This window comes from Mobula birostris, chromosome 7 (genome assembly GCF_030028105.1).
Source record: "Mobula birostris isolate sMobBir1 chromosome 7, sMobBir1.hap1, whole genome shotgun sequence".
Lineage (NCBI taxonomy): Eukaryota > Metazoa > Chordata > Chondrichthyes > Myliobatiformes > Myliobatidae > Mobula > Mobula birostris.
Window position 1 is genome coordinate 166,009,691 of NC_092376.1, and position 144,179 is coordinate 166,153,869.

Here is a 144,179-nt window from a genome sequence, read left to right on the forward strand (position 1 = left end):
GTAAATGGGATTAGTGAGAGCAGGCAAAGAGGCCAGCATGGACCTGGTGAGCCAAAGAGCCTGTTTCTGTGCTGTACAAACACATGACACCTTCATCACATGAGTATTTTACAATGTCCTAGAAGGGGATTAGTTGGCCCATCACATCCATGGCAATGGATTCCAACTCTCTTTATTTCTCTGTCCTCCTTCAGATTCTTTTCTCTGACATCTGCTCATCAACTTGTTTTGCTGTTGTTGTTTTCTTGCTTGTGTTCTGTGTTGTTCTGCTGAGCATTGTGGGCATGCTACGCTAGCAGGGGAATGAGTGGCGACATTGTGGGCTGCCCCCTGCGCATCCCTAGATTGTGCTGGTTCTTAATGCAAACAATACAATTTACTGCAATGCACATAAAATCCTGGAGGAGCTCAGCAGGCCAGGCAGCATCAATGGAAAAAAGTAAACAGTCGGCGTTTTGGGCCTAGATCCTTCTTCGGGATTGTTCCTTTCCAGTCCTGAAGAAGGGTCTCGGCCCGAAACATCGACAGTTTACTCCTTTTCATAGATGCTGCCTGGCCTGCTGAGTTCCACCAGCACTTTGTGAGTGTTGCTTTGGATTTCAGCATCTGCATATTTTCTGGTATTTGTGAACACGTTTCTCTGTATGCTTTGTTGTGCATGTGATGAGAAAATGAATCTGAATTGCCTTTCCTGCAGCCAATTAGCTTACCAGCATGCCTTTGGAACAAGGGAGGAAATTGAATTACCCTGGGTGTCAAGAGGATCACCCATATGGCTATGGAGAGAATGGATAAACCTCACACATACAGTACAACAGCAAAGTTGAGGGTTAAATGTAGATCTCTGGACCTCCAACTACAGTGCCACAGTGCTGAACTTCAAATTAATCTGCACTAATCCGCTATGGCTCAACAGACATACTTCATTGATCTAAAATTCTTTTGGCATTTATTCATCCCTTACATTTGAGGTATGTTTGACATTTGGCTTTGTAAACGTTATAGTTTTACAAGTCGGCAGAACACCCAGAACTGAAGCTTGTACAACCTTACTAGTCCCAACAGGCACTGCTTCTTCTGGTGATGATCTGCACTTCAATCTCATATTTTTTTTACAAAGCCATCCATTGTGCTATTAATTTTCTAAGATTTAAAGGTCTTGAAAAGTACCTTATAAAGAAACTGATAAGGATTTTGACTCAAAAACAGTAACTGATTCTTTGCCTGACCCATTGATTTCCTCCAGCTGCTTTTGTTTGGCTCTGAATTCCAGCATCTACCGTCTCATGTGTCTTCTCATAAAGAACCTCCCCGAAGTCTTCTAAAAATAAAAATGTACTCCACAGCTATTAAGTTGGTGCTCCATATCTACCAAATTAGAGGACTTCAAAGGTCAAAATAAATTTATTATTAATGTGTGTTTGTGTCACTGTATACTACCCTGAGATTCATTTTCTTGCAAGCACTCAGAGCAGGACAAAGAAATATAATAAAATCAATGAAAAACAACACACAAAGAAAGACTGACAAACGGCCAATCTGTAAAAGTACAGGAGAAGTACTCAGCGAGAGCAGGAGTGCAAGCATTACAGGACAAGTGTAAGAGATACAGGACCTTGGGTCTCACACCACCAGGTTCAGGAATAGTTTTTACTCTACAACCATTGGCTCCTGAACCAGTATGGATAACTCCATTCAACTCAACACTGAACTGATTCCACAACTTACAGACTCACTGTCAAGGAATATATAACTCATGTCCTCCGTATTATTTAATTTTTATTTGCACAATTTCTCTTCTTTTGCACATTGGTTGTTTCCAGTCTTTGTTACTGTGTTGCCCTTAAGGCATTTATTTGACTTTGTTGGGTCTACGTTTTAAATTATTTGTTTGTAACTATTTTCCAGTTAAAGTTAAAGGTTGGTAATTATGTTACAGTCTAACAAAGGTAAATACATTGTCTATGGTATATCACGGCATGCGATGACGTCACCTCCAGCGTCGCCGCGTCTTGTGTGTAACTCCGGTTCGGGAAGGTGTGAAGGTGGGTGCCATGCGTGCAGCATGATCGTGAAGAGCTCCACAAAGAAACATTATAGAAGCAATGCCGTAAGTTCATAAGAATGTATTTGAAGTAAAAATATTAATGCGGTTTCTGTTAAGGAAGCGATGGTTGGGGCGGCGCGCGTGCCAGCTTTTCAATTTCAAACACGGGGTGGGCTCGAGCCCGATGGCGGTTTGACGCGACCCCCTCGCCCGCTACTCGGGGTGGCAGGAGACTCTTGCTAAAGGAAGAGAGCACGCCTGGTCTCCAGAATGAAAAAGACCCTGTATATGTTTGTATTCTTTTATCAATCGTTTTCACCATACGATGTTAATGTGGAAGAGTGAACAGTAAATGGTTAACCTTACTACGACTCTGTCTTCATTGGCGCCGGTTTAACTTGGTGTTTAGTCAGAGTTTCAACACACTGCACGAGAACACTACAGTTATCTATGGTTTTTCATTAATTCTATTGTATTCCTTTATTCTCCTGTAAAAGCCTACAAGAAAATGAGTCACAAGATAGAATATGGCACTTTAATAATAAAGTTGCTTTGACTTTGAGGTACTGCTGAGTACTATTTGATATGAGACAAACGATCCAGGAATTTCTCATTTAATGCTTAACTGGGTTGAAATGTTGCATTTAACGCTTAGTACCTATAAAGCCACTGTCATTGGTTAAAGGAAGGACAAATAAACAGTATTTCCATTTACGATGCATGACTTGAAATTACTCAGCAGTGCTTTGTCTTGTGCTGAAACAGCATTGCAGATCTCCTTAATACCGATTTAAAACAAATGAAATTTTATCACACTCTACATGATCTTCAAAGAAATTCTCCTGACTCCCTTGTGCATTGTAGTATTTTGGAAGCAGCTAGCATTACTAAAAAGGTTTAAGTTCAATTTTTTTTTGTAAATTCTGGCACTTAACAATAACAGCTGAGAAGCTGTGGGCCAATTTGTAAAGGTATTCACACACAGCATACTTTTTAGGAATTGGTTTATTATGGTCATATGTACCAAGCTACAGTGTATATACCAAGCTGGTATTGCATACTGTTTATACAAGTTATTGAGGTAGTACAAGGTAAAACAATAATGAATGTAGAATGAAATGCGACATCTACAGAAAATATGCAGTGCAAAGTAGTCAATTAGGTGCAAAAGCATAACAAGGTAGATTATGAGGTCAAGAGTCTGTTTTATGCACAAAGGTGTGGTCAGGGGTCCTTTTCAATGAATACATGAATATGTCTGCACCAGCGAACCAGAGAGTAGAGAGCATGCTTTCTGGTTTATTAACAGTCTGGTGGGCACCTTCATCTATTGGAGTGACATCCTGTGTATCATCATACTGCTGATGATACTGGTAAGAGGTTACCACAACAGACTTCATTAGGAGCAACATTCACAAAACTGCTGTTGAGTTTCACAAAGAACTTTGAAATCTCAAATCGATTGTGATCCTATATATCTTAAGACTAGCAGCTCTTTCCTTACACAAAACTCAATCCTCTTTACACATAAATACAAACACACATGCACACACAAGAACACACATAGAATATACTTCATTCCCCTATCTTCTCTATATCCCTTCCTCTTTGTGCTCTCTCTCCCCTCTCTCTCTCCCCCTCTCTCCAGCTCTCCACGTGTATCAATTCAAGTGCTTCTTAAATGAATCAGAACTTGAATCACGTTTATTATTGTGAAATTTGTTAACTATGCAGCAGCAGTACGGTGCGATACATGAAAATATAGAAAGCAAAAAAAGTAAATCAATTACAGTACGTATATATATATATATATATGTATAGTAAATAGATTTAAAATAGTGCAAAAATAAAAGTAGTTTTTTTTAAAAAGTGAGGTAGTGATCATGGGTTCAATGTTTATTTTGGAATCATGTGCAGAGGGAAAGAAGCTGTTCCCTCATGGAGAGTGTGCCTTCAAGCTTCTGTACCTCCTTCCGAACGGTAAAAATGAGAAGATGACATGCCCTGGGTGATGGAGGTCCTTAATAATGGGCGTCTCCTTTCTGAGGTGCCGCTCCTTGCTGGTTTTTTGGGATACTACGGAGGCTAGTACCCAAGATGGAGCTGATTAATTTTACAGATTTCTGTAGCTTCTTTTAGTCCTGTGCAGTAGCCCCCCACCCCACCACCCATACCAGACAGTGATGTAACTTGTCAGAATGCCCTCCACAGTACATCTGTAGAAGTTTTCAAGTGTTTTAGGTGACAAACCAAATCTCTTCAAACTCCCAATGAAATATAGCCACTGTCTTGCCGCCTTTATAGCTGCATTGAAATGTTGGGATCAGGTCAGATCTTCAGAGGTCTTGACACCCAAGAACTTGAAACTGCTCACTCTCTCCACTCCTGATTACTCTATGAGGATTGGTCTGTGTTCCCCCATCTTACCCTTCCTGAAGTCCACAATCAGCTCTTTCGTCTTACTGACATTGAATGCAAGGTTGTTGCAACACCGCTCCATTAGTTAGTATATCTCACTCCTGTATGCCCTCTCATCTCCGTCTGCGTTTCTACCAACAATGGTTATACCATCAGCAAATTTATAGATGGTATTTGAGCTACACCTAGCCACACAGTCATGGGTATAGAGGGAGTAGAGCAGTGGGCTATATGATACTATATGATCCTATGCTATATACTAAATGATTCTATATTGAACCTGCCTCTACCATTTCTTGTGGCAGCTCATTCCATACTCACCACTCTCCGTCTGGAAAATTTGCCCCTGAGGTCCCTTTTTTATCTTACCCCTCTCACCCCAAATCTATGTCCTTTAGTTCGGGACTCCATACCTTGAGGAAAAGACTGTTAACGTCCACCTTATCTAAGCCTCTCAAAATTTTAAACCTTTCTATAAGATCGCTCCTCATTCCCTCCTACGTTCCAAGGAATAAAGACCTGGTATCGCGATGTGCACTAGCAATGTCAGAACCCAAGTGTGGAGGAAATTCCGACTCCGAGGTAGATTCAGTGCCTAGAGTTTATTCGTAACAATTCTAACAAAGCACCTGTGGCTTGGCCGAGTGACACCACAAGACATAACATTTTCAAAACTAGGACCCCACAATTAGAGCTAATCAAGCATCTGCTTCAACAATATGAATAACACGGAATCCCTGAGCCTATCAAAATAAACTTAACAAGTTTAGACAGAAAGCACCAGGAGACTTCATTACAAGTCGCTCGAGGAAAACATGAGGAAATCTATATGATTAACAACTATCATTAAACAACAGTTATCCAATTCGGGTGCTCTAAACCCCTCAGAGCTCAATGCTCTGCAGCTCTGAAGAGTTCATTTTCCCTGGCCAATCTCTGTCTATAACACAGGTCCTCCAGTCTTGGTAAATTCTTTGTGAAATCTTTTCTGCTGAAGGAAATAGTTTTTTTTGCTGAAGGAGAAATCTTCACGGGTAACGCAGTAGCACAAGGTTTAGTGTGATATTATTACAGTGCCAGCTGTAAGATTAGGGTTTGATTCCTGCTGCTGTCTGTAAGGAGTTTGTATGTTCTCCAGTAAATGCATGGGATTTCTCCGATCGTTCTGATTTTCTCACATTCCAAGGACGAATGTGTTAGAGTTATTCAGTTGTGGGCATATTATGTTGGTACCAGAAGTGTAGAAACACCTGCGGGTTGCATAACACAATCTTCCTGGTTTGATTTAGCACAAATGCTGCATTTCACTGTCTATTGTGATGTACGTTGGCATGTGGCCAAGTGGTTAAGGCGTTCGTCTAGTGATCGGAAGGTCACTAGTTCGAGCCTGGGCTGAGGCAGCGTGTTGTGTCCTTGAGCAAGGCACTTAACCACACATTGCTCTGCGACGACACCGATGCCAAGCTGTATGGGTACTAATGCCCTTCCCTTGGACAACATTGGTGGTGTGGAGAGGGGAGACTTGCAGCATGGGTAACTGCCGGTTTTTCGTACAACCTTGCCCAGGCCTGCGCCCTGGAAACCTTCCAAGGCGCAAATCCATGGTCTCAGGAGACTAACGGATGCCTATACGTGATGTAAGTGTGACAAATAAAGCTAATATTTATCTTTGAGTAGAGACATGACACTGACATAGATAAACAATTGTAGGACATTTGGTTCTTCAAGTTTGCTCAGAATCAGGATTATTATCACAGACATTAGAATATACACTCAGTGGCCACTTTATTAGGTACACCCATACACCTTCTCATTAATGCAAATACCTAATCAGGCAATGTGATCGTATTGGGTTTATTGACCGCAAAGTTCTAAACTCAAATGAAGATCTTAAGCCCTATTGCATATAAATAGCCATGAGCACTCTCACTAAAGGGAGAATATACTGCATCTACCCAATCTTCAAAGACTAGTTTACTTCCCTGTTTTTTTCTCTGCAATGAGTTTAGCTGCCAATACCCACTAATCGAGAGGATTGGAGGATAGACAATGTTATTCCGCTGTTTAAGAAAGGATCTAAACTTAAAGCAGGAAATTATAGGCTGGTGAGATTGACATCAGTTGTGGGAAAGTTATTTGAAGGCACTTGAAGGGACCAGATATATAAGTAATTGGATAGACATGGACTGATTAAGGACAGGCAGCATAGCTTTGTGCATGGTAGATCATGTCAAACCTATCTTGTAGAGCTTTTCGAGTAAGTGAAACACACCAGTTGTTGATATGCTGAACGATATTATCTACCTGTTCCGCAAGTTTCCTTGAACTAGGTAATTTAAGAGTCAACCTGTCAGTTTGAAACAATGCAGATTACACAACCCCTTGTCTTATACTACACCTTGAGCAGTAATAAAGCAAATGCAGTGACTAGCATTTGCTTTTTCACAGAGCATCTGCAAAAAGCAGAGCTTGTTTGCAGAGCTGTTCCATAGAAAGTGATTTTGTTAACTTCAAACTGATTACTGCTTTCTAACATTTTACGGACTGAAGGCTGACTTCCTTTTATGAGGATGAATGGGTTTAAACTAATTTGGCAGGGGGGTGGGACTTGGAATGATAATGCTGAAGATGAGGTGGTTGGTCTACAAATTGCAACAGGAGATAAAAGGGTGGTGTTACGACAATTATGGGTGCAGGTAGATTGGGAAAATCAGGTTGGTGCTGGATTCCAGGAGGGAGAATTTCTAGATTGTGGAGGCATTAGTAATAGACTTACAAGAATTACTACATTTTGGAATGCTTCCAGAAGACTGGAAAATTGCAAATGTCACTCAACTCTTCAAGAAGAGAGGGAAGCAGAAGAAAGGAAATTAAAGGCCAGTTAGTCTGACCTCAGTGGTTGAGAAGATGTTGGAGTTGATTATCAAGGGTGAGGTCTCTGGGTACTTGGAAGTACAGGATAAAATAGGCCGTAGTCAGCATAGTTTCCTCAAGGGAAAATCTTGCCTGACAAATCAGTTGAAATTCTTTGAAGAAATAACAAGCAGGATAGTCAAAGGTGAATCGGTTGATGTTGTGCATTTGGATTTTCAGAAGGCCTTTGACAAGATGCCACACATGAGGCTGCTTAATAAGCTACTAGCCCATCATATTACAGGAAAGATTCTAGCATGGATAAAGCAGTGGCTGATTGGCAGGAAACAAAGAGTTGGAATAAAGGGAGTCTTTTCTGGTTGGCTGCCGGAGACCAGTGGTGTTTCACAAGGGTCTGTGTTGGGACCAATACATTTTACATTATACATTAATGATTTGGATGATGGAATTGACAGCTTTGTTGCAAATTCTGCAGATGATAGAAATATACGTGGAGGAGCAGGCAGTTTTAAGATAGTAGAGAGGCTACAGAAAGACAATTTAGGTGAATGGGCAAAGAGTGACAGATGGAATTCAGTATTGGGAAGTGTTTGGTCATGCACTTTGCTAGAATGGAGCAAAGGGACTTGGGAGAGCTTGTGCAGGATTCTCTAAAGGTTAATTTGCAGGTTGAGTCTGTGGTGAGGAAGCAAATGCAATGTTAGCATTGATTTCAAGAGGGCTAGAATAAAAAAGTTAAGAATGTAATGTTGAGACTTTATGAAGCACTGGTGAGGCTTCACTTGGAGTTTTGTGAGCTGTTTTGGGCCCCTTATCTTAGAAAAGATGTGCTGAAACTGGATTTGCTTCAAAGGAGGTTCATGAAAATTATTCCAGGTTTGAATGGCTTGTCATATGAAGAGTGTTTGATGTCTCTGAGCCCGTATTTGCTGGCATTCAGAAAAATGAGGAGTGACCTCATTGAAACCTATTGAATGGTGAAAGGTCTTAATGGAGAGGATGTTTCCTATGGTGGAAGGGTCCAAGACTAGATGACACAGACTCAGAATAAAGGGGCCTCCTTTTAGAATGGAGATGAGGAGGAATTTTGCTTAGCCAGAGAGTGGTGAGTCCATGGAATTTGTTGCAACAGGCAGCTGTGGAGGCTGTCTGTATGTATATTTAAGGTAGAGGTTGATAGATCCTTGATTGGTCAGGGCATGAATGGACATGGGGCTGAGAGGAAAACTAGATCATTCATGATGAAACGGTGGAGCAGGCTCAATTGGCCAGATTGCAAAATTCTTCTCCTATATCTTATGGTCTTATGACCATAAGCTAAACAAAACAATATATAGTTGCAAGTTTGCTTACAGTTTTTAAAAATCTTACAAATGGCTGCTGCTGTGTGTTTACAAAACAAACTTAGCAAACAATGAGACGTCCTGTCCCAGTACAGTGAAAATGCATCACACACTTCTCTTGCTAAGCAATGATTTTTAACCCAACTTTGTCTTTCCGATATCAGCTTTGAGATCAAGACTTCTGCGAAGACTTCTCTTAGGAACATACTGACACTCCTCCATCAGTTCCAGTAGGTTACCATATGGGAAAAGTCTCTCTTCACTCTGATGCTCAAAGCACTCATTGACTACTTCCCAATATTGGATTTTCTGTGTGATTTTCTGTTTAGTGTATTCACTTCCTCAATCTTAGCTGCACACATTGCCCAAATCTCAAAGAAATGTCACCATTATAATTTTGCATAATCACACACTAACTCATCAATGTTCATATTATAAGTCCATGTTAGTCCATTTTTAAGATCTTCTTTCCCATAAACAGCTTTGTCATTTCCTTCATGCAAGTTCAGATCACTGTCTTTGTCACCATTAGGTCATCAGGTCAGCTGGAATTATCTTTTACTAAGCTGAAGATAGTTCATCTCTTTCACATGTTTCACATTGCTTTTGAGGTAGTGTATGACTTCTTTTGCCTAAGTATTAATAATCTTACATTTTAGTTAAAAATTTACGTCCATTAGTTACATGATTTCACAATATAATAAGACATAGTTCTGCTGTTGAGAATTCTGTCTATACTTTTAATTCTAATCTCCCAGAAAAAAATGTTAGAACATAAATAAAAGTTGTTGGTGAATGCAGCCGGCCAGGCAGCATCTCTAGGAAGAGGTACAGTCGACGTTTTGGGCTGAGGCCCTTCGTCAGGAAATCGTGAGCCAAGGTACCGGTGACCCCTGTTTCCATCCAGGGGGTCAGTGTGGACATGGTGGAGGATTACAAATACCTGGGGATACAAATTGACAATAAACTGGACTGGTCAAAGAACACTGAGGCTGTCTACAAGAAGGGTCAGAGCCGTTTCTATTTCCTGAGGAGACTAAGGTCCTTTAACATCTGTTCTACGAGTCTGTGGTGGCCAGTGCGATCATGTTTGCTGTTGTGTGCTGGGGCAGCAGGCTGAGGGTAGCAGACACCAACAGAATCAACAAACTCATTCGTAAGGCCAGTGATGTTGTGGGGATGGAACTGGACTCTCTGACGGTGGTGTCTGAAAAGAGGATGCTGTCTAAGTTGCATGCCATCTTGGTCAATGTCTCCCATCCACTACATAATGTACTGGGTGGGCACAGGAGTACATTCAGCCAGAGTCTCATTCCACCGAGATGCAGCACAGAGCGTCATAGGAAGTCATTCCTGCCTGTGGCCATCAAACTTGTACAACTCCTCCCTTGGAGGGTCAGACACCCTGAGCCAATAGGCTGGTCCTGGACTTATTTCATAATTTACTGGCATAATTTACATATTACTATTTAACTATTTATGGTTCTATTACTATTTATTATTTGTGGTGCAACTGTAATTAAAACCAATTTCCCCCGGGATCAATAAAGTATGACTATGACTATGTACCTCTTCCTAGAAATGCTGCCTGGCCTGCTGCGTTCACCAGCAACTTTTAAGTGTGTTGCTTGAAATTGCAGCATCTGCAGATTTCCTTGTGTTTGTGTCAGAACATAAAGATTGGTTATATCCCTCCCATGGGAGTAAATACCCATTGGTATGCTGTAACTTAACATCTTGATACCAACCAAACTATCTGCATAATTCTTTTCCCATTTTTGCGTCTCTGGACTCTAGGTACAATTGTTCAGATCTTCCTGTTTACCTTGCTGAGGATTGAGCCTGACTGAGAAACATTGAGATTTTTCCCCAAATTTAGTGTTTTCCCAGAAAACTTCAACCAAGCAAGGCTACTCAATCTGTTCTGGTAAACCATGGGATTTTATCAACCAAATATGCAAATAGTTTTAGTAACATTAAATATAAAATAAATTGCAATATTCATAAGTTTAGTAGTCCTACACAATGCATTGTAGGAGTACCATATACTCATTACCTACTTATACTCAAATAGTAAGTAAAACACATTCAGGTAGCTCTACCTTGTAACAAAATAATGCTTTGTAGACCTCAGAAGCTACATCACCATTTCCAAAGAAATGACAACAGATTAGGTAAAACAAAGGTTATCAGGACTGCTCATCTTTCTCTTTCTGGTAAATCTTATACCACTGTATAACATAATACACAAGATATAGTAAGAGAAATAGTTTGAAATGTCTAAGGTGTAAACTATGACAAAATAATACAATCATTAACAATGAATAATAATTACGAAGTACATTTCCGGTCAAGATGATGCCTGCGTCCAATGCTCCCTCAGTTGAAATCTTCCAGGTAGCTCACGAAAACATGTCTTTTATTCTTGTTATTCATCTTAAATGTATTTCTGGATCTGTTAGAGCCTGTGATTTACAGTCTGGAGATTGTTTGAGTTATCCGGTGCTTTGCTGTCTTCAAGAAAGATTTCGGGAAGCAAGTGTGTACTTGGACAGCCTCGAGGCTAAGAAACAGCGAGACGGGGCACAAGCCGACATTCGATTCCATTTCATCGATTAAAGCATCCATTAATTGCCAATTAAAGCATCAAGGATGATTGAGACATTGAGGAGAACGTGGAAGGCAAACAAGTGTTCAGCGCTGACTGCTTTCCTTTTGATCACTGCAGAGGAGTCTATGAGCAGCCTATCGCTGTGCGGCTCATTACGGCAGACAGGTAGGCATTTTCACTCGTGTGGTGTTTCTCTCTTCATTGATGAAGGAAGACATTACCGTGGTTCTGTTTTATGGATTGGACTATTGTGTTTATGGATTGTGGATTTTCTCAGATCATTGATTTTTTTTATTTGTGTTTTTTGCCCATTTCTTTCCATTTTGTTGTGCGAGGGGAGGGGGCTTTGGGGGGTTGATGATCGGGATGCTGTTCTTTTTTTTGTGTAGGGCTGGGTGGGTTTGATGTTCTCTCTTAACGACTTTCATGTTCTTTCCTTGTTTTGTGGCTGTCTGGAGAAGATAAACCTCAGAGTTGTATGGATGCATACTTTGATTTTAAATAAACCTTTGAACATTATATTAAATCTTAAGAACCATATATAACAAGTTATCCATGTTGAAAAGTAAATATATGTAACATCCAAATAGGTTAGTAATAAATAATATTTGTTGACTCATCTTTCCATGGGACTGTGTTATTAGACAAATTATTCATGACAGGCACATTCCAATCCCCCTGAAGTTGAGGTGAGAAACAAGCATATGTTGGGGAACAGGACTAGGAAAAGGAGAGGAACAAGGGCAAGACCATACCCTTCACTCTTCCAGAGTTAAGGATGAACCAGAGGAATGGATAAAGATGCAAGTACAAGGTAATGCATAGCAAAGCAGTTACAGTATATGAGAGATAGCCCATGGTAATCCAGGTCAGGTATGGGAGTGAATGAATCTTAAGTGTGGAGCCATTATACAAAAAGCAGCAGGCCAGGCAGCATCTCTAGGAAGAGGTACAGTCGACGTTTCAGGCTGAGACCCTTCATCAGGACTAACTGAAGAAAGAGCTAGTAAGAGATTTAAAAGTTGGAGGGGGAGGGGAGATCCAAAATGATAGGAGAAGACAGGAGGAGGAGGGATGGAGTCAAGAGCTGGACAGGTGATTGGCAAAAGGGGTATGAGAGGATCATGGGACAGGAGGCCCAGGGAGAAGGAAAAGGGTGGGGGGAACCCAGAGGATGGGCAAGGGGTATAGTCAGAGGGACAGAGGGAGAAAAAAGGAGAGTGAGAGAAAGAATGTGTGTATATAAATAAGAGATGGGGTACGAGGGGGAGGTGGGGCATTAGCGGAAGTTAGAGAAGTCAATGTTCATGCCATCAGGTTGGAGGCTACCCAGACGGAATATAAGGTGTTGTTCCTCCAACCTGAGTGTGGCTTCATCTTTACAGTAGAGGAGGCTGTGGATAGACATATCAGAATGGGAATGGGATGTGGAATTAAAATGTGTGGCCACTGTGAGCACAATTTCAACGTTTAAGAGAAGTTTGGGTAGGTACGTGGATGGTAGGGGTATAGAGGTCAACATGCAGGTTGATGGGCGTAGGCAGTTTAAATAGTTCAGACCACAAAAAGGAGAAAATCTGCAGATTCTGGAAACCCAAGCAACACGCACAAAAAGCTGGAGGAACTCAGCAGGCCAGACAGCATCCATGCAAAATAGTACAGTCGAGGTTTTGGGCCGAGACCCTTCAGCCCGCTGAGTTCCTGCAGCGTTTTGTGTTTGTTGCTCAGATAGTTCAGCATGGACTAGGTGGTAAGAACGGCCTGTTTCTGTGCAGTACTGTTCTATGACTCTATGACTGTATGTACTATATCTATGCTCATTTCATCTGCAATGCGGTCAGAGTGAATGCTTAAGCGGACAGGAGCAATCACTTTGCCAGAGGCAATATTTAAAGGTTCCAGTGAATCAGTTCACATATAGCCAAGAGGTATGGGCCATTTAGTGATACTTAAATTAAAATTATCATTGCTCGCTGATCATCTACTATTCTCTGTGTCATTAACCTTTAGGGGTGCCCGACTCAGATGAGACGACTTCTGTAGCAAATGCAAATTTGTCTGTGATAAAGCAAATGGTGAGTAAAGCAGAAATGAACGATATTATTAGAACTACAAATATTAAAATAAAATGCAGCAAAAGCAACATTTCTTCCTGGAGTTTGAGTCTGTTTTACTCAGAAAACGTCAACACATTCTGGATAGATTATCCCTGGGCAAAGCATCTATGAAGTCATCCTCAAGTGAACAGGAATTTTTTTGTTGCTTTCAGATCTCAATGTGTGTTTTATCTTTTCAATACATCTCACCCCCTTTCCCATCAGGGTGTAAGGATTCTGAGGTGGACCCATGTACTGGTCTAATATAAAGTTCTACTCATTTGGGTGGAATAAATCCTGTTGGGAATAGGTTTGTTAATATCCATGGAGCTGTTTGACTTATAGTCTTGCTTCCCCTCCTGGTCTGAATTACCACAATCGTATTATTGATAACCTGGGTAATGAGATAAGGAGGTTTCCATCTGGGATGGAAACTAGGGCTGGAATTATTTTTAAGCAATTTCTTTTCTTGGACCCAGTCCCATTTTTGTGGTCTCTAAACTGTCTTGTCAGTTTCATTTGCTTTCTCTTGAATTCCCATAAATTCTCTCAATTCCTTGGTTGTTATATTGGCTGTAGGTGATGGTTGGCCTGAGTTAGCGATCAGAGATGTATTTAGGTGGACAGTGTACATTAAGAAATAAGGCGCAACATTCTTGTACACTCCTATTTTCACAATTGGCATTTTGTATATGGGCAGTTGCACTTTCGGGACAAGTATAGCCTACTTTGCCTCTAGAGTCGAGCAGTTTTGCTAGGCTTCCTTAATCTCTTGAGTCCTTTGCTCCACCATTCCACTTGATTGCAGCTGGAATAGAGTGTTAAGCTCCACTTTTATGCCTGTTTGCTCACATATGGCTTGAAAGCCTTTACCCATGAAGAAAGACTCTCAGTTGGCATGTATGCAGGTGGGGGTTTGCGCAAGCATAATGGAATATGGTTTTGGAGTGCTGTGATGGTTGCGGTCTCACCACAAGAAGTAGTGGAGACTAACATCATTTATCCCACACAAAGATCAATTATCACAAGAATATACTTGTTAGGTCTCTGATAAGGTGGGTTGCCTTGGGAACCCAGAAATAGGCATATATAATCAACTTCTACACGGCCATTGGTTTTGTTTGTCTTTCTAGGCGTTGGTCTTATGACTACTCCTTTATTATAGACCAGGTGATCTTTGCAATTTACAAAGAATTGCTCACAATTTCTCAACGTATAAGGCCACCAACACAACATGGCCAATTTTGCTTGAGTGGCTTGCTGCCATCACGATTGTGTCCGAATCCTTGGTGGCCTTCTCGAATCAGTGCTTCCTGCTTGTGAGCAGGGTGCATTTGTTTCTTAACGTTTTTAGCACAGCATACTCAAACCTTCCTTCACCATCGGCTTCATACCTGAACTGTGTCAGAAATCATTTGGAATTGGGTTCTGTAGTATTTAGGAGAATTCTTAAAAACATCGTCCTGGTTATCTTTTATTTGTTACTTAGTTATTATAAAAATCCTGGCTTCCCATACTGTAGTAAGGTCTATTGCGACAACTTGGTTTTACTTGTTTATTGGCTAGTTTATTACCACAGCTATGTAAGAGGCCTGCCGTATGTTCTGGAATGTGTGACACATGTACTAATAGTGGAATCAATAATAATTCATAAATATTCTTCCACATAGACAAATATGGATGTAGTTTACCTCTGTGGGTTCTCCACCTGGTAGGTGACCAGCTGGGAAGATCTCTTTCAATCGCATACCTTACATAGTTAGACTCCATATATATCAAGACCGGTTCTCTTGGATTTATTTGTTTTAGACATAATTTTAGGGCTTTATCCTCTGCAAATTGAGGTGTATGATTCCCCAATGAATAGGCTTGCAACAACATGTGGTTGAAGTTCAGTTTCTGATAAAAATTTTCCTTTTATAATCAAGGGCAGGGACTATATTTGAGGGATCTATCTTTCTGCACTTTCATGACTGATCCATCACAGTACTATATTTGAGCATAATGCTCTAAAGGATGTCATGCTATATAAGGTCATAGAGAAGATGGTTCTGCACCTTGCATGACAGGTAAGAATTGTACATCGTAGCTATCAGGAACATACTCCTACTCTGAGGTGTCATCTTGTAAAAATATTTCGCATATCAAGTTGTGGTAGCTCTCTGTTTATTTGTGGGTAATTTGCTATCATTTTTCAAAGCTGCAAACTCTGTTTTGTATAGGACATAGAAAATCTACAGCACATTACAGGCCCTTCCGACCATGTAACCTACTCTTGAAGCTGCCTAGAATTTCCCTACCGCATAGCCCTCTATTTTTCTGAGCTCCGTGTACCTATCTAAGAGTCTCTTAAAAGACCCTATTGTACCTGTCTCTACCACCTTCGCCAGCGGTGCATTCCAAGCATCCACCACCGTCTGTGTGAAAAACTTACCTCTGACATCCCCCTTGTACCTACATCCAAGCACCTTAAAACTATGCCCCCTTACGTTAGCCATTTCAGGCCAGGGAAAAAGCCTCTGGCTAACCACATTACCAATGCCTCTCATCATCTTATACATTTCTATCAGGTCACCTCTCATCTTCCGTCACTTGAAGGAGAAAAGGCCAAGTTCACTCAGCCTATTCTCATAAGGCAAGCTCTCCAATCCAGGCAATAATAGGTTTGTCCCCTTACCGTGGACTGACTGCAATAAGCGTATAGAATACCATAGTAAGACGTTGTTCCAAGGCAGTAAATTTCTAGGCATAGTGTATGGGGGCTTGTGTTTCTTCTCTATCATTAGAGCAGATAGTTACCGCAATTTTTGAAGAAATACAAATTTGCAGCGCAAGAGATTTTGTCCAGAGACCTATTGCTTGCTAAACTGCATTAATCAATTTCTCAAATGACTCAGAATCTTCTGAAGTGAAAACAAAAGGCTTTTCATGTGTCTGGTTTACATCTGTCATATAATGGCTTTAACAATTGAGCATTGTCAGGTATGAAAGCGCTAGTATAATTCAGTCTAGGGCTGATTGTAAGGCTTTTATGGCCTTCGTATGTTGTACTCAAGTGACTTTTTTGTTTAAATTCAGGGCTTAAACCACATCCCTGTTAGTTCATTGTCATAGCCAGGAAATTTACTTTTCTATGACAGAGCTGAGTTTTTTTAAAGTATTAATTATATACCTTCTGTCTGTCATTTTCAACAAGTGGGTGTGACCTGAAGTCATTGGACAGATCTATGCAAGGTTTATACTTTTGCAAGTTAACCTTGCAGCATTTGTTGTAATGTCTGTTGCTGTATTAAAACAGCAAGGTTGAATTTTGCCTGTAAAATAGGTATGCCTGTATCTTCAAAGTGCCGATTACACAACCTCCAACTCCGACTCCAGCCTTGACCTCCAGGTTGGGTCTTCAAGCACTGCATCTGGAACCCTTGTCTCCCCTTCCCCGACCACCACTCTGCAATCCCATCTCTCTCAGGTCCTACCACCAACTCCTGGGCCCTCGGAGACTCCATCTTCCTCTCACTCCACCATCCCTGAACACTCCAAACCTCCGTTTTCCTCAGACACTATTAACCACTTCCCCCCTCTGATCACAGCTCTCACCCATGTTGGGTCTTCACTATTCCCTCTGGCCTTCCTCTCTCTGAGGCAGAACATTCTGTTCTCAGTAAGGGCCTCACCTTTGCCCCCTTGCACCCACACCTCAGTGAGTTTCGCACCCACCATGACTCTGATCTTTTCTTCTGCTGCATTCATCTCCGAGCCTACTTCATTGCAAGGACTCTCCGCCCTGCGCTGATGGCCTGTTCTCCCATCTTCAACTCTCCTCCTCTTCCTGGCCACCCCACCCTGGCCTTCTGCCTGCTCTGGACCTTTTCATTGCCAACTGCTGACAGGGTATCAACCATCTCAACTTCAACACTCTTCTCTCCAATTCCAACATCATTCGTTCTGAACACTCTGCTTTTCACTCTCTCTGCACTAATCCTAACCTCACCATCAAACCCACAAATAAGGGGGGTTGCTGTATTAATCTCGCATACTGACCTCTACCTTGCTGAGGCCCAGCAACAACTCTCAGACACTTTCTCTTACCTACCCCTTGAGTAGGACTCCACTAAGGAGAACCAGGCCGTTGTCTCCCACACCATTACTGATCTTATTGGCTCTGGGGATCTCCCATCAACTGCCACCAACCTCATAGTTCCTGCACCCCGCACCTCCCGTTTCTACCTCCTACCCAAGATCCATAAACCTGCTTGTCCAGGTAGACCCATTGTTTCAGCTTGTTCCTGCCCCACTGAATTCATATCTGCATACCTCAACTCTGTTTTATCCCCCCTATTTCAGTCCTTTCCTACCCACATCCGTGACACTTCACATGCTCTGGGTCTTTTCAATGATTTCAAGTTCCCTATCCCTCATCATCTTGTTTTTACTATGAATGTCCAGTCCCTATACACCTCCATCCTCCACCAGGAAGGCCTCAAAGCTCTCCGTTTCTTTCTGGACACCAGACCTAACCAGTTCCCCTCCACCACCACTCTCCTCCGTCTAGCAGATCTTGGCTCACTCTTAATAATTTCTCCTTTGCCTCTTCCCCCTTCCTTCAAACATAAGGTGCAGCCATGGGCACCCGCATGTGTCCCAGCTATGCCTGCTTTTTTGTCAGCTACGTGAAACAGTCTATGTGCCAAACCCACATTGGTGGTCATCCCCCACTTTTCCTACACTACATTGATAACTGCATTGGTGCTGCTTCCTGCACCAATGCAGAACTCATCTACTTCATCCACTTTGCCTCCAACTTTCACCCTGCCCTCAAATTTACCTGGTCCAGTTCCAACACCTCTCTCCCCTTGCTTGATCTCTCTGTCTATCTCTGGAGAAAGCTTATCTACTGATGTCTATTATAAACCCAAGGACTTTCATAGCCATCTCAAATACACCTCTTCCCACCCTGTAGCTTGTAAAAAATGCCATCCCCTTCTCTCAATTCCTCCATCTAATCCGCCCTCAGGATGAGGCTTTTCATTCCAGAATGAAGGCGATGTCTTCCTTCTTCAAAGAAAGGGACTTCTCTTCCTTCACCACCAATGCTACCCTCAACCGCATCTCTTCCATTTCGCATACATCTGCTCTCATGCCATCCTCCCACCACCCTACGAGAGATAGGGTTCCTCTTGTTCTCACCTACTACCCCACCAGCCTCCGCCTCCATCACATAATTCTCTGTAACTTCTGCCATCCTCAACGGGATACCACTGCCAAGCACATCTTTCCCTCCCCCCACTTTCTGCTTTCCGCAGGGATCGCTCCCTACGCGACTCTCTTGTCCATTCATCGCTCCCCACTGATCTCCCTCTTGGGACTTACCCTTGCAAGCGGAACAAGTGCTACAGCTGCCCCTACACCTCCTCCCTCACCACCATCCAGGGCCCCAAACAGTCCTTCCGTGTGAGGTGACACTTCACGTGTGAGTCTGTTATGGTCATATACTGTGTTTGGTGCTCCTGATGTAGCCGCCTGTATATCGGTGAGACCCTACGTAGATCGGGACACAGCTTCTCCGAGCATCCACGCTCCGTCCGCTAGAAAAAGCAGGATCTCCCAGTGGCCACTCATTTTAATTCCATTACCATTCCAATATGTCTAACCATGGCCTCCTCTACTATCGCGATGAGGCCATACTCAGGTTGGAGGAACAACAGCTTATATTCCGTCTGGGCAGCCTCCAATCTGATGACATGAACATCGAGTTCTCAAACTTCCAGTAATGGCCCCCCCACTTCACCATTCCCCATCCCCTTTTCCCTCTCTTACCTTCTCTCCTTGCCTGCCCAGCACCTACCACCCCCTTTTCTTTCTTCCCTGGACTTCTGTCCTCTCCTATCAGATTCTTCCTTCTCTAGCCTTGTAGCTCTTTCACCAATCAACTTCCCAGCTCTTTACTTCCCTTCCCCCTCCTGGTTTCACCTGTTGTCCTGTGTTTCTCCCTCCCCTCCCCCACCTTTTAACTCTACTCCTCATCTTTTTTTCTCCAGTCTTGCTGAAAGGTCTCGGCCCGAAACATCAATTATACTCTTTTCCATAGATGTTGCCTGGCCTGTTGAGTTCCTCCAGCATTTTGTGTTCGTTGCCTGGATATCCAGCATCTGCAGATTTTCTCTTGTTAATGCCTGTATCCTATTCAGCAGATGGAGCATTTTTTTTGGAGCTGTTGCTGAATATTCTCCTGAACAATTTTTATTACATTAGTGATGGCCTTCCCCCCTCTTAACATTTTGTTTTCTCTGAATTGAAGGGGAGGGAGTAGATATTTGGGGTGGACCCTATCCCTTTAAGTATTTAGAGGGTGAAGGATGTAGTGGGCCTCATGGCGTGTGCTTAGCTTCATACTCTTCTCCATAATATCGATGGAGCCTCTGAATGTTTGCTCTGTCCTGGAAGGAGTATCTTGGTCTAGGAAGAGATATTCACCCACAGCCTAAATGGCTAGACACTTGGTATAGCCTATGACCTTTAGCTGCACTTGCTTTCTTTCTGCAAATGGAGCTCAAGGTCATGGTCTATACCAAGTGTCTAGCTGTTCAGGTTGTGGGTGAGTGTCTCTTCCTAAGGCAGGTGTTCACCAGGGAACTTGTTTAGGTTGGTTTGATGACTTTGTTACTGATCCTACATGGTTCTTAGATCGAAAAGGGGAGGCTCCTGTGCTGTCACCTCATTGCCCTTGTGTGGGAGTGAACGGTAATCCAGCTACCACAATGTGGGTGTGTAGAGGCTCTTCACAACGTGAAATAGTTCATGTATCGGGGGTTTGTTAAGAGCTATTCCACACAGGTTTTCACTCGGATAAAGGGGTAACAGTATAGAATAAACAAGGTCTCAGTCTGCCTTTACCATTTCTTCCCTAATGTTACTGTATAAGCTGTTATTAAGCCCTGGCTTTTAACGATTTTACTTAATACAGTACTGAGTCCTCCATGTACATCTCCACCATTTATTGGTTTATAAATCCACACATATATCTGATATGGAATTCCACACTGGTGGAAAACGCAATAATAAGAATTGCTGAATATGCTGGAGAGTTTGACCAGCCCAGAAGGCCTGTAACCTTCCAGCATTTTAAAGTAGCTGTCTCAGAATTAATTCAACATCAGCTGGAGGCATGGCAAATACTCCCTGCAAACTCTGACTCATCAAAGGTCTAAAAACATTTTGGGAAGTTTGTACTGGGCAAGCTGCAGTGGCTCCCTGTACAGGAACCTGTCCCTGTATTCTTCTATTGGCTATAGTCAATCTTTTTAGTAAATCTAGTGCATGTTCCAAGCAACACACATCGAAGTTGCTGGTGAATGCAGCAGGCATTCCAGCATCTGCAGAATTCCTTGTGTTTGCATTTTTTTCAGCATCTGCAGAGCACCAGCAACTTTGATGTGTGTTGCTTGAATTTCCAGCATCTGCAGAATTTCTCGTGTTTGCATGTTCCAAGCATTTGTTCTCCAGGCTTCATTAGTATCTCTAGGTTTTACTGCTGTGGGTGTTACCTCATAGGAGCCTGAAAGGAACACATGATATCTTCATGCATTGAGATTAAGATATGGGTCACCGGGTTCTATTACATAAGCATGTAATCCCCACCCGGGTGCTTGGTTTCTATCTAAAAAAGGCCAATTTGTTTGCTTCCAGGCACGAATTATTGCTACATTGTTGGGATCTCTTACAAATTGTGATGGTCTGAGTCCAACAGGTTGTAGAAAGTGTGGTCTCCTAATCTGCATCCTACTCTATATTCTATCCCTTTATCATTCCAATCTCTAACTCGAAGAATAAAATATTCATCATGTTCCTTTTCAGGAGCCTTCAGGGTTTCATCCCGTATTTCGGCTATATTATTAACATATTCATAGCATTGACCAGCATTTGCCTGCACAGCTGCTGGAAATCAAGATGTCAACTATTTTATTGTACTAGGTGGGGTGCCATCACACTTCTCGAGAGCCCTCTAAGTTGGCTGCTGTTAAATAAAAATTCTTTCTAAAATAAACTTTTTGATATAATGTGACCACGTTGGGTGCCAACTGTGATGACATTGGGTTTGCTGACCATGAAGTTCAAAACTTAATAAACGAAGACCTTAAGCCCCATCAGATATGCAGTAAATAGCCATCAGCACTCTCACTAAAGGGAGATTATACTGTAACTATCCAACAGTGAATTTGGCTTCCAATACCCACTATTCTTGCAGTGGATTCCCTCTCCCCACCAAGGAGAAAATACTTCCAGTTAACAAAGTAGTTTAAAACATAGTACATATATTTTCAATTTTACATGTTTAAATCCAAATAACATTCTTAAAACACACTTAAAACTCACAGAGGGTTTCTATCTTAAACATTTCCAAATTACAAACTATTTCTAAAACACAAAGGATAAAGCACAAAGCACAAAGAATTTCCAAAACACAGGTACAGTTCCTATAAACTAAAAGGACATACCACGATGTAGACGGACAAGCCGTTCATTGCAGGAAACTGAGCTGGAGGAATGGGTCCCCACATTTATGCTGCTTCTCTGCTGCTTGGGTGACTTCACAGGCATATGATACTTTCTCTGATATCCCTTCAACACTAATGGTCTAAAAACATTTTTGGGGGCACAGACCTCAGTTGAAAGTCACAGTATATAAAACCTTCCCAACTATAAACACACCAATTATTGATATGCTAAATGATATTACCCAACTGTCTTGCAAGTTCTCTTGAACCAAGCAGCTGTCCCATGATAGCGAATACCTATTACAGCAATCATATGGCAGCAACTCAATGCATAAAAACATGCAGACATGAAGGAGAAGTTCAATTGCTGTTGAGCCCGTACATCAGAATGGGCAAGAAATCTGATTTAAGACTGTGGAATGATCGCTGGTGTCAGATAGTGCAGTTTGAGATCTTAGAAATTGCTGATCTCCTGGGATTTTCACTCACAGCATTCTCTAGAGTTTACAAAAAATGGTGCAAAAACCAGAGTAAAAAATCCAATGAGTGGCAGTTCTGTGTGGGGAAAGTGCCTTGTTAATGAGTGAGGTCAGAGGATAATGGTCAGATTGGTTCAAACTGACAGGAAGCCAACAGTAACTCGAATAACCATGCATTACAAAGGTGGTGTAGGTGTGCAGGAGGGCATCTCTCAATGCACAATACATTGAATATTAAAGTCGATGGGCTACAGCAGCAGAAGACCATGAACATGCACTTGGTAACCACTTTATTAGGTACAGTAATGGGCCAATAAGAATATAAAAATAGATAACTAGTGCATAAAGAGTGAGGAAGCGTTCTTGGGTTCATGAAACATTCAGAAACCTGATGACGGACTGGAAGAAACTGTTCTTAACATGTTGTGTGTGGGTGTTCGGTCTCCTGCACCTCCTCCTTCATGGTAACAATGAGAAGAGGGCATGTAATGGATGGGGCCTTTAATAATGAATGCCACCTTTTTGATGCATTGCCTTTTGAAGGTGTCCTTGATATTGGGAAGGCTAGTACCCTTGATAAAGCTGACTGAGTTTGCAGCTTTCTGATGCTTTCTCCAATCCTGTGTAATGGCCTCTCCATACCAAATGATGATGCAGACAAATTTCTCCTCTCTGTTTTAAATACCTTGCCTGTAAACTAATATTGCAAACCTCCGGCCAGAAGAAGCATTCACTCTGTATCCGAGATACAAGAGATTCTGCAGATGCTGGAAAGAGACTTGGGAGTTCTCGTGCAGAATTCCCTGAAGGTAAACTTGCAGGTTGGGTCAGTGGTAAGAAAGGCAAGTACAATGTTAGCATTCATTTTGAGGTAACTAGGATATAAAAGCAAGGATGTAATGTTGAGGCTTCATAAAACATTGATCAGACCACACTTGTAGTACTGTGTAGTACTCGCCGTAGCTTAAAATAATTTATAACCTATTGAATACTGAAAGGCCGAGATAGATTTGACACGGAGAGAAAAATGCCTATAGTGATGGAGTGTAGCCTCAGAATAGAAGGATATACCTTTAAAACAAAGATGAAGGGCCAAAAAGCCTGTTTCTGTGCTGTAGTTTCTATGGTTCTATGGTTCTATGAGGAGGAATTTCTTTAGCCAGAGGGTAGTAAACATATGGAATTCATTGCCACAGATGGCTGTAGAGCCAATTCATTGGATATATTTGAAGTGGAAGTTGATAGGTTCTTGATTAATCAGGGTGCCAGAGGTTACAGGGAAAAGGCAGGAGAATGGAGTTGAGAGAGAAAATAAATCAGCCATCATGGAATGGTGGAGAAGACTCAATGGGCCAAATGGCCTAACTTGCTCCTATGTCCTATGATTTTATGGAAATCTTGAGCAACACACACAAAATGTTGGAGGAATTCAGCAGGTCAGACAGCACCTACATAGGGTAATAAACAGTCAAAGCTGGGTCTGGGACTCTTCATCAGGACACTCCAGCGTTCCGCCAGAATTTTGTGTGCATTGCTCTACCCTGTATCAAGTCTGTTAAAGATTTGTAAATCTCATTTAGATTCCCTCTGTCCCATCTAACCTCCAGTGATTACTAACCAATCTCTCCTCAGTCATCAGTTACACCACTCAATCCTGGTAGGACCCTTGTGTACAGTGGTCTGGCTGTGAATTATATTGAATGTGATTGCCTCTCACTATTAGCACAATTAGCATTCCTAAGAGGTAATTGTTCAATGAGGTAACTGTGACTGTCATCTTTCTGAAATCTCTGATGACTGATTTTGGATGTTGTAAGAACTTCACAGCAACAAACAAGTACTGACAAAAACTGGAAGGAGGAAGTGCTAATAAATGGTTGAGAAGTCACCCGCAAACGTTGGAAAAGTTGCTTCATTCCGCGCTGACACAAACTTTGACAATACAATGCCTTTCTTTGAAATCATGTGTGTCCCACTAATTCTCGCCACAAGGGACTTGTGTGGAGTCCTTTTGAAGTCTGCGCTTGGCAATGATATCTGATGTAGTTGAAACTCTGATGGCAGTATTATACTTGGCTTTGAGTTTTTATGGCAGTGAGACTCAGGTCCAACCCCATTCCTAGGGTCCACACACACACACACACACACACACACACACACACACACACACACACACACACACCAATCAACATCTGAGCAAAAGAATGCAAAGAGATCTGAATCATAACACCATACACAACTCAACATCTGAACAAGGGATTGCAAAGAGATCTGCATCACGATAGATACCAATCCATGATGGACTGACTATCATCTAGTCTCGTCTAACCCTTTATTGACATGGACCCAAAACATCAGCATCAGCAAAAGTGTTGTCACAAGAAGATCAATGCTGAAGCCCTCAAGGACCACACAGAATTAGCCCTCCTCCAGTCTGCAGAAGCTATGGAAAATCCACACCTTCAGGTCTGCCCTTGGTTGTCCATAATCAGTACCAGTGAGGAGACACTTGGCTTCACTAAAAAAAGGATCTAGAATTGGTTTGATGAGAGGGACTATAACTCCCAAACATAAGGTACTCCTACTTTGGAAAGACCACCTTTCATTAAGAAAAAGAATTAGCTTTATCCACACCTCAATCCAGAAATACTGCCTGAAAACCATAATGTACTGAGCAGTGAGCTGATGGAGAAAGCAGAGGTGGATAAGCAGTTTATGTATAGCCATAATACATGGGAATTCTTCTATGCTGTGACAGCCATCTGTGACCTAAATCCCCAACACTCCTCCCTACTGAAAGCCAAATCTGGAGGCAAACTTAACAGAGAAGGAGAGGCAACTAATACATGCTGGAGGAACTGCTTCATAGACCTCCTCAACCATGATTCATCCTTAATGTGAGCACCCTCGAGCCAGATGTATCCAGCTTTGCCGCCACTCCTGGCTAGCAAGTTGTAAAGGTCATATCCCTAGTCAAAAATAATAAGGTGTTGGGAGCAGATGGTATTGCTGCTCTAAATGGAGCTCCAGTCACAGTTCTGTCCTGACCTGCAGCGTTGCCTACATGTTTTGATGTTCTCAATGGCTTCATGAGTTTTGCTTGGGTGTCTGATCTCTTCCCAAATCCAAAAGACGTGTGAGTAGGTATGTTAATTTGCCATTGTAAATTTCCCTTAGTCTGCAGATGAGTGGTAGAATCTGAGAGGTATTGATGGAAACGATATTTTAAAAAAATTGTGTGGATATTGAAAATCTAAAATAAAAACGGAAAATGCCAGAAATCATAAACATAAGAGCTGGAAATCTTGAGCAACACACACAAAATGCTGGGGAAACTTAGCAAGTCAGGCAGTGTCTATGGAGGGGAATAAACAAGTTCAAAGTAAAATTTATTACCGGAGCACATACATGTCACCACATACAGCCCTAAGATTCTTTTTCTGTGGACATACTTAGCAGATCTATAGAACAATAACCGCAAACTGTAAACATCGGGAAGTGTTAACTGTAAACAAACTGTGCAAATGCAGATATACAAACTTCATTACCAGAAAAGTTGGGATATTTTCCAAAATGCAATAAAAACAAAAGTCTGTGATATATTAATTCACGTGAACCTTTACTTCACTGACAAAAGTACAAATAAAATATTTTCAATAGTTTTACTGACCAACTTAATTGTATTTTGTAAACATACACAAATTTAGAATTTGATGGCTGCAACACACTCAACAAAAGTTGGGACAGAGGCATGTTTACCATTGTGTTAATCACCTTTCCTTTTAATAACGCTTTTTAATCGTTTTGGAACTGAGGATACTAATTGTAGTAGATTTGCAATTGGAAATTTTGTCCATTCTTGCTTGATATAAGACTTCAGCTGCTCAACAGTCCGTGGTCTCCATTGTCTGATTCTCCTCTTTGTGATGCGCCATACATTTTCAATAGGAGATAGATCTGGACTGGCAGCAGGCCAGTCAAGCACACGCACTCTATGTCTACAAAGCCACGCTGTTGTAGCCCGTGCAGAATGTGGTCTGGCATTGTCCTGCTGAAATAAGCATGGACATCCCGGGAAGAGACGTCACCTTGATGGCAACATATGTCTCTCTAAAATCCTAATAGACGCCTCAGAGTCAATGGTACCTTCACATACATGCAACTCACCCACGCTGTGGGCACTGATGCACCCCCATACCATCACAGATGCTGGCTTTTGCACCTTTCGCTGATAACAATCTGGACGGTCGTTTTCATCTTTGGCACGGAGAACTCGACGCCCGTTTTTTCCGAAAACTAGCTAAAATGTGGACTCATCTGACCATAGCACATGGTTCCACAGTCTTTTGGTCCATCTGAGGTGAGCTCGGGCCCAGAGAACTCGCCGGCGTTTCTGCGTAGAGTTGATGTATGGCTTCCTCCTTGCGTAATACAGTTTCAAGTTGCATTTCTGAATGCAGCGACGGACTGTGTTGAGTGACAATGGTTTTCCGAAGTACTCCCAATCTTGCATTGAGAAATGTTCCTTTTGAACTGACTAACAATTCTCTCACGGATTATGGCACAAAGGGGTGAGCCACAACCCATCCTTGCTTACAAAGACTGAGCCTTTGATGGATGCTACTTTTATACCCAGTCATGATACCTCACCTGCTACCAATTAGCCTGCTTAATGTGGAGTCTTCCAAACCGGTGTTACTTGAATATTCTGTGCACTTTTCAATCTTATTTTAACTCTGTCCCAACTTTTGTTGAGTGTGTTGCAGCCATCAAATTCTAAATTTGTGTATATTTACAAAATACAATTAAGTTGGTCAGTAAAACTATTGAAAATCTTTTCTTTGTACTTTTGTCAGTTAAATAAAGGTTCACGTGAATTAACATATCACAGATTTTTGTTTTTATTGCATTTTGGAAAATATCCCAACTTTTCTGGAAATGGGGTTTGTAAGTAAATAAGAATAAATAACGAGCATGAAATAACATTATAACAGAGTCTTTAAAGAAGTGTAGCTATCCCCTTTTGTTCAAGAGCCTGATGGTTGAGGGGTAGTAACTGTTCTTGAACCTGGTGGTGCGAGTCCTGAGGCACCTGTACTTTCTACCTGATGGCAGCAGTGAGAAAAGAGCATGGCCCAGGTAGTGATGATGGATGTTGCTTTTCTATGGCAACATTTCATTAGAGGTGCTCAATGGTTGGGAGTGTTTTACCCATGATGCATTGGGCCAAATCCACTACCTTTTGCAGGCACTGGTGTTCCCATACTAAGTCATATGCAGCCAGTCAGGACACTTTCCACCATAATTCTATAGAAGGTTTTTGATGACATGCCAAACCTCTGCAGGCTCTTGAGGCACTGTCATGCTTCCTTCTTAATAATATTTATATGATGGGTCCAGGACAGGTCATCTGAGATAGTGACACCCAGGAGTTTAAAGTTACTGACCTCCTCCACCTCTGATCCTCCAATGATTACTGGCTCATGGATCTCTGGCTTCCTTCTCCTGAAGTCTACAATCAGTTCCTTTATCTTATTGACATTGAGCTAAGCTTTCAATCTCCCTCCTGTGTGCTGATTCATCACCACCTTTGATACAGCCCACAACAGTGGTGTCATCAGCTAACTGGTATATGGTGCTGGAGCTGCATTTAACCACACAGTCATGGGTGTAAAGTGATCATGGGGCTAAGTACACATCCCTACGGTGCTCCTGTGCTCATGGAGATCGTGGAGGAGATGTTTTTGCCAATCCAAACTTACAGGGGTCTACAAGTGAAGAAATCCAGGATCCAGTTGCAGAAGAGGGTATTGAGGCCCAGGTCCTGGATTTTACTGATCAGTTTTGAGGGGATGATGGTGTTAAATGCCGAGCTGTAATCGATAAGGAGCATCCTGATGCATACATCTTTGCTGTCCAGACATTCCAAGGTTGTGTGAAGAGCCAACGAGATAGCATCTGCTGTAAACCTGTTCCAAGTTGCCATTCAGACAGAGAGGAGCTGATACGTTTCAACACCAGCCTCTCAAAACATGTCATTATTGCGAATCTAAGTGCCACTGGGCCTTAGTCATTTAGATAGGTTACCACACTCTTCTTGGGCACCAGAATGATTGAAGCCTGCTTGAAGCAGGTGGGTACCAAACACTGCTTAAGCGAGAGGTTGAAGATATCCGTGAATACACCAGCCAGCCGGTCGACACAGGTCTTCAGCATTCAGCCAGGTACTCCATCTGGACCGGCTGCTTTCCTTAGATTCACTCTCTTGAAGGCAGTCTGCACATCGTCTTCAGATACTGAGACCAAAGGATCATCGGGGGGCCATGGGGGTGCACAGTGGTTCGTCAGTCCTGAAGAAGGCTCAAAATGTCAACTGTTTTACTCTTTTCCATAGATGCAGCCTGCTGAATTCCTCCAACAGGTGTGTTGCTATAGAAGTTGAGAGTTTTGTTTTTCATTTCTTTTCCTCTGAATATGCTACACATGATCAGCTTAGAATTCACACCTGCTCCTATTCCTAAGTTAGTACCAAGCCAGGACAGCTCGGTATCTTTGATCTTGGGTAGAGCTCCTCCCAAGATCAAAGATAACAGTTCCCTATACAAGCAAGCCCTACAATTAAATCACAGGTCCTGCGATCCATGCAACAAATTGGGTACTGAAAATCGAAAAACGAAAGCAGTTTTTGGAAAATGAGATAAAATGAAAAATTTCTCTGGAAACTGCAAGTTTGATACAGTACAAAATAATTCCATTTGTTTTATCATTGAACTTTTATGTACATCAATGTCTGCTAGATTTACCACTCACCTGCACACTAAGAGTGATGTGCAGTAGCAACCTCAGTAACACAAAGTAAATAATATGGAAATACAGAGTGGAGTATTTTGGTACCTTTCCACAATATCAGTTGTACCAATAGAAAATTGACTCAGGGTATTTAGCTTTCAGAAGGGTTTTACGGATATTGAGATGCACTGTGGCAACTCTTTCATAAAAAGTATTTTTAAATAAATTAGAGTGAAGCCTACAAGTCTGTTTGTATGATAAAAGTGCAGCAGAAATGAACATTTAAAGTATGTCAGTTGGTAATATTAGTAAGTTGCTTTCCAATAAGATAAAAGAAAATTGCAGATTATATTTCCATTCTAAATTGAAACAAGTGTTAGTTTACAGGCAGTGAAATGTACTTACTGAAACACATCACAACATGAGTTTGTGAACAGTAATTTGCACAAACTTCATTTGAAAGCTACATCTTTTGATAGAGCAGCACCCCCTCAGTGCCGTATCAAATGAAATTTTCTGCTTAGCACTTTGTCTTAACCCATATTCAGTGGCCTATATCTAATAAACTTCTCCGTGGATTGTCACCTTGTCGTGGTGGAGAAGCTTGTGTGGTCCTGTGATTCCGAGAGCAATGTCGTCTGGAGCTATGCTCCTGGTAGGGTCACCCATGGCGGTAAGGTCGAGGGTGAGGTCCCTGACAAAGAACAATCCAACCAAGACTTCAACGATGGAACAGGCGGACGAAGTTACTTCGAACTCAAAGGCTGTGAAGGCGGATGAAGGCTGCAACAAATCCATCAGCTCCAATCATCGTGGTTTCCATGCCATTGGAACCAGTTGGTTGATTTGTGATGTATCCTGTACTTCTTGGAGTGCAACATCAAGTACGCGTTAAACAAATACACGCACACGCGTCTTCGCTCTGTGGGCCACTTCTTCATAATGAAGACCATTATCTTCGACCTTGAGGGATAGCCACGATGATGATCTAATAAAGTGCTGTTGGATTCTGATGCTTTTGTCTAAGGTTCTTTCGAAGGTCAAGAAAGAGGCATAAAACGTTGCTTCATTATCATTTTATTAAGTGCCAATCAAACAACAAGAAATGGAAATGTAAAGTAGCAAAAGTCTGGTAGCTAAGAACAAACAACAGAAAATAGATTAAGAAAAAGATGGCGGGGCAATAGTTTCAGCTCTTTTTATACCATAGATAAGAAACATCCCATTCAAATTTGTAGATAAGAGTTAATCAATCAGATTGCCCCTATTCAATAGAATATGAAGAGAAGCTTCCAGAACCATGCAAAGAACTGTACTCACTAGAGGACAAACTGAACAATGGCATATACATACTGTGACTACCAGCAAACATACTTATCTAATACATGTACAATATATAGGTAGGCATATAAAATACTAGCAGGCATAAATTCATAAACTGAAATCCATCCCACTTCAAGGTTCAATGTGTTGTGCATTCAAGCATGCTCTCTGGACACCACTTTTGTAACACACACCTTCCAGTCAGCTTCAATCAGTCTGGCCACTTTCCTTTGACCTCTCTCATTGACAAGGCATTTTCACCCACGAAAGAGCCTCTCACTGGATATTTTCTTTTTGTTTATCACATCATTCTCTATAAACTCTAGACACTGTTGAGTGTGAAAATCCCTGCAGATTAGCAGTTTCTGAGATATTTAAGTTACCCTGTCTGGCACCAGCAATCATTCCATGGCCAAAGTCACTTAGATCAAGTTTCTTCAAGGTTCTTACGTGTGGTCTGAACAACAACTGAACCTCTTGACCATGACTGCATACTTTTATGCATTGAGTTACTGCCATACAATTGGCTGATTAAATATTTGCATTAATGAGCAGGTGTAAAGGTGTATCTAATAAAGTGGCCACTTAGTGCATAACCATTCTAATTTTAACACACTGTGTGATAAAATAAAAAGCTAATTATACCTGTTGAAAGAAAAATGAAGAGGAAAATGGTGAACAAAATGGATGGAGGGATTCAAATGGACTATCAGTAGACCTCTGCATTATCTTGAAGTCGTAGCTGGAATTTCTTAACCTCCAACTTTATTCCTCTGTGACGTGAATGGTATCACAGAACTATATGATTTGAAAGAGGTAGGCAGAAAAGACTTGGAGCTTTCATAAAGACAAGTTTTGTTATATTCAATTAAACCATCGAGTTTCCTTGTTGGGGACCTTCAGGTTCCTCGTTTAGGATCACATTCAGAAAATATTGCAGCTGACAGCAATCATTGCTATAGTCGGCTCAGCTGAAACCTGCAAAAGCTACCTCCCCCGCTTCCAGGCACTTGAAGCCATGCCAGAGGCAGGTCTGTACAAGGCGGGAATGTCTAACCTATTTAAGCAAGCTGAACCAAAATGTTCTGCTGGTTTCAGGCAGCGACTGGGTAGAGCTCAACTTGGTTAATGAGATATCCTGTTAAGGCTTAGGTGAGGAAAGCTACATCTTATCAACCAAAGGTCTGTGGACTACTGGTAGGGGTATAAAACAATTTGTAAATCATAATTAAATATGGCTGTGCCTTGCACTTTCATCACATCACAATATCCTTAATATTTCTGGATGATGGAAGAAGCCATTTATCATGTCTGTGCCACCTCAGAGCAATCCCAGCAATCCCATTTCCTCATTTACTTCCTTTGTAACCTACATTCTTCCATAGGCCCACTCACATTGAACCCATGAACACTACCTCACTTTAGTTTTTTGCACTAATTATTTAATTTAACTTTTATATATATCTATTTCTTACTGTAATTTAACAGTTTTTTTAATATGTATAGCAATATACTGCTGCCTCATAACAACAAATTTCACAACATATGCCGGAGATATTAAACCTGTTTCTGATTCTGAGCACCCCAGGGTCTCCTCCTAACTGCCTACACTGAGGATAACTAACTAATCTACCAATCAGCACAACTGTGGAATATGGGAGGAAACCAGAGCAAATCAGGAGAGAGTGATGTGATCAGTGAGAGAACGTCCACACAGAAGCCAAAGTCAGGATAGAACCTGGATCACTGACACAGCACTGTAATCTCATCTGCATTGCTTTGACTGAAAACTGTGGAGCTGCATTTTCTCAGTTTGTAAAGTCCTTAATCTGGTAATGAATATGAGCTCTGTCATACGACCCCTGCTATCTTGAAATGAGGCAGAAAGGGAATGAGATTCCCACTGTCCGTTATAGGCAATTAATTTCTAAGCCCTTTCAGGGAGGTTGAATAGTCCAGGTTCATTTTCCAGGCACCTAAAGTGCACAGGCAGTATATGTATGTGCATTACAGTACTGGAAGAGTGGTATCTGACTTAGTAAAAGATCTTTCGGATTCCCTGGAGCACAGATTGGATTATTTGCACAGACAAATAGGATGGTCACACACTTAGGAATCTCAAAATCCTGAGTGCCCGTGGGCAGCGAGTAAGGAGCAGGTGAACCAGAATCAGGCTTGTTATCACCGTCCTGATGAAGGGTCTCGGTCCGAAACATCAGCTGTTTATTGCTTGCCATAGGTGCTGCCTAACCTGCTGAGTTCCTCCAGCATTTTGCATGTAATTCTCTGGATTTCCAGCATCTGCAGAATCCCTTGTGTTTAGTATCACTGACCTATGACATTTAATTTGTTGTTCGTGACATATTGAATGGAGCAACATCCAGTCATTCATTCATTCATCTATTATCTATTTATTTATTTGCTTGCTTGTTTATTTATTTATTTATTTGCCTATTTATCTATTTGGGAGATGAGGCATTGTACAGGCATGTGTCAAATAAATCTGCTTCCTTAATGCATTATCCTCAAACAGAAAACAACCTAATTTTTGACGCTGCAGGCAGGAGGTACAGTAAAATAAAAAGTCATTTATGCCCATTGAATTAAAAGATATATGAAGAAGATAGTGAACAAAATGGATAGAAATATTCAGACAATCAGCCAGCCTTTGTGCTGTCTTGAGGTTGTAGTTGGGAGAGTTGTAATGAAGACCAGGAACTGACAATGTTTTAATATGACTCAACTGTCCTATGTTTCCTTTACAAAACTGAACTGAGCGCAGCTAGGCCCTTGTTAAATACAGAGTTTGCTTGAGGTCAACATCTAACATGGCACTGTATGTAGAACTCCTCTTGTGCTAACTTCAAAGCTGTAAATCCCTTTTATTTTACAACTCCTCATTCCCTTCATAATGGTTTTGCTCATGGCTCATGTTCCCTTCCTTTCCCCATCACTTCTCAGTCCCAAAATTAAAATCATTGACAAAGTAATTTACTCCTTTTCTCACCTTCTCTCTCCAGATTGTTTCCCTCCTCTCCCACGCAGGATCTATACAAGGCTACCTTTTTTTTTGCTGGATCATCCGAAAAGTATAACCTTCTTCAATGGTGAGTTGCCTGAGGCGGTTCAGCTGTTGCCTAGATGGAAATGGATCCATCATTGGCCTAAATATGTCAATCTCTACACTCCGATGCTTTGGCCAAGGCTGAGGTCAATATGTTTCCAAAATCGCTGCAGTTGAGCTCTCCTCTAGGCAGTTACAGTCTTAGATGTGGCTGATACTTAACCCTTCTGGAGTTATTTGTGTCAAAAATCAGCCATGGTAGTATAGCGGTTGGAGCAACACTGTTTAGTTTGGGACGTTGGAATTTGGAGTTCAGTTCCGGCATCATCTGTAGGGATCTGTACGCCTTCCCCGTGGAATATGTGGGCTTTCCCCGGGTGCTTCGATTTCCTCCACAATCCAAAGACGTAATGGTAAGGTGGTCATTATAAATTATCCCGCGATTAGGTTAGGGTTCAATCGGGGTTGCTGGGGCATCATGGCTTGAGGGGTGCAGGGGCCTACTCCGCACTGTATCACTAAATAAATATGTAAAATTTGACAAAGGAAGTTGCTGTCACCCAGGCATCAATATCTGGGTACCTTCTGTTGAGAATTTATAGAGAGAAGTCCTGTTTATGAATCACAATTAACCACATAATTTGGGTCAGTCTTAATTTTACCACTTATGTCACATAGTCAGAAGATTGTTAATTATGGCCAAAGCATTTATATCATATAATGGACACAAGAAATTCTACAGATGCTGGAAACCCAAAGCAATGCACTCAAAATGCTGGAGGAACTCAGCAGGTTAGGCAGCATCTGTGGAAATGAATAAACAGTTGAAGTTTTAGGCTGAGACCCCTCTTCAGACTGGAAAGGAAAGGAGAAGATTCCAGAATAAAAAGGTAGGGGGAGTGGAAGGACGATAACTAGAAGGTGATAGGCGAAGCCAGGTGGGTAGGAAAAGTAAAGGGCTGGGGAGGAAGGACTCTGATAGGAGAGAAGAATGGATGGTAGGAGAAATGGAAGGAAGAGGGGGCCCAGGAAGAGGTGATAGGCAGGTTAATGGAGACGAGAGTCCAGAGTGGGGAATAGAAGAAGAGGGATGGGGGGGGGGGCAGGAATTTTTTTTTACTGGAAGGTGAAACTGATATTCATGCCATCAGGTTGGAGGCTACCCAGATGGAATATAAGATGTTGCTCCTCCATCCTGATGGTGGCCTCATTATGGCACAAGATGAGACCATAGGCCGACATATCGGAACAGGTATGGGAATCAGAACTATAACACTTGGCACCTAAAGTTCTACTTTTGGCGGATGGAGCAGAGGTGCTCAACAAAGTGGTCCCCCAAGTTAAATGGGTCTCATCAATGTACAGCAGGCATCCCTAGGAACATCGGACACAGTAGACAACCTCAGCAGATTCACAGGTGAAATCGTGCCTCACCTGGAAGGACTGCTTGGGACCCTGAATGGAGGTGAGGGAGGAGGTGAACGGGCAGGTGTAGCAATTTGGCTGCAGGGATAAGTGCCTTCATCTATATCTATTAATACATATCAACAATTTTCTCAAAAATCTTGAAAAGTGCCCGAATGTTTGACAGAACATGCCTCTTACTTAAAAGAAAAATTGCAAATAACCCATCAAAATATCATTCTATTACTTGTTTACAAACTATGTATTAAATAGTAACATCATGCATCTCAAAGCTAATCACCACTTACTTAGATAGCCACAATATTCTTACAGACGAGCAGAAACAAAACCATAAGGGAATGCACCCTAAGGTTCTGGAAGAGGAAGTGGTAGAGATTGTGGAGGCATTAGTAATGATCTTTCAGAAATCATTGACTTCATGCATGGTGTCAGAGGATTTGAAAATTGCAAATGTCATTCTTCCACTCTTTAAAAAAGGAGGAAGGCAGCAGGAAGGAGATTATAGATGAGTTATCCTGATCTCGGTGGTTGGGAAGATGTTGGTGTCAATTGTTAAGGATGAAGTTACGGAGTATTTGGTGACACAGGACAAGATCAGACAAAGACAGCATGGTTTCCTTGAGGGAAAAACTTGCCTGATGAATCTGTTGGAATTCTTTGAAGAGATTTCAAGTAGGATAAATAAAGGGGATGAGGGGATGTAGTGGATGTTGTATATTTGGACTTTCAGAAGGCTTTTGACAAGGTGCCACACATGAGGTTGCTTATCAAGTTAAGAGCATATGGTATTACAGGAAAGTTACTGGCATGGTTAGAGCATTGGCTGGTTGGAAGAAGGCAGCAAGTGGGAATAAAAGGATCCTTTTCTGGTTGGCTGCCAATAACGGAAGGTGTTCCGCAGGGGTCGGTATTGGGACCGCTTCTTTTTATGCTGTATATCAATGATTTAGATGATGGAATAGATGGCTTTGTTGCCAAGTTTACAGATGATATGAAGGTTGTTGGAGGGGCAGGTAGTGTTTAGGAAACAGGTAAGCTGCAGAAGTACTTAGACATATTAAGAGAATGGACAAGAAAGTGGCAAATGAAATACAATGTTGGAAAATGCATTACCATGAACTTTAGTAGTAGAAATAAATGTGCAGACTATTTTCTAAATGGGGATAAAATCCAAAAATCTAAGATGCAAAGGGACTTGGGAGTCCTTGTGCAGAATAGCCTAAAGGTTAACTTGCAGGTAAAGTTGGTGGTGAGGAAGGCAAATGCAATGTTAGCATTCATTTTAAGAGGCCTACGATACAAGAGAAAGGCTGTGATGCTGATACTTTATAAGACATTGGTGAGGCCTCACATTGAGTATGCTAAACAGTTTTGGGCTTCTTATCGAAGAAGAGATGTGCTGGCATTGGAGAGGGTTCAGAGGAGGTTGACATGGGTGATTCCTGGAATGAACGGGTTATCATATGAGGAACGTTTGATGGCTCTGGATCTGTACTCACTGGAATTTAGAAGCATGGGGGGAATCCCATTGAAACCTTTCAAATGTTGAAAGGCCTAGACAGAGTAGGTATGGAAAGGGTGTTCCCCATAGAGGGGGAGTCTAGTACAAGAGGGCACAGCCTCCAGATAGAGGGGTCTCCATTTAAAATAGAGATGTAGAGAAATTTCTTTAGCCAGTGGATGGTGAATTTTTAGAATTTGTTACCACAGGTCATTGGGTGTATTTAAGGCAGAGCTTGATAGGTTCTTGATTGGACACAGCACTAAAGATTACGAGGAGAAGGCCAAGGAGTGGGGCTGAGGTGGGGAGGAAAGGATCAGCTGTGATTGAATGGTGAAGCAGACTTAATAGGCCAAATGGCCTAATCCTGCTCCTGTGTCTTACGATCTTATGGTCTTATGATATAAAGAACAACTGATAATAGATTCTGTAATTCTAAATCAAGCCCGGCAGAAAATCAGAAATCTTTCATGACTATCAAAAAGCATTTGATTCTGTTCCACACTCATGGTTATTAGAAACTCTTAATATATATGTAAGCTACGCTCAACACCTGTGAAATTCCTACAACATCTGATGAAGCATTGGTGAATTATAATCACCCTATCTATTAACAACCAAAAAAGAACAAACACCGTTATCACCATAAACTGAGGTATTTTCCAGGATGACTCTCGAAGCCCACTATGGTTTTATCTAATTTTAAACCCGTTCTCTAATTTACTGAATTTTACAAAAATAGGGTATCGAATCGGAAGCAACCAGATGAATTATACCTTGACACACTTTCTATAATGGACAATTTGAAATTATACACTCCTTCATCAGTAAAGCTAAAGCAATTAATTCAAATGGTAGAAATTTTTTCTTAGGATATAAACATGAACTTTGAACTTTGAACTTTACAGAACATTAAGCATGGAGAAAGGTACAGTAGAGCTAGTAGTATATAAAACAGAGCAGCTGGGACCCATACAACCAATGGGCAAATATGAAACATACAATTGTTTGGGATATCAACAAAGAAAGAAACTAGATCATAGTGTGATAAAAGAAAAACATTCAACAGAATTAGCTTCAAGGTTTAAGAAATTTAGCCAAACAGAGCTCAATAGTAAAAATGTAACAAAGGCAATAAACACTTTAACTACCCATACTGATGCATCCCTGTGGCAAAATATCTTGGTCCAAAACTGAACTGCAAAATTTACAAGGGAAAATAAGAACTGAAATGACAAATTTTAGAAAACACAATGTACACTCAAATGTGCTTAGATTAACACTACCTAGGACAGAAGGAGGACGAGGAATAACAGACAGAAAAAATTACACATTGTCAGATAAAACTTCTCAGGATATCTTGTCATCCACAAGAACAAAATTCTGCCCTTCCTGTGATCATATGCAATTCCGATAAGAAGTACACACCACCAAACTTAAATGAAAGTACAACCCAGAAAAATGAAAAAAAATATTTCTACAGAAGAAAAGGTTAACCAATGGAGGAGCAGGACTCTCCATGGAAGACACCTCCATGATCCGAGCAGACTAGGTGTCGACAAGGAAGCATGGAACACCTGGCTCAGATTTGGAGACCGCTTCCCAGAAACAGCGGGGTTCCTTGCGACAATACAGGGTCAGGTGGTTAACACAAAGTATTCTCAAAAATATATAATAAAATACCAACAAATTCAAGACGATAAATGCAGAAAATGCCAGAAGAAACTAGAGATAATCCAAACATTACATGACTCTGTAGTAGTTTAACTTAATCTGATTACTTACACAGGCAAATATCATTCATCAAAACCTCGCTTTAAAATACAAACTCATCAAATACATCGTATCTTACTATAATTACAAGCCTGATCCAGCTTTAGCTTTGGAATCCTACAAATTATATCATGACAGGTCCATAATTACAGATAAGGCAATCCGTAGATGATCATCTGTATATAATATTACAGTATAAACAAGCAAGAACAACTTACTTAATAGATGTAGCCATTCCAAACACACGTAACATACAGAAATCAATAAGTGAAAAACACCAGAGATATGCTGAACTAAAAGCAGAAATAGAAAGAGGATAATGAAAAAAAAAATTAACACCATCATTCCCACAGTCCTGATTGATAAGCTACAGAGCCTGGCCCTCTGTACATCTTCTTCAAATGGATGAGAACGTAAGAAACAGGAGCAGGAGTCAGCCATCTGGCCCATTAAGCCTGCTCCACAATTCAATAAGATCATGGGTGATCTGGCCATGGACTCCTCTCCACCTACCTGCCTTTTCCCCATAACCTTTAATTCCCCTACTATGCAAAAATCTATCCAAACTTGTCTTAAATATATTTACTCAGGTAGCCTCCACTGCTTCATTAGGCAGATAATTCCACAGATTCACCACTATCTGGGAAAAGCAGTTCCTCCTCATCTCCATCCTAAATGTACTCCCCTGAATCTTGAGGCTATGATTCTTGCTTCCTAACCGGTAGACCACAATTGGTGCGGATTGGTATTAATATCTCCTCCTCGCTGACGATCAACACTGGCGCACCTCGGTGTGTCCTTAGCACACTACTCAGCTCCCTCTATACCCAAGACTGTGTGACTAAGTATAGCTCAAATTCTATCTATAAATTTGCTGATGATACAATCATTGTTGGTAGAATCTCAGATAGAGAGAAGAGGGTGTACAGGAATGAGATATACCAGCTAGCTGAGTTGTGTCACAGCAACAACCTTGCACTCAGTGTCAATCAGACAAAAGAGCTGATTGTTGACCACAGGAAGGGTAAGATGAGGGAACACGAATCAATCCTCATAAAGGGATCAGAAGCGGAGAGAGTGAACAATTTCAAGTTCCTGGGTGTCAAGGGTCTAACCTGGTTCCAACATATCGATGCAACTATAAAGAAGGTAAGACAACGGCTATATTTCATTAGGATTTGGAAGAGATTTGCTTTGTCACCTAAAGCACTCAAAAACTTCTATAGCTGTACCATGGAGAATATTCTGAGAGGCTGCATCACTCTCTGGTATTGGGGGTTGGGGGAAGGAACTACTGCACAGGACTAAAAGAAGCTACAGACAATTGTAAAGTTAGTCAGCTCCATCTAGGCTACCAGCTACAGTAGTATCAAAGATATCTTCAAGGCGTGGTGCCTCACAAAGGTGGTAGCAATTATTAAGGACCCAAATCACCCAAGGCATGCCCTCTTCTCATCGTTACCATCAGGAAGGAGAACAGAAGCCTGATTCTGATTCTGTATACATTGTCCCAATAGTAATATCTACAACTGGCATCTTCCCAAAGTATTCTCATGATTAGTTGTCCCCTCAAATTCAGTCTTGTAATTGTGTCCTCCGAGAAACAGAGTCCACCTCTGCATCCGTGTTGTTGCTGTTACTGGAACACCCTTCTGTGGATTGAAAATGAACACCAGTGGTTGATCAGTAATGAGGGTAAGCTCTCTCCCTTACAAGTACTTGTTGAAATATTTGACATTCCTAACCAGACTCAATCAAGCCTCTCTATCAATCTGTACTTAATTTCTCTCCACAGTGGTAACTGAACATGATGCAAAGGCAACAGGGCGTTCACTTCCCTCAGTCATAACAAGCGACATGAATGCATCGATATCATAAGGTGAGGCATCACAGACAAGCTTCATTGAACGATGTGGATCATAATGTGCGAGCACAGTGATGTCACTGTTTCCTTTGCCTTTTGGAAAGTCACCTCACACTGCTTTGTCCATTGCCAATTCTTTCTGATCTGTAGTAATGAGTTCAAGGGGTGGAGCACAACAGGTTTGGCAGTGACTATGACAAGTCCTTTGGCCTTTGGGCATCCACCTTGTCAAGATTCAAGTTTGCTTATCACATGTACATCAAAACATACAGTGAAGTGTGTTGTTTGTATTAACAATTAACTCACCTGAAGATGTACTGGGGGCGGCCTGCAAGTGTTGCCACACATTCTGGTGCCAACACGGCAGGGCCCACGATGCTCAGCAGAGCAAAACAGAACACAGCAAGCAACAAAACAACAGCGAAGCAAGCCCCGTTCCTTCCTCTCACCCACACACATATATAGTCCTCTAACCCAAACAGTCTGCCTTTCTCCGCCTCTGGCCTGTAGCGGACTCGTATTCAGACTCGGACTTGCAGACATCAGTAGACCTTGGGTTGAGAGGGTAAACAGTTTTAAGTTCCTCAGCATCCACACCACCAAGGACCTCACGTAGTTTGTACACACCAGCTGTGTGGTGAAAAAGGCACAGATGGTTGAGGAAGTTTGGGATGGGCCCCAAATCCTAAGAACTTTCTGCAGGGGCACAATTGAGAGCATCCTGACTGGCTGCATCACTGCCTGGTATGGGAACTGTACCTCCCTTAATCGCAGGTCTCTGCAGAGAGTGGTGCAGACAGCCCAGCGCATCTGCAGTTGTGAACTTTCCATGATTCAGGACATTTACAAGAACAGGTGTGTAAAAAGGGCCCGTAGGATCATTGGGGACCCAAGTCATCCCAACCACAATCTATTCTAGCTGCTACCATCCAGGAAACTGTATCGCAGCATAAAAGCCAGGACCAACAGTCTCCGGGACAGCTTCTTCCAGCAGGCCATCAGATGATTAACTCACGCTGATTTGCGTGTATTTCTATGTTATATTGACTGTTCTATTTATTATAAATTACTATGATTGCACATTGCACATTTAGACGGAAACATAACGTAAAGATTTTTAATCCTCATGAATGTGAAGGGTGTAAGAAATAAAGTCAATTCAATTTACCTTATTGCCTGCCTGCACTGCACTTTCTCTGCAGCTGCGACACTTTATTCTGCATTCGGTTATTGTTTTATCTCGTTCTGCCTCAGTGCACTGTGTTATGAATTAACCTGCATAACAGTATGCAAGGCAAGCTTTTCACTCAATCTCACTTCATCAGAATCAGAATCAGATTTAATATCACTGACATGTTGTGAAATTTGTTGTTTTGCGGTAGCAGTGCAGTACAACACACAAAAAACTATGAATTACAATAAGAAATAAGTGTGTATGTGTGTGTGTGTGTGTGTGTGTATGTTTTTAATTAAATACCCGATCAAAACTTTTCCATGGATGGCTTCCAGACCATTTGGGCTGACCGGAAGTGCACTGAAATTGGTAAGTGTAAAGGAGTTAGGGGCTTGCTGTTCTGGTTAACAACGGATGGTGCAATCCTGGTCATATTACGATCGAGGAACGTGTTTGTAGACCGGATATTGAACTTTTTGCTGTTGGACACCGGCCATATTCCACCGAGATTCAACACTGGGCGTCACGGGAGGTTGTTCCTGCCTGTGGCCATCGAACTTTGCAGTTCCTCTCGTGGAGGGTCAGGCACCCTGAGCCAATAGGCTGGTCCTGGATTTATTTCCATCTGGCATAGTTTGCATATTGTTGTTTGATTGTTTGTGGTTTTTGTATTTCTATATTTATGCTCTATTCTTGGTTGGTGCGGCTGTAACAAAACCCAATTTCTCTTGGGATCAATAAAGTATATCTATCTGTCTATCTATCTATCTATCTACCTAACTAAGTGATACAAAAAGTGAGCAAAATATAGTGAGGTAATGTTCGTGGGTTGGTTCATTGTCCGTTCAGAAATTCAATGGCATGTGACAATAATAGATCAATTCCAATTTCAGTTCCATTCAATTCCAAAATAATTAATTCTATAGCAATATATTTACAGTTTAATATCTTTAAGCAGCAACAATATGTGTGAAGGAGGTGTTCAAATATAAAGAAGATGCCTGTGGCTATGTGGCAAATTTCATTTTAAGATTAATCTGAAACTGATACTAACATTATGAAGAAAAATTAATTCAGTTTTGGGTTTTGCAGGTGAAAAAATAGTAAAAGATTTCAGTAGGACAGTCTTGTCTTGAAATTACTTGTTGGAAATTTACTGTGAATGTGTGAGGTCTTAGGCAATCAACAGAAATAGGTGAGTGTACTTTTACACTCGACTTGCATGTAGGATTAAAATTCCCTGATTTTCCGGCTGACATTTGCCAAGATTCAGTTCTCTGCAGTTTTTATCAGGTAGCAAACTAGGCACCTGCCCCACATGAATGGGGACCAACCTTGAAATCTGATGGGACTTGTTGGCATGATTGGGGGTTACTGATAACTTTGACCCAGGCTTCATTATGACCAAGCTAATCTGGGACCATAAAACCATAAGACATAGAAACAGAATTAGGCTATTTGGCCCATCGAGACTGCTCTGCTATTCCATCATATCTGATTTATTATCCCTCTCAACCCCATTCTCCTGCCTTCTCCCTGTGACCCTTGATGCCCTTACTAATCAAGAACCTACCAACCTCTGCTTTACATATACCCAATGACTTGGCCTCTATAGATGTCTGTGGCAATGAATTCCAGATTCACTACTCTCTGGCAAAAAAAAATTCTTCCTCATCTCCATTCTACAGGGATGTTCTTGTATTTTGAATCTGTGTCCTCTTGTCCTAGACACCCCACTACGGGAAGCATCCTCTCCACATCCACTCTTTCTAGGGAAATGTCTTCTCCACATCCACTGTATCTAGGGAAACATCCTCTTCACATTCACTCTATCTAGGGAAACATCCTCTTCCTATCCACTCTATGTAGGAAAACATCCTCTCCACATCCATTCTTTCTAGGAAAACATCCTCGCCACGTCCACTCTATCTAGGGAAACGTCCTCGCCACGTCCACTCTATCTAGGGAAACGTCCTCTCCATGTCCATTCTATCTCGAGTCAGCAGATTAAGAGTGTGGGGGAAGTAGAAACAAAATCACTTCTAATCCACGCAACACACACAAAATGCTGGATGAAGTCAGCAGCCCAGGCAGCGTCTATGGGAAAGAGTAAAGAGTCAACGTTTCAGGCTGAGACACATCATTAGGATCCTGTCTGGCCTGCTGAGGCTTCTCTAGCATTTTGCATGTGCTTCTTCGATTTCCAGAATCTGCAGTTTTTCTTTCATTTTTAATCCATTCTGTGAGGCCAGAAGGAGCCCCAAACGGGAAACCTGGGTTTATTGGTGGAGGCAAAATAAAATAATATTTATTGTCATCACTGCACTGGTAAATGAGGTGGAGGCTGGGCAGGATGCATGGCCTGCCGTGTCTATTGTAAGATAAACATAGACTATTTGTCATAAAATCTTGGTTATTCACCACTTTTCAAGCTAGCAAGATCCAGTTATAGGTAGTTCAGAAACTACAATCAGGTTAACAGAGGAATCGTGTCACAGCAGTAATTAGACTGACTGCTGGACTGCACTGATTGAACATCTGGACAATTAGAAGGGCTGTGCATAGGGAACAGTTGGGCCTACAGAGGGACAGCACAGATGAAGCTGCCAGGCCAACACTGGGGCAGCACTGATGCAGAAGTATGGAAGCGAGGCAGTACTTGGACTGATGTTTGCACAGCATTGGAAGTGCACCTGGGGGCAGTGCTGAAGGAGCAGCTAGATCGACAATGTGACAGCTCCAAGGCAGCACAGAGCCTTGCTCTTTAACTGCTGCCTGTCAGGCTCCATGGCAACGCTTTTATGGTGCTCGCACCCAAGATCTCTCTGTAACTTTCTGGTGAACGTTATATTTTACATTCTTGTATATTTGACCCGTATGGGTGTTGTCAAGCTTCTCTGTGTGTTACATACTGAATGTAAAGTGAGGGGGCATTCTGGGGGGAATAAACAGCTGCATGCTTGTTCCTCACTTCTCTGTCTCTTGTGTGTTATTCACGGCCACCCGGCTTCCCATACCACAACTGGAAACGAGGTGACAAGCCCTCATGCGATGTTTATTGTTTTGTTTTCTTCAGCAAGAACAGCCCATGTGCAACGCTGATGGTGCACCGCTGTATATTGTGGGCGAGCGAAAAGAAAATGGCCGCAGGAAGTGTGGTGAGTGAAGAATCCGAGGGGAGAAAATGAGCACAGGACAGTTAAATAAGACAAATGAGAGAAGGGGAGAGATAGCGAGAGAGAGAAACAGACAGACAGACAGACAGATAAGATGAGTTAACTTTTCTAGAATGTGATTGTGTTTGAAATAGCGGCAATGATCGAAAGTTGGAAATCTGGGGCCATATGATGAAACTACAGAGCAATGGAATGCACGTACGGAAGTGTTTGAATATTTTGCACTGGCAAATCAAATTTCAGATGATATTCGTATTCCAACCTTTCTGACTGTGATGGTGCATGAACGTTTGATTTATTACTCAGGCAGTACAATTCACTAAGACTGATGATAAGCCTTATGAGGACATAGTTAAAAAGTCTTAAAGGACCATTATTCACCTAAACCTTATTATTGCTGAGAGGTTTAGATTTCCTAAAAGTGATCAAGAGCAGGGGGAGTCTATTTCACAGTCTGTGGTGGTGCTGAAGCAATTGTCTGAACACTGTGATCTCGGGCAGCTGCTGAATGACAGTATGTGATAGACTCGTATGTGGTCTACGTAGTGAGGCAATTGAGAAAATTTTGCTTACGGAAGACAAACTAACATTACAGAAGGCAAATGAGATGGTAGCAAAAGAAGCACAGCTATTAAATGCATCTTCCCAAGTTCAAAAAGTACCGACTGACTTTTTGATACTTGATTGCTGGGAGCACTGGTCTACAAGAGGTATTGCAGAAATATGCTGAAGTATTCAATAGAGAACTGGCTGTTAAACCCAACACAACACCCAGTTGCCTGAAGGCAATACCTGTTCTATATGCCCTCAAACCAAAGGTAGAGGCTGAACTGGAAAGACTGTCCCAGAGTAAATAATTAGAACCAGTGTTTGTAAGTAAATGGGCACCCCGAATGGCTTTTCCATTCTAAAATGGAATGGTTTTTAAGGTTTTGTAGAGGAAGGAAGGAAGGAATGTCGACTCAGACCATCAGAGGCCCGCGTCGGGCATTTTCATGCCTTACAAGGCACAGATTGGAAGTCTGTGTGGGGCGCCACTCCTCGCACAGAGTAGAGCAATGTGTGATTAAGTGCCTTGCTCAAGGGCACAAACACGTTGCCACAGCTGAGGCTCAAACTAGCGACCTTAAGATAACTAGACGAACGCCTTAACCACTTGGCCACGTGCCCAACACCAAATTTTGTGGAGACTTCAAGGTAACTGGTTGTTACAGCTGAACAATACCTTCTTTTCCTCATCGATGATCTTTTTGCAGGATTGGCCGGAGGACGGACATTTAGCAAGATTGACTTGTGTCAAGCGTATTTGCAGATGCATGTTAAGTCAGAGTCACAGGAACTGTTGACCATAGTACCTCACAAAGGACTGTTCAGGTACCAAAGCCTTCCACTTGGCACCATCTCAGCTCCCACACTTTCTCAGCAAGCAATGAACCAGACCCCGAGCTGGTTGACAGGGCTGCAATGCTGTTTAGATGACTCACTGGGGAAAATGAGCATAAGCACCTACAAACCTGGGTGTCACACGACAAAGACTTAAGGTAAATTGGTTAAGGGTCCGGAAAGACATATATGAGTTCTTTTGATCTTCAGTTGGATATTTAGGCCATGCGATTGACAACTCAGGGCTTCGCAAGGCACCATCAAAGGTAAAGGCAATCATGGAGAATTTATCACAACAGAATGTAAGTTATTTAAGACCTTTACTAACATACTATGCAAAAAGGATCTTACTACCTTGCTAAGCATCTAATGACCAAGCTGTCTCCCTTTGTTGGGGGCTATCAGCATCATATCATGAATTCGACCAATTTCATTTAAATGACAACCAACAACCACCTGAACCCAGAGGGCATAATGGTCAGTTTTGATGTGGTGTCCCTGTTCAAGAGAGTTCGCATTGAGGACAGCTTGGTCCTCCTGTGCTCCAGGTTTGATAAGGGTACCATTGACCTTTTTGAGCACACCCTTCTATTGAAGTACTTCCTGTATAAGGGGAAGTACTTCCTCTATGAACAAATGGACAGAGTGGCCGTGGGATCGTCCTTGTCACCAGCTGTTGCTAATTTCTACATGGAGGACCTTGAAGAGAGGTCTCTGAGTTCATCGACAATACGTCCCAAATGCTTCTTCAGATATGTCAATGACACCTTCGTAATGTGGCCTCATTGACTCCAGGCTCTCCAACAGTTCCACGACCATCTGAATAGTATACATCCAAACATTCAATTTACAATGGAGTAGGAGAAAAATGGTTGCCTCCCATTCCTGGACGTTCTAATACGACGGAGACCGGAGAGTAGCTTGGGACATCAGAAGCCCACTCACACAGACTTATAGCTCAACAATAACAGACACCATCATGCCTCCCAATGTAGACCAATTCTTTCTACTTTAATTATGCAAAAATTATTTCGGACTTGGAGAGTTTCTCTGAGGAATTAAGACGATTTACATATGACGTTCCTACAGAATGGCTACAAGATGAAGGAAATCAATCGGGCCCTTAAAAAGGTTGATGGAAAAACCAGTTGAAGAAACCTAACAATGAAGAGGAATCCATCATTACCACCTGTCTTCCCTATATTTCCACGGTCCCTGGAAGGATCGTCAGGATCCTGAAGATTTATTGGATTAATGCCTTATACAAATCCATAAGGAAACTCAAATCACAGCTTATACGGGTCAAAGATGATCTGGGGCTCAAGTCGGCTGGTATTTACAGGACCCCCTGTAAATGGAATGCAGAGCAGCGTATATCAGCCAGACGGGACACACAGTCGAAACCTGCATCAAGGAACACAGGATGTGTATCTGTTTGGGTTACCCAGAGAAATCGGCAGTAGCAGAACGTTGCATTCACAATGGTCATAGGACTGATTTCGATATCACAAACTACTGTGCTGTGCCAATGGCTTTTGGGACAGCCTGGTAAAGGAAGCCATTGAAATAAAACTGGAGGAAAAGAACTTTAACAAAGACAAAGGTCTCATTCTAAGTAAGCACTGGAATTTGATTGTAAACAAGGTGGGAGAGTGGAAATCTGATTGGATGAGGACTAACCAATCAGGAGGGATGGACTATGGGAGTATAAATACCACCAGACTAGACATACCCAGACATCATCCCTGATGAAGGTAGGAGAGTTTGTCATCCAAACCTTGAGAGCTGAGGGGGAAGGGGGAAACTAGAGTGTGGTCACAAAATGAAAAAAGACCCAGAAGGCACCGCCAAAAAGACAAAGAGCAGAGCAATTGGAGAGCTCTAAAAAAAGAGCGGTAGAGTTTCACACATCCTCTGGGCACCTAACTTCCTCGGAGGAGGAGGGCGCTGGGGGTGGCCAGAAACCCCGACAGAGGAAGAGGCAGGTTAATCGGGCAGAGGAGAGTCACGGGAAGAGTGAAGGTCTGCTAGCCACCCCCCAGTCGCAGGAGGTGGAGATCAGCAGAGCCCCTCAGCTCCGGGAATCGGGGAGCAGTAATACTTGTGGTGGCCTGCAGCCAGCTGGAGAGGCAGCCCCGGAGGTTCCTTTTGGTGCCAAACCGGTAACGCCCCTCCCTGGCGAGGACTACCAGCAGTACCTGAGCCATCAGCAGGTGGAAGACTTCACCAGGACTGTGGGCTCCAGACGGTGAAGGAGAAGACGAGGATTTATAAAGGGTGATGGACCTTAAACTAGCGTCCTTAAATGTTCGCAGTGTGAAGAGTACTGGGCGTTGCGTCAGCGCGCTCCAGTATTGAACGTTGTGAATGCCGACGTGACCTTCCTCCAGGAGTGCGGTCAGCCGCACCTCAGGAGCTATCGAAGGTGGTCACGGTGGTGGTCCCAGGGTTTGTCTGTGTGGTCGGGGGGCAACGATGGTCGCGCTTCCGGCCTGGGGATTCTGCTGCGGGGAGGCAACTTCTCAATCACCCAAGTTAAAGAGGTGGTTGCGGGGCGCCTCCTGGTAGCAGATGTCAAATACCGGGGCACTCCGCTCCGGCTGATCAATGTGTACGCCTCCCCCGTGCGGAGCGAGCGGCTGGCCGTCTTCGAGCAGCTCCCACAGCTGCTGGTGACGTCTCAGCCGGTCGTTCTGGCCGGAGACTTCAACTGCACCAGTGATGCGGCTGGAAGATCCGGCAGTGCCAACGGCCGGCTGGACGATCCCTCCAGACTCCTGATGGAAACGGTGAAGACAGCCAAGCTGCGCGACGCCTTTGGCACCCCCACAGGTGGAGCACAGCAACAAGCCACCTGGATACGATCGGACGGCTCAGTCAGATCCACCGCGTCACGCCGGTGTTCTTCTCTGACCACCGCCTTCTGAGAGCCACTTGTCATTTACGGGTGGACCGGAAGGCAGGCAGGGGGATGTGGAAGCTGAACATAAAGCTGCTGACCACAGAGAATATTAAGGAACTGGAGAAGGAGTGCACAGGTTGGAGAATATTGGAAGCCTTCTTTGATTCCCCGGTTCACTGGTGGGAAGCCACCAAGGAGAACATCAAGAGAACATCAAGAGGTTCTTCATCCACAAGGGTATCCAGAAAGCAAGGCAGGAGCGGAGGGAACTGCATAAACTCCAGACAGAGTTGCAGCAACTCCTCCTTCTGCAGTCGAAGGGGATGGATGTCAGGGAGGAATTGCGAGAGGCAGGCCCAGCACCTCACCACCGAATCCTCCAAGATCATCTTCCGATCAAGGGTCCAAACCGTGGAGCAGGACGAGACGTGCTCACGCTTCTTCTTCCAAAAGGTGCACAGTGGGAGCTCTGTGATCCACAACCTTAAGGAAGAGGATGGCTCAGTCGCGTCCTCGCAGACTGACATACTAAGGATCTGCAAGTCCTTCTATGCCGGTCTGTACGACGAAAAGGCCACAGACTCCACAACCTCCCGCAACTTCCTGTCGTCTATCACGCAGGTCTTAGACGACGGCAAGCGGGAGAGTCTGCATTAGCCACTGACCCTGGATGAGCTGACAGGCTCCATCTGTTCCTTTGGGTTGAATAGTACTCCTGGAGGCGACAGCCTACTGGCTGAGTCGTACTCGGCTCTGTGGAACTGGATGGGTCCTGACCTGCTGGAAGTGTACAACGTTATGCTTCTGGCCGGCAGCATGTCAGAGTCAATGAGGAAGGGCATCATCATCCTCATCTACAAGCGGAAGGGGGAAAGGAAGGACATTAAGAATTGGAGATCCATCTCTCTCCTGAATGTGGATTACAAGATCCTGTCCAAGGTTATCGCCAACAGGGTCAAGTCTGCTCTGGGACAGGTGATCCACTCGGACCAAACCTGTGCTGTACCGGGCAAGATGATCTCAGACAGCCTGGCGCTACTGAGGAACACCATCGCCTACGTGCAGGACAGCGGGGTGAACACCTGCCTGGTCAGCTTGGACCAGGAGAAAGCCTTCGACAGGATATCGCACACGTACATGGCGGACGTGCTCTCCAAAATGGGATTTGGGGAAGGAATCCGGAATTGGATCAGACTGCTCTACACAGACATCCATAGTGCAGTCCGGGTCAACGGGTGGGAAACAGACAGCTTCCCCATCAGGTCTGGAGTCAGGCAGGGCTGCCCCCTCTCCCCTGTCTTTTTTAAGTGATGCATTGAACCCCTTGCTGAAGCCATCAGGAGGGATGAGGGCATAAGAGGGGTGATGCTGCCAGGCAGTGGAGGGACCCAAGTGAAAACCTCCCTGTACATGGACGACATCACCGTCATCTGCGAACAGTTTGAGCTACCGTCGGGGGCCAGGGTCAACCACACGAAGAGCGAAGCTATGCTCTTCGGCAACTGGCCCAACCGATCCAGCGTCCCCTTCACCGTCAGGTCTGACCACATGAAGGTGTTGGGGATCTGGTTCTGAGCGACCGAGGCGTGCAACAAGAACTGGCAGGAGCGGACTGCTAAGGTGAAACAGAAACTGGGACTGTGGGGAGGGCGCTCCCTATCCATAACGGGCAAGAACCTGGTCATCAAGTGTGAGGTGCTCTCAGGGCTGCTGTACTTGGCGCAGGTGTGGCCCGTACCCCACTCCTACAGCTCGGAAATCACCTGAGCTGTCTTCAGATTCGTCTGGGGATCCAAGATGGAGCGGGTCAGATGAACCATCATGCACAAGTCCCTGGATAATGGGGGCAAGAACGTCCCCAGTGTTGCCCTCACTCTGATGGCCAGCTTCGTGTGTGGCTGCACCAGGCTGTGCGTGGATCCCAGGTATGTGGGAACAAAGTACCACTATGTGATAGGGTTCTACCTGTTGCCCTGGCTACGAAGGATGGGTCTGGCCTCTTTCCCATGCAACACCCCTGTCAGCTGGTCATTGCCTTTATACCTGTCCTTTGTAGAAAAGTTCTTCCAGGCCAATGCCTTTGACCGCAGGGCCATCAGGAAGTGGTCGACACGGAATATCCTGCAGGCACTGCAGGAGAAGGATGAAATGGACTCAGTGAGCTGGTTCCCTGAGCAGACTGTCCAGTATATCTGGCAAATTGCCTCATCGCCAGATCTCGCCAACAGGCACAAAGACCTTGCCTGGCTGGTGGTGAGAGGAGTCCTCCCAGTCAGATCCCTTCTGTACGCCCGGAACGGCGCCTCCACACCCCGTTGCCCACGGGAGGACTGTAATGGGGTAGAGCTGGTGACTCACCTCTTTGCACACTGTGGGTTCACGAAGAAGATGTGGAGGAGGATGGAAGGGACTGTGTTAAGATTCATACCCAGCAGCTGTGTTACCGAGGACTCCGTGATCTACGGGCTGTTCCTGGGGACAAACACGGAGACAAGCATCCGGTGTTGCTGGCAGATCATCAATTTGGTGAAGGACGCGCTTTGGTCTGCCCGAAACTTGGTGGTCTACCAGCTCATGGAGATGTCCGTGACTAAATGCTGCTGACTGGCTCATTCTCACCTGCAGGAGTACGTGTTGAGGGATGCACTCAAGCTTGGTGCAGCCACCGCGAAGGCCCAGTGGGGAATGACCACAGTTTAAGGTTCTTCACCCGTGGGAGTGGGAGGGGTCGGGTGGGGAGGAGAATACCCTCATCAGCGGTGTGGATAGATGAATCAACATGGTGCCCCAGGAGTGGCTGGAACCGTAACTTTGGAAAAGGAATTAGAGCCAACGCCGGTTTTTTAGTGTTAGTAATTTTATTGTAAATAAGTCTTAATTCTTGACTAAAGTTTGAGGCTCAACAAACGATTTATTGTAAACATCTTTCATTTGAATATGGACTGACAGTCAACGCATAATTTTATTGTAAATAACTTTATTTATTGAATAAGGACTGGGAGTCAACAAATGTTTTTTTTGTTATGTAAATAACTTTATTTTGTAATATTTCTGAATAAAGTGTTTTTGGAAAAGAAACGTTGATTATAATCAATACCTGTACCCGGCTGGAAGCCCAACTATAGTTTATTTGCACTATGTAAAGTTTATTCCTAATCAAGCTGGCATGCTGAAACCACTTCATGAGACTTTAAATACAGTAAATCAAGACACTGGCAGTAGATAGATCACTGGGAAGAGGCTTTTAAGAAAGGCCAAACCAGCTTTGTCACAAGCTGAAGCACTAACACACTTTAACCCATCATTGCCCATACAGTTAGCCTGTGACTCATCACTCTGTGGTCTGGGAGCAGTTATCTCACACATCATGCCGTCAGGTGAAGAGCATCCAATCACTTTCGCATCAAGAACATTAAGCAAGGCAGAAAGTCATTATCCTCAGATTGAGTGGGTAGCACTCAGTTGTTTTTGAAATTAAGAAATTCCACCAGTTCCTCTTTGGTCTGAGATTTACACTACTGAGAGATCATCGCTCCTTGACGTCACTTTTTGTTCCACATGCAATGTTGGGCTCTGTTGCTATCTGTACATCAGTACGATATAAAGTACAGGAAGGCTGAGCACTATTTGAATGCTAATAAACTATCCAGACTTCCCTTACTTGTTACAGTTCCAGAGCCATCTCTAAAAGAGATCTTTTATTTCAACGAAGTACATCCAGCTCTGATAACTGAGGCACATCAGGAAACATACTGACCCTGTTCTATCTACAGTAGTGGACATGGTGACTCATGAATGAAAAGGAGAGTCAACCTTGGAATTGAAAAATTTACCAGGCTTGACAAAAGGAGCTCACAGTCCAAACAGAATGTTTACTATGGGGCTATCGTGGTGTCGTCCTTCCACCATTAAGGAAGCAAGTGTTCGATAAGCTACATACAGGACACTGATGTAGTGTGCATGAAAGAAATCACATGCAACTACTTCTGGTGAAGAGAAGGCCAAAGCATGCCCACATTGTCAGCAAGTAAGAAACGTTCCTCAACTTGCTCCTTAACATTCATGGGAATAGCTTGAAGAACCATGGCAGAGATTTTGCAGGCCTACAAAAGGCCATATGTTCTTGGTCACGGTGGATACACACAGCAAATGGCCCAAGGTTGTCATCATGAAGAGCACTACATCTGAAAAATGCATTGAGAGGCTACATTTTGTTTTTAGCCATTTTGGGCTTAACAGCTTGTAAGTGACAATGGCCCACAATTCCTGTATAAAGAGTTCAAGACTCTTAGGGAAGCAAATGGTATTCATCACATCAAGTTAGCACCATATCAGCCTGTCACTAATAGCCTTGCTGAATGATTCGTACAAACAATGAATCAAGCCCTCAAGACTTCAGTGGGAAGTTGGTCCATCAACCAGCATCTCAGCACTTCCTTGTTGACAATTTCTTGCTCAGCACTTTCATGCAGTACCCAAGCCAGGATCTGTACATACACCACCAAGAGAAAAAATGATCTTGGTGTCATCTCGAGGTCATCGGCATCTCAGACTGGCTGGCTGTAGTTATGAGCCAAATTTCAGGGAACTAGCAGAAAGTATTCAGCCCCAGTCATCACACTGAATGCAACAGTCAATTTTTATTCATTTATTTTTCGTGTTGAAATAAAATTAAATAATGAAACTTAGAATTAAAGGTGTGAAGTATTGTAATATTCTTAAAGAAAGACAGCTATGACCTGTTTGATATGCTAGTTACAGTGTTTTCTTATTTGAATTAATTTGAAAGTTTGACAAAAGTATTTTGTGTAATTCAAATACAATTTGCCCAAATAAAAGGCCTCAAAATGGAAGTACAGTCTGAACTGTTTTTCTCTAAACGATTTAGTAGGTAGATCTTGCCTTTCACTGAGGTCGAGGTAGGGGATCTTGGGCTTAAAAACAGTCTCTGCGGTAATGACCATGCTCTGATTCGCAACTGGTCGGGATGAACCATGACAAGGACCCTTGCATCTTTCTCCATACCCTCTTTGTGAACCCACAGCCAGCGAAGAGGTGAGTGACCATCCTGTCCCCATGCAGTCATCCCTGGGTCAGAGCACATTGGGAATGACAAGGAAACACCCCACACTATCCATCGAGTTCATATCCCGCAGTATTGGCAGGACTTTCCATACTGACCATTGCTTGATGGACCTGTGGCTAAAGATGTTGGTTGAACTTTTTAGTGAAGGACAGATAGTGTGGAAGCAGATGACGAGTAAATTGGTTATTTACTTTCCCCCAGGCCACAGAATGAGACGTTCCTATGCTTTTAAAATCTACAGGTCAAATGGCCTGAACCTGCTCCTTTATCCTATGATTTTATTCCAGGTGAGGTTCACAAGAACTGGCATGATGTCTTCCTCTTTCAAGCATGAAACTGTAGCTTGGAAACCTCCTAAAGAGTGACCTTTTATGATTAAGTAGAGAAGAAAAGCTCAGAAAATTGATTGATAATTGCAGCATCAGGGTGAAACTCAAGGGAGTTTAAGCAACTAACAATTAATGTGCTAACGATGCTGTGGTAAACCATATTTATATGTTGTAACTGGGTTACCTGTCTGGACACGCCCCTCTGCTGACTGCCCCTGTGGCTCCTCCCACAGACCCCTGAATAAAGGCGACTAGGCCTTGGCTCCTCCCCTCAGTCCAGGGGCAGACTCTCAGCATGCTGGAGGTCACATTTTACTGCTAATAAAAGTCTTTCAGTATTTACTCTACTTCCAGTCTTTTGGAGTTATTGATGGTGCGTCAATTTTATTAGCAGTAATTTTAAAGCATGGAACACGTCCTGAGACCCGACAAGTTAGATCCCGACCCGCAAACACCTGAAGCTGGAAATGCTTTCGAACTCTGGCTGGCCTGCTTCGAATCATACCTGGAGGAGATTGAAGTGACCGAGTCTGCCGCGAAGCGCAGAGTTCTCCTCTCCAGGGTCAGTCCATGGGTCTACTCGATGATCAGAGACTAGCCGAGCTATGACGGCATGATGTGCGCCCTCAAAGGACAATACCTGTGGCCGGTAAACACTGTCTACGTGCAGCATCACTTCGCTACACAGCAACAGCGGCCTGGGGAATCGAGTGCTGAGTTTGTCTGGGTACTACAGACGCTCGTGCGGACCTGCAGCTGCCAAGAACTGACGGCAGAACAACATGCGGAGCTCTTAGTAAGAGACGCCTTCATCACGGGGACCAGGTCAGTGTATGTGCACCAGCGGCTGCTGGAAAAAGCTGATCTTACCTTACATTCGGCAATTGAGCTGGCTGACATGCTGGAGGCCGCTCTGCACAACTCTAAGGCTCTTCAGGCACGCGATACCCCCGATGGCCTCGTGGGTGCCGCAGACCCTGCAACCCGCCGGCCTATCGACCTCGGCTGCTGCCAGTCGCGAGTCTGCAAAGTGCTACTTCTGCGGACTCGAGAAGCACCCCCAGAAACACTGCTCGCCCGGAGAAGCTACCTGCTCCAGCCACGGAAAGAAGAGCCACTTCAGCAAGGTCTGTAAGTCCAAACCGCGAGCGGGATTGAGCAGCGCCACGTGCGACACATGGGGGTCGCCATCTTGCCTGCCGCCATCTTCCCTGCACGCTGCCACCACGTGCGAGACATGGGGCGGCCATCTTGGTCAGCACCACCTCCCACCGCCTACGACCAACAGGTGCTCACGGGGCACCCCACCGCGCCAGACCAAGACAGCGACTCAACCCGGGCCTCTGTGACCCTCGACCAAAGCGCTCCCCAACAGCTTGCAAGGTCAATGATGGACATCCTGGTGGAGGGGCACAGGACAAGCTGCCTGTTTGACACAGGCAGCCTGGAGAATTTTATCCACCCGGACACGGTGCAGCATTGCGGACTTGCGATACGGCCAGTAAGTCAGAGGGTCACCATGGCTTCCGGGTCGCATACAACAGACATCCGGGTGGGTTGTGTAGCGATGCTAGTGGTACAGGGCACAGAATATCGAGACTTTACATTTCTGGTCATGCCTCAACTGTGTGCCCCTGTGCTGTTGGGGTTGGACTTCCAGAGCCACCTGAAAAGCGTGACAATGAAGTATGATGGGCCCCTCCCGTCAATCACTGTTTGAAATCCTCAGTTTTGTAGGAATACTTCACGTACTCAGCTACTGACCACACACACACACACCGACTCGCACATCCCACCCAACACCATGTCAACAGCCACACTACTGACACCACTAGCAGCCTCTCCACCCTCAAAATCCCTCCCCCACCGCTGATTGCCAACCTGACCGCCGACTGTAAACCTGTGGCAACTAAAAGCAGGAGGTACAGCGCGGGGGACAGAGCTTTCATTAAGTCGGAGGTGCAGCGGCTGCTCAGGGAGGGGGTCATTGAGGCAAGCACAAGTCCTTGGAGGGCGCAGGTGGTCGTTCTTCAGAACGGGGAGAAAAATAGGATGGTCGTAGACTATAGCCAGACCATCAATAGGTTCACGCAGCTCGACGCGTACCCTCTTCCCCGCATCGCAGATATAGTCAATCAGATAGCACAGTACAAGGTGTACTCGACCATAGACCTAAAATCCGCTTAGCGTCAGCTCCCCATCTGCTGGGAGGACTGCCCTTACACTGCCTTCGAGGCAGACGGCAGGCTTTATCAATTCCTGCTCGTCCCCTCTGGTGTCACGAATGGTGTATCTGTCTTCCAGAGGGCAATGGACCGGGTGGTGGGCCAGTGCCAACTGAAGGCCACGTTCCCATATCTGGATAACATCACCATCTGCGGTCACGACTGGCAGGATCACGACAACAACCTCCAAAAATTTCTCCAAGCAGCCAAAGCTTTCAATCTCACCTATAACAAGGACAAGTGTGTGTTCGGAACCACCCAACTTGCTATCCTTGGGTGTGTCGTGGAGAATGGAGTCATTGGCCCTGACCCCGACCGTATGCGCTCCCTGTTGGAACTCCCTCTTCCCAACACCCTCAGAGCCCTCAGAAGGTGCCTGGGCTTCTTTTCATATTACGCCCAGTGGGTCTCTAACTATACAGACAAGGCCCACCCCCTGGTCAAGTCCACCACATTCCCCCTCTCAGCAGAGGTCCGCGTAGCCTTCAGCCGCATAAAAGGGGACATTGCCAAATCAGCAATGCATGCGGTGGATGAGTCCATCCCCTTCCAAGTGGAGAGGGACGCCTCTGACTTTGCGCTGGCTGCTACCCTCAACCAGGCAGGAAGAGCGGTGACGTTCTTCTCCCGTACCCTTCAAGACCCTGAAATTTGGCATTCTGCGGTGGAGAAAGAGGCCCAGGCCATAGTGGAAGCTGTTAGGCACTGGAGGCACTATCTCGCCAGCAAAAAGTTCACCCTGCTGACTGACCAGCGCTCAGTTGCATTCATGTTTAGTAACCAACAGCGGGGCAAAATCAAAAATGATAAAATTCTGAGCTGGAGAATCGAACTCTCCACCTTCAACTATGACATCATGTACAGGCCTGGGAAGCTCAACGAGCCCTCCGATGCCCTATCCCGGGGAACATACGCCAGCGTGCAGATCGATCAGCTATACGCCCTACATGTAGATCTTTGCCACCCAGGGGTCACCCGGCTTTTCCACTTGGTGAAAGCCGGGAACCTGCTTTACTCCCTTGAGGATATCAGGACGATGACCAGGGACTGCCAAGTCTGCGCAGAGTGCAAACCGCACTTCTACCAACCCGAAAAGGCACCACTTATCAAGGCCACCCGCCCCTTTGAGCGACTGAGTGTTGACTTTAAGGGCCCCCTTCCCTCCACTGACTGCAATGTGTGCTTTCTTAACGTTATCAATGAGTACTCGCGGTTCCCCCTCGCCATCCCCTGCCCCGACACCACTACCACGTCAGTTATAAAAGCCCTGCGCAAGCTCTTCACTCTGTTCGAAAACCCATGCTATATCCACAGTGACAGAGGGTCCTCATTTATGAGTGACGAGCTGCGCCAATACCTGCTGGCTAGGGGAATTGCAACTAGTAGGACCACGAGCTATAATCCCCGGGGGAATGGACGGGTGGAGAAGGAGAATGCCATGGTGTGGAAGGCCACACTCTTAGCCCTCAGGTCAAAGGGACTGCCGGTCTCCCGCTGGCAGGAGGTCCTTCCCGAGGCACTCCACTCCATCCGCTCCCTGTTATGCACGTCCACCAATGCCACCCCTCATGAGGGACTCTTTTCTTTTCCCAGAAAGTCGACCACTAGGACCACCCTACCAACTTGGCTGACATCCCCAGAGCCAGTGCTGCTCTGGAAACAAGCGAGGAGCAATAAATACTCCCCAATGGTCGAGAGGGTTCACTTACTTCATGCGAATCCTCAGTATGCCTATGTGGTTTGACCTGATGGGTGGGAAGACACGGTCTCCATCCGCGACCTGGCACCCGCAGGATCTCCGGGCCCCTACCCTGATCACTCCATGGTGACTGTTAGCCCCGTGTCCACCGATATATATACCCACGAGACACCATGCACTCCAAGCCCTACACAGACACCACACAGCACTCCCATACTGGGCGCGACGTACACGCACGAGGGATTACCGATGGCTAATGTGCTGACACCTCAAGTCAGGCCGGAGCCAGCACAACCACCTTCGCCAGTGCAATTACCACCGGTACTACGTAGATCACAGCAATGGACTTGACCGCCTGAAAGACTTGACCTGTAAGTATACTTGATTTAAATATTGTCAGTCACTTCACCCCATGGGACTCCTTTTAAAAAAAGGAGGGCTGAATGTGGCAAACCATACTTATATGCTGTAACTGGGTTAATTGTCTGGACACGCCCCTCTGCTGACTGCTTCTGTGGTTCCTCCCACAGACCCCTGAATAAAGGTGACTGGGCCATGGCTCCTCCTCTCAGTCCAGGGGCAGACTCTCAGCATGCCGGAGATCACATTTTCCTGCTAATAAAAGCCCTTCAGTATTTACTCTACTTCCAGTCTTTTGGAGTTATTGATGGTGCATCAGATGCAAAAGACTTCAGACTTAACTTGGCCAGAGCAAAGGTGGGAGTGACTATGTGGTGTTTGAAATCTAATAGTGCTTTGTAAGCAAAGTGAATGTCGGGTTTTCACACCACTTTCATTCATGCAGTAAACCAACACTAAAATGCTTTTAATACAGTTTAGTCATTTCCGTTTCTTAAAAAAAGTATCCACGCCTCTTTTCTATTTTTTTGGATGAGAGATTCAGTAAGAAGTCCCATGGTACTTTTTCAATGAAGACGAGTTTAAAAACACAGAACGCAGAATACTGCAGTCCAGTGTAGGCCCTTCAGCCCACGATGTTGTGCTGACATTTTAACCTGCTCTAAAATCAACCTAATCCTTCCCTCCTATATAACCCTCTATTTTTCTATCATCCATGTACCTAACTCAGAGTTTCTTAAATGTCCCTTGCATACCTGCCTCTAGCACCACCCCTGGCAAGGCGTTCCATGGACTCACCAGTCTACACCCCTCATATTACCCTGGGGAAATAATCTCTGGCTACCTACTCGGTCTATGCCTCTTATCATCTTGTACAGCTCCATCAGGTCACTTTTCATCCTCTTTCACTCCAAAGGAAAAAACCCCAAGCTTGCTCATGCTAGCTTAATCATAAACCTAGTTTCATTGTACTCAAGACAATCTCTGACTAGATTCGCATGCCGTCAAACTGCTTAATTCATACTGACGCAACTGTATTTCTATGTTATATTGACTGTCCTGTTGTACATACTATTTATTATAAATTACTATAACTTGCATATTGAACATTTAGACAGAGATGTAACGTAAAGATTTTTATTCCTCATGTATATGAAGGATGTAAGTCATAAAGTCAATTCAATTCACTTCAATTCAATGCCTTGCTGGAATGTTAAAATTTCTCTTTCTTCTGTATCTCTTATTTGAGAAAAAAAAGAATCCTCTCTTGGTCACTCTTGCTCTCCTAACACCTATGTATGGATCAGTGTTACGTAACCGGCAACAATGAATATTAATTGGGACAGGTTATATAAAAACAACCAAACATTTATTAAACACGTATAAACGATAAGGAAAAAAACAACAAAGGAAAACTTTAACCAGAGGTTAACAGCTGTGCAGCCGTTCACCAACTCCACTCGGCTCTGGTTCTTAAAGCGTTAAATGTGAAAACAGTTCTTAAAGCGATAACTTCGGAAGTCCAACAATTTTACACATTCAATTGGGAGAGACTTCTCTGGAGAAAGATTTCTTCACAGACACACCTTTACTGCTGGTTCTGTCCACAGGATTCACGATGCCGAAAATAAACAGTTTAAATCGATTGACCTCAAGTTCTTTTTAGAGAGAGAGCACCTTTTTGCATGAACTCATTGCTCTTTCTGGCAACAGTTATCTCGATGCAGGTAGTTACTCCTCCAACGGAGACTTAATAAGGTCGATTCTTTATTAAACTGCCAAACGATGCTGACTCCTCTCGATCCTGTAACTTCGATGAATTCTTCACTCCCCCTTCAACTGTTGGAATTGAGTAAATTGGCACATCCAGCCACAAATTTCCAGTCGAATAATATACTGTATTTTATAAGAGAACACACCCTCCATTTTAAAAATGAAACTGCGTCACAAAAACAAACACGCAACAGAAACGGAGGCACAACACGTTCTACCTGGAAATCTACAAACTCAAAAACCAACTGCGTCACCTGTGTCGACCCTTATATAGTCATGGGACACGTGTCATCACGTGACCTCACATCGGCGGGAAAATCACATCAGGTGACCGCCAAAAGACCATTACATCATTCTCACAAAAAAAACAGATCTCCTTGAGCCTGTAACATCATGCTCTACATCTACCTGAGGACTCACCATTAGACAACCCCGTAGAACATTTTACTTGACTACTACTACTATTTGTGAGTTCCAATGTCCACAAATCAATACTCATTTTCTCAAATACTTATTCATTCTTTATCTGTGAACCCTACCCACTATTGATATCTCTCTCCTTAAAAACTGCTACCATGTCCCAGTTACACTGTTCTGTTCAAAACCTTTTGTTGTGTTCCCAACTCTAACTGACAATAACAGCTAGACTTCTATGGCTGCTACTGTAATGGAGATTTCCCCTAACAATGCTCACAATTTCAGTCTTCTATAATCAAAAAAACAATTCTGATTGAAGTTAGAGATGGATTCAATGCATGTCAGCTTTGGCGTGATTTGCATGCCATTACTTCCTACATTGCAAAACCTAACATTGTGAGTGCTCTGATACTTCACTCCCAGACGAAATCAAAGCTCTTTATGTACGCTTTGGGAGAGAGAATAAAACCACACTTGCGTGAATCTCTGCAGCATCTGGTGACCCTGTGAACTGTTTTGAAGAACATCTTTCACAAGAGTGAATCATCGCAAGACATTTGCTTTGGGAGGACACAGAAAACACAGAGGACACAGGACGATGCTGAGGATGTTCTACGAGCCTGTGGTGGCCAGTGCGATCATGTTTGCTGTTGTGTGCTGGGGCAGCAGGCTGAGGGTTGCAGACACCAACAGAATCAACAAATTCATTTGTAAGGCCAGTGATGTTGTGGGGATGGAACTAGACTCTCTCACCGTGGTGTCTGAAAAGAGGATGCTGTCCAAGTTGCATGCCATCTTGGACAATGTCTCCCATCCACTACATAATGGACTGGTTGGGACAGGAGTACATTCAGCCAGAGACTCATTCCACCCAGATGCAACACTGAGCGTCACAGGAAGTCATTCCTGCCTGTGGCCATCAAACTTTACAACGCCTCCCTTGGAGGGTCAGACACCCTGAGCCAATAGGCTGGTCCTGGACTTATTTCCTGGCATAATTTACATATTACTATCTAATTATTTATTGTTTTATTACTATTTAATTATTTATGGTGCAACTGTAACGAAAACCAATTTCCTTCGGGATCAATAAAGTATGACTGTGACTATGACTATGACTAAAACCTATGCCAACCAACTGGTGGGAGTGTTTAAGGACATTCACAGCTGCAGTCAGAGGTTCCTATCTGCTTCAAAAAAGCAGCAATTGTGCAAGTGCCCATGAAGAGTTGGGTGAGCCGCCTCAGTGACTATTGTACAGTTGCACCCAAATCTACTGTGATGAAATGCTTGAGAGGTTAGTCATAGCCAGACTTAACTCCAGCCTAAGCAAGGACCTGGACCCACTGCAGTTTGCCTATTGCCACAATAGGTCTACAGCAGATGCAATCTCACTGGCTCTCCACTCGGCCTTGGATCTCCTGGAGATGTTAGGTTGCTGTTTATTGACTACAGCTCAGTGTTCAACACAATCATACCATCAGTTCTAATCAACAAGCTCTAAAAACTGGGCCTTCCTCTGCAACTGGATCCTTGACCTTTTCATCAAGAGACCACTGTGAGAGCAGATTGGAAATAATATCTCCTCCTCACTTACAATCAGCTCTAATGTACCTTAGGGATGTGTGCTAACCCCACTGTTCTACTCTTCCTACACCCATGACCGTGAAGCAAGGCACAGGTCAAACGCCATCTATAAATTTGCCAATAACACAACTACAGTGATGCTAGAAAGTTTGTGAACCCTGCAGAATTTTCTCTATTTCTGCACAATTATGTACTAAAATGTAATCAGATCTTCTTATGTCATAAATCTAGATAGAGAACCCAATTAAACAAATAACACAGAAATATTATACTTGTTCATTTATTTATTGAGAAAAATTAATCATTACTATAATTATTTATTGAAATAAGTATGTGAACCTTTGCTTTCAGTAAACAGTGTGACCCCCCCCCCCACTTGTACAGCAATAAATTCAACCAAACATTTCCAGTATCTATTGATCAATCCCGCACATCGGCTTGGAGGGATTTCAGGTCATTCCTCCTTACAAATCTGCTTCAACTCTGGGATGTTGCTGGGATTCTTTGTATGAACTGCTTGCTTCAGGTCCTTCCACAACATTTCTATAGGATTAAGGTCAGGACTTTGACTCAGCCATTCTAAAACATAAATTTTCTTCTTTTTAAACCATTCTGTTTTTGATTTGTTCTTGTCTTGTTGCATTATCCAACTCCTATTAAACTCCAGGTGATGGACTGTTACCCTGACATTCTCCTGTAAAATGTCTTGATACAATTTTGAATTCACTGTTGCCTCAACGATCGCAAGCTGTCCAGGCCCTAAGGCAGCAAAGCGGCCCCAAACCATGACCCTCCTTCCACCATGATTCACAGTTGGGATGAAGTTTGGTGTTGGTGTGCAGAATCCTCTTCCTCCAAACATAGTGATGTGCATTTCTGGCTAAAAGTTCAACTTCTGTCTCATCTGTCCACAGAACATTGTCCCAGAAGTGTTGTAGAACAGCCAGGTGGTCTTTAACAAACTTGAGATGTCCAGCAATGTATTTTTCTTGGAGAGCAGTGGTTTCCTCCGTGGTGTCCTTCCATGAACACCATTCTTGTTCTAGAGATTTTTGCAGATCTTTTGTTGTTACCCTTGGGTTCCTTTTTCACCCCCTTCAGCACTGCACACCGTGCTCTTGGTGTGATCTTTGCAGGATGCCCACTCCTAGGGACAGTAGCAACAGCATTGAATTTCCTCTATTTGTAGACAATTTATCTTACTGTGGACAGATGAACACTTAGGCTTTAGAAATGCTTTTGTAGCCTTTTCCAGCTTCATGCATCTCTACAATTCTTCTTCTAAAGGTAATCTGAAAGTTGTTTTAATCGAGGCATAATGCACATAAACAGATCTTTCTTGAGAAGGCCAGGCTCTGTCAGTAATTTGTCTTTGTGTGCCTTTTTTTATAGGACACTGCACCGCTTCAACCCATGCCTCCAATCTCATCTCATTGATTGTCTCCAAATAGCTTTTTTAGAAGGCGTTACCCCAGAGGTTCACATACTTTTTTCCAACAAATACATGTAATATTGGATCATTTTTCTCAATAAATAAATGAACAAGCATAATGTTTTTTGTGCTATTTATTTGGTTGGGTTCTCTTAATCTAGTTTTAGGACCTACAGGAAGATCTGACCACATTTTATGTCATATTTATGCAGAAATAGAGAAAATTCTACAGGGTTCACAAATTTTCTCACACCACTGTGTTGTTGGTAGAATATCAAATGGTGAAGAGGAAGCGTACAGAGTGAGTTAGATCAGCTGGTTGAATGGCAGACATCCCACCTCTCCTGGAAGTTCCGGGAGTCTCCCGCAAAGTGATGGTGCTACCTCCCTGAAATGAGTTTTTGCAGGGTGGGATGCCTGGAATGGTGTTGCAACCTTGAAGGTTGTTGTAACTGAGAAGAGGAGGGTTGAAAGGTACAAAAGGATGTAAATCTAAGAAAAAGAATTTTAAATTTTGACTTTGGGTGACTGGGACCCATTACAAACCAGCGATCAATGACTAATAGATTCAGTGCAGAGAAAGTTAGGAAGGGAAACACTAGAATAGCCACATCTGAGATGGAAATGATGTGGATTAAGACTATTAGGAACTATTAAATATCAAATGAAAACTGGGTGAGGCTTTAAGTAGCAGTGATCCCCATGTGATCATGTTTGATATTTTACAAGGTTAGTAACTGTTTTAAAAGCCCAAATAAAACTGTCAAATTTGTTGAGGATTTTTGTGGATTGAGCAGGTTTGAAAGTTGCTCAAGAAGTGAAGAATCTATGACGTTCACTCAAGGAGATGATTCAGCATATAAATAGCACAATACTTCCCACACAAAGCAAGAGTACCAGAACTACTAGCTGAAACAACTCATAAAAATGGAAGAGATGCATTTACAGCTCAAGAGGAAATAGTGCATAATTATAATTGGTTCACAGCCAAATAACCCATTAGGGCAATAGCAAAAGATTCATTCCTATTTCACAGTTTTTTTTTTGTCCAGAACTCATTTCCTTTCTACATTGTTAAATTGAACGTGAATGACAGTTATGTGTTGCTATCAAATTTTAAGTACCATTTGCACATGTGGGCAAGGTAAATCTGAACAGGTCTAAACGATTTTCCAGTATATCTCCTCCTCCTCCACACACACAAACCTTGTTCAAAAGTGCATAGAGCATCTTTGTAAATACACATCGATGCAGCTGCAAAGAAGACATGTTTCATTAGAAATTTGTGTAGATTTGGTATGTCACCAAAAACACTCAAAAATTTCTACAGATGTGACTGCGGAGAGTATTCTAACTGGCTGCATTACCGCCTGGTATGGGGGTGGAAGGGGGTTACTGCACAAGTTGCAGAGAGTTGTAAACTTAAGGCTGATTTATACTTGTGCATACGGGCTACGCTGTAGGCCTGATTTATACTTTTGCGTAGCCCTGCACTGTAGCGAGCATGCGTAGTTGTGTCTGCATCACTCTGCAATTCATTGCCAAGACACTAGCTGGCGGTGGGGTTTCTATGCCACTGTGCTGGCTTTCTTCGTGAGAGACATGGACGAGGAAATACATTTCAAATACTTTCGGATGTTGGCAGGTAGATTTGACGATTTGGTTCACCGTCTCCAACCATTTATTTCGCATCAGTGTACAGACATAGCGGAGAAAAGCAACCGGAAATGCATATGAGGAAATGCAATGCTACTAAGAGGACCAATCACAGTTGTTGCGGTCTGCGTGGCCGCGACACGTAAGTTACATTTTTGAGGAGGTGCACGTCACCCTATGGTGTAGGGTACAGCATAGGGTATGCGGTACCTACAGCGTATATTTGACGCACAAGTATAAATCAGCCTTTAGTCAGCTCCATCATGGGCACTAACCTCCCAAGCTTCCAGGACATCTTCAACAGCAATGCCTCAGAAAGGCAGCATCCGTCATTAAGGACCTCTATCATCCAGGTGTTATGGTCCGGTCCGTAAAGTCTGCATTCCGGTTCATGGTCTGGTCCGTGGACTCAGGACTCCGGGTCTTCCAGCTGTCCCTTGTTTGGTTGAGTTAATCATAGGCGCCTGATTCCCATCTTGGGGCTTGGAATGTAAGTGGCCTTGGGGTCGAGTGTGGGCGGCTGGTTTGTCTTGTCAAGATCCACTGGGAGCAATCTGCTGGTGGAAGGCTAGAGCGGCCACTTGCCATCTTTAGGCCGCGTTGGGAAACCATCCCCTCATGGAGCCTTGCTGTCAGTAGTCAGAGCTGTCTTTGCAGTATGGTTTCGGCCGTTTCCTGGGCCAACTGAGTGGCCGACAGCCACTCTGAGCTAGGTAGGGATCCGGCTGTTTCCATAGCCAGCCACGGTTGCTGGCCGTAACTGCAACTTGGAGCAACTCCAATGCAGAGATGGAACTGTCTGTCGTTCTTTGGTGTTTGTCTCTTCTTGTCTTTACCTCTGATGGATAAGTCCAGCCATTCTGCCTTTACCTGATGGATGGTACTGTCCCATCTTGGTGTGGAGAGGTTGAGTCCTGGCTTGTCTAAGTATAACTCCTGGCTTTATGTTTATGTACTGTCCTGTCTCATGTTGGTGTCGATGTTAAAGATGAGTCCAGGCTTTTCGAAGGATAAGTCCCGGCTCTATGTTGATGTACAGTTCCCAGTCTGTCTCTGAGCTCCAGCCTCCGAGTTATCAGCTTCCACATTCCAAGACCCCAAGACCCCAGCCTGTGGCCTCAAGAGCCAAGAACCCAGCCTGTGGCCTCGAGAGCCAAGACCCCAGTCTGCCTCCAAGTTCAAGAGCCAAGATCCCAGCATCAAGGCTCAAGCCTCAAGAGCCAAGATCGCAGCCATTTCCTGTCTGGTAGTCATGTCATGTCCTTGCCTGGTTCTGGGGCTTGAGCCTGAGGCAAGACCCACGTTCTGGGTCCTTGTCCAGTCTCTGGCTCTGAGCCCAAGCCCAGGCTCCTAGTTCATAGTTCCTTGTCTGGATTCACTGTTTCTTCTCCATGTCCTAGCCCAAGTCTGCTTTTTTGTCCTTGCTCCTTGTCGGTATCCTGTCACGTCCCTACTCTAGTCAAGTCCTGTTCCTTGTACTTCGGTGTCTGTGTCTTGCATTTGGGTCCGACATCAGCGCCCCCACTGTGACACCGGGTTTTCATTGCTACCATCAGGATGTAGGTACAGGAGCCTGAAAGCACATACTCAATGATTCAGGAATAGCTTCTTCCCCTCTGCCATCCCATATCATGAACAATACCTCGCTACCTTTTTATTTCTATTTTTGCACAACTTATTTAATTTAACTATTTAATATATATACTTACTGTAATTCACAGTTTTTTTCTCTTATGATGCATTGCATTGTACTGCTGCCATGAAGTCAACTAATTTCACGATATATGCCTATGATATTAAACCTAATTCTGATTCTGATTTGTGGGCAAATGGCAGCGCACACCCAATTATAACTTCAAACTTCAATGAGATTTCCTCTAGTCATGCATGACATGGGTTCACTGGAAAGAAGTAGGAGATACCAATATTTCTGTGTTCACTTTGATAAACCAGACAAGAGGACCATTACCTCAAAAATGGTTATCTCATGACCCAACCAGAAACCCTGGCTGAAAGCTGAGGTGTGCTCCCTACTAAATCCTGGTATGTTGCCTTCGAGTCTGGTGAAGGAACCAGAGCAGCCAGGGGAATTTTCGTCTTAGGCATCAAGAAAGCAATGACCACCTACACTCAAAAAATTCAGGAACATCTGACCAATAATAATCCCCAGCATATGTGACTGGACACCAAGGGCATTACTGACTACTCAAGGAAAAACAGCGACAATTATCCCTGTGACGTCTTCCTTCTTGACATTTTAACAACATTCATGCATGCTTTGAGGCATGCAACACAACGTCGGCCATGAAAGCCACCCCTGTCCCAGGGGAGCAGCTACTGTCTGTTACAGCAGCATAGGTGAGAAGGACTTTGCAGAGTCAACCCCCGTAAGGTGGCCAGGCCAGACAACATCCCAGGCCGAGTATTCAGGAAGCATGCACACCAGCTAACTAATGTCTTTGCATGCTGCAAAGTTGTCATGCATCTGTCCCTGACACCTGGTAAACTGTCAGAAAGCAGTTTCTGGTTTTCAGTCCGGCATTCAACATTATTGTCCCATAGACCTTGGTGAACAACTACTACTCCATAGTCTAAATACACCATCTGGGCGTTGGTCTTCCTAACCAACAGACCCCAAATAGACAGGATGCATAACTGCTCCTCTGTCCCATTATCCTCAACACGGGTGTCCCTCAGGGCTGTATGCTGACCCCACTGCTGTGCACTCAGATCACACATGACTGAATAGCCAAACACTCAAGTAATGACATTATCAAGTTCGCCGATGACATAGCGGCAGGGATTGAGCTCATCACCAACAACGAAGAGGCAGCATACAGAGAGGAGGTGGAAGAGCACAAGGCCTGGTGCTGGACAAATAACCTCTTCCTTAATGCCGGCAAGACAAAGGAGATGGTTATCGGCTTCAGGAGAACTCACACCCCCTTTACATTGGCAGCACAGCAGCAGAAACAGCGAGCAGTTGCAAACGCCTGGGAGTGCAGATCTTGCACAACCTTTCATGGTCCCGGAACACATTGTGCACAAACGAGGAAGTTCACCAGTGCTTCTGCTTTCTGAGGAGACAGAGGAGAGCTGGACTATGCATGTCTGTGCTCATGTCATTCTACAAATGTGCAGTGGAGGGGATTCTAATAAACTACCTTACTGCACGGCACGGAAACTGCACTGCAGTGGACAGGAAGGATCCACAATGGCTAGTCAAACCTGCCCAATGCATCACCTGCACCAGCTTACCCGCCATCAAGGACATACATACAGAAGGGTGCCAGTAACATCATGAAGGATCACACCCACCCTGTTTATAGGCTGTCCCACTCCCATCAGGGAGGCGGCTACGTAGCATTCATGCTAGGACCACCAGGCTCAAGCAGTAAGGCTGATCAACACTTCCACCTGTTAACCATCTCTCCATATCCCCCACCACCACGACTTCAACAATTCCTGTCAGAGTAACCTTATGAACAGACACTCCAATGCCTCACATCACGTTATGAACATACAATCAATCTGTGTACCTATATGTTATATTTTTGTATTTATTGTGTTTTTATTATTATTGTTTCTTTATATTATCGTCTTTTTTATGCTGCACTGGATCCAGAGTAACAATTAGATTGTTCTTTACGCTTGTGTACTGGAAATGGCAATAAACAATCTTGAGCAATATTGAACAATGTAACAAGTTGGAAGAAAATGCAGGCAAATTTAGGCAAATCAATTTTTTTTGAGTGTCTGAGAATTGATAATGTTTTAAATTATGATTATGACAGCTTGCAGTTTCTATATGTGTTTCCCTTATTGAGGGTTCGAAGTAGCTGCACCTTTTCATTGAGACAGCTGTCGGGAAGCTTGGACTCGTTAAGTCATAGAGACATGGTTACAGGTTCTTCAACCAAATGAGCCCAAGCTGATCATGTTCTGTTCACCCAGCTGGTCCCAGTTTCCTGCGATTTGTGAATATCCCTGCAGGACACTCCCCTCCATGAAGATGTCCAAATACCTGTTAAATGTTGCAACATGACCTGTCTCAACCACTTCCTCCGGCACCTGATTTCATACACTCGCCACACTTTGCAGAGCAGAAGTTACCCCTCAGTCCCCTTTTAAATCTTTCCTCTCTTTATAGCTCCAGTGATGATCAGATCAGGGTTCAATTCCTGCGGCTGTCTGTAAGGAGTTTGTACATTTTCCTCACAACTGCGTGGGTTTCCCCTGTGATCTCCGGATTCCCCCAGCATTCCAAAGGAGTACTGCTGAGGGTTAGTAAATTGTGGAAATGCGATGCTGGTGCTGGAAGCATGGCAACAATTATGGGCTGCCCCCAGCACATCCTAGGACTGTGTTGGTCATTGACATAGAAGATGCATTTCACAGTATGTTTCAACGTTGTGATGTACAGGTGACAAATAAAGCTAATCTTTCAGTCTAAATCTATGCCCCCTAGTTTTAGATGCTCTTATCCTGGGGAAAAGTTTGTTATATTCATAGGAACATAGAAACATAGAAAACCTACAGCACAATACAGGCCCTTCAGCCCACAAAGTTGTGCCAGACATGTCCCTACCTTAGAACTTAGTAGGCTTACCTGTAGCCCTCTATTTCTTTAAGCTCCATGTACCTATCCAAAAGTCTCTTAAAAGACCCTCTTGTATCCACCTCCACCTCCGTTGCCGGCAGCCCATTCCACACTCTCACCACTCTGCATAAAAATCTTACCCCTGACAGCTCCTCTGTACCTACTCCCCAGCACTTTAAACTTGCATCCTCTTGTGGCAACCATTTCAGCCCTGGGAAAATGTCTCTGACTGTCCACATGATCAATGCCTCTCATCATCTTATACACCTCTGTCAGGTCACCTCTCACCTTCCGTCGCTCCAAGGAGAAAAGGTTGAGTTCACTCAACCTGTTTTCATAAGGCATGCTCCCCAAACCAGGCAACATCCTTGTAAATCTCCTCTGCACCCTTTCTATGGTTTCCACATCCTTCCACTTGTGAGGCGACCAGAACTGAGCACTGTACTCCAAGTGGGGTCTGACCAGGGTCCTATATAGTTGCAACATTACCTCTCAGCTCTTAAACTCAATCCCATGATTGATGAAGGCCAATACACCTTATGCCTTCTTAACCACAGGGTCAACCTGCGCAGCAGCTTTAAGTGTCCTGTGGATTTGGACCCCAAGATCCCTCTGATTCTCCACACTGCCAAGATTCTTACCATTAATACTATATTCTGCCATCATATTTGACCTACCAAAATGAACAACTTCACACTTATCTGGTTTGAACTCCATCTGCCACTTCTCAGCCCGGTTTTGCATCCTATCAATGTCTCACTGTAACCTCCGACAGCCCTCCACACTATCTACGACACCTCCAACCTATGTGTCATCAGCAAATTTACCAACCCATCCCTCCACTTCCTCATCCAGGTCACTTATAAAAATCACAAAGAGTAAGGGTCCCAGAACAGATCCTTGAGACACTCCACTGGTCACCAGCCTCCATGCAGAATGTGACCCATCTACAACAACCCTTTACCTTCTGTGGGCAAGCCAGTTCTGGATCTACAACGCAATGTCCCCTTGGGTCCCATGACTCCTTACTTTCTCAATAAACCTTGCATGGGGTACCTTATCAAATGCCTTGCTGAAATCCATATGCACTACATCTACTGCTCTTCCTTCATCAATGTGTTTAGTCACATCTTCAAGAAATTCAATCAGGCTCCTAAGGCACGACCTGCCCTTGACAAAGCCATACTGACTATTCCTAATCATATTATACCTCTCCAAATTTTCATAAATCCTGCCTCTCAGGATCTTCTCCATCAACTTACCAACCACTGAGGTAAGACTCACTGGTCTATAATTTCCTGGGCTATCTCTACTCCCTTTCTTGAATAAGGGAACAACATCCGCAACCATCCAATCCTCTGGAACCTCTCCCGTCCCCATTGATGATGCAAAGATCATCGCCAGAGTCTCAGCAATCTCCTCCCTCACCTCCCACAGCAGCCTGGGGTACATCTCATCCGGTCCTGGTGACTTATCTAACTTGATGCTTTCCAAAAGCTCCAGCACATCCTCTTTCTTAATATCTATATGCTCAAGCTTTTCAGTCCGCTGCAAGTCATCACTACAATCACCAAAATCCTTTTCCATAGTGAATACTGAAGTAAAGTATTCATTAAAGCAACACACATCAAAGTTGCTGGTGAACACAGCAGGCCAGGCAGCATCTCTAGGAAAAGGTACAGTCGACGTTTCGGGTCGAGACCCTTCGTCAGGACTAACTGAAAGAAGAGCTAGTAAGAGATTTGAAAGTGGGAGGGGGAGGGCGATTCATTAAGTACCTCTGCTGTTTCCTCCGGTTCCATACACACTTTCCCACTGTCACACTTGATAGGTCCTATTCTTTCACATCTTATCCTCTTGCTCTTCACATCCTTGTAGAATACCTTGGGGTTTTCCTTAATCCTGCCCACCAAGGCCTTCTCATGCCCTTTCTTGCTCTCCTAATTTCCTTCTTAAGCTTCTTCCTGTTAGCCTTATAATCTTCTACATCTCTAACATTACCTAGTTTTCTGAACCTTTTGTAAGCTTTTCTTTTCTTCTTGACTAGATTTACAACAGCCTTTGTACACCACGTTTCCTGTACCCTACCATAACTTCCCTGTCTCATTGGAACGCACCTATGCAGAACTCCACACAAATATCCCCTGAACATTTGCCACATTTCTTCCGTACTCTTCCCTGAGAACATCTGTTCCCAATTTAAGCTTCCAATTTCCTGCCCGATAGCCTCATAATTCCCCTTACACCAATTAAATGCTTTTCTAACTTGTCTGTTCCTATCTCTCTCCAATGCTATTGTATAGGATTACGATCACTATCTCCAAAATGCTCTCCCACTGAGAGGTCTGACACCTGACCAGGTTCACTTCCCAATACCAAATCAAGTACAGTCTCTCCTCTTGTAGGCTTATCTGCATATTGTGTCAGAAACCTTCCTGAGCATATCTAACAAACTCCACCCCATCTAACCTACTTGCTCTAGGGAGATGCTAATCGATATTTGGGAAATTAAAATCTCCCATCAAGACAACTCTGTTATTATTACATCTTTCCAGGATCTGTTTCCCTATCTGCTCCTCGACTATTGGGCGGCCTATAAAAAACACCCAGTAAAGTTATTGACTCCTTCCTGTTCCTAACTTCCACCCACAGAGACTCAGTAGACAATCCCTCCATGATGTCCACCTTTTCTGCAGCCGGGACACTATCTCTGATCAACAGTGCCACTCCTCCACCTCTTTTGCCTCCCTCCCTGTACTTCTGAAACATCTAAAACCTGGCACTTGAAGTAACCATTCCTGTCCTTGAGCCATCCAAGTCTCTGTAATGGCCACAATATCATAGCTCCAAGTACTGATCCATGCTCTAAGCTCATCCGCTTTGTTCACAATACTCCTCATCTATATCTGTCATAATGATAAGCACTCCTGTAAGGTCACTCCTCATTCTCCTATGTCCTAAGGAATAAAATCCAAGCCTGGCCAATGTCTCCCTATATGTTGGAGTACTCTAGACCTGGCAATGTCCTCATACATCTTTTCTTCTCTGCACTCTTTCCAGATTAACCATCAGAATTTGATTTAATATCACTGGAATTTGTTGCGAATTTTGTTGTTCAGTTGTTCATAAACCAGAGAGACCAAAACTAGACACAGTATTCCAAGTGTGGACTCATCTCAAATTCTGTGATTTATATAGGTTGAATGTGCTTCAAGATGGTGCCAAGGAACAATGTGATCTATGATGACATCTTGCAGACACTTCTTCTTTCAAATATGATTCTACTACTAAACTGCGTGGGACTGGAACCTGTGACTTACATTTTGATGGTTTGTTTTTGAGCTGATTGAGCGATCAGGTGCTTTGCTGTCTCTGAGGGAATTTGCTGAGGTTTGGAGCAGAGTGTGTGAGCTGGAGGCCTGGAGCCCTGAAGATCGAGTGCGAGCACGTGATCAATTCCATTGTTTCTCTCCGATTGAGGCATCAAGCAAGGTTGAAGTCAACAAGGACGAGAGCGGCAGACGGGCAAGCGTTCAGCATTGTCTGCCTGCGTTTGACCAGTCTTGCTTTTCCTGTCGCTATCTGCTATCAGAAGAAAGTGCAGGAGTCTAGGGATCCATGTTGCAAAGATTCATCGGAGAGGCTGTGGACTCATTTCAGGGTTCACTCTGCATCTGTTTATGGATTCTCGTTACTCTTTTTTACCGTTACTGAGTGGTTTGATTGATCGAGGCATACTGTAGCGCTTTGGCGAAGAATGGATCTGCGGTCTGCAGTGGGCTAGGATGTGGCACTGAACTGAACTAAACTGAATGCTACTGAACCCTTGTTTTGATGCCTGATATTCTATGCGATGTTCTCTCGCTTTTTGCTGTTTGCGCAATTTGCTCTTTTTTCACGCAATGGGTGTTGGATGTTTTTTGAACAGTTTCCATGGTCTTTCTTCATCTTGTGGCTGTCTGCGGGAGGATGACTCTCAGAGTTTTATTCTGTATACATACTTTGATAATAAATGTACTTTGAATCTTTGCAGACTTCATACTATTTTTTATTTATTCATTTATCAGCATCTATATTGTTGATTTCCTGCTGACTTGCTCACAGGAAGCTGATAGATCTGCCTGGTGTATCTGGGAGGTGCTATCACTTAACTCAGGGGTTTGTAAGTTCAAGACCCCCGCTAAAGACTTGGGCATGATACCTAGGCCAACATTCCATGATAGTGCTATGAGTTTTCCTCTGTCTGCAGCGCAAATTATGCCCAATGTCTCAGACATTTTTTTCACAATGAACTCAATTAAAACAAATAACCATGTCTGGTCATTCTGACATTGCTATGTGCATATTTTATGTCACGTCTCTATAAGGGCAATCACACAGCAAACATACATCATGAGCTCTAAGTACACTAGAACAGGCACTTGTTGTTGGCTGTGTTAAAATGAAAAGTGTTTGTTTTTCCCTTTTTTCACCAATATTTTCTTCATAGGAGGAGGGGCAAGAAGATGGCAGCGCAACGTAGCGCGCGCGGCTGCTCCGAAATGATATCGTATTTAAGAAGTAGGATGCTGTGCACAATCCTGATTTGATGGAGACAGCTGAGAGAAGCACGAAGGAACATTTGGAGAAACTTCTGAAATGCCCGCTTCGCTGCCACTGCTACTGTGCGATTGAGAATCTCCGGAAGGGAAGGCTCCAAATCCTTGGCTTTGCCTATTGCCTGTTGCCGGGGCCAGGATTGAAGCGCTCGGCAGAGGTTGTGCTCGGTGCTCGGTGCTCGGTGTCGGAGGGATGGTCGGAGGCTTGAAGTTTTCGGACGGACTCAAGATTCAGCTGTGGTCGGGTGCTTCCAGGGTGCTGCATCGGCAAGTTTGCGGTGCTGGAAACTCATGGCAAGAAGAGAGTTTCTCTTCCTTCTACCGTCTGCGTGATGTGATGGGACTTTCAAGAGACTTTGAGACTTTTTTTACCGTGCCCATGGTCTGTTCTTTATGAAGTTATGGTATTGCTTTGCACTGTTGTAACTATTTGTTATAATTATGTGGTTTTTGTCAGTTTTTCAGTCTTGGTTTGTCTTGTGTTTCTGTGATATCATTCTGGAGGAACATTATATCATTTCTTAATGCATGCATTACAAAATGACAATAAAAGAGGACTGTGTGTCCTCATAATCTAATCTAATCTAATCTATTATATGTTCAATAGCAATGTTCCTTCTAATTTTAGGTAGTCAGTGTGCGCAAAAATCTTATGTTGTGCAATTTTTTTTCCTGTGACAAAAGTATGTGTGCACTGAATGCACCCATGGCACACAGTTTATGTACTGTAAGTTTACAAAATATCTGACATAAAACTGCACAGAATAACAACAAAATAGCATACATATTTAAGTCACTCAGTTATTTTTTTTCTCTCTCCTCTCTTTGGCATTTACCCAATCTTTGTAAACTCTATCTAGACTAATAGAACTTCCATCCAATTGATAGCTTTTGATTCTCATTAACATATCCAAATAACATTCACCTAAACGGTTTCTCAGCCTGTTTTTGAGTTGATTCATTAGTCTAAAACCTCGCTCACAGTCCGCACTAGACACAAGAAAGGTTCTCCCAATGTCCATCAACTGTGCAAGGTCACAAAACTGTTCATTTTGAAGTACAAATGCCACCATTTGAGCAAAGTTTGAAATCAGTTTGGATTTAATTTTTTCTTGCACGGAAAATTTGAAATCATTAGACTGTCTAACTGTTACAGTATTTTCAGCTAGAACATCATGATATTTTAGACATAAGGCATTAACTTTTTCATCACCAAATGTGAAGTCACAATCTGCAATTGCAGAGAAATCAAAAGCTGACCATTCTTGTACCTCATCTTCAGGAAACCTTTCTTCTAAATGAACACAAAGATTATTTATAAAAGTCAACAGTGAACTTGTATCTACTGTGACGTTTTCTTTACATTGTTGGCTTAGCAAAACTTTACCTTTTCACTCCATGAAACATTGTCTCCTAGATACTGCTTTCTTATTTTGTTAATTTTGCCTCGCGCAAAATGAAGTGAATCAATCGGTGTCAGGCCACTCTTTTGCAGAATCTTGCACAGTGCAGCCAGCTCATCAAGGACATCACTTAAAACCTGTAAAGCTACTTTGTATGTGATGTTTATCAATTTCTTGTGACAGTATTTAGCCACAGGGTCATTTGACTGATCTTTTTCAATAAAAACTTAGTAAGCTATCTACAGGATTTCTTTGTAAACTTTATGATATTATATATTTTTTTATATTCACAGCTCTGTGGCAACAAAAGCTGTGATTAACTTTTCTTTATATCATAATGGTTGGCTTGGAGTGCGTAGTAGGAAGGTGGGGTGGAAACTAACTTTATATGATTTTATTTTGGGTGCTTTTTCTTTACTGTTATCAATTGTATATCAGACACGTTGGTTTTGCACTGTACAAATCTCCTATTTGTTGGTGGGGAATTTTTGTTCCAATGTAGAAATTCATTAAAAAATTAATTTAAAAAAACTTTACGATATGACCACTGTCTGCCAAAGGTGGATGCCGCTGTGATGCAGCTGTACAAACCAGAACAGGAAAGGTGAGGTGATGTAAATTAGTGACGTGCATTGTGGTATTTGAAAAACCGACTAACTAGTTAAAAGAAACATCTGGCTAAAAGATTATTTTCAATAAGTATAATTATTAATTACTGCATTATTTTAGGTAACTAACCTTTTGTGCGCACATTAATTTCCTTTGTGCGCTGGCTGAAAAACGTGTGTGCGCGCGCACATGCACAGCTTAGAAGGAATATAGTTCAATAGCTCTTCGCAAGCCTGATTGCAGCTCCTTAATGAGAAGCATATCGAGGAATCAGAGCATTTTCAGCGTTTTCTCCAGCTCAATGGCATCAAATGAGGAAGGAGACAACTGAAAGAAGATGAAAGGAAAATGTCCCATTATGGTAGTTCAGATGTTTAGTTCTCAGATAATAGGTTCTTTTTGTGTTTCTGATATCTATATGTTTCATTCAATAGTTTCTAAGATTTGCTAGATTGGCATTTCTATGGGGATTGTTACAAAATGCCAATGTGCTCCACAGATAAGGGAATGCTTCTGGTTTATCTAAATAATCTATTTATCAAACACACATACACATGTGCACACGCAGACACACACACATGCATACTCACATGATTTTTCATGAAAAAGCTTGATTAAGCAAAGAACGTAGGCAGTCCTACAGGACCAACATTTTATGCCCATTGCAACACACACAAAATGCTGGAGCAACTCAGCAGGCCTGGCAGTAACTATGGAAAAGAGTAAACAGTCGATGTTTCGGGCCGAAACCTTTCATGAGGACACTTGTGCTTGTGATTTTATGCCCATATGTAGTTGTCCTGGTGAGGTGAACCCTTACCCGCATCCCTTCCATTTCGCACACGTCTGCCCTCATCATGTTATCCCGCCACCCAACCAGAGATAGGAGTTCTCTTGTTCCCACCTACCATCCCACCGGCCTCCACGTCCAGCACATAATTCTCCATAACTTCTTCCATCTCCAACATGAACCCACTATCTTTCTCTCCCCCCCCGCCACATTCTGCTTTCTGCAAGGATTGCTCCCTACGCAACTCCCGTGTCAGTTCGTCGCTCCCCACTGATCTTCTTCCTGATAATTATCCTTGCAAGTGTAACAAGTGCAGCTGCCTCTATACCTTCTCCCTTACTAACATTCAGGGCCCTGAACAGTCCTTCCAGGTAAGGTGACACTTCACCTTTGAGTCTGTGGAGTCCTCTACTGTATCCAGTGCTCCAGGTGTGACCTACTGTATATTGGTCTCCCAATCATATAAATTGGCCCTGCTGAATAGTCATACTAAAGTTCTGCTGAAGGATCTTGGCCAGCAGTTTCAACTCTACTCTCTTCCTTAGATGTTGCTTGGCTTGTTGAGTTCCTCCAGCATTTTGTGTGTGCAGATTGCAAGACTGTTTTGCTGAGCGGCTACGTTCTGTCCGCCAGTAAAAGTGAAATCTCCCAGTGGCCACTCATTTCAATTCCACTTCCCATTCCCATTCCAGCATGTCAGTCCATGGCTTCCTCCACTGTCGTAATGAGGCCACACTCAAGCTGAAAAGAACACCTTATGTTCCATCTGAGTAGCCTTCAATCTGATGGCATGACATCAATTTCTTCTACTTCCTTTAATAATCTCCCCTTCACCATTCCCATTCCCTTTTTCTTCTCTCACCTCATCTCCTTACCTATCCTTCACCTCTCTCTGGTTCTCTTCCTCCTTCCTTTTCTTCCCTGGCTTTCTGCCCTCTCCTATCAAATTCTCCCTTCTCCTGTCCTTATCTCTTTCAGCTGTCATCTTCCCAACTCTTTACTTCACCTCTCCCCCTCTCCCGGTTTCAGCTATCACCTAACACCTTGTACTTTTTCTTCCCTCCCCCCACATTCTTGCTGTAACTTCTCATTGTTTTTTACAGTCCCGATGAAGGGTCTCAGCCCGAAACGTCGACTGTTTACTCTTTTTTCGCAGATGCTGCCTGGCCCGCTGAGTTCCCGCAGCATTTCATGTGCGTTGCTTGGATTTCCACCATCTGCAGATTTTCTTGTCTGTCTGCATGAATATCAACTTCTCCTTCCAGTAAAAAAAGTTATTTCCCTCTCCCTCCCCTCTTCTATTCCACACTCTGGCCTCTTGCATCTCCTCACCTGCCTATCACCACCACTGGGACCTTCCTCCTTCCTTTTCTCCTATGGTCCACTCTTCTCATCAATCAAATTCCTCTCCAGCCTTTTACCTTTTCCGCATACCTATCACATTCTAGCTATCCTCCTTTCCCTCCCCCCCCCCCCACTTTTCTATTCCGATGTCTTCCCCCTGCTTTTCCAGTCCTGAAAAAGGGTCTTGGCCCAAAAGATTGATTGGTTATTCATTTCCATAGATGTTGTGTGACCAGCTCCACCATTTTGTGTGTGTTAGATTATAAGACATAGGGAGCAGAATTAGACCATTTGGCCCATTGTGTCTGCTCTAGCATTTCATCATGGCTGATCCATTTTTCCTCGCAGCCCCAATCTCCTGCCTTCACCCAGTGTACCCTCATGCCCTCACCAGTCAAGAATCTATCAGCCTCTGCCTTAAAGATAAGTAAAGACTTGACCTCCCAGGCTGCCTGTGGTAATGAATTCCACAGATCCACTACTGATTAGCTAAAGAAAGTCCTCCTCATTGCCGTTCTAAAAGGACGCCACTCTATTCTGAGGCTGTGTCCTCTGGTCTTAGACTCCTCCACCACAGAAAACATCCTCTCCACATGCAGTCCTTTCAGTCCTGCTGAATGGTCTCAGCCCAAAACTTCGACTGTTCTCTTTCTCAAAAATGCTGCCTGGTCTGCTGAGTTAGAACATAGAACAGTACAGCACAGTACAGCCCCTTCAGCCCACAATGTTGTGCTGACCCTTAAACCTTGCCTACCATACAACCCCCCCCCGCCTTAAATTCCTTCATATACCTGTCTAGTAGTTTCTTAAATTTCACTAGTGTATCTGCCTCCACCACTGACTCAGGCAGTGCATTCCACGCACCAACCACTCTCTGAGTAAAAAACCTTCCTCTAATATCCCCCTTGAACTTCCCACCCCTTACCTTAAAGCCATGTCCTCTTGTATTGAGCAGTGGTGCCCTGGGGAAGAGGTGCTGGGTATCCACTCTATCTATTCCTCTTAATATCTTGTACACCTCTATCATGTCTCCTCTCATCCTCCTTCTCTCCAGAGAGTAAAGCCCTAGCTCCCTTAATCTCTGATCATAATACATACTTTCTAAACCAGGCAGTATCCTGGTAAATCTCCTCTGTACCCTTTCCAATGCTTCCACATCCTTCCTATAGTGAGGTGACCAAAACTGGACATAGTACTCCAAGTGTGGCCTAATCGGAGTTTTATAGCGCTGCATCATTACCCCACAACTCTTAGACTCTATCCCTCGATTTATGAAAGCTAACACCCCATAAGCTTTCTTAACTACCCTATCTACCTGTGAGGCAACTTTCAGGGATCTGTGGACATGTACCCCCAGATCCCTCTGCTCCTCCACACTACCAAGTATCCTGCCATTTACTTTGTACTCTGCCTTGGAGTTCGTCCAGCATCTTGTATTAAATAACAATGGATTTAATTTGGCTTTTTTGACACTGATCAACAGAAAATGCTCTTTTGTGTCAAAGTGAAAACAAATTTCTACAAATTGGTTTGAGATTATTATAATTATTAAACACAAAATAATTGTTGCCAAATTACTCACCCCCTTCAAGTCAATATTCAGTAGATGCTCCTTTGGTAGCAATTACAGCCTTGAGTCTGTGTGGAGAGGTCTCTATCAACTTTACCCATCTGGACAATACAATTTTCCCCCCTTCTTCAGTACAAAACTGCTCAAGCTCTGTCAGATTGCATGGGGATCATTAGTGAACAGCCCTTTTCAAATCCAGTCACAAATTCTCAATTGGATTGAGGTCTGGACTCTGACTTGGCCACCCCAGGACATTAACTTTGTTGTCTTTAAACATTCCCTGTGTGGCGTTAGCTTTTATGCTTGGGGGTCATTGTCTTGCTGGAAAATAAATCTTCTCCTAAGTTGCAGTTCTCTTGCAGACTGCATTGGGTTTTCCTCCAGAATTTCCTTGTATTTTGCTGCATTCATTTTATCTCTACCTTTACAAGCCTTCCAGGGCCTGCTGCAGTGAAGCATCCTCACAGCATGATGCCAGACACCACCACGCTTCAAGGTAGGAATAGAGTCTTTTTGATGATGGAAACGTAGAAACATAGAAAACCTACAGCACAATACAGGCCCTTCAGTCCACAAAGCTGTGCCAAACATGTCCTTACCTTAGAAATTACTGAGGGTTACCCACAGCCCTCTATTTTTCTAAGCTCCATGTACCTAATCAGGTGACTCTTAAAAGACCCTATTGTATCTGCCTCAATCACGGTCACCGGCATCCCATTCCATGCACTCACCACTCTCTGCGTAAAAAAACTTACCCCTGACATCTCCTCTGTACCTACTTCCAGGCACCTTAAAACTATGCCCTCTTGTGCTAGCCAATTCAGCCCTGGGGAAAAGCATCTGACTACCCACATGATCAATGCCTCTCATTATCTTGTACACCTCTATCAGGTCCCCTCTTATCCGTTGATGCTCCAAGGAGAAAAGGCTGAGTTCACTCAACCTGTTTTCATAATGCCCCCCAATCCAGGCAACATCCTTGTAAATTTCTGCATCCTTTCTATGGTTTCCACAACCTTCCAGTAGTGAGGCAACCAAAACTGAGCACAGTACTGCAAGTGGGGTCTGGTCAGGGTTCTATATAGCTGCAATATTACCTCTCAGCTCTTAATCCGAATCCCACGATTGATGGAAGCCAATGCACCGTATGCCTTCTTATCCACAGAGACAACCAGCGCAGCAGCTTTGAGCGTCCTATGGATTTGGACCCCAAGATCCCTCTGACCCTCCACACTGCCAAGATTCTTACCACTAACGCTATATTCTGCCATCATATTTGACCTACCAAAATGAACCACTTCACACTTATCTGGGTTGAACATCTGCCACTTCTCAGCCCAGTTTTGCATCCTATCAATGTCCCGTTGTAACCTCTGACAGCCCTCCGCACTATCCACAACATCCCCAACCTTTGTGTCATCAGCAAATTTACTAACCCATCCCTCCACTTCCTCATCCAGGTCATTTATGAAAATCACAAAGAGTAGAGGTCCCAGATCAGATCCATGAGGCACACCACTGGTCACCAACCTCCATGCAGAATATGACCTGTCTACAATCACTCTTTCCCTTCTGTGGACAAGCCAGTTCTGGATCCACAAAGCAATGTTCCCTTGGATCCCATGCCTCTTTACTTTCTCAATAAGCCTTGCACGGGGTACTTTATCAAATGCCTTGCTGAAATCCATATACACTACATCTACTGCTCTACCTTCATCAATGTGCTTAGTCACATCTTCAAAAAATTCAATCAGGCTCGTAAGGCACAACATGCCTTTGACAAAGCCATGCTGACTATTCTTAATCATATTATGCCTCTCCAAATGTTCATAAATCCTGCCTCTCAGGATTTTCTCCATCAACTTACCAACCACTGAAGTAAGACTCACTGGTCTACAATTTCCTGGGCTATCTCTACGCACTTTCTTGAATAAAGGAACAACATCCGCAACCCTCCAATCCTCCGGAACCTCTCCCGACCCCATTGATGATGCAAAGATCATCGCCAGAGGCTCAGCAATTTCCTCCCTTAACTCCCACAGTAGCCTGGGGTACATCTCGTCCAGTCCTGGTGACTTATCCAACTTGATACTTTGAAAAGCTCCAGCACATCCTCTTCCTTAATATCTACATGCTCAAGCTTTTCAGTCCACTGTATGTCATCCCTACAATTGCCAAAATCCTTTTCCGTAGTGAATACTGAAGCAAAGTATTCATTAAGTATCTATGCTATCCTTTCTGGTTCCATACATACTTTTCCACTGTCACACTTGATTGGTCCTATTCTCTCATATCTTATCCTCTTGCTCTTCACATACTTGTAGAATGCCTTGGGGTTTTCCTTAATACCGTCCGCCAATGCCTTCTCATGGCTCCTTCTGGCTCTCCTAATTTCATGCTTAAACTCCTTCCTGCCAGCCTTATAATCTTCTAGGTATCTATCATTGCCTAGTTTTTTTAACCTTTTGTAAGCTTTTCTTTTCTCCTTGACTAGACTTACAACAGTGTTTGTACACCACAGTTCCTGTACACTACCATCCTTTCTCTGTCTCATTGGAACATACCTATGCAGAACTCCACGTAAATATCACCTGAACATTTGCCACATTCCTTCTGTACATTTCCCTGAAAACATCTGTTCCCAATTTATGCTTCCAAGTTCCTGTCTGATAGCCTCATATTTCCCCTTACTCCAACTAAATGCTTTCCTTACTTGTCTGTTCCTATCCATCTCCAATGCTATGGTAAAGGAGGTAGAATTATGATCACTATCTCCAAAATGTTCTCCTAACTGAGAGATCTGACACCTAACCAGGTTAATTTCCAAATACCAGATCAAGTACAGTCTCTCCTCTTGTAGGCTTATCTGCATCTTGGATCAAGAAACTTTCCTGAACACACCCAACAAACTCCACCCCATCTAAACCCCTTGCTCTGGGGAGATGCCAATCAATACTTAGGAAATTAAAATCTCCCACCACGACAACCCTCTTATTACTACACCCCTCAAGAATCTGTCTCCCTATCTGCTCTTCAATATCCCTGTTAGTATTGGGCGGTCTATAAAAGACACCCAGTAGAGTTATTGATCCCTTCTTGTTCCAAACTTCCACCCACAAAGACCTCGTCGACAATCCCTCCATGTCTTCCTCCTTTTCTGCAGCCACGACACTATCTCTGATCGGCAGTGCCACATCCCCACCTCTTTTGCCTCCCTCCCTGTCCTTTCTGAAACATCTAAAGTCCGGCACTTGAAGTAGCCATTCCTGCCCCTGAGCCATCCAAGTTCCTGTAATGGCCACAAAATCATAGCTCCAAGTACTGATCCACGCTTTAAGCTCATCTGCTTTGTTCATAATACTTCTTGCATTAAAATAGACACATCTCAAACCGTCCTTCTGAGCGCGTCCCTTCTCTATCACCTGCCTATCCTCCCTCCCGCACTGTCTCCAAGCTTTCTCTATTTGTGAACCAACTGCCTCTTCATCCGTCTCTTCAGTTCAGTTCCCGCCCCCCAGCAATTCTAGTTCAAATTCTCCCCAACAGCCTTAGCAAACATTCCCGCCAGGATATTTGTCCCCCTGGGATTCAAGTGCAACCCGTCCTTTTTGTACAGGGCACACCTCCCCCAAAAGAGGTCCCATTGATCCAGAAATCTGAATCCCTGCCCCCTGCTCCAATCCCTCAGCCACGCATTTATCCTCCACCTCACTCTATTCCTATACTCATTGTCGCGGGGCACAGGCAGTAATCCCGAGATTACTACCCTTGTGGCCCTGCTTCTCAGCTTCCTTCTTAACTCCCTGTAGTCTGCTTTCAGGACCTCCTCCCTTTTCTTACCCATGTCATTGGTACCAATATGTACCATGACCTCTGGCTGATGTGCAGCGTTTGGCTGACGGCAAACATAATGTTTTGTCTGATAGCCAGAAAGCTCAGTCTGGGTTTCGTCAGACCATAGAAGCTTCTTCCAGCTGACTTCAGAGTTTCCCACATGCCATCTCACAAACTCTAGCCAAGATTTCATGTGAATTTTTCTCAACAGTTGCTTTCTCTTTGTCACTTTCCCAAAAAGCTGTGACTGATGAAGCACCCAGGCAACAGTTTGTTGTATGCGCAGTTTCTTCCATCTCAACCACTGAAGCCTTTAACTCTTCCAGAGTTGTCATAGCTCTCTTGGTGGCTTCACTCACTAGTCCCCTTCTTGCACGGTCACTCAGTTTTTGAGGATGGTCTGCTCTCGGCAGATTTACAGCTATGCCATATTCTTTTCATTTCTTGATGATTAACAACTGTACTCCGAGGGATATTCAGTGACTTGGAAATTTTCTTATATCCATCTCCTGACCTGTGCTTTTCAATATTCTTTTTGCGTAATTGCTTGGAGTGTTCTTTGTCTTCATAGTGTAGTTTTTGCCAGGATACTGACTCACCAGCAGATGGACCTTCCAGATACAGGTGTAATTTTACTACAGTCAACTGAAACACCTTGACTGCACACGGTGATCTTCATTTAACTAATTATATGACTTCCTAAACCAATTGGCTGTACCAATTGGATGATTTGGTGTGTCATTTTAAAGGGGGTGAATGCTTATGCTATCAATTATTTTGTGTCTTATATTTGTAACTAATTTAGATCACTTTGTAGAGATCTGTTTTCAATCTGACACAAAAGAGTTTTCCTGTTGATCAGTATCAAAAAAAGTCAAATTAAATCCACTGTGATTCAATGTTGTAAAACAATAAAACATGAAAAATTCCAAGCATGGTGAATACTTTTTACAGGCTCTGTAAATACCAGCATGTATTTATAAGGTAAACAGCTTTATAAAAAGTGGTTTAACGTTGACTGAGGTCATAGATGGAGTGGAGTGGATGGGGTGGGGACTAACTAGTGGCCGATCGGATTAACTGTCTGAGGAAAAAAAACTTGTAAAATGTTGTGAAATTTTTGTTTACTATCCCTCTGATGCATTCCAGAATGGAGGCTTTGGAAAAGAATGATTTTAATGGACAATTTGACAATGAAGATCACATTAAGAGCGTGATAATCTTATTTTTATGTGTTGTAGGTGTTCATTAACTGGCGCTTGTGTTGTGTAGTGTAAATGTTACATGTCATTTATCAGCTTAAATTTAAGCATTACCCGTGCTGTAATCTGAAGAGTTATGAACGGAAATGACCATTGCCTTTAAAAGTTCTGTATGCCTCAGTAACAACATTTGCCTACAAAGCTAGCATAGCACTCATCTTACTTTTGAACTAAAAGAAATACATTGGATAATGTGCTGGTAAGGTATTCAAAGTAATAAATTTAAATGAGGAATATGGAAAAATTAAGGCAAGATCTTTCAAGATTACTTGGCTCTGGCAGAAGTTTTGGGACGGTCCTTTGCCTCAGATGATATTAGAACTGAATGTGCAAGAGCTTATTCTTAGTTGGGCAATAAAGAGCAGGTTACAAAAGCCTGTGCATGGTTTCATTTTTCATGATAAAGATGGATTTGTCTGGCACACAAGACTGGATATTCATGCTAGACTTCTTTAAATCATTAATCTTCCTTTGAGACGGTTACTGTAATGTCAAATTTTGGCTGCACTTTTCTTGGTGTTATGTAATTTGCTCAAAATGTCTGGACAGAAATAATAAGACATGAGTGATCTGTTCCTAATTATCCTCCAGGCTTCTTTCAGCATCCCAGTTTAATCTCAGATAAGGAAATGACAATACGCAGAAAATACTGGACGAACTCAGCAAGTCAGGCAGCATCTATGGAGTGGAGTAAACAGTCGACGTTTCTGCTGAGACCTGTTGCCAGTCCTGCAGCTCTTTGTGAGTCACTAACAAGGGAAAATCAGCAGATGCTGGGAATCCAAAGCAGTGCACACAAAATGCTGGAGCAACTCAGCAGGTCAGGCAGCATCTATGGAAATGAGTCAATAGTCGACATTTCGGGCCGAGACCTTTCGTCAAGACCTGACGAAGGGTCTTGGCCTGAAACATCAACTGGTTACTCTTTTCCATAGATGTTGCCTCATGAGTTGCTCCAGCATTTTGTGTGTGCTGCTCTGTATTTTGTGAATGTTGCTCAAAATATATCATCTGCAGAATCTCTTGTGTTTCAGGTAAGGAACTGATCCCTGGTTTTATCTGTACAATCTATTTGTATGAAGATTCACATGCATGAGCTCACGCACAACTTTACTTTTCAATGTAAGTTTGTCACAAGGCCAAGATTGAATCACAACATCAGCATATCCAGTGCTGGTGGAATGAGGGCTGTCTACCGATACTAGAAGTGTTATTTATTTAATAATACAGTGCAGAGTAGGCCCTTCCTGCTCTTCGAGACACACTATCCCAACAACCCCCGACCAACCCGACTATCCCAAACCATAGTGAGAGGAACAGACAGGAGGTTCTGTCAGCCTGATAGAGATACCCACATGGTGTGTTGCCTCCCAGGTGCCAGGGTACGGGATGTCTCAGTTCGGGTGCAGGGTATTCTGAAGGGAGAGGGTGAACAGCCAGAAGTCTTGGTACACGTTGGTACCAATGACATAGGTAGAAAAATGGAGGAGGTCCTGAAGAGGGAATTCAGGGAGTTGGGTAGGAAGCTGAAAAGCAGGACCTCCAGGGTGGTAATCTCAAGTTTGCTGCCTGTGCCACGTGCTAACGAGCGCAAGAACAGCATGATTAGGCATATTAATGCATGGCTGAGAGACTGGTGTAGAGGACAGGGCTTCGGGTTCCTGGATCATTGGGGCATCTTCTGGGGGAGGTACAACCTGTACAAAAAGGACGGGTTGCACCTGAACCCAAAGGGGTCCAATATTCTAGCAGGCAGGTTTAATAGAGCTGCTCAGGAGAGTTTAAACTAATTTGGCAGGGGGATGGGAACCAGAGTGATAGGGCTGAGGAAGGGGAAAACAGAAATAAATCAAAGATAGCGTGCAACAGAGATGACAGAAAGGACAGGCAGGAGATGAGGCATAATCAAAGCCAGTGGCATGAGTTACAGGGCATTAGAGGCAGGGTGCAGTTAAAACAGAAAGCAGCAAATATTGGACTGAAAGTGTTGTATTTGAATGCACGCAGCATAAAAAATAAAATGGGCAATCTTGAAATCCATCTACAGATTGGCATGTATGACTTTGTGGCCATCTCTGAAACTTGCCTAAAGAATGGCTGCCATTGGGAGTTGAATGTCCAAGGATATATGGTGTATCAGAAAGATAGGTTCACTGGCAGAGGAGGTGGTGTAGCCCTGTGTATAAGGAATAATATTAAATCATTAGAAAGGGATGACATAGGATCGGAAGATGGAGAGTCTCTATAGTTTGAGTTAAGAAATGGCAAGGTTAAACTGACAGTTGTATACAGGCCTCCAAACAGCAGTCAGGATGTGGATTACAAATTACAACAGGAGATAGAAAAGGCTTGTCAGAAGGGCAATGTCATGATAATCGTTGGGGATTTTAACATGAAGCGGATTGGGAAAACTAGGCCAATACTGGACCTCAAGAGAGAGTATTTGTAGAATGTCTAAGGGATGGCTTTTTAGAACAGCTTGTTGTTGACCCCACTAGAGGATTGGCTGTGCTGGATTAGATGTTGTGCAATGATCTGGAGGTGATAAGAGAGTTTAAGGTTAAGACACCCTTAGGGAACAGTAATCACAATATGATCGAGCTCACTTTGAAATTTGAGAAGGAGAAACTAAATTCCAATGTATCAGTATTTCAGTGGAATAAAGGAAATTACAATGGCATGAGAGGGGAATTGGCCAAAGTTGACTGGAAAGGATCACTAGCAGGAAGGACAGCAGAGCAGCAATGGCTGGAGTTTCTGTGAAAAATGAGGGAAGTGCGAGACAGATATATTCCAAATAAGAAGAAATTTTCAAATGGAAGAAGGATACTACCGTGGCTGACAAGTGAAGTCAGAGCCAAAGTGAAAGCAGAAGAGAGGGCATACAAGGAAGCCAAAGTTAGTGGGAAGATAGAGGATTGGGAAGCTTTCAAAAACTTGCAGAAGGAAACTAAGAAGGTCATTAGGAAGGAAAAGATGAATTATAAAAAGAAGCTGGTGATTAATATCAAAGAAGATACTAAAAGCTTTTTTAAGTATATAAAGGGTAAAAGAGAGTTGAGGGCAGATATAGGAACAATAGAAAAATGACACTGGAGATATTGTAGTGAGAGATACAGAGATGGCAGAGGAACTGAAGGTGTATTTTGCATCAGTCTTCACAGTGGAAGACATCTGCAGTAGACTGGACATTCAAGAGTGCCAGGGAAGTGCATTATGTGCAGTGAAAATTACAACTGGGAAGTTGCTCAGGAAGCTTAATGGTCTGAGTGTGGATAAATCTCCTGGACCTGATAGAATGCAATCTCGGGTTCTGAAGGAAGAGGAAGTAGCTGGAGAGACTGTGGAGTCATTAACAATGATCTTTCAAGAGTCCATAGATTCTGGCATTGTACTGGGTGACTGGAAAATTGGATGACTAGAAAAATGCAAATATAACTCCACTATTTAAGAAGTTGGGGAGGCAGCTGAAAGGAAACTATAGATCTGTTAGACTGACATCAGTGTTTGGGAAATTGTTGGAATTGCTTGCTAGAGATGAGATTACAGAATACCTGGAGGCACATGAGAAAATAAGCCAAAGCCAGCATGGTTTCCTGAAAGGAAAATCATGCCTGACTAACCTACTGCAATTTTTTGAGGAAGCAGGGTAGACAAAGGAGATGCAGTAAGTGTGGTGTACTTGGATTTTCAGAAGGCCTTTGACAAGGTGCCACGTGTAAGGCTGCTTAGCAAAATAAGAGCCCATGGAATTACGGGGAAGTTACTAGCATGGGTTGAGCACTGGCTGATCAGCAGGAAACAGAGATTGGGAATAAAGGGATCTTATCCTGGATGGCTGCCGGTTAGCAGTGGAGTTCCACAGGGGTCGGTTTTGGGACCGCTGCTTTTTACAATGTATGTCAATGATTTAGACTATGGGATTAATGGATTTGTGGCTAAATTTGCCAATGATACAAAGATAAGTGGAGGAGCAGGTAGTGTTAAGGAAATGGACAGCCTGCAGAGAGACTTAGATAGATTATGGGAATGGGCAAAGAAGTGGCAAATGATATAGAATGTTGGAAAGTGTATGATCAAGCACTTTGGTGGAAGAAATAAATGGGCAGACTATTATTTAGATGGGGGGAGATTTCAAAATGTGGAGATGCAAAGGGACTTGGGAGACCTTGTGCAGGATACCCTAAAGGTTAACCTCCAGACTGAGTTGGTGGTGAAGAAGGCGAATGCAATGTTGGCATTCATTTCTAGAGGTATAGAATATAAGGGCAGTGATATGATGTTGAGTCTCTATAAGGCACTCGTGAGAGCACAGTTGGAGTATTGTGTGCAGTTTTGGTCTCCTTATTTTAGGAAGGATATACTGATATTCAGAGAGGATTCATGAGAATGATTCCAGGAATGAAAGGGTTACCGTATGAGGGACGTCTGGCAGCTCTTGGGCTGTATTCCCTGGAATTCAGGAGAATGAGGGGGGATCGCATAGAAACATTCCGAATGTTAAAAGGCCTGAACAGATTAGATATGCCAAAGTTATTTCCCATGGCAAGGGGATTGAAGGATGTCCATTTAGAACAGAGATGAGGAGAAATTACTATAGTCAGATGGTGGTAAATCTGTGGAAATTGTTGCCATGAGCAGCTGTGGAGGACAAGTCATTGGGTGTACTTAAGGCAGAGATCGACAGGTTCTTGATTAGCCAGGGCGTCAAAGGGTATGGGGAGAAGGTAGAGGGGGTGGGGATGACTGGAAGAATTGGATCAGACCATGATTGAATGGCGGAGCAGACTTGATGGGCCGAATGGCCTACTTCTGCTCCTATATCTTATGGTCTTATGGTCTTAAACCTAATTGCAGGACAATTTACAATGACCAATTAACTTTCCTGGTACATCTTTGGACCGTGGGAGGAAATCGCAGCACTCGGAGAAGACCCACACATATAGCAGGTAGAACATCGAGAGATTCCTTACAGAACGGTGACAGAATTGACTTCTGAACTCTGGAACACCACAAGCTTACCGCTTCGCTACTGTGCTTCCTATTAGATAGGCCTTGTGCAGAATAACAACTTCTGAGTACTTCTTTTAGGGCCTAAGTTGCCAAAAAGAAACACATAATCTCTTTCAGGATTGATAAAGTGGATCTCAGGACCTCGGGATCTGTTGGCAAGCTGCAGTATGTTGGCACCAGAATATGTGGCAACACTTGCAGACTGCCCTCAGCACATCCTTAGGCTGTGTTGGTTGTTATCACAAACAAAGCATTTTGCTGTATGTTTTGATGTACATGTGATAAATTAATGAATCTGAATCTGGATCAGGTGTGTGTGGTTTCAGGGTACTTCATTACCAATGCCAGGAATGATGCTGATATAGTGAGTTCAACAAAAGGTAAGAATGTGTCAATGATAGTTGGGCTCTGCATAAAACAGACGTGTTATGTCAGAAAGTAGATGTGTCATAAAACAGACGTGTCTGCCACAGTTTTACTCTCTCAACATTAACCATCAGATTGTGGTCTGGAGTCTAATTACTTCAATGGCTTATATGTTGCTGTTGAGGTTAGGCTAGTTTACTCAATATTTATGGGATAGTATGTTTCTGCAATAATTGAATGGTGGTTTTACATTAGGAGATCAAAACTATTACTCTGGAGGATTTACAATGTTTTCAGAAATACCCTCAGTGGCCACTTTACTAGGGTCAATTTATTAGCCCTGCTGAAGAGTCTTAGCCTAAGATGTTGACTGTACTCTTTTCCATAGATGCTGAGCTCCTCCAGCATTTTGTGTTTGTTGCTTGGATTTCCAGCATCTGCAGATTTTCCCTTGTTTGTGATTGGACAACTTTATTCTGTTCAGTACTTCTGCTTGTTAATGCAAATATTTAATCAGCCAATCATGTGACAGCAACTCAATGTCTAAAAGCATGCAGATCTGGTCCAGAGGTTTAGTTGTTGCTCAGACCAAACACCAGAATAGGGAAGGAACTGGCTTTTGACTGTGGAATGAATTTGGTGCCAGACGAAGTGGCTTGAGTATCTCAGAAAATCCCCTAGGATTTTCATGCACAACAATCTCTAGAGTTTATAGAAAATGGTGTGAAAATAAATACTGAGAGAGGTCAGAGGAGAATGGCCAGACAGGTTCAAGCTGACAGGAAGGTGAAAAGAAATCAAGTAACCAAGTGTTACAATAGTGATGTACAGAAGAGCATCTCTGAAATCACAACATGTTGGACCTTGAAGTGGATGGGCTACAACAGCAGAAGAGCATAAACATACACTCAGTGACCATATTATTAGGTCCAGGAGATACCTAATAAGGTGGTGACTGAGTGTAAAGCAAGGTCTGGAGCTTCATGTTTGGTAATGAATGAAATCCTGTTGTCTGTTAAGAGTGAAATATTTCACATTGCATGGATGTTGCTAATGGCTGTTTACTAGTTACTCATCATTATTGCAAGAGTCAAGACTCATCAATCAAAGAATCCACTCAAAATTCAAATGTACAATATTTATGTTTTTACCACGATGAAGCAGACGTAAAAGACACACAATATTTATGAAAATTGAAAGATAGCAGGTGGCTCTCTTGGGTCTAGTTAACAGGATACACACTCAGTGGCAACTTTATTAGGTGCAATAAACCTGTGCACATTGTTCATTAATGCATATACCTAAACAGCCAATCGTGTGGCAGCAACTCATTCCATGTAGAGGTTCAGTTGTTCTTCAGACCAAACGCCAAAATGGGGAAAAAATGTGATCTAAATGACTTTGACTGTGGAATAAGTCTTAAGACTTTTGCACACACTGTACATAGTTAATACTAATATATTGGATTTCCTTAACCAAAAGCAACTAGATGTCTCCCAGTTTTGTAAAAGGGTCTTTTAGCACCGTTGACTGTACTCATATGCATTCATGTATGTCTCAAAAACAATTCACATTGAACTTGAACTATTTCTGTTCCATCATGGTAGGTAAATATCATCAGAAAGATTGAAACCCTTCAAGAAGGCACTTTACCGTCAATTTCTCAAGCAAAGGAAGTGATAGGCAAAAATTTCTGACTTCAGTGCCAGTGACCCCATATACCATAAATGAATACATAATTGAAAAAGAGAGGGTGTGAGAGAGAAAGAGAAAAGAAAGAGGATGAGAAAGATGCAGACAGTACAGAATCAAATCATCTCACAGGCACCTTTACAAAAGGTTGATGTTTAATTCCTTGGGGACTTGAGATGGAATTTAGCATGTCATGAATCATTAAACCATATTCTATCAAAGCTCATGTAGCCAGTGGCAGTCGAATTTTTCATATGATTAACCAACTCATGTAATACCACAGATATAGTTACATTAATTGGGAAGATTATTGAATCGCTTTCAAGGGACCTTTCAGTATCTTCTGGACCGTTTTATTTTCGTAAAGCATGGGATGATAGAAATGTATAGGACCACAATGGTCATTAGTGTCCATCTAGAATAAGACCCACAAAACGCTGGAGAAACTCAGCAGATCAGGCATCAGCTATGGAGAGGAATAAACAGTCGATATTTCAGGCTGAGAGCCAGTTGGTGGCGTAGTGGCATCAGCGCCAGACTTTGGAGCAAAGGCTCCCGAGTTCGAATCCAGCCGGCTCCCTTGCACACTTTCCATCCATGCTGGGTTGAGTGTCCAGCTAGCAACTACGCCTCATAAGAATAAGAAAGCCTGCTAAAAAAAAAAGCCATCACGACAGCATCCCGATGACTCCACTCAGAGTTAAGGGCTTTCTTCTTCTTCTTCATTTCAGGCTGATACCCTTCATTAAAGTACTGGCCTGAAATGTCAGCTGTTTATTTCTCTCCATAGATGCTGCCTGAATTGCTCAGTTCCTCCTGCATTTTGTGTGCATTGCTCTGAATTTCCAGCACCCGCAAAATCTCTTATGTTCAGAATCCATCTAGCTCTTTTAGTTTTTTAGTTAATATGGTGTTAACTATGCTTTATTTTTCTGTTGGAAAATGAGTTTACTGTTAAGAGTATGTAGAGTCATCATTCAGTAAATGGGTGTGCTTGGTTTAGTAGTTGCTATAATCAGAACATTTCAAAGGAGTTGAATTTTAAGAATGGAGTAGAAAGTACAGATGTTAAAAGTCGTGAGTTTAGTGTTTTGTAACCAAGGATATGTTTCTCTTCTTCTTGCATATTTCCTTGGGATGGAGGATGACTTGCTACTAACTCAGCTTTTATGGGTTCCATGTTGACTACTGAGGCCAATGGAAGACTCTAACACAGATAGGGCTGGTAGGTCCAATGAAGCAGACAGTAGCTTGTGAGGTGGTGCATCTTGTTCTACCATTGACACATGAACTTTGTGGACTTGAGATTCTCAATACCATCCCAAATGCTCCTTGTCCACATTGAACAGGCATAGGCCAGAGATTCCCAGAATTAGCGGAGATATTGCATTTTTTCAAGGGGTCTTTGAGGACAGTCTTGAATCTTTTGCTCTGTTATTGTTGTCATCCGGTGCAGATATGGCCCAAATGCAGAGTGAGAGACACTGAAACGGGTCGATATTTCACAGACTTTAATACGAACAGTGTTACAGGGAAAAGAAAACAATAAACACTAGGCTAAACTGGGCTGTTAGCTAAAACCCTCAAATGGTAAATGAAGCATGCACTGCACCTGAAAAGAACAACTAAGAGTAAAAGGAATACGGCTAGTCGTCAGAGTCGGTTGGCTCGACAGTCCATTTTCTCTCAGGCAAGGCGGAATGGAGGCAGCGAAGAGTTACTGTGTCCTGCTCAAGTCTCGACAAAACTATGACGGAATGAATGGAGTTAAATACTATCACAATTAAATAATAATTAGCTGACATGTAAATATTCATGAGCGCAAATATTCATGCCGTATCTACTGCACTGCCAAATCCGTAGTTGTGACAATTGTGATATTTCCAGAACTTAGAACGGATCGTATATTTTGGGAGAAATATTTTTACTCTGCAGTATGAGCTGTGACTCAGCTGGTGGCACTGCACCTGTGAGTGGGAAGGGTGAGGATTCAAGTTACACTTCATATAATTGCAAATAAATATCTATCTGCCTGGGTGCTATACACCCAGTAACGTTTTTCTTTTCAATATAATCACTGCTATCTGGTAGGACCAGGGCAGCTTACCTGCCTAAGCAAATTCCACAAACAGTAATGATATGATATGTAGATCAACTGTTTTAGGAGTGCTGATTGAAGGATAAATATTGACTATTGCACCAGGAATAATGCATTGCATGTGTCTTTCAAAGCATTACTCCAGGATCTGTCATGTCTAACTAAGTTCAAGCTTATTGTCATTCAGCTGAACACATGTATACTATCAAGCAAAGTAACATTACTCTGGACCAAGGTGCACATTTAACTCACACAAAACACGTCAAGTAATATTACAAAAAAAATTTAATAAATAATAAGCTATATTTCCAGAAGATTGACATTTAGCATACGACACAAGTTAAAAAGTAGACAGTATAACTTTACGTACGCTTCATAAGTGACGAGACCTGGGTGGTGGCTGGGAGTTCAGTAGTCTTACAGCCTGGGGGAAGAAGCTGTTTCCCATCCTAGCAGTCCTTGTCCTAATATTATGATACATCTTCCCTGATGGTAGGGGGTCAAAGAGATTGTGGGATGGATGGGTGGGATCCTTGACAATGCTAAGGGCCCTGTGTACACAGTATTCGGACGCGTGGGGGAGAAACCCCAATGATCCTCTCGGCAGTCCTCTCAACCCTTGATAGGGTCTTACAGTCAGATGCCTTGAGATTCCCATACTTAGAAAAGTTACTCAAGCACGGACTGACTGGAGGCTTTCTGTTAAGTTATGACCCAGTTAAAGAGAAAGGCGTTGAGACCTAATAAGGTCAGTTTACCCTCCAGCTTCTGAGGGATGATCATATCAAACTCAGAGCTGAAGTCAATAATAGGCATCCTAGCATATGAGGCACCATTTTACAGTTGGGACAGGATGGAGTGTAGTGAAGAGGCTAAGGTATCATCAGTGGACCAGCTTGAGTGATAATTGAACTGGAAAGGGTCCAATGCAGCAGGAAGATGGGATTTAATACTATCCATAAACAGACGCTCAAAGACGTGACACACTACTGTTGTTGATATGCAGGCTGTACTTGTAGTTGTATGGTCTAAGTGCCCTGCCACATGCACCCCGTGCCTCTGGTGTCACAGAAATGGCTGTAGATTCTTCATGCATAATCCAGTTTTGCCTTCCTGATGGCGCTGGAAAGCACAGCTCTTGCTGACCTCAGGGTCATTTGAAGGCAGCCTCCTGATCTCTCAGCAGTACCTGGACCTCTGCTGTCAACCATGGCTTCTGATTTGCCCTCACAGAGATGTGCTTCATAACAGTAATGCCCTCAATGCCAGTCACAGATCCCGCATACTCATTGATGTTAGTGTGATCACAAGGTCACAAGATCACAAGACAAAGGAGTGGAAGAAGGTCATTCGGCCCATCGAGTCTGCTCCGCAGCTACCCCATGAGCTAAACTATTCACCCATCTAGTTCCAATTTCTGGCTTTTTCCCCATATCCCTCGATACCCTGACTAATTAGATACCTGTCAAACTCCTCCTTAAACACCCTCAATGATCGGGCCTCCACAGCCATATGTGGCAACGAATTCCACAAATCCACGACCCTCTGGCTAAAAAAATTTCTCCTCATCTCTGTTTTAACTGGGTACCCTCTAATTCTAAGACTATGGCCTCTTGTCCTGGACTCACCCACCAAGGGAAACAACCTTTCCACATCTACTCTGTCCAACCCTTTCAACATTCGAAACATTTCTATGAGATCCCCTCTCATTCTTCTATACTCTAATGAATACAATCCAAGAGCCGACAGATGCTCCTCATATGTTAGCCCCTGCATTCCAGGAATCACCCTCGTAAATCTTCTCTGAACTCTCTCCATCATCAATATATCCTTTCTAAGATAGGGGGCCCAAAACTGCACACAGTATTCCAAATGAGGTCTCACTAATGCCCCATAGAGCCTCATCAACACCTCCTTACTCTTATACACTATTCCTCTTGAAATGAATGCCAACATAGCATTCGCTTTCCTGACCGCCGATCCAACTTGGCGGTTAACCTTTAGGGTATCCTGCACGAGGACCCCAAGTCCCTTTGCACTTCCGATTTTTCGGAAAATGGTCGTAGGTAATTGCCTTCCTGAACATGTTCTGGGCTGTCTTTTCAAAACAGTTTTGTAATGCTAAGGTTGTTGCTTCTGACCAAGTCTTTATCTCACTTTGAACTGGTTTAACTCATTTAATCAGTGGTCTGTATGGAGGAATAGCATTATAAATAAGTGGTTAGAGTATCCAAAGTGGGGGCGGAGGGTGGGATTCAGCCTTGGAAGCACAATGGATGTTGGTATAAGCCAGGTCAAATGTGTTCTCACCTCTAGTAGCAAGGTCAACATAGTGATAGAATTTAGGCAGGACTGTTTTTAAGTTAGCATGGCAACAATTAAAAAGCTGTTGGGGTGTTTAGATTGGAGGTCACTGGTAGTGTCAGAAGAGATCATGCATTGCTTTCCCAACGTTGGTACAGTGGGGATCACAATGATAGTGAACTCCCCTGGTAAATAGAAGGGCCTGCACTTCACCATTAAAACTCTACCAAAGGTGAACAGGGAGTCATCACCAGCGAAGCGTTCACACACCAGTTCTTATTAAGAGGCTGGATGGGGCAAAAGTCCTGCTTCTGCTCCTGTGCCTTCTGGTCTTGTGTGGCTTCGGTGTGATTTTCATCTGAAAGACATTGATTCCAAGAGTACAGGGTTCCCTCAGTGTTTCATTGAAGCATCAGCAAAGGATTTGTTCTCAAACCCCTGGAGATACAGTAAACAGAGTTTACAATAGATGCAAAGAATTATGTCTGATTTCCATGCGATAAATGTTAGGTGTTTTAGGAATCCAGTTTATTCAGTAAGTGAAATCAATCCTAAATTTAGAAATTTAGGACATCCTTCACTCTGTGTTTCAATGTACATGTGATAAACAAATGAATAAATAATCTGAATTGGACTCTTGGCAAGGATTCTGAACGTACCATTTAAAATTGACTTACTTTTTATCAAGTGTATTAACATTACAGTCTGCAGCAGATGCTGGAGATTGAATCAAGTCACACAAAACCATCTTGACATATGAATTGATGTCAATTCATTCAAATCACTGCCTAATTAGATGGTCTGCGTTCATTTGTGAAAGAGATTTATTTATAAAACAGCAATTCATTGATTTTAATATTAAACAACTTACATCTAAGAGGTATGGTGCGGGCATATGAAGTGCCTTAACATAAAATGCTAAGACATAAGACATCAATCAGTATTTGTCTGGGTATTCTGACAGCAGTAACAGGGTGTGTGCGTTTACCCTACAGAAATAGAGAACTCTGCTTCTTTTATTTTGATTTATACGCAATGAATAATTTTCAATATTTTTTAATCCATTAAAATATCAGGATATTTTCGAGATGATTCCAGATTGTTTAATGTCATTTGCAGAACACAAGTATGAAGGAGAATTAAGTCATTGTTGCGCTGGATCCAATGCAGCACAAAAAAAAGACATGACTAAAAGAACACAATCAGTAAAAAACACAATAAGTATAAATACATAAGATAGCTTATACACATAGATTGATTGTATGTCCATAAAGTGATGTTATGTACAGGAGTGTCTGTACATAAGGTGACTCAGAGAGGAAATGATAAAGTAGTGGTGGTGTGGGTTGTCATGGGGTTAGTTAGTCTAGTATGGTCCAGGTACAGGTTGATGGAACTAGGCACAATAATAGTTCAGCACAGACTAGATGGGCCAAAGGGCCGGTTTCTGCACTGTAGTGCTTTACAACTCAATGATTCAATGATGTACAATGAGTTTCATCATATTTGTTGTAGGCTGTGAATACAAATTAATGAAATGTGAGAACTAGCTGGTGATACCCTATACCTCCTTGGAGTAGAAAGACTCCAGATTCAAGGCTGTTTAATGTAATTTCCCGTACACAGATGTGAAGGGCAGTGAAATAATTGTTACTCTGGATCCGATGTTGCTTAGCATAAAGCATAATAAGATAAGGGACAAAATAAAAGAAGATCTTGATGTTGTAGTTAGTCCTCAGTGCCAAAGCTTTGGCTGTGGCTGTCATGTGACCAACACCTCCAGTAGTCAATGATCTGGAAGCTCAGTGGAAAATAATGAAAATGGAAATATTTGTGGTTTGGGTTACCAGCTGAGAATTGGAAGTCGGCGCATAATAACATCAAGAACCTTTGATCAGGATGACAGAGACATTGACTTCCATGACAGAAATGCTTGAGAAGGAAGGAATGAGACTACAAGGAAAAGTGCTTTAGGAAAAATTTTGGTGATGACAAATGTGTTTTTGGTGAGCAGAGGCGATGTGATTCTTATACTGAAGAAGAACCAGAATGGTTTTCTGCTGGCCCCTCTACTCAATCAGAAACAATAGAGCTGACAAGCATTGATGATAAAGTGCTACTGGAGGATCCAAGATTGGCAGAAGACTGGAGGCATATGACAAGATAGGCAGAACTCTGCATGGTTTCCTTAAAGGAAAATACTGCCTGACAAACCTATTGCAATTTTTTGAGGAAATTACAAGTAGGCTAGACAAGGGAGATGCAGTGGATGCTGTGTATTTGGATTTTCAGAAGGCCTTTGACAAGGTGCCGCACATGAGGCTGCTAAACAAGATAAGAGCCCATGGAATTACGGGAAAGTTACATACGTGGATAGAGCATTGGCTGATTGGCAGGAAACAGAGAGTGGGAATAAAGGGATCCTATTCTGGTTGGCTGCCGGTTACCAGTGGTGTTCCACAGTGGTCCATATTGGGGCCGCTTTTTTTACATTATACATCAACAATTTGGATTATGAAGTAGATGGCTTTGTGGCTAAGTCTGCTGATGATACAAAGATAGGTGGAGGGGCCGGTAGTGCTGAGGAAACAGAGAGTCTGCAGAGAGACTTGGATAGATTGGAAGAATGGGCAAAGAAGTGGCAAATGAAATACAATGTTGGAAGGTGTATGGTTATGCACTTTGGCAGAAGAAATAAACGGGCAGACTATTATTTAAAGGGGGAAAGGATTCAAAGTTCTGAGATGCAATGGGACTTGGGAGTCCTCGTACAGGATACCCTTAAGGTTAACCTTCAGGTTGAGTCGTTGGTGAAGAAGGCGAATGCAATGTTGGCATTCATTTCTAGAGGAATAGAGTATAGTAGCAGGGATGTGATGTTGAGGCTCTATAAGGCACTGGTGAGACCTCACTTGGAGTACTGTGGGCAGTTTTGGTCTCCTTATTTAAGAAAGGATGTGCTGACGTTGGAGAGGGTACGGAGAAGATTGACTAGAATGATTCCGGGAATGAAAGGGTTAACATATGAGGAACGTTTGTCCGGTCTTGGACTGTATTCCTTGGAGTTTAGAAGAATGAAGGGAGACCTCATAGAAACACTTCGAATGTTGAAAGGCATGGACAGAGTGGATGTGGCAAAGTTGTTTCCCATGATGGGTGAGTCTAGTACGAGAGGGCATGACTTAAGGATTGAAGGGCACCCATTCAGAACAGAGATGTGAAGAAATTTTTTTAGCCAGAGGGTGGTGAATCTGTGGAATTTGTTGCCACGGGTGGCAGTGGAGGCCAAGTCATTCGGTGTATTTAAGGCAGAGATTGATAGGTATCTGAGAAGCCAGGGCATCAAAGGTTATGGTGAGAAGGCGGGGGAGTGGAATTAAATGGGAGAATGGATCAGCTCATGATAAAATGGCGGAGCAGACTCGATGTGTCAAATGGCTAACTTCTGCTCCTTTGTCTTATGGTCTTATGGTCTAAGTGATCAGAAACCCTTAAAGAATGTGTAGAATGCAATGATATTTCCCAACTACTGTTTCTGCATCAGAACTGACCAAAAAGCTCCCCAGGAAGCAGTCCCGTCTGAGCCCTCATTTGGGGACTTTGACTTCAATGAGTTCTTCAACATGGAGAAAAGTATACCTGGACTAGTATCGATGATTGAAGAGATGCTTGTTGAAGGATCAGTGTTATCCAGCCAGGTTCAGTCAATGGTTCTCAAGTAACTTAAGTCGACTAGGTAGTCACTACGGTAGCCAGTGGTCTACCCCACATGAAGAACATGAGTGAGTTGCTGCTCTGGAGCAGGAGATCCCAACTCCTGTCTTACACCTTCGAAACTACTTGGCTCCCATTCCATCACAAGAAGATATTAAGGAGATTAATAAAAGTGTTGATATTTTAGAAATAGTATGAAAAGCAAATGTAGGTGTGAAAGCACTGCTGTCCAGTCTCACTGCCCACAAGGAGAACCTAAAGAAAAGTTCACTGGCCGGAGTGGGTTTGTCTTTGAAGAGGTGGAAGCAGAAATGAAAGGTTTCAAAATGGAACCTGGGAGGAAGCTTGCCCCCATTCCCCCCCATTCACTGTGGAACATTTGGAACAGACTCTAACTGCATCATCTGATCCTAAACAACTACAAAGAAAAGAACACAGATATAACTGCTTTCAATAAGCTAGCTAACAGGATGAAGGCAAGTGGAACTTTGCCTTTTCAATCAAAACCACCTGAAATTCTACCGCCCCCCTGTAATGCTGCCTTCGTCCTTAGAGATTCTAGGTGATCTGCTCGGCAGTCAGAATCATCACATGCTAGTTTTTAATCAGCAAGACCATTTGTCCCCCACCACCTGTGCTTTCTGAGGTGCCCTCTACTGACAATGCAGTACCCAAGCCAAGGTTTATATATATGTACCACCAAGAGATAAAGTGTCTTTGGCATTATTCCCAGGCCACCAGTACCCTCACAGGAACAGGCAGCCTCCAATCAGATTAGATCTCTAGTTTAGTGAATAACCCTCAACACATGAGGCAGAATAATCCCTAGGGCTATGTCTGGGAATAGAGGAAGCCTTTCCTCTTTCCCTGGTTAAGAAAAAAATGTTTGTTGTTGGTTGAATTGATGAATACGCCATTGAATGTTAATAGTTCAGCAGCTGCTCTGGGAAGGGGGAGAAACCTTTGTAATTAGGGGATGAATATGTCATGTATTTATGTATATTTTGACCCTTACAAGTTGCTGTCAGGCTTCCCTGTGTGTTCCGTACTGAACGTCATGGGAAGGGGCATTCTGGGTAAGTGACTTACAAGTAATATAAACAGCAGTGTGTTTGTTCCACACCTCTCTGTCTCTTGTGTGTGTTATTCATGGCCACCCAGCTTCACTGTACCACAACATAACAATTTAGATTTAGTAAAGTAATAAGCAGGTTTCTGAATGCAGTAATCTAGTAGTTCCATCACAACAGTTCAAATTAGTCTTCAAATTAAATAATTTGAAATTTTAATTTGAAGGTTAATTTTAAATGTTGCTATGAAATTACTGAATCACTGCATTCAGAAACCTGCTTATTACTTCTTTCAACAGATGAATCAGTACTTCTTTGATTGAACTTCATTTTGGAAGAACGCTTCAGGGGTAGAAAGGCTGAAGAATGTATTCTGGGGTGAGATTGCAGAGTCCATCAACAGGATTGGCCACATGACACCTACTGCCCTTTCCCTGAAGGTCATTGCTGCCAAAACGGACTGGAAGCAAAGGATGTGATTGCTAACTTGAGGCCTATTTGGACTTCTCACTGATCTAACTGTCACGTATGTATCAGCCTCTATCAGTACAGGAAGTAGTGACCTCACTGAGACAAGATTTCTGCATTCTCTTGTGTGATATTACCACCTCATTAAATGGGTTTGATTCAGAATTGATTAAGCTATTAAAACTGTGCATCAGTGGTGTGTTTTGGGCAATCATCATCAACATCTGGCAGGATCATTTGCGAACAACCACAAGGATTCTGAACCTTGTTCTGCAGTGGAGCATGAACACTGCAGAGTTAGTCTTCCCAGTTGGTTCCATGCCAGCAGTAAACCAGTTAAAGGTAAGGTGCTGAATTACAATAAGAAAGGTTGAGAGAGGTGTTGGGGCAACAACACGGCCAAACTTGGCAACAGCCTGCACTGGGACTGGGACTGCTGTGAACCCATTGGTTAGGGTCATGGCTTGCATGCCATCATGAAGCAAATGTAAGGATGTCTCCCTAGATATATACATGCACCTGAAACTTTTCCACAGTACCGTTGTCCCTTACTCTATCTCTACAATCAAACCACAGGTTTACGAGGAGTATGAAAAAAGATGCCTGAACCACTAACAGGAGAAACTAGGAACGAGGTGTCAGCTGAGTGATAGTGGACAACCAAACAACCAAAAAGAGCATGTCTCCATCCTCAGTGAAAATCCCGGCAGGATTGCAAAAGACAAGACTTCCAGCTGTCAATGGACAGTCACTTTTTACCTCAGAGACCAGCCACTATTGTTGAAGCTGGTTTTCGATCAGTTTGATTCACTGCACATAGAGACGTGTTGCTGAACAAGTTATATCTCTCACCAAATTGTTTCAATAATAACTGTTTATATTTATATATTACATTTAACAAAGAGAAGCATTGAGTGGCACTTCATAGAAACATTAAATAAACTTTGATGCTGATGAAATTGCCATACATCAAAGATTGTTTTATTGAGCATTTTAAATTCAATCACTGAGTAACAATAATGGCATAAGAAGATCTTCAATACTATCAAGGTCATCATGACCTAGATACCCCAGGCCTCCTCCTTCTGAGAGACAAGAATGTAGGTACACTGAAGGAGAGCAAGGCAGTCAGTACCTGCCGAAAGGAAACCTCAAGGACTCCATCTGGTATTCTTACTTTGACGTGAGCATGTTTGATTCCATCTCACAACCACTTATTGGTTCAGCCTTGCCACCACTCCCACCTGACAAGAAATTTAAAGGTTCAAAGTTACATTTGTTATCAAAGTATGCATGCAGTGTACAACCCTGAGGTTCACCTTTCCCACAGACAGCCATGAAACAAAGAAGAACTATGGAACCCGTTCAAAGAAAGACATCAAATCTCCCCTATGAGCGGGAAATAAAAACAAATTGCACAAATGGCAATGAAAAGGAAAATGAGCAAAAAGCACAAAATATAAAATATAAAATCGAAAGACCCCAGGCATACTTCAGTTTGGTTCAGTGTGCAGGCCACCCTTATTCAAAATTGTTCAAAGTAGCAACAAAAAAAGGAGAAAAGGGGGACCAGGGACGAGAAACACATCATAACATGAAATACAGAATCCAATCCACAAACCTTGCTCCGGCACCATCCTCTGTCAGCCTGAAAGAGAGAGAGAGAGGTAATTCAAACTCAAGGCCTTCCCTCGGGAGCAGGGAGTGAGAGGGAGAGAGAGAGACCGTCACATGCAGACGTCTTCCTCTGGCAGCAGTGAGTGAAAGGGTGAAACACTACTAGCCTTCCGCATTCACCTCAAAGATTTCAATCTTTCTCAGTGTTTTCATCGGGGAGATCAGTGAGAAATGGAGTCAATCCCGAGCTCATGCCGCTTCTCTAGGCTTCTCAGTGTCCAGGCTGCACATTTCACTCGCTGCCTCGTGAAACCCTTAGGGAGACAGCAAAGAGCCAGATCACTCAGTGGGCCCAGAAACACACATCAAAATGTAGATCACAGGTTCTGAACAGTAGATCACATTGTCCAATGATGGGAAAACTACATTTGAAAGAAAAATATGTAAAAGAAATGAAAGGAAACGCCTGGAGTATGTCACCCTTGGTAACATTGTTCACTGATGTCATCTTCTTAAAAAGTCATGTTCCGACATAAGTACAGAATGGCATTAAGGAAATCACTGTCACTAAAGAGACAGTGATGAGAAAACTAGAGGACCTGAAGGTAGATAAGTCCCCTGGTCCTGATGGGATGCATCCCAGGGTGCTGAGGGAATTGGTGGAGGTTATAGTAGACGCATTGGTAATCATTTACCAAAACTCTCTAGACTCGTCTTGTTCATGAATCGCAAAAAGTTGGCTTGTGGGTACAACAGGTTATTAAAAAGGGATATAGATAGGTTAAGTGAGTGGGCCAAGATCTGGCAGATGGAATACAACGTTGGTAAATACAAGATCATCCACTCTGGAAGAAATAATAGAAGAGCAGATTATTATTTAAATGGTGAAAGATTGCAGCATGCTGTTGTGCAGAGTGACTTGGGAGTGCTTGTTCATGAATCACAAAAAGTTGGCTTGCAGGTACAACAGGTTATTAAGAAGGCAAACAGAATGTTGGTCTTTATTGCTAGAGGGATTGAATTCAACAGCAGGGAGGTCATGCTGCAACTATACAGGGTACTGGGGCTGCACCTGGAGTGCTGTGTGCAGGTCCCGGCGTATTGGAAGACAGCAAATGTCACGCCACTTTTTTTAAAATGATGTACACAAAAGACGGGCCAGTTAGCTTAACATCTGTAGTCGGGAAGATGCTTAAGGCTGTCATTAAGGAAGAAATAGCGAAACATTTAGAAAGGAGGGGTTCCATTAGACAGATGCAGCATGGATTCAGAAAGAGCAGGTCCTTTTTGACAAACTTAATGGAGTTCTTTGAGGACATAATGGGTGCAGTGGATAGATGGGAACAAGTGGATGTTGTATACGTGAATTTCCAGAAGGCGCTAGATAAGGTGCCGCACAAGAGACTTATAAATAAGATATGGATGCATGGAGTCAGAGGAAGTATATTGGCATGGATAGTGGAATGGTTAACCAATAGAAGGCAGAGAGTTGGTATAAATGGGTGTTTCTCTGGTTGGCAGTCGGTGGTGAGTGGGGTGCCGCAGGGGTCGGTGCTGGGCCCGCAGCTGTTTACCATTTACATTGATGATTTGGAAGAGGGGACTGAGTGTAGCGTAGCAAAATTTGCTGATGACACTAAACTGAGTGGAAAAGCAAATTGTACAGAGGATGTGGAGAGTCTGCAGAGGGATATAGATAGGTTAAGCGAGTGGGCCAAGATCTGGCAGATGGAATACAACGTTGGTAAATATAAGATCATCCACTTTGGAAGGAATAATAAAAGAGCAGACTATTATTTAAATGGTGAAAGATTGCAGCATGCTGTTGTGCAGAGGGACTTGGGAGTGCTTGTTCATGAATCGCAAAAAGTTGGTTTGCAAGTACAACAGGTTATTAAGAAGGCAAACAGAACGTTGGCCTTTATTGCTAGAGGGATTGAATTCAATAACAGGGATGTCATTCTGCAACTATACAGGGTACTGGTGAGGCTGCGCCTGGAGTACTGTGAGCAGTTCTGGTCTCCATACTTGAGGAAGGATATACTGGCTTTGGAGGCAGTGCAGAGGAGGTTCACCAGGTTGATTCCAAAGATGAAGGGCTTAACCTATGAGGAGAGATTGAGTCGCCTGGGACTATATGCTCTGGAGTTCAGAAGAATGAGAGGGGATCTTATAGAAACATACAAAATTTTGAAAGGGATATATAAGAAAGAAGTAGAAAAGTTGTTTCCATTGGTAGGTGAGACTAGAACTAGGGGACATCGCCTCAAGATTCAGGGGAGAAGATTTAGGATGGAGATGAGGAGAAACTGCTTTTTCCCAGAGAGTGGTGAATCTGTGGAATTCTGTGCCCAGGGAAGCAGTTGAGACTTCTTCACTAAGTATATTTAAGATATAGTTAGATAGATTTTTACATAGTAGGGGAATTAAGAGTTATGGGGAGAAGGCAGATAGATGGAGCTGAGTTTACGGACAGATCAGCCATGATCTTATTGAATAGTGGGGCAGGCTCGAAGGGCTGGATGGCCTACTCCTGCTCCTATTTCTTATGTTCTTATAAACACAAGAGATTCTGCAGCTGTTGGAAACCCAGAGCAAAATATACAGTCTCGGCCTGAAGTGTTGACTGCTTACTCCTGTCCATAGATGCTGCCTGACTTGCTAAATTCGAGAATTTTGTGTGCGTAGACTGAAGGAGAGACAGTATTCTTGCAGGAACTAAAACTCAGCAGCTTGGAGCTTCAGTCACAAATCCAGAACCACTTCGTCCTCAGCTGAGTAAAGGAGGATAAGTGAGAGATGAACATTGTAGTGAGGAGATAAGTCTAGGGTAGACCACTCTGCCGTCCTCCTCAGTTGCTTTCTCTTAACGACTGAACAACTCCTGCTGAAGTGAAGAATCATGTCAATCAAAAAGTGCTGTGAGCATGATTTTCACTGCTTGACAACTCCAAGAAAAATGCAGAAAGCAGAACTAATCATTAGACAGAGTCTAGTATGTGTCCTTAATCACTACTCAGGATCTTCTATGACATCAGTCAGAATGAACTGTCAAATTTTTATATGGGCAAAATTCATTACCTCCTTACACTTGCTTCATGATGGCATGCAAGCCATGACCCTAACCAATGGGTCCACAGCAGTCTCAGTCCCAGTGCAGGCTGTTGTCAAATTTAGCTGTGTTGTTGACCCAACACTTCCCTCAATCTTTCTTATTGTAATTCAGCACCTTCCCCTTAACTGGCATACTGCTGGCATGGAACTAATCGGGAAGACTAATTCTAAAGTTTTCATGCTCCGCTGCAGAACCAGGTTCAGAATCCATGTGGCTGTCTGCAAATGATCCTGCCATTTGTGAATTTTTGGAAATCAAGCTCCAAGTCATTGCTGACTCATTCACTGAAGCAAATGCGAAGGTGGTTCCACTACAATATCTTTAAAACAAAATGTTGAAGTTCACTATCACCTTCAGTGCAGCATCACAGCCTTGGCCTAACTGAGGAAAAGGGTGTTTGAAGACAGGGGTCTCAAAACCAGCATAAATTTCATACTGGGCCACTCTGCAGTCTATTTGCTACTGAGATTTGGTGCTTCAAGACACTAGTGAGAGACCAGCCGCTACAAAATCATCCAAATCCATTGGGACAAATGAATCAATGTTAGCCACCTCTCCATTGCTAACATTCTGGACACTAAGGCCCTAGCTGGCTTTATTGGCTGACCAGACTGTTAACATCCTCAACATCAAAATCCTGTATTCCAGTTTCTGACATGGGAAAAGATTAAATGATATTACCAAAACCTTCCTGAGAAAGTGTATCATCCACATTGTCTTGGGGAAATCTCTGGTCTCTGATCACTCAAAGTAGACAAAGAGCAGCTGAAATCCATGCCTTTGATAAGGTGCTGCACATGAAGCTCTTTAACAAGATTAAGAGCCTATGGTGTTACAGGAGAGATATGACCATGGATAGAAGGTTGGCTGACTTGCAGGAGGTAAAGAGTGAGAATAAAGGGGGTCTTTTTTGTTGGCTGCCAGCTTCTCGTGGTATTCTGCAGGGGTCGCTGTTGGGACCACTTATTTTCTAGTTGCATGTCAAAGATTTTGATGATGGAATTGATTGCTTTGCGGCCAAGTTAGCAGATGATACAAAGATAGGTGGAGCAGAAGATAATGTTGAGGAAGCAGGGATTCTGCAGGAGGACTTATACAAAATGGAAGAATGGACAAGGAAGTTGCAGATGGAATATAGTGTAGGAAGGTGCATGGTCATGCACATTGGTAGAAGGAATAAAGATGTGGACTATTTTCTAAAGGGGGAGAAAATTCAAAAATCAAAGGTGCAAAGGGACTTGGGAGTCCTTGTACAGGAATTCCCTAAAGGATAACTTGCAGGTTGAGTTGGTGGTAAGGAAGGAAAATGTAACGTTAACATTCTTTTTTGAGAGTACTATAATGTAAAAGCAAGGATATAATGATGAGGCTTTATAATGTATTGGTCAGACCGTACTTGGAGTATTGTAAGAGAGGTCTGCAGATTAATTTAAATCCTTTCACCAGACTTAGCTCAAAGTGCACTTTTACTCTCAAAATAATATTTCCAGTCATGGGCCATCATTGAACACACAGCACAGGAACAGACAATTCATTCCTCAGTACCTGTGCTGACCACCATGCCTCCATTTCTTAATGGATTCCTTAAAGGAAAATCCTGTCTGACAAACCTATTACAATTTTTTGAGGAAATTACCAGTAGGCTAGACAAGGGAGATGCAGTGGATGTTGTATATTTGGATTTTCAGAAGGCCTTTGACAAGGTGCCACACGAGGCTACTTAACAAGATAAGAGCCCATGGAATTACGGGAAAGTTACATATGTGGATAGGGTGTTGGCTGATTGGCAGGAAACAGAGAGTGGGAATAAAGGGATCCTATTCTGGTTGGCTGCCGGTTACCAGTGGTGTTCCACAGGGGTCTGTGTTGGGGCTGCTTCTTTTTACATTGTACATCAATGATTTGGATTATGGAACAGATGGCTTTGTGGCTACGTTTGCTGACGATACGAAGATAGGTGGAGGGGCCGGTAGTGCTGAGGAAATGGAGAGTCTGCAGAGAGACTTGGATAGATTGGAAGAATGGGCAAAGAAGTGGGAAATGAAATACAATGTTGGAAAGTGTATGATTATGCACTTTGGCAGAAGAAATAAATGGGAAGACTATTATTTAAATGGGGAGAGAATTCAAAGTTCTGAGATGCAACAGGACTTGAGAGTCCTCATACAGCATACCCTTAAGGTTAACCTCCAGGCTAAGTCGGTAGTGAAGAAGGCGAATGCAATGTTGGCATTCATTTCTAGAGGAATAGAGTATAGGAGCAGGGATGTGATGTTCAGCCTCTATAAGGTGCTGGTGAGACCTCACTTGGAGTACTGTGGGCAGTTTTGGTCTCCTTATTTAAGAAAGGATGTGCTGACGTTGGATAGGATACAGAGAAGATTCACTAGAATGATTCCGGGAATGAAAGGGTTAACATATGAGGAACGTTTGTCCGCTCTTGGACTGTATTCCTTGGAGTTTAGAAGAACGAAGGGAGACCTCATAGAAACACTTCGAATGTTGAAAGGCATGGACAGAGTGGATGTGGCAAAGTTGTTTCCCATGATGGGGGTGTCTAGTACGAGAGGGCATGACTTAAGGATTGAAGGGCGCCCTTTCAGAACAGAGATGTGAAGAAATTTTTTTAGTCAGAGGGTGGTGAATCTATGGAATTTGTTGCCACGGGCAGCAGTGGAGGCCAAGTCATTGGGTGTATTTAAGGCAGAGATTGATAGGTATCTGAGTAGCCAGGGCATCAAAGGTTATGGTGAGAAGGCGGGGGAGTGGGACTAAATGGGAGAATGGATCAGCTCATGATAAAATGGCGGAGCAGACTCGATGGGCCGAATGGCTGACTTCTGCTTCTTTGTCTTATGGTCTTATTTCCTGTCTGACTGTACGCCTGTCAAAATGGCTAAATTGTTGTTCATATATCTGCTTCCACCATTTCCCCTGGCACTGTGTTCCAAGCACCACGCTCTATTTCTCTAAAAGAAATTTGCCTTAATGTGGGCAAATGGAACTAGCTTAGACGGGCATCTTGGTCAGTACAGATGAGTTAGGCTGAAAAGATTGTTTCCATGGTGAATGGCTCTGTGACTTTAAAACGAATTTGAGACAAATGCCCTTTAAACTTTCTCCCTCTCACTTTAAAGCAATGCAATCTGACATTTCCAAAATGGAACAAAGAGACTGACCTTATCCATGACTCTGATAATCTTATGCACTTCTATCAGTTTGTCCCTCAGCTTCCAAAACTCCAAAGAAAACAACCCAAGTTTGTCCAACATCTCCTTATGGCTGTTGCCCTTTAATCCAGACAATGTCCTGATGAAAGTCTTCTGCACCCCCTTCAAATCCCCCACAACCATCCTGTAATGCAGAGATCAAAACTATACACTACACTGCAAGAGTAGCCTAAACAAAATTTGATACAACAATAACCTGTCTTTTATGCACAGCACCCTGACCAGTGAAGGGAGGTCTAGCATATGCCTTCAACATCCTTTCTACTTGTATTATCAAGGGTAAAAGAGTAATGATAATCAATATTAACAACACTTATTGACTATCATTACTCAAGAGGATTCAGATTAGGATTTTGTACTAGTAAAGCTTTTAACATTAGCTTAAGGTGTGAATGGGCCCTTTACCCCTTACAGAATTGCATTTCTCGTATCGGATCATAAATATTTTCATATCATTAATGTTACTTTGTTCCATTAATGTTCCACTAATAGATTGTTTAGCCATGGTAATTACTGCCTTACCTAATAATGACAGGTTACCTCTCAGATCAGAGAGCTGGTTTAATAAATTTTATGTAACTCATTTGAAAAGAATTAACTGTTTGGTGTTTGCCTTTTTATTATTTTGCAATGTTGTTATGAATGACAAACCAAAATGCAAGCACTTCATGCCATATGTACTGGCCTGTTCACACCTGCAGTTAGTGTTAAAAGTCTTAGCATCCAATAGGATGATCTTCAGGTGATGGCTAATAGCCCCGGGGACAATTAATCTGCATTTAACACTACCTAATTGTGCTCTCTGCTATGTTTCAAAGGAAACATAATAATTCTGTGGGTGCCTGAACATAATTTCAATGGTCACTTTACTAGATGCAGGAGGTACTAAATAAAATGGCCACTGGTGTATTTTTGTGGTCTTCTGCTGTGGTAGGCCATCCACTTTAAGGTTTGAACAATTGTGCATGCAGAGATGCTCTTCAGCACACCGCTGTTGTAGTACATTGGTAATTGGGTTATTGTCACCTTCCTGACTGGCCATTTTCATTTGACCTCTATCATTAACAAGGTTTTATCACCCACAAAAATACCACTCACTGGATGCTTTTGTTTACCGCACCATTCTCCGTAAACTCCAGAGACTCTTGTGCATGATAATCCCAAAAGATCAGCAGTTTCTGAGATCCACAGACCATTCTGTCTCACACCAACTATCATCCCACAGTCAAAGTCACATAGATCACATTTCTTCCCCATTCTGACGTGTGTCTGAACAACAACTAAATCTCTTAACCATGTTTGCATGCTTTTATGTTTTGAATTGCTGCCACATAATTGGTTGATTGGATATTTGCATTAACAAGCAGGTGTACGGGTGTACCTAATAAAGTGGCCACCGAGTGTGTAACACTCAATCTAAACAGTAGATAGTTGGCAGAAAGTATCCAGAGGTCTAGGAACCATCTGATAAACAAGACAATTGCAGACATGAGGAAGTCCAAAGCAACACACACAGGACAGGCAGCACCTATGGAAATGGATAAACAGTTGACTTTTCTGACCGAAACCTCTCTTCAAGACTGGAAAAGAAGGTGAAAGACAGCACAATAAAATGATGGTAGGGGGTAGGGTGTGGGGGGAGAAGAGCGGTAGCTAGAAGGTGATAGGTGAATCCAGGAGGATAAGGAAGGTAAAGAGATAGAGAGGAAGGAATCTGATAGAGAGGGGAGTGAACCATAGGAGAAAGGGGACGAGAAGGTACCCCGGGGGAGGTGATAGGCAGTTGAGAAGAGGTAAGAGGCCAGAGTGTGGAATAGAAGAAGAGGGGAGGGGAAAAAAGATGATTGCAGTTTCTTCAGCATGTTCAAAGTCATGCTTTTTGAAAGGTGGGGTGTGACTGTCTCAAACCAGGCTGTAGGAACACTGAGACACGCACTGAAGCTCGATGCGGCCATGGCAAGGGCTCGGTGGGGCAGGACCGCTGTATAGGGTTCTTCCGTACCATACACGGAGGAGCTGGGTTGAATGAAGAAGCCCCTCAATTATTGTAGTAGAGTACCACTCCAGGAGGCCACATGAGTGGCAGGAGTCTGACAGTACTCTGGTAATTTGATGTATTGCGCTGCTGCAGAAAAAACATATTTCATGACAAATGCAGGGGTGATGATAAATCTGATTCTCTTATGGTTCTCTATTGCGGACTAAGAGTGGGATGGGGGCAGGGAGAGAGGAATCATTGTTGGGAACAAAGTGCTGATGGAGTGGGAAGCGCCAGAGAGACATTCTGTAATGATCAGTAAAGCAGTTGTTTAAAATCAGATAACCCTGCCTGGTGTCTCAGGGCAGGGTGTGCCTACACCCGTGCCAACCCTGCTACTTGTCCCACACCCCTCCCGCAGTGCTCCACCCTTGCCATTCCCAGCATCCTTCGCCCCTCCGTATTTACAAACTCGCTCTTTGCTCCACGCTGACAAATACAGTACTGTGCAAAAGTCTTAGGCACCCTAGCTACATATATACAGGATTTGCCTGAGACTTTAGCACAGTACTGCATGGTATTAAGAAATGTAACAGAACACTGCTTGAATGCATTGCTTATGAACATAAGAATGAAATGCCATTATATAGTTTATTCTTGTAACTTTTTAATTATGAATAACATTTCTTTTGATATTAAAGAAATATGTTCATCTTCAGGTGGAAGGGGATGTTTGCAAACAAATGACCATAAGTCAAAGGAGCAGAAGTCGGCCATTCGGCCCATCGAGTCTGCTCCGCCATTTTATCATGAGCTGCTCCATTCTCCCATTTAATTCCACTCCCCCGCCTTCTCACCATAACCTTTGATGCCCTGGCTACTCAGATACCTATCAATCTCTGCCTTAAATACACCCAATGACTTGGCCTCCACTGCTGCCCGTGGCAACAAATTCCATAGATTCACCACCCTCTGACTAAAAAAATTTCTTCGCATTTCTGTTCTGAATGGGCGCCCTTCAACCCTTAAGTCATGCCCTCTCGTACTAGACTCCCCCATCCTGGGAAACAACTTTGCCACATCCACTCTGTCCATGCCTTTCAACATTCGAAATGTTTCTATGAGGTCTCCCCTCATTCTTCTAAACTCCAAGGAATACAGTCCAAGAGCGGACAAACGTTCCTCATATGTTAACCCTCTCATTCCCGGAATCATTCTAGTGAATCTTCTCTGTACCCTCTCCAACGTCAGCACATCCTTTCTTAAATAAGGAGAACAAAACTGCCCACAGTACCCTAAGTGAGGTCTCACCAGCACCTTATAGAGCCTCAACATCACATCCCTGCTTCTGTACTCTATTCCTCTAGAAATGAATGCCAACATTGCATTCACCTTCTTCACTACCGACTCAACCTGGAGGTTAACCTTAAGGGCATCCTGTACGAGGACTCCCAAGTCCCGTTGCATCTCAGAACTTTGAATTCTTTCCCCATTTAAATAATAGTCTGCCCATTTATTTCTTCTGCCAAAGTGCATAACCATACACTTTCCAACATTGTACTTCATTTGCCACTTCTTTGCCCATTCTTCCAATCTATCCAAGTCTCTCTGCAGACTCTCCGTTTCCTCAGCACTACCGGCCCCTGCACCTATCTTCATATCGTCAGCAAACTTAGCCACAAAGCCATCTATTCCATAATCCAAATGCTTCCAATTGGCACACTTCAAGAGATAGGAGTAGATCCTAAGAGATCACTGAAACCAAAATGAGGGAAGATCACAATCTAGATACAGAGAAGCTAGGTCCTGCATAATCGGCTCTCAAGCACTCCATTGCTGTACTGTTTAAGGTGGAAACTGTGAGTGACATTCATGCATTTAAAGAATGTTTTGAGTTGTTGGTTAAAATGAATAAAGAGAAAGATGTGTGCCAATTATATTTACTGTAAATATATAAAGAATAAAGTATACATAAAGAATATTTTCGAAATATTAGCTGTCTGTGCACAAACACTTAAGGATCCATTCTGCTAAGAGCTAAGAACAGATCAAGGGCAGAGAGGTGACCGGTGCCTGCAGATAAAGGAACTTTGAAACAACGTCAACTGCAACTCTTCCCATGACACCAGCAGTCTTGTCTCCATTCCGCCACACTCTATCTGGTCTAGCCCTAAGCATGTTGATCAGCCTTTCCAGATCAGCTTGAAGTCATAACACCATTAGTCATCTGAAAAACCAGATAGGCTCAAGCTCAGGTGATATCTGTGCTGAAGTTCTAAAATGTGGTGGATAGAAACTTCAGTCACAAATGGATAATCTCACCTGCTACACCTAGGAAGAGGAGGATATGTTGCATCCCCACTCCATCCAGCTTGCTGCAAGAAGCCAAGTTAAGAGATAAAGAGAGAGATTAGCTTTGTTTGTCACAAGTACAGTATATCCAACCAAGACCTCAACTGTGGAACAGGGGGACAAAGTTACTGCGAACTCAACGGCTGTGAAGGCGGATGAAGGCTGCAAAAAATCCATCAGCTCCAATCGTCGTGGTTTCCACGCCATTGGAATCAGTTAGTTGATTTGTGAAGTATCGTGTGCTTCTTGGAGTGCAACATCAAGTACATGTTAAGCAAATACATGCACAGGTGTCTTTGCTCTGTGGGCCACTTCTTTAGAACGAAGACCATCATCCTCGACCTCGAGGGATAGCCACGACGATGACGACGACAGTATACGAAAACATCAGAACTTACAGTGGAATGGGTCATTTCATGTCAATGATCAGCACAGTCCAACTATGTGCTGGAGACAGCCCTGCAAGTGTTGCCATGCTTCCAGCATGTCCACGACTGACTAACTCTAAGCCGCACATCTTTGGAAAGAAGGAGGAAACCAAGTTCCCATTTTTAAAAAAGAGAAAAAGAATCACTAAAATAAAAACAGGAAGTCCTGAAAGAATTCAGCAAGTAAGGCAGCAGCTGTGGAAAGTGAAACTGTTAAAAATTCAGGTTGACGAACCTTCTGCAGAACAAAGTTAAAGGAAGAAAGTTAGTCTAGGTGTCAGGGAAGATGGGGAAGGCAATGGGTGGAACAAAGGGAATATCTGTAAGAATACATTCAAGGCCAAGTAGACAGATTTTTGGCTTATAAGGTAATTGAGGATTATGGAAACAGGCCAAAACGTTGAACTGGAAACTAAGATCAAATCAGGTACAAGGTTATGGAAAGGCAGATGAGATTCATTGAGCTGCATATTTTATTCCTGCTCCCAGTTTAGTTATTATGTTCATGGTATATTGTTGAGTCATGATCTAAGCCTCAAATGTCTCATGTAAATTGTCAGTTATCTAACTTAAATGAATATAAGTTATGAAATTGGCTGTCTTCTGCACCCATCTCTAAATAAGTGCTCATGATATGTGAAATGCTCTGTGGAAGTGTGCTGTCAATGCATTTCTGCTGAGGATGTGGAATCGATATGGGTAGAGCTGCATAACACTAAGGGGCAGAAAACGCTGGTGGGAGTTGTGTACAGGCCACCTAACAGTAGTAGTGAGGTTGGGGATGGCATTAAACAGGAAATTAGAAATGTGTGCAATAAAGGAACAGCAGTTATAATGGGTGACTTTAAATGGGTGAACCAAATTGGTAAGGGTGCTGAGGAAGAGGATTTCTTGGAATGCATGTGGGATGGCTTTCTGAACCAACATGTCAAGGAACCAACTAGAGAGCAGGCTATTCCAGACTGGGTATTGAGCAATGAGGAAGGGTTAATTGGCAATCTTGTCGTGAGAGGCCCCTTGGGTAAGAGTCACCATAATACAGTGGAATTCTTTATTAAGATGGAGAGTGACATAGTTAATTCAGAAACAAAGGTTCTGAACTTAAAGAAGGGTAACTTTGAAGGTATGAGACGTGAATTAGCTAAGATAGACTGGCAAATGACACTTAAAGGGTTGACGGTGGATATGCAATGGCAAGCATTTAAAGATCGCATGGGTGAACTACAACAATTGCTCATCCCAGTTTGGCAAAAGAATAAATCAAGGAATGTAGTGCACCCGTGGCTGACAAGGAAAATTAGGGATAGTATCAATTCCAAAGAAGAAGCATACAAATTAGCCAGAAAAAGTGGCTCACCTGAGGACTGGGAGAAATTCAAAGTCCAGCAGAGGAGGACAAAGGGCTTAATTAGGAAGGGGAAAAAAGATTATGAGAGAAAACTTGCAGGGAACATAAAAACTGACTGTAAAAGCTTTTACAGATATGTGAAAAGAAAAAGATTGGTTAAGACAAATGTAGGTCCCCTACAGACAGAAACAGATGAATTGATTATGGGGAGCAAGAACATGGCAGACCAATTGAATAACTACTTTGGTTCTGTCTTCACTAAGGAGGACATAAATAATCTTCCGGAAATAGTAGGGGACAGAGGGTCCAGTGAGTTGGAGGAACTGAGCGAAATACATGTTAGTAGGGAAGTGGTGTTAGGTAAAATTGAAGGGATTAAAGGCAGATAAATCCCCAAGGCCAGATGGTCTGCATCCCAGAGTGCTTAAGGAAGTAGCCCAAGAAATAATGGATGCATTAGTGATAATTTTTCAAAACTCATTTAGATTCTGGACTAGTTCCTGAGGATTGGAGGGTGGCTAATGTAACCCCACTTTTTAAAAAAGGAGGGAGAGAGAAACCGGGGAATTATAGACCGGTTAGCCTGACATCGGTGGTGGGGAAAATGCTAGAGTCAGTTATCCAAGATGTGATAACAACACATTTGGAAAGCAGTGAAATCATCGGACAAAATCAGCATGGATTTGTGAAAGGAAAATCATGTCTGACGAATCTCATAGAATTTTTTGAGGATGTAACTAGTAGAGTGGATAGGGGAGAATCAGTGGATGTGGTATATTTGGATTTTCAAAAAGCTTTTGACAAGGTCCCACACAGGAGATTAGTGTGCAAACTTAAAGCGCACGGTATTGGGGGTAAGGTATTGATGTGGATAGAGAATTGGTTGGCAAACAGGAAGCAAAGAGTGGGAATAAACGGGACCTTTTCAGAATGGCAGACAGTGACTAGTTGGGTACCGCAAGGCTCAGTGCTGGGACCCCAGTTGTTTACAATATATGTTAATGACTTAGATGAGGGAATTAAATGCAGCATCTCCAAGTTTGTGGATGACACGAAGCTGGGCGGCAGTGTTAGCTGTGAGGAGGATGCTAAGAGGATGCAGGGTGACTTGGATAGGTTAGGTGAGTCGACAAATTCATGGCAGATGCAATTTAATGTGGATAAATGTGAGGTTATCCACTTTGGTGGCAAAAACAGGAAAACAGATTATTATCTGCTTGGTGGCCGATTAGGAAAAGGGGAGGTGCAACGAGACCTGGGTGTCATTATACACCAGTCATTGAAAGTGGGCATGCAGGTACAGCAGACGGTGAAAAAGGCGAATGGTACGCTGGCATTCATAGCAAGAGGATTCGAGTACAGGAGCAGGGAGGTACTACTGCAGTTGTACAAGGCCTTGGTGAGACCACACCTGGAGTATTGTGTGCAGTTTTGGTTCCCTAATCCGAGGAGAGACATCTTTGCCATAGAGGGCGTACAAAGAAGGTTCACCAGATTGATTCCTGAGATGGCAGGACTTCCATATGATGAAAGACTGGATCGACTAGGCTTATACTCGTTGGAATTTAGAAGATTGAGGGGGGATCTTATTGAAACATATAAAATCCTAAAGGGATTGGACAGGCTAGATGCAGGAAGATTGTTCCCGATGATGGGGAAGTCCAGAACGAGGGGTCACAGTTTGAGGATAATGGGGAAGCCTTTTAGGACCCAGATGAGGAAAAACTTCTTCACACAGAGAGTGGTGAATCTGTGGAATTCTCTGCCACAGGAAACGGTTGAGGCTAGTTCATTGGCTATATTTAAGAGGGAGTTAGATATGGCCCTTGTGGCTAAAGGGATCAGCGGGTATGGGGGGAAGGCTGGTACAGGGTTCTGAGTTGGATGATCAGCCATGATCATACTGAATGGTGGTGCAGGCTCGAAGGGCCAAATGGTCTACCCCTGCACCTATCTTCTATGTTTCTATGAGTATTTTAAATGATCGGTTAAAGCAGCTGTATAATTGATTAACAACTGGGTCAGTCAACGTGCAACAGAAAATTGACTTTAATTGTCATGTGATTAGTCTTTTGAATACAGTGTCTCTTCTGTCTGTCTTGGTTCAGTTATGAAAAAGCAGATAAGTTTAAGGAGAACCCTCCACAATGTGGAAGTAGCTTGTGGTACAGTCACAGGATTGAAAGGATAGAGAAAGGAGAAAAGTACAAATAAAGATGATTTCATCACATCAAAAGTTTAGATTGCTCCTATTTCGTCAAATCCTTGAAAGATACACATTCAGTCAATCCACCCCTAATTTGTGATTATTACTGGGTAATCTATCTGTAATATTCACATATGTGGATCTCAGAAAACATTGGAACATTGGATGGCAATAATCTCAATGGTTTGCTGACAGTTATAATCTAGTCTCATATGTGAAGGAAAGAAGAAAAGATAACTAACATTTACATAACATTTTCAATAGCCTGAGAAGATATGGCACCTCTCAGCTAATAAGGTACTACTGCATTAATGTTTTACCGTCGGGAAGCATGGCAGATAGCTTGAGGACAGCAACTTGGCTGAGGTACAGACTAACTGCCAGGACCCATGCAAATGTAACCCTGGATGTAACTCCAAGAGAGGAATAAAGATTGAGGTACAAGAATCGGATATAGGCGGAAACAACATGGATGACACTACTCTGCGTTACTGAATTAATGTGACAAATTGAAATGTAAGGAGCTGCCTAGCAGTTCCATTAAATGATGAAACCAGCAGGGGTGCACCAGGATCAGTGGCTTGATCTGCAAGTCTTGTGTGGTGACATCATTATCCGCCTAGAAGATGTTCCTGTAAATAACAGTGCCACACTGTGCGCACCTCCTGCTATTTCACAGACATATGGCATGAAAGCAAAGGCCCTGCTAATTTGTTATTTGGAGCAGCAGGTGCTTTGGACCAACAGATGGTATTGAGAATGACTACCCACGAGCACAGAGCATTTCACCTGCAAACAAAGGGAAGCACCTGACTTCTTCAGAATTTAGAACAATTGGCAGGTTAACTTTCTTGAGGCAAAGCCTGAAAAAGCAGGAGCCTTCATTAACTATACTGGGCTTTGTAGTCCAGTGACCAATAAATTAAATAGTTATCCAACAGCATTGAGGAAATCTTCAAAAGGTGATGCCTCAAAAAGGTGGCACCCATTATTACTCCTGGACTCCTGGTACAATGTTTAATATTCTATGTTTTGTTTGCTCACTTTCTGCCGTTTGCACAATTTGTTCCTTTTTCATGTGTTGGTTGTTTGATGTTTTCTTTGAACGGGTGCCACGGTGTTCTTTGTTTCATGGCTGTCTGGGGGAGGCCGAATCTCGGAGTTTTATTCTGTATACATACTTCGATGATGAATGTACTTTGAATCTTAAGTCTTTGAATTAAGGACCCCCATCAGCCTGGACATGCTCTCTTAGAGAGGAGGTACAGGAGCCTGAAGAGCCACACTCAGAAAAGCTTTAGGGACAGCTTCTTCCTTACCACCATCAGATTTCTGAACAAATAATGAACCACACATGAAATCTCCCTTATTATTCTTATCTCTTTTTCCACTGATTTACTTTTATTTTATGTATGTGTGTGTATATATATATATATATATATATGTAAAATGTTTGGCACTGAAGCTGCAAAACAACAAATTTTCACAACATATGCCAGTGATATTAAAGCTAACTTTGATTACCATTCCGCTTCCTTCATTTTAACTTGCTGTTTCCCTAAGCTTATGTATCTACTACACCAGTGGTCTTTTTCAATGCATTGATGCATAAACCTAGCTATTCATCAAAGAGAAAACCACAGTCACAGATCATGCATTCTCCTTGTAATTCAGGCTCATATTTCCTGAAAGTCCTGCTTAACTTTCTCCAGTCTTGCTCCTATCCTCCCACAATAGGGAACCTGCAATGAACAACATTCTATGTGTGTGACTGTTGTGTATAATCTTTACTTGTCTCCTGGTTCTCTACTGTAAATGATTCAATCAATGCCTCCACTTATTTTCCAGCTTAGTTAAATTCCCTTTCACAAAATTCCTGACGAAGGGTCTCGGCCTGAAACGTCGACTGTACCTCTTCCTAGAGATGCTGCCTGGTCTGCTGCATTCACCAGCAACTTTGATGTGTGTTGCTTGAATTTCCAGCATCTGTAGAATTCCTGTTGTTTACTCCATTATTTTTTGCTTGAAGTCAAAGCAACTCCATCTATTCCTTGTAAAGTACAAGGAGCAGATGAAAATATGAAAGGTGAACATAGGGAGAGAATCTAGATGGACCAGTGGGAGTGGAAAAGGAACTCAAGGAAATTAGAAAATTCAATACTCATGCCATTGGGTTGTAGACTACCCAAGTGGAATATGAGTTGCGAATGTTCTACTTTGTGTTTTACTTGTCTCACCCTTCCTCTCACCTCTATATCGAGTATCTTCCTTTGACTCTCTCAATTGTAATTCAACTGAGTCATTATTCAAAATATCGACTGTACCAATGCTCTGAGGTCCTTCAGCTATTTGTTTTTCATTTCAGATGTCAGCAACTACAGCCACTTCTGTACCTACCAATTCCTTCCTTTCTATTTCTTCCCAAATCCTCCAAGATCTATTCTCAGTTTCATTTCCCCCTTAAATATGTTCATTTCCTTTTCAGTACACTCAATTTCAAGTTCCTGGCAACTAGCATTACCAATACATTGAGCTGGGACAAGCATGTTACACCCATCACGAGGAAAGCCCAGCAGAGATTGTTCTTATGCCAGCTTTGGAAACTTAATACCTCAGGGCATATCCTAATGAATTTTTCCTCAGCCATCATTGAGAATGTTGTGACCACCATTTGGTTTCCTGCCACCTCCTCTCTGTACAAATTGCGGCAAGTCGTCCACACAGTGGAAAAGATTATGCCTTATCAGCTAGCAGGTCGGCTGGTGGCGCAGTAAGATCAGCGCTGGGCTCAAGAACGGAGGTTCCCAAGTTCGATCCAGTGACAGACCGCTCCCGAGCGTGCTCTCCGTCTGTGCCGGGTTAATATCGAGCTCACAACTCAACCTCGTAAAAAAAACACTGCCACCTCCAGTTTAAATTCCCACACGGAATATTGTGGAGGATCAAATTCAAATACAAATATCCATACCAACATTAAAATACATGCTCATTGCCAGACACATGGTCATGCCAGAGTGGAAAAAGAGCTGGAATAACTACTCCTCCCACCCTAGCAGTCACCTATTCACTAAATTGCCTTCAGGGAGACGCTACCAGGGTGACACATTATCTCCAAAGCTTCTTTTCTGTAGCTACCCAGCTTTTCAACAAAACTCACTCAGGTTGTAATACCCTAACTGTCCCTGTACAACATCCATTAAACGGACTTTCCTGCTCTCCTTGTTCCGTTAATAATTATTGAGTCTATTCATATGTTCTCATTTATTTGTGCATGTGACCATTCTGCTAACTGTTGGTTGCTCGTGGCTGTTTTCCCTATTGTCTTGTAAATTGTTGGTTGCTTTTGTGTTGTCTGTTGCGGTATTGTCCTGTGTTTTATGCTTGGCACCGAACCACATTTAATTCTGGTATGCTTCTCATACTGGCAATGAAGTGATTCTGATTTTGAACTTAGTCTCAAATTGCTCCAATATCCTTCAGATATATACCATAACTTAGAACCTTCCATAATGGTGCCACTGACTTCAGGTTCTTCTCTGTATCTGCATGATGCTTAATTGCTACAATTGTAACATCTGTATTCTATTTGGACTTTATTTGTTCAGCTGTGTTTCATTCTAACTGCAAAGAGTACTAACTGATAAATTGGATGCCTACGTTGCCATTTCAGTCCATTTGCTGATGCCAATTTCTCACTTCCAAATTCAACAATTTTACCACTTTACTTCAAAGTTCAAAATACATTTATTATCAAAGTACATACAATATCTTGAGATTAATTTTTGGGCAGGCATTTACAGGAAAGAAAGAAATACAATAGAATTTTACAAAGAAAAACCGAACAGAATAAGCACACAGCTCTATGTCCATATTTTACAAATCTCTGTATTTGTTCAGCCTCCATTACTACGGATGCAGACCTACACTGACTCTAAGTTAAGAGACCATATTATATTGGAGCAGAATTAGGCCATTCGGCCCATTGGTTCTGCTGTACTATTAAGCAAGCCTTATAATTATGAGCCATGTCGTACGACATGGGCAATCGTTGTCTTTGACCACTGGCGATTTTTTCTACAGAAGCGGTATGCCTTCTTCTGGGCAGTGTTAATACAAGATGGGTGACCCCAGCCACTATCAATACTCTTCAGAGACTGTCTGCCTGGTTCAGTGATCGCATAACCAGGACTTGTGATATGCACCTGCTGCTCATTTGACCATCCATCACCTGCTCCCATGATTTCACATGAACCTGTTCAGGCACAGTGGGTCTAAGCAGGTGCTACACCTTGCCCAAGGGTGACCTGCAGGCTAGAGGTGGGAAGGAGCATCTTGCACCTCCTTTGGGAGAGACGTATCTCCACCCTGCCACACGATAAGCAAGCCTACACCTTTAAAAATCTCATTTATGTTTTCAAATCCTGAAACTGATCTACCCTCTTCCTACCTTGGAACTCTCTTCTGCCTTGCCAACTTCTAAATTGTTTGAGCTTCTACGTTTTTACTCACCCATGTGTGCCTAATTTTAATGGTTGCAGATTTGCTGATACTGTGTTCTGTTGCAAGGCACTAATCTCCATATGTTCTCTGACTCCATACCTCCCTTTCCTCTCCAATAGTCAAATTTTGTATGAAAGGTCATTTTCCTATCTTAAAAGGACATAGAACATGGGGTAGTGGAGGTATAATTCGTCCATCAGTGCCGATCACCCCATCCTTCACCAAGCTGTTCCACTGTGAGCATGATCTCTTATGAGTCAAAATGATGCTTTCAGATCAGGTCATGCATAGCACATACCTCCGCCGCACTGCTCAGGTGTTTCTGGGGTACAGGGGCTAGCGACCCTTGTGCCTGTTTTTGTGTTCTATCGCTGAGCAGCAGTGAACCATCTGACTGGCCTATCAGAGTTCTCTTTGGGAAATAGTTGACTTGATCAGCATTCTGATCTGGCTATTGTTCACGATTGCACTTAAATAAAAATTTAAAAAAATAATAAAATAACATAGAAATCTACAGCACATTACAGACCCTTCGGCCCACAATGTTGTGCTGACCATGTAACCTACTCTAGAAATTGCCTAGAATTTCCCAACCGCCTAGCCCTCTATTTTTCTAAGCTCCATGTACCCATCTAAGAGGCTCTTAAAAGATCCTATTGTATCCGCTTCCACCACCGCTACTGGCAGTGCATTCCACACACCTACCACTCTCGAAAAACGACATCCCCTCGGTACACATTTCCAAACACCTTAAAACTACGCCTCCTCATGTTAGGCATTTCAGCCCTGGGAAAAAGTCTCTGGCTATCACACGATCAATGCCTCTCATCATATACACCTTTATCAGGTCACCTCCCATCCTCCGTCACTCTAAGCAGAAAAGGCCGAGTTCACTCAACTATTCTCATAAGGTAAGCCCTCCAATCCAAGTAACATCCTTGTAAATCTCCTCTTGTTACTGTTGCTTTTCAAACCATGTCATCAGTCTCCAAGCTGTGCTAAATTAAGCTTGTCCATCACCTTATTTATGAAAACGGCCATTAAACTTTAGCTCCCTTAACTACAAGATTGAAGCCCTTAAACTCAAGTTTAAATACCTTCATGACTATTCTCTATCCATCTTTGACCATACTCTGTTCTTTGAACCTCACCTTCCCTTCCCTCTTCCATTGACGTACTCCACCTGTCTCTTTCTCCCACTTTACAATTTCTTCCTTAGCTCCCAAACCTCATCACCTTTTCTTCTTGCATCCTTAACAGATAAGATTTGCTTTGTTTGTCTCATGCACAACAAAAAGCATATAGAGAAATGTCAATGACTAACAGAGTCTGAGGATTGTGCTGGGAGCAGCTCACAAGTTTTGCCATGCTTTTGGCACCAACACAGCATGCCCAGGACTCTTGAAGCCTGAAGGTACATCTTTTTGGAATGTGAGAGGAAACTAGAGCACTGGAAGAAGCCACACGGTCATGGGCTGGATATACATACTCCTTACCAACAGCGGTGGGAATTGAACCCCCGGCATATAGCTGGCGGTGTAGAACACTGCACTAACTGCTACGTTACTGTGCCTTCCATACCTGGTTGGAGGTACACTTCATTAGGAGTTTGAGGAGATTTGGTAATCAAGGATTACAAGGATGGAAGAAGATGTACAGTAGTGGTAGGAAGATGGTTCTGGAAAATGCCATCTGCCCTATACCCACAGTTGCTGCCTGGTCTGTTGACTATCTCCAACACTGTCAGCTTTTATTTATTTTATCATGCCTTTATAAATAGCTCTAGAATAGTTTTGTGCATTAACAGTGCATGGATGAAGTGTTCAAGCACATCTCCAACCTCTCACTGTTATGGTCTGAAGTTCCCACCTGCTTCAAAAGGACAGCCGTCATTCAAATGCTCAAGAAGAACAAGGTAAGTTGCCTCAATGACCAGTAGGATTCACATTTACTGTCACGGAGATCTTTGAGAGACTGGCGATGGCTAGAGTTAACTCCTGCCTAAGCCAAGACCTCAATGGCTGAAGTTCTTTTACTGTGGAAATCAGGAGAATGGTCAACAATCCTCATTGGGAAGCCAGCAGTGGAAAGGATGACCAACTTCATGTTCATGGGGGCCAACATCTCAGAGTACCTATCTTGGTCCTAACACATTGATGCAATCATGATAAAGGCATGCCAGTGGCTATTCTTCATTAAGAGTTTGTGGAGATTTGGTACGTTACTGAAGATTCTAGTAAATTACTTCTTATGTACCATAAAGAGCATCTTAACTGATTTGTATCACCACTCAGTATGGAATTTCCAATGTGCAGGATCGTAAGAGGCTGCAGAGGGCATAGACTAAGCCAGCTCCATCACAGGCATAAGCGCCCCACCACTGAGGGCATCTTCCAAAGGTAGTAGCTGAAGAAGGCAGCATCCATCATTAAGGATCTTCACCGTCCGGGAGATGCCCTCTTCACATTGCTACCGTCAGGGAGGAGTGACAGGAGCCTAAAGACCTACACTCGGTTCCCTCTGCCATCAGATTTCTAAATATTTCATGAACACAAGAAATACCTCATTATTCCTCTTTTTTGCACTATTTATTTATTTTATAATTTATATTAATTTTATGCCTTGCTGCTGCCACAAAGCAACAAATGTCATATCATGTTAGACAGCCATAATAAATCTGACTGATTCTAATTCTTGTTAATCTTGTAAACTCACCTTTTTCTGTTTGTAAACCCTGGTTCCTCTGATAGCTCTGTTGGACTTGAATGGTTTTAGGCTCAGATAACATTCCAGATATTTTAGTGCAAAAAATCTTAATTTACACTCCAAATCTACACTGCCTTAGTATCAAAATGATAATTGCTCAATATGGTGGTTAATGCTTGCCTTCTTTCCCCTTCTCTAGTAGAGGTATAGAATATAGAACATAGAATAGTACAGCACAGTACAGGTCCTTCGGCCCACAATGTTCTGCCAACCCTCAAACCCTGCCTCCCATATAACCCCCGCCCACCTTAGATTCTTCCATATAACTGTCTAGTAGTCTCTTAAACTTCACTAGTGTATCTGCCTCCACCACTGACTCAGGCAGTGCATTCCACTCACCAACCACTCTCTGAGTAAAAAACCTTCCTCTAATATCCGCTTGAACTTCCCACCCCTTACCTTAAAGCCATGTTCTCTTGTATTGAGCAGTGGTGCTCTGGGGAAGAGGCGCTGGCTATCCACTCTATCTATTCCTCTTAATATCTTGTACACCTCTATCATGTCTCCTCTCATCCTCCTTCCCTCCAAAGAGTAAAGCCCTAGCTCCCTTACTCTCTGATCATAATGCATACTCTCTAAACCAGGCAGAATCCTGGTAGATCTCCTCTGTACCCTTTCCAGTGCTTCCACATCCTTCCTATAGTCAGGCGACCAGAACTGGACACAGTATTCCAAATGTGGCCTAACCAGAGTTTTATAGAGCTGAATCATTACTTCGTGACTCTTAAACTTTATCCCTCGATTTATAAAAGCTAACACCCCATAAGCTTTCTTAACTACCCTATCTATCTGTGAGGCAACTTTCAGGGATTTGTGGACATGTACCCCCAGATCCCTCTGCTCCTCCACACTACCAAGTATCCTGCCATTTACTTTGTACTCTGCCTTGGAGTTTGTCCTTCCAAAGTGTACCATCTCACACTTCTCCGGGTTGAACTCCATCTGCTACTTCTCAGTCCACTTCTGCATCCTATCAATGTCTCTCTGCAATTTTCGACAATCCTCGACACTATCTACAACACCACCAACCTTTGTGTCGTCTGCAAACTTGTCAACCCACCCTTCTACTCCCACGTCCAGGTCGTTAATGAAAATCATGAAAAGTAGAGGTCCCTGAACCGATCCTTGTGGGACACCATTATTCACAACCCTCCAACCAAAATGTACTCCCTCCACCATGACCCTCTGCTTTCTGCAGGCAAGCCAATTCTGAATTCACCTGGTCAAACTTCCCTGGATCCCATGGCTTCTGACTTTCTGAATAAGTCTACCATGTGGAACCTTGTCCAATGCCTTACTAAAATCCATATAGATCACATCCACTGCACTACCCTCAGCTATATGCCTGGTCACCTCTTCAAAGAACTCTATCAGGCTTGTCAGACATGATCTGCCCTTCACAAAGCCATGCTGACTGTCCCTGATCAGACCATGATTCTCTAAATGCCCATAGATCCTATCTCTAAGAATCTTTTCCAACAGCTTTCCCACCGCAGACGTAAGGCTCACTGGTCTATAATTACCCGGACTATCCCTACTACCTTTTTTGAACAAGGAGACAACATTTGCCTCCCTCCAATCCTCTGGTACCATTCCCGTGGACAACAAGGACGTAAAGATCCTAGCCAGAGGCTCAGCAATCTCTTCCCTCGCCTTGTCGAGCAGCCTGGGGAACATTCTGTCAGGCCCCAGGGACTTATTCGTCCTAATATATTTTAACAACTCCAACACCTCCTCTCCCTTAATATCAACATGCTCCAGAACATCAACCTCACTCATATTGTCGTCACCGTCATCAAGTTCCCTCTCATTGGTGAATACCGAAGAGAAGTATTCATTGAGGACCTCGCCCACTTCCACAGCCTCCAGGCACATCTTCCCACCTTTATCTCTAATTGGTCCTACCTTCACTCCTGTCATCCTTTTGTTCTTCACATAATTGAAGAATGCCTTGGGGTTTTCCTTTACCCTACTCACCAAGGCCTTCTCATGCCCCCTTTTCGCTCTCCTCAGCCCCTTCTTAAGATCCTTTCTTGCTTCCCTATATTCCTCAATAGACCCATCTGATCTCTGCTTCCTAAACCTCATGTATGCTGTTTTCTTCCACCTGACTAGATTTTCCACCTCACTTGTCACCTATGGTTCATTCACCATATCATTCCTTATTTTCCTCACCAGGACAAATTTATCCCTAACATCCTGCAAGAGATCCCTAAACATCGACCACTTGTCCATAGTATATTTCCCTGCAAAATTATCATCCCAATTCACACCTGCAAGTTCTAGCCTTGTAGCCTCATAATTTGCCCCTCCCCAATTAAAAATTTTCCTGTCCTCTCTGATTCTATCCTTTTCCACGATAATGGTAAAGGCCAGGGAGCGGTGGTCACTGTCCCCCAGATGCTCACTCACTGACAGATCTGTGACCTGATCCGATTTGTTACCTAGTATTCGTCGTCATGGCTATCCCTCGAGGTTGAGGATGATGGTCTTCATTCTGTTGATCTACTTATGGGCTCTCAAGTGGCTTATGAGTCCAATGTTGGCTTTGAAAGTTCTTCCACATTCAGGACAGGTAGTTCCAGATGGGCAGATTGGGCTTTGGTTGTTGCTGCCTCTCTTTCCATTTTCTTCTCTTTTCTTCTAATTACTAGATCTAGTATGTCATTCCCCCTAGTTGGCCTGTCAACATACTGTGACAGGAATCCGTCCTGGACACACTTAACAAACTCTGCCCCATCTGAACCCTTGGAACTGATCAGGTGTCAATCAATATTAGGGAAGTTAAAGTCACCCATGATAACAACCCTGTTATTTTTGCACCTTTCCAAAATCTGCCTCCCAATCTGCTCCTCCGTATCTCTGCTGCTACCAGGGGACCTATAGAATACTCCCAACAGAGTAACTGCTCCCTTCCTGTTCTTGACTTCCACCCCTACTGACTCAAAAGAGGATCCTGCTACATTACCCTCCCTTTCTGTAGCTGTAATAGTATCCCTGCCTAGTAATGCCACCCCTCCTCTTCTTCCCCCCCTCTCTATCCCTTTTAAAGCACTGAAATACAGGAATATTGAGAATCCATTCCTGCCCTGGTGCCAGCCAAGTCTCTGTAATGGCCACTACATCATAATTCCATGTATGTATCCAAGCTCTCAGTTCATCACCTTTGTTCCTGATGCTTCTTTCATTGAAGTACATGCAACTTAGCCCTTCTACCTTACTACCTTTACACCCTTTATCTGTTTCTTTCCTCAAAGCCTCTCTACATGTTAGATCTGGATTTACTCCATGCACTTCTTTCACTACTCTATCGCTCCGGGTCCCATCCCCCTTGCAAATTAGTTTAAACCCTCCTGAACCATGCTAGCAAACCTGCCTGCAAGGATATTGCTTCCCCTCGAGTCCAGGTGCAACCCATCCAATCTGTATAGGTCCCACCTTCCCCAGAAGCGATCCCAATGATCCAAAAATCTAAAACCCTGCTCCCTGCACCAACTTCTCAGCCACACATTCAACTGCCATCTCCTCCAATTCTTACCATCACTATCACGTAGCACTGGCAGCAATCCTGAGAACGCCACCCTTGAGGTCCTGTTCTTCAGCCATCTGCCTAGTTTCCAAAACTCACACTTCAGGACCTCATCCCTCTTCCTGCCTATGTCATTGGTACCAACATGTATTACGACTTCTGATTCCTTTCCCTCTCGTACCAGGACGTCGTGCACCTGGTCAGAGACATCCTGGACCCTGGCACCCGGGAGGCAACAAACCACGCGGGCGTCCTTCTCACATCCACAAAATCTCCTGTCTGCTCCCCTGGCTATAGAGTCTCCAATGACGACAGCTCTCCTCTTCTCCGTCCCACGCTTCTGCACCACCAGGTCAGACTCAGTGCCAGAGGCCCTGCCACTGTGGCTCACACCTGGTCGGTCATCCCTGCCAACAGTATCCAGGACAGTAAACATTATTCAGGAGAATGGCTACAGGGGTGCTCTGCACTACCTGTCTACTCACCTTTGCTCTCCCCCCTCTGACTGTCACCCAACAAACTGCTTCCGGCAGCCTAGGTGTGACTACTTCCCTGTATTTCTCATCAAATTGCTATATGACACTAATTTGAAGAAGAATATTGTCCTGAGCAATCCTGTTTCTCAGTTCAATATCACTCATGTGCATTTATCTGGTTATTATCACATAATTATGAGTGGGAGGGTAAGGTGTGCAAGTTGGCTCTTGTGTCTCCTATTTTCCACAATGGCAACTTAAAAAAAAAAGTCCTTAAAATCTTGAACTTGTGGAAGATGCCTTTCTTTCAATTGTCTTAATGGTTTAAAGTAGAGCTTCCCAACCTGGGGTCCATGGCATTAAAAAGGTTGTGAACCCCTGGTTGGAAGTAAAATGTTTTTCTGATTCCCAGGCAAGTGAATAGAAACAGTTATAATCAAAGTTAGCTCTGTTGAAGTTATTACATAACCCAGTAAAGCATTAGTAAGAGATGCTGGCATCAGGATCAACGCTATCTAATTTAATGCAGAGTTTTTCTACACTGAATAATTATCACCATTTTGTGGTTTTGGGAGGGTGGTGTCAACAATTGACCTCTGCGCTAAAGGGGGAAAAAATGCTCATTGTTAATTTTACCTCATTGCCATTCAGTGGATTTTAAGGGAGAATGTGTTGGCGATTGATTCATTTTATAGAGAATGGATTCACCAATTCAGGTTGAAGGTCCAAATTTCTGTCAGCATATCAGAATAATCTGAGTTTGTCACATTGCAAATTGCACAATGTGAAGCCATTTCAATAGATATATTTGCATAGCAAAATAGCTGAGCGCTTTTACCAGTTGAACATTTATGTTGTAAAGATGAAGCTTGGACTAAATATGAACTATCCTCTTGATTATATTGTGATAAGTTAAATTAAATTATTCTGAGTTTTGTACCTTCGGGGAACTGCTCGTATCATATAAATAACAGCTCTCACAAGCCTTGCCACCACACTGGGAATCAGCTATGTCAATTAGAAGCTTTTGCGGACACTGTGAGGGGAGATAGCCACATATAGGACATTTCTCCCACTATGCAAGCAAAGAATATTCTTGCTAAGTAACTCAGACAGTTCTTGACATGTAAAAGCAGTAGTTCTTGCTGTGCAAGTGAAATAAATTCTGCTGTGCAAATTAATTTCTTGAAGTTGTTTCGGTTCAAGTTCCATCATGATTAATATTTATCACCTGTGAAACTGTTTAGACTCCATTCAAACATGCATAGAACCTTACAGCACAGTGCAGTCCCTTCAGCCCATGATATTGTGCCAAACTTTTAACCTACTCCTAAATCAATCTTACAATTCGCTCCCAGATAGACATCCATTTCTCTATCATCAATATGCCCAAGGGTCTCTTAAATATCTCGAATGCAGGGGCTCCCAACTGTTTTATGTTAAGGACCAGTGCTATTGAGAAACAGGTCATTGGGATCCCAGACTGGGAACCCTTGTTCTAATGACCATGTCTTGTAGTGCATTCCACACACTCACTGCTTTCTATGTTAAAAATGCTACCCCTGACAACCCCCCTATATTTTCTTGCAATCACCTTAAGATTATGCCTCCTTAATGAATGATATTGACAATAAAATCTGAATCATTCTGGTTAAAAATGTTCTCTTTTTGTCCTTAGTTTCTCTTGGGTTATTTCTTCTTATCTAATAGTGATATTAAATGTTATGTGCACATTCATCGTTGACCCTTGGCAACTTGGCTCAAGGTGGCTGTCCCTGCTGAGCCACCTTGACCAGGAAGACTCCCAACTTAAGTTATGTGGTTATATTCTTAGACCATTTCTTCCCCTTTTAGCTTTCAGAGTTGATAAGTGAAATAAATACAGAAAAGTTTCACTTCCCTACAGAGTCCTTGTATTCTATTTAGGTGTGATCCATTTGAAAATAATTTGAAGCTTATTACTCCATTAGGGAAGGACATGAAGACAGTTTTGTTTGGTTGTAATTACATAGGATATAGGACAGGTAATCAGTGGATGCAAGACATGAGAGTAATTTATTCATGAATCAAGGAAGTTTCAGTCCATGATGTTGAGCCGACCTTTTAACCTACTCAAAGATCAGTCTAAACCATCCTTCCCCATAGTCCTCCATTTTTATTTCATCCATGTGCCTATCTAAGAGTCTTAAATATCCCTAATAATCTACTTCTACCACCACCACTGTAAGGTTGTTCCGCACACCTATCACTCTCCATGCAAAGACCTTACCTCTGATACCCCCTTCGTATCAACCATTTCCACTGGGAAAAAGAGAGTTAATACTTTAGGGATTAATAACAAAATTGTATGTTATTGCATAATTCATCGACATGAAATTCATCACAAACAAGATATGCACTTTCTAACCATATCCACTCAACCTACATTAAATATCGCATGCAATAAATCAATGCCATAATTTGGACACTTTCTAACCAGCTTCACATAATTTATTAATTTTATGTCATTACAGGTATTATCTTAAAGCTGCATTCTCTGGTTACCTACCCAACTCCAGAAAAAGAAGCGCTAATTATTTTTTCAGATCTCGTTGCAATTATGAAATTTTTGATGAAATCTCCCCTTAACCTTCCCTGTTTCAAGAAGATCAAATCCCTTTCTCTACTTCCCCAATAATTGTTGTTTATCATTCCTGTACAGTTCTGGTAAAACTCTTCAGTTACTCCAGTGTCCTTCCTAGAAATTGATGCATTACTCTGCCTGAGCCCTAACAATTGATTTTTAAATATGACACAAAACTTCCTTGGTTCATGAATGGGTCATTATTTTATACAAGTCATGATCTGGATCTCATGACTTGGATAGATTCCAACAATTTCTGTGGGCTAGTATCTCTGCTGGTGTGCCCCAAGAAATTCCGCAGAGGCTGAACATCGATTTCTCCAACTTCTGGTAATTTTTCATTTTCCCTCCTCTTTTTTTCCATTCCTCTTACTGGTTCCCTCTCACCCCTTCTCTTCTTCGCATCTGCCCATCACCTCCCTCTGCTTCCCCTCCTCCCCTTTCTTCCACAGTCTGTCCTCTTCTATTAGATTCCTTCCTCTTCAGCCTTTTATCTCTTCCACCTATCACCTCCTAGCTTCTTAATTCATCCCTTCTCCTCACCCGTCCACGTTCCCCCTCGTGTGGTCTCACCTATCACCTGTCAGCTTGTAGTTGTGTCCCTCTTCCCACCTTATTTGGATTCTGCCCCCTTCATTTCCTGCCCTGATGAACGGTCTCAGCAAGAAACAATGACTGTTCATTCCCCTCCATAGATGCTACCTGACCTGCTGAGTTCCTCCAGCAGTTTGTGTGCTTTCAAACTTCAAAGTTCAAAGTACATTATCGAAGTGTGTACAGTATACATTATACAACCTTGAGATTTGTCTCCTTCAGGTAGCCATGAAACAAAGAAACCCAACAGAACCCATTAAAAACAATAGAAGACCATCATAAACCCAATGCACAGAGAGAAAGTGAAAATAAGAAACCATGCAAAAAATAACAGCAAGCAAACAGCGTTCAGGACTGAAGCTCACAAATCCAGGCAGCACTGCAGCTTATCCAGAAGTCCACTATTTGCTGGCCACAGCCTCAGTCCAGTGCAGGGTTGAGCAAACCCGCAGAGCAGTGAGCCGAAATGGACCGTCCACAGACTTCTTTAGCAGTGTGTGACCAAGGACAACCACATTTTCAAGCCTTCCCATATAATGCATCCCAACTCACTTGTCCAACATTCACCAACCCATCAGCAATAATTTTTTCCTGCCAATGCCACAATGCAGTTAATTGCCACACAATCCTTAAAATGTGTGATTAGATAACAACCAAAATTCAACTTTAAGGTCTCTCAGTTGGAATCTGCCAGGAATACAATTTATATTCTTAAGACAGAACATAGAAAAGTACAGCACAGTACAGGCCTATCAGCCCATGATGTTACACTATCCTTTTAACCTACTCCATGATCAATCTAACCCTTCCCTCATTCTTGAATGAGATTATCACCAGTTCCGGTCTGCCTCATGCCAAGGATCTGAACTCATGACTTCAAAACATTAATCATTAGGTCATTATTTTGCTTGCTCCCTAGAACCTCCATAAAGTTTGCACAAGTTAATTGTCAGAAGTCCAGGGGGAGAAAACAAAATCACAGGGATGTTTAATAATATTTTCATTTTCTTTACACATTTTCATTCATTATAACGTTATTGAACTGGTTGACAAATAGATGAAAATCATCCAATAACAGACAGGGAATAGGATTATGAAGACACACAGTCCTCTTTTATTGTCATTTAGTAATGCATGCATTAAGAAATGATACATTATTTCCTCCGGTGTGATATCACAAAACACAGGACAGACCAAGACTGAAAAAACTGACAAAACCACATAATTATAACATAACCTGATGAAGAAGTCCATGAGCACAGTAAAGTTCAAAGTTTCTGAAATGTCCCACATCTCACGCAGACGGGAGAAGGAAGAAAAACTCTCCCTGCCATGCCGACCACAATCCGACTCTGAGTCATCCGAAAACTTCGAACTCTGATCAGCTCTGACACCGAGTACTGAACGCCATATCTGTCCGAACGATTCGACCTCCTTCTCGGTCGCCAAAAGCAGGCAGGACCGGGGATTTTGAGGCCTACCCTCCGAAAGATTCCCGACCACACAGTAACGACAGCAGCGAACGGGCGTTTCAGAATTTTCTCCAGACGTCCCTTTGTGCTTTCACGTCCATTCTCCATCAAATCAGAATTGTCCACGGCCCCTATTTAACAGATACGGTATCATTTTTCACCGGAGGGCTGCGCACACACAGGCGCGCCGCCATCTTCTCCTCCCGCAGGCAGAATAGGCACATAGATGAAAGAAAAATAGAGGACTATGTGAGAGGGAAGGTTCAGATTGATCTTTGAGTAAGCTAAAAGGGTGGCACAGTATTGTAGGCCAAAAAGCCTGCTGTACTGTACTGTTCTATGTTCAGCTGTTTTAATAAGCTGCAAAGAAACCAGATTGGTAGTTGGTGAAGCTCAAGTGACTTTAGTGGGGATACCCGGTGGATTACAAGTAGGAAGTGCTTGTTAAAAATCAAGAAAGTTACAGATTGCAGGAAACCTGAAGTAAAAGCATAAAATGTGGAAAATAAGGTTCAAAGTTCAAAGTAAAGTTATTATCAAAGTACGTATACATAACCACATACTTCTCTGAGATTCATTTTCTTGAAGGCATTCGCAGTAGAATAAAGCATTACTATAGAATCAATGAGAGCTGCTCACAAAGACAGACTAACAACCAATACGCAAAAGACGAATGATGCAAATACAAAAGAAACCCGATCATAATAATAATAAATAATACTGAGAACATGAGTTGTCCAGTCCTTGAAAGTGAGTCCATAGGTTGTGGAATCAGTTCAGTTTTGAAGTGAGTGGGTATTCTTGCTGGTTCAAGAGCCTGATGGTTGAAGGTCAATAACTGTCCCTGAACCTGATGATGGGGGATCTAAGGCTCCTGTACCTCCTTCCTCCCGGCAGCAGCGAGCAGGGAGCATCGCCTGGATGGTGGGGATCCTTGATGATGGATTCTGCTTTCTTGTAGCAGTGCTGCAAGTAAATGCGCTCGGTGGTAAGAATGCTGGACTGGGCTGTATCCATTACTTTTTATCAGCTTTTCCACTCTTGGGCATCAGTGCTTCCATACCAGACAAAGAAGCAACCAGTAGGATGCTCCCCACTGTGCATTCATATTAATCAACAAATGGGGCAGCATCTGTGGAAAGAGAAGCAGTTAATTGATCAGGTCAAGACTCCTTCATCGCAACTGGGAATGAGAGAAGTAGTGACACTTTGTTCTCTCAGCTTCCTGGTTTTGATGAGGAATCTTTGACCCAAGCTGTTAAACCCATTTCTCCTTCCCCAGCTACTTCCTGACCTGTGGAGTAACATCTGCTTTTTATATTAGTGTGGTGGTGGAAAAGGATTAGCTTCGTTTGTTATGTGTACATCGAAACACCAAAACATGCAGTGAAATGTGACATTTGTGTCAAATCAAATCAGCAAGGATTTTGCTGGGCAGCCTGCAAGTGTTGCCATGCTCACAACACGCTGGAGGAGCTCAGCAGGTCAGGCAGCATCCGTGGAAACGATGAGTTGCCACACTTCTGGTGCCAATATAGCATGCCCACAACTCATCAATCTTAACCCTAACCTGTACATCTTTGGAATCTGCGAGGAAGCTGAAGCACCCGGAGGAAACCATGCAGTCACAGGGAGAATGTTTAAACTCCTTATAGGCAATGGCAGGAATTGGAACCCCGATCGATGTCTGCTGTAAGCAATGTGCTAACACTTCCCTATGCTGCAATTTCTATTAAAAAAATTTTACTCACCTTCATGCACTTAATGAGTCATGAAGTTTCTGATGAAGGGTCTTGGCCAGAAACTTCGACTATTTACTCTTTTCCATAGATGCTGCCTGACCTGCTGAGTTTCTTCAGTATTCGGTGGTGTTGCTGCAGATCCATTTTTATGACTTTACATATCGGGATAGAAACGTGTTGAGAACAACACTTGAGTACAGATTATGCCTCTTCCAACAGGACTGCAAGAAGATACCACCTGAGGCCTGGGCTACTAAAGATTAGGGAAATAATAGAGTGGGCTGAGGTTTTCAAATTTTCCACCTTTCTCCAATCTTCTTACAATGCAGGAAGTTATTATATTGGAACTTCACTTTTTTTTGTAATGTCTCACCAAAGAGGCTGTCATAGAGTCACAAAGCACTACAGCACAGAAACGAGCAATTTGGCCGACCTAGTCCATACCGTAGTGTTATTCTGCCTCGTCCCATCAACCTGCACCTGGTCCATAGTCCTCCATTTCACTCCCATCCATGCACTTATCCAAACTTCTCTTAAATGTTGCAACCAAACCCCTGATCCACCACTTCATCCTGCAGCTTTTTCCACAGTTGCAACAACTTCTGAGTGAAGCTGTTCCCCCTCATGTTCCCCTTAATTATTTCACCTTTCACCCTTAACCCATGAGCTCTAGTTTTAGACTCACCCAACCTCAGCGGATAAAGCCTGCTTGGATTTACCCTATCTATACCCTCATAATTTTGTATACCTCTATCAAATCTCCCCTCAATCCCCTCTGCTCCAGGGAATAAAGTCATGAACTACCCAACATTTCTTCATAACACAGGTCCTCGAGTCCTGGCAACACCCTTGTAGTTTACTCAGTACACTCCCAATCTTCCTGACCAGAACTGTACAGAATTCTCCGAATTTGACCGCACCATCATCTCATACAATTTCAATATAGCATCCCAGCTCATGTACCTAGTATTCTGGTTTATGAAGGCCAATGTCCCTAAAGCTCTCTTTATGAACCTGTCTACACCTTATCCTCGTTATATGCGGGGGATACGTTCCTCGCAGTCTACGCATAACGTGAAATCGCATAATATGAATAATATTTAAGTAGAGAAAATAGGGATGCGTTCCAGAGGGCTTCCTAAATATGTTTTATCTGTAATTTATTCACATTTTCATACAAATATGACACAAAAGCAGTACCACAAGACAAAATTTGTATTATATTTCATCAATTTAAGGTAATATTCAATGTAATAAATCATAGAAAGTTAACATCCGCGGGTGTACAGTACTCACTAACAGTGGCAGGTGTGTTCACTCCAGGAGAAGAGTGGTTGTTGTGGTGTCGGGCAGCTTAACACAGAGGAGGTGGATGGTTGTGGTCGTCAGGATCATATCAAGCACAGCAAGGGGTGAAGGAAGACCCCTTGAGCTCTTAGAACTGCCGGCAGCAGAAAGATTACAGCGATTTGCATAAAGTGGTGAGGGTTGTTTGCTTGGCAGCATTTTGTTTTTCAGCGTAAATTTGCTTGTAGGGAGGAAGGGTTGACAGCAGGGAACGACTGAAATGCTGACTCCGTTCCAAACTTGGGTCCATGTCCATCGCTATTTGTGCCAAGTGTTCCAACTTACACCATTCTCTCACCATTGGTAAACTCCCGGGATTTTCAAAATCCTCTGTTGCTTGCAGCATCTGAGAGATAGTTCGCTGTAAAAAAAATACGTACACCTTGAATGTGGATCACACCTTGGTCGAATGGCTGAATCAGCGATGTTGTGTTAGGCAGCAGGAAACATATTGTTCTGTTACGATGAATGCTGTCCAAATGTTTAGGATGGGTTAGCGTATTGTCAAGCAACAAAAGAACTTTAAAGGCAAGATTCTATTCCCAGCAGTAGCATCCCAGAGCTGTGTTACCTTCAGCTGATGCCACGCTGTTTATAATTTCCAACTTTTTATCAAGTGTTAAAGTGGTTCTCTGCTTCTCGGCTGATGGCCCAGAACATGACATCGGTCGCTGAGGAGGCATAGTTAAATATTTCAAGCACAAAGTCACTGCACTGTAGGTAAAACCAACAAAAGTTTATGAGTGCAAGAGCACGCATCCGCCCCTTGCCAAAACCAATGCGAGACTGGCGGGAGTGAGATTGTGAGGCGCACACACCTGACTAGTATTGGCGGGAAAGCAGTGCTCCTCGCATAACTGTGAGTTTTGGACGCATACAAGGAGACGTTGATAGAAATAGGTTGCTCGCATAACTGTGAATCCGCATTGTCTGAAGATGCATATAATGAGGATAGGGTGCACTTGTAATACCACTTCTCCTATTGTGACCTATTGTTCACTGTGTAAGTCCTACTTTGGTTTATCCTTCCAAAGTACAACATCTCACACTTAGAAACATAGATACATAGAAAACCTACAGCACAATACAGGCCCTTCAGCCCACAATACTGTGCCGAACGTGTATTTACTTAGAAATTACCTAAGCTAACCAAAGCCCTCTATTTTTCTAAGCTCCACGTTCCTATCCAGGAGTAGCTTAAAAGACCCTATCGTATCCACCTTCACCACTGTTGCCAGCAGCCCATTCCAAGTACTCACCACTTACTGCATAAAAAACTTACCCCTGACATCTCCTCTGTACTTACTTCCAAACACCTTAAAACTGTACCCTCTAGTGTTAGCCATTTCAGCCCTGGGAAAAAGCCTCTGACTATCCACACGATCAATGCCCTTCATCATCCTATACACCTCTACCAGGTCACCTCTCATCCTCCGTCGCTCCGAGAAAAGGCCGTGTTCACTCAACCTATTCTCATAAGGCATGCTCCCCAATCCAGGCAACATCCTTGTAAATCTCCTCAGCACCCTTTCTATAGTTTCCACATCCTTCCTGTAGCGAGGTAATCAGAACTGAGCAGAGTACTCCAAGTGGGGCCTGACCAGAGTCCTGCATAGCTGTAACATTACCTCTCGGCTCTTGAACTCAATCCCACAGTTGATGAAGGCCAATGCACCGTATGCCTTCTTAATCGTAGAGGCAACCTGCACAGCAGCTTTGAGTGTCCTATGGACTCAGACCCCAAGATCCCTCTGATCCCCAGACTGCCAAGAGTCTTACCATTAGTACTATATTCTGCCGTCATATTTGACTTATCAAAATGAACCACCTCACAGTTATCTGCGTTGACTTCATCTGCCACTTCTCAGCCCAGTTTTGTAACCTATCAATGTCCTGCTGTAACCTCTGACAACCCTCCATACTATCCACAGCACCCCCAACCTTTGTGTCATCAGCAAATTTACTAACCCATCCCTCCACTTCCTGATCCAGGTCATTATAAAAGTCACAAAGAGAAGGGGTCCCAGAACAGATCCCTGAGGCACACCACTGGTGACTGACCTCCATGCAGAATATGACCCGTCTACAACCACTCTTTGCCTTCTGTAGGCAAGCCAGTTCTGGATCCACAAAGCAATGTCCCCTTGGATCCCATGCCTCCTTACTTTCTCAATAAGTCTTGCATGGGGTACCTTATCAAATGCCTTGCTGAAATCCATATACACTACATCTGTCACTACAGTTCGGATATGGCCCAAGTGCAGAGCGAGAGACACTGAAGCAGGTCGATAGTTTACAGACTTTAATACGAACAATGTTAAAGGGAAAATAAAACAATAAATGCTAGGCCAAACAGGGCTATTAACTAAAACTCTCAAAGGAAAATGAAGCCTACACTGCGACTGAAAAGGACATCAAAACATTAAACAAATACCGCTAGTCTTCAGAGCCAGTTGATTTGAAGGTCTAATATCTCAGGGATGGCCGAATACAAAACAGCAGCGAAGCATTGCTATGCTCTGTTTAAGTCTGGACAAGCACTTGTCACAATGGCGGGCCGTTGGGAGCAAGGGTGGACCCAAATGCAAGACACATCTTGAGAGGTTACATAGGTTTAGTTTATTGTACGATACCAGGAGAGCAAGGCAGGAGCAGGAATTAGCGAACTGGACAAGGACTCAAGACTACGACTAGGCTGGGACCAAGGGTCTGGGCTTGGACTCGGAATCGGCTCCCAGAACTAGAGGAGACATGAATAGGCTAGGGTAAGGACTCCGAGCCCGAGACTGGGCAAGGACCTAGTACCTGGGTCTTGCCCCGGGCTCGGACCCCAGAACCAGGCATGGACATGACATGGGCTAGGGAGAGAAGGAACGTAGAAAACAGAGCCTCGGTCTCGGGAGAGCAGGTACATGGAACCATGGACACATACACAGAACAGAGAGCCGGGACCCCTCCTTGGGTACAGGACATAGGGCCGGGACTCATGACCCTCCGCGGGGCAATGGCAAGATGGCCTGACTTACCCCACGGAGGCAAAGACAAGACAAGACATGACTCCCCGCGGGGCAACAGCAAGATGGCCTGACTTACCCCACGGAGGTGAGGACAAGACAAGACAAGACCAACACAAATGAACACCAGACAGTGTACCTATCTAGCTCTGGTGATGGAACTAGACCGAAATGCAGGCAGGGGCTGCAGACGAGGGCTAGAGGCGAGAGGGGCAGAGAAGGGATTCAGACAAGGGGGTGGGACAGGAATCACAGACCGCCAGGGCCAGGACGAGACTCAGAACTGGAAGCCGCCAGGACCAGGACTTGACATGGTACTTGAACGCCGCCAAAGCCAGGACATGGACGTGGTACTTGGATGCTGTCGGAGCCAGGACGTGGACGTGGTACTTGGATGCTGCCAGAGCCAGGACGTGGTGCTTGGAACCTCCGGGTAGTGCCGAGCTCTCGACTCGACCCGGGAACAGTAGACAGCGGCTCTTGATTCTCTCCGGTGGGTTAACTGACGGACCCACCTTGATGAGGAAACTTTGCAGGCTCGCTTCGGCGAGGTAACTGGACAGGGTTGCTCCGGTGAGGAAAGGTGAATTACCGGCACTCGCTTCGGGCGGAGACAAGACTTGCTCCGGCCAGATGACATTGGCACACAATGACTTTGCAGACGCTCCCACACCAAACGGCTGAAAGCGAGAGACTATAAACTACCGGTTCAGCTGAGTGTTAATTGCCTCTAATCACCAAAGTTGAGGAACAGGGGAAAACAGGGAATCAGTGGTCCGGATCGTAACATAAACAAGCTAAATTTAAAGGGACCCTGATCCAGACCATGACAGCACTACAATGACTGGAAGATTTAAATACTGTTATGATTAAATAATAATTACCTGACACGTGCAAATTCACAAATGTAATTGCCATATCTACTGTGATGCCGAATCCATGGCTGTGACAACATCTACTGTTTTAACTTCATCAATGTGTTTAGTCACATCTTCAAAAAATTCAATTAGGTTCGTAAGGCACCACCTGCCTTTGACAAAGCCATGTTGACTATTCCTGGTCATATTATTGCCTCTCTAAATGTTCATAAATTGTGCCTCTCAGGATCTTCTCCATTAACTAACAACCATTGAAGTAACTCTCACTGGTCTGTAATTTCCTGGGCTATCTCTACTCCCTTTTTTGAATAAGGGAACAACATCTGCAACCCTCCAATCCTCCAGAACCACTTCCAACCCCATTGATGATGCAAAGATCATCGCCAGAGGCTCAGCAATCTCTTCCCTCACCTCCCAAAGTACCCTGGGGTACATCTTGTCTGATCCCGGAGACTTATCCAACTTCGCAAAAGCTCCAGTTTGTTTGCATTAAAGTCCACCTGCCATTTTCCAGTTGGTGCAGATCTCACTGCAAGCTTTGATAGTCTTCCTCCCTGTCCCTGTACACTATATCCCCAGCTGTCCTTTCATTGCCTGCAAATTCCCTAGTGTATGGCTATTTGCCATGGACCCTTTAAGACTCAGACTGTCAATTATTGCCTGCCACATTCTTTCATGGAAACTACTTAAAGTTCTCTTAGGCTGAGCACTCCGTGCTCAATCATAGGAGTTCTATTTCTGTTACAATTGTTTCTGATTGTGACTTTGGATTTTGTTTGTTTTGTCATGTTTATTCTGAGTCCAAGTTAATTTTAGACTTTACTCTGCATTTGGGTTCACTACTATCCATTGATCTCTGGTTACAGAGGTATTCAACAACTCAGCTCCATAGTCAAATCTAAATCTACCATTAGCTGGGCTTTTAGACTTCCATGTTTTCTGGCATAATTATTAAGTAATAACCTGAGTGGGAAGGTGCCTGCCCATAGATCCTCATTAGATATTCCAGTGCGGATTGGGAAAGATCTTGAAACTCCTCGTGCCTCAACAGGACGGAAAAAGGAACTCGGTCTTGCTCTGGACTTAGTTCTGACACTTAATTAGATCTTTCCTTATCTGTACGTTTACTGCATTAAGGCAATTTAATTCGATAGTAAATTTACCTGGTTTACATTTAAGAGTAAGTCATAGACAAGAAGAGTTTGTGTAAAACTTGCTGTAACAATGCAATCAAAGGCAGTTTCTCCATTTCCCCAGTAAGTTTAAAAAAAAGTGAAACATCGCTTATCTGGTTTTGTAAAGTACTTTTTAAAAAGGCAAATATTATGCCTACACTGTTAGTGCGCCGGTCAATTATCTTAGATGAGCTGGCTCCCCTCCAGCTTTGACAAGGTTCCAGGAGGCTCCAGGTTTTCTGTCTTGAAGCCACCTCTCTCCAATGACAGCCCACGCAACCGGCGCTCAGTCTTTCTGAGAAAAAAGCGCAGAGAAAGAGCGAGCGAATCGAACACTGAAGGATGCTACTGAAGTGTGCTGAAGGGTTAGCGAGCAAAGGGACTCGGTGAGAAAGTGGGGCATCGTGCAAGAAGCACTGAAGCCCAGCACTCCGACGCGGTTCTGGAGTATCGCTGGAGAAACTTCGAACCAGGTGAGTGTTTCTTATCTCTTAAAAGTTGCAAGCCTCCTTCCTGCTCGGTGTTCTGAAATTGGCGGAGTAGCGCTTTGAGTTTGTAATATGTTTTTTTTTTAAAGCAGAGATCATCTTTCCGTCGTTCTTGATGGGTATTGCAGTAATTTAGAGATTATTAGCTTCAACGACTGGAGCGCTAATCTTTGGCGAGGTTGTATAACTTGGCATTCGATTTAAAAAAAAGTTAACTGGGGAAGATATCTGGATTTTTGTAAGAATCGTTAAGTGCAATCTGTCTTGATTTATAAGGACAGTTTAAAATGAAAATTGTGATGGGGTTTGAAGGAATAATCTTCGAAGGAGGTGGGATCGTCTCTTTAGTCCTTTTATCTGGAGTCACCAGATTAATGTTTAAAACTCGTATCCCTCTCCTCTCTGGTAATTTGAGTACATGCTCAAAACGAAGTGAGGAAGAGTTTTACTTTCAGCTGGAGAAATAAGGTGTCAGGTGAAAGCCTCTTGACTTTGAGCCCGAAATTTGTGGTTCCCCCGGGGACCTGAACACTTCATTGCGGCAGTGCAGTGTTACCCAGACACTTTCTTTCTCCGGCGTTATTAAACTGAGGCAGAGTTCATGCTACTTTCCAGGAAGAACATTTTATCCCGGTTTTCTTGGCTAAAAGGAATCTCTAAACCGGCATCAATTAAAATACGTGAACAATCCTTTTACTCTCACAGAACTGTTAATGGACCATGCTATGAGCAAATAGCCTGATAAATTTTCCATGCTAGACCCCCAAAGGCTTGATGTCAATTGGTTTTGAAATGTTCCATCCAAATTCCAACTTCTTTTATCCTTTAAGACATTTTGAAGTAACTGAATTTGGTTTATTTGCTGTTTAAATGAAAACGAGATTAGGCATCGGATATTGGAAATATGAAATAATAGAAATTGCTGGAAACACTTGGTGGGTCAGGCAGCATCTGTAGAAAGAGAAGGAATATAAAAAAAACTGAGGCTTCAACTGTTTCTATTTTCACAGATTGTGCCCAGCTTGCTGAGTGTTGTCAGCATTTTCTAGTTTGCCATTTAATTCACTGTGTGACCTGACAGCTACCATACTAGTTACAAATGACGATTTTCAAAGCAATTGGTTAGCACAAAAACCTCAAGCAACTCTCAAACTATCTTGGAGATTCTTCAGATCATTGCAAGACAATTTGCTCAAGACAGTAGAACACCTCAGTGTGGCGCGGTGTTCCAGGATCACAGGCAGCTGAAGTCAAAACATGACCTG

General features: G+C 43.1%; 1 pseudogene; it reads left to right on the plus strand.

Moving 5' to 3' along the window:
• Positions 1–54,765: 54,765 nt before the first annotated feature.
• On the plus strand, positions 54,766–101,064 carry LOC140200984 (eukaryotic translation initiation factor 4E transporter-like; annotated as a pseudogene).
• The last annotated feature ends 43,115 nt before the right edge of the window (positions 101,065–144,179 follow it).